At 53.9% G+C, this 134,689-nt stretch overlaps 6 protein-coding genes and 1 long non-coding RNA gene across 12 annotated transcripts; 3 read left to right on the top strand and 4 right to left on the bottom strand.

Annotated features, from left to right (window-relative positions):
• The first annotated feature begins 1,216 nt into the window (after positions 1-1,216).
• On the top strand, positions 1,217-16,505 carry LOC116862833 (ubiquitin carboxyl-terminal hydrolase 7). Its single transcript, XM_032850265.1, has 21 exons — positions 1,217-1,314; positions 3,616-3,725; positions 5,244-5,400; positions 6,416-6,560; positions 6,780-6,910; positions 7,464-7,598; positions 7,869-7,970; positions 8,107-8,212; positions 8,977-9,069; positions 9,158-9,225; positions 9,578-9,678; positions 10,598-10,751; positions 11,386-11,453; positions 11,930-12,038; positions 12,129-12,206; positions 12,953-13,053; positions 14,062-14,161; positions 15,029-15,148; positions 15,313-15,384; positions 15,523-15,613; positions 15,887-16,505. The coding sequence occupies exons 2-21, from the start codon at positions 3,673-3,675 to the stop codon at positions 15,991-15,993; spliced, it is 2,091 nt and encodes a 696-aa protein (XP_032706156.1). The 5' UTR covers positions 1,217-1,314; positions 3,616-3,672; the 3' UTR covers positions 15,994-16,505.
• Positions 16,506-22,212: 5,707 nt separating this feature from the next.
• Positions 22,213-23,788, bottom strand: LOC116862829 (LITAF domain-containing protein-like). Its single transcript, XM_032850259.1, has 3 exons — positions 23,755-23,788; positions 22,551-22,692; positions 22,213-22,352 (listed from the first exon to the last, which is right to left on the bottom strand). The coding sequence occupies exons 1-3, from the start codon at positions 23,786-23,788 to the stop codon at positions 22,244-22,246; spliced, it is 285 nt and encodes a 94-aa protein (XP_032706150.1). The 3' UTR covers positions 22,213-22,243.
• A 5,566-nt stretch (positions 23,789-29,354) lies between these two features.
• LOC116862836 lies at positions 29,355-37,367 on the bottom strand. Of its 2 annotated transcripts, none has more exons than XR_004381724.1 (5): positions 37,182-37,367; positions 36,851-36,961; positions 34,630-34,753; positions 32,130-32,233; positions 29,355-29,424 (listed from the first exon to the last, which is right to left on the bottom strand). It is a non-coding gene; the product is annotated as an uncharacterized LOC116862836 (long non-coding RNA). The 2 variants fall into 2 exon arrangements; XR_004381725.1 differs by having other exon boundaries at positions 36,851-37,014.
• Positions 37,368-37,597: 230 nt separating this feature from the next.
• LOC116862834 (calcium-regulated heat stable protein 1) lies at positions 37,598-48,214 on the top strand. Of its 3 annotated transcripts, none has more exons than XM_032850267.1 (4): positions 37,598-37,651; positions 45,134-45,298; positions 46,013-46,135; positions 47,793-48,214. In XM_032850267.1, the coding sequence occupies exons 2-4, from the start codon at positions 45,141-45,143 to the stop codon at positions 47,953-47,955; spliced, it is 444 nt and encodes a 147-aa protein (XP_032706158.1). In that variant the 5' UTR covers positions 37,598-37,651; positions 45,134-45,140; the 3' UTR covers positions 47,956-48,214. The 3 variants fall into 3 exon arrangements, with proteins under 3 accessions (XP_032706158.1, XP_032706159.1, XP_032706157.1); XM_032850268.1 differs by lacking the exon at positions 37,598-37,651 and adding an exon at positions 43,551-43,626; XM_032850266.1 differs by lacking the exon at positions 37,598-37,651 and adding an exon at positions 43,638-43,699.
• A 3,365-nt stretch (positions 48,215-51,579) lies between these two features.
• On the bottom strand, positions 51,580-72,363 carry LOC116862832 (phosphomannomutase 2). Of its 3 annotated transcripts, none has more exons than XM_032850262.1 (8): positions 72,255-72,363; positions 67,050-67,161; positions 65,051-65,127; positions 64,272-64,363; positions 62,324-62,423; positions 62,123-62,198; positions 60,875-60,990; positions 51,580-52,904 (listed from the first exon to the last, which is right to left on the bottom strand). In XM_032850262.1, the coding sequence occupies exons 1-8, from the start codon at positions 72,333-72,335 to the stop codon at positions 52,803-52,805; spliced, it is 756 nt and encodes a 251-aa protein (XP_032706153.1). In that variant the 5' UTR covers positions 72,336-72,363; the 3' UTR covers positions 51,580-52,802. The 3 variants fall into 3 exon arrangements, with proteins under 3 accessions (XP_032706153.1, XP_032706154.1, XP_032706155.1); XM_032850263.1 differs by having other exon boundaries at positions 51,582-52,018; XM_032850264.1 differs by lacking the exon at positions 51,580-52,904 and adding an exon at positions 59,829-59,864.
• On the top strand, positions 72,306-78,000 carry LOC116862831 (transmembrane protein 186-like). Its single transcript, XM_032850261.1, has 2 exons — positions 72,306-72,606; positions 76,422-78,000. The coding sequence occupies exons 1-2, from the start codon at positions 72,319-72,321 to the stop codon at positions 77,055-77,057; spliced, it is 924 nt and encodes a 307-aa protein (XP_032706152.1). The 5' UTR covers positions 72,306-72,318; the 3' UTR covers positions 77,058-78,000.
• Positions 78,001-89,184: 11,184 nt separating this feature from the next.
• Positions 89,185-123,124, bottom strand: LOC116862830 (4-aminobutyrate aminotransferase, mitochondrial). Its single transcript, XM_032850260.1, has 15 exons — positions 123,010-123,124; positions 113,549-113,646; positions 111,841-111,870; positions 110,414-110,531; positions 106,943-106,992; positions 101,113-101,193; positions 100,211-100,303; positions 99,646-99,708; positions 97,461-97,524; positions 96,805-96,953; positions 95,581-95,718; positions 94,632-94,799; positions 93,136-93,282; positions 90,585-90,696; positions 89,185-89,416 (listed from the first exon to the last, which is right to left on the bottom strand). Exons 1-15 carry the CDS (start codon positions 123,077-123,079, stop codon positions 89,295-89,297), a joined length of 1,503 nt encoding a protein of 500 aa, XP_032706151.1. The 5' UTR covers positions 123,080-123,124; the 3' UTR covers positions 89,185-89,294.
• Positions 123,125-134,689: the final 11,565 nt, after the last annotated feature.

Raw genomic sequence — 134,689 nt, forward strand, 5'->3', positions numbered from 1 at the left:
CTCAGGCCGGCGTGAGCTCTGGGGCCTGCGAGCCCTTCCCCCCCCCCAACCCCCCACCACTATCTTTTGGGCAGTTCTTACCTCGGCCCCAGATGGTATCTGCCCTCTGTCGGGGGTGGGGGCTGGGCCCTGTGTGGGTTTCTCTTCCGCACATGAGCTGGGACGGGGGACAGGCTCTTTCCAGATCCCCGTCCTGGACTGCCCGTTGTCCAGGGTGTGAGTTCGTGCAGCACAGGAGAGCGAGGCCCGTGCGTGTCAGTCCGGCTGGAGTATCGCAAAAGGGCTTCTGCATGCGCTGGGGTGCTCGCCTGGTGGCGTCGCTGAGTTGCTCCCCCGCTTGGGGCTCTCCTCTGTTGCTAAATGGCATTTCAGAATTCTGAGTGAAATCAGCCTGTTGTTCTCTGCTTTTTGTGTTAAGGACACCTGCCCTGACATCCAACTGTTCTCTTATCTGTTACTATTTTATCTTTTCTCTTTATCCGTAGTCCACCCAGAATGGTTTTCTGCCCGTGGTAGGATGTCAGGCCTGCCCCTCCGCATGCGGGTCTCTGGTGAACCTGTCACATGCTCCCCATGCTCTGCACCTCCTCAGCAGTTGGACGTTCTGTCCGTGTGGATTTGCGTTTAGATGCTGTCTTTTGTCCACTGGTTGTCCCTGGCGAATTCTCCATCTTCCCCACACCCCCTAGCTTTGTTGTGGTTTAATTGACAGAATTGTAAGCTGTTCGGAGGGAGCCTTGTGATTCTTCTGGACACCCTGTGAGAGGAGCGCTCCATCCCGGTGAACACACCTGTCCCTGCACAGGGTCCTCTGTGTGCGAGGCAGGGCATTTGAGTTCTGCTGTCCTAGCAACGGGAGGTTCTCGGCTCAGTCCCTGTGATTGATGCTCGGTCCTTGCCCTGATTCATCTTACTCATGTCCCAGCCTGTCCCTCCCGTCCCCATGGTCCCGCTCTCGTCCTGCCCCACTTCAGCTGTAGCTTTATGATAAGTGTTTGGGTCAGAACCATGTCTGTGTTCTTAGAGGTTCGGGACTTCTGCGGAGCGGTGGTGGGGATGGTCGCGGCAGGTGTGGCGGGTCTCGGGAGGGGTGGGGAGCCGCCGCCCAGGGCTGTCATTCCGTCGGCTCTCCTCCCCTGCCTGCGGCAGGGTTCTGGGACGGCTGCGTTACCATCAAGGCTCCAGTGAAATCGTCGGCTGACTTTTCTTTCTTCTCTTTCTGTCTTTCAAGTATTTGAATCATTTGTGGATTACGTGGCTGTGGAACAACTAGACGGTGACAATAAATACGACGCGGGGGAGCACGGCTTGCAGGTAACGTGGGAACCGTGGGCCGCCTTCCCCGTCACTGTGTTTTCGCGTCCTTTGCTTCAGTTGTGGATGAAACAGGCATTTGTACCTTTTCATCCACTGCTTGTGGTTAGAGCTCGGGTTAGAGCTTGGGGTTTTACTCCTTCGTGCAGACGCTGTATTCTGGGGCCTCCGATCGTGCTGCTGGTGGGGCTGAGCTGCGGGCGGGAGGCTGACATGTAGCTTCTGGGGTAGAGCCGTCCCCCAGCACCCGGGAGACCCCGTGCCGCCGTTGGGTGGCGTCTGTGACTCTGCTCCTCTCCTCACTGGTTTCCGCCGGGAGCTTTTCCTCCTCTCCTGGTTACAGCGGACGTTCTGACTCTCTTGCACGTCTGGTTCGTGGTGGTTCGCGCTTAGGCGTGTGTGTGTGTGTGGTGGAGTTCGTTTTCTCAGGGATCGGGACCTGGAGAACGAGGAGTGCATTTTCTTTGGCTTGTTCTGTGAATACGCTGTGTCCCTGCGTGGTTCCCACAAAGCCCCACAGGCGCTGTCAGCTGCTGGCGGAGCAGCGGACTTTGTGCACAAGGGACTGGTCCGTCCGTGCTCCGGTGGAGAGACGTGGACTGTGGCCTGTCCCGGCTGCCGTCCGGCGGTGTGAGCGGGTCAGCTGCGTCCTCACGGATGCAGCCGACGCGTGGGCTCAGCAGTTGGCGATTCCCCACACTGTCCCGTGTGTCCCGAGCTGGCCGACTTGGAACAGTGTCCCCGCTTTGCGGGGCGTCGCGGGTCAGCGTGCTGCGTTGTGTGCGGCTCAGAAAGTCACTTGGCAAACGCGTGGCCGAGATGTGTTCCGGATACACTTGAGCAGCTCGCGAGCGTTGTCCTGCCACACCGGGTAGTTTGGGGTCCGGGTAAGCGGTACCTGAGAATCCTGACCTTGGTGGACTGTGGCAGAGAAACGGTTCTTCTGTTGTTGTTCTCAGCTGCATGGAAACCATGCCGTGCCTTCGTGTGGCAGGTTCCTCGGGTTTTCGTTTTTCTTTGCAGAGGTACTTTGTCCTCTTGAGCAGCTTCAGGAGACCTCAGGGCGCCTTGCCTGTGGCTTGTCACAGGCCCAGCTCCGGCTGGACGTACCCGGGCCTGGAAGGAAGGTGTGACTGGGAAGCTGGGCTGGGATGAGAGCCCGGGGCTCTGGTAGTGGTAGGGTTGGGCAGAGGCTTATTCTCGTGAGGAAACGCGTGTCGGCTGAGGTGGGGCCCGCGGTGTGGGAGCTGTGGAGTCGGGCCCCCGAGGCCTTGTTGAGAAGCGGGCCGCGTTGCTGCTGTGAGGGTCTGTCTGCCGCTGAGTGAGGACCGTCTCCAGAAGTGGGTTGGACTGTAAGCGCCGAGCCTGTGCGCTGCGTCATGTGCTCGGAAGTGACCGTGCCCAGAGTCGAGGGGCAGGAAGCCGCTGACCAGCGTCGTCCGCCCGGGACCGTGAGCGGCCGCACCCGCTCCAGCCGGGGGTCCGTGAGCGCGCCTGCTCTCGCGTCGCCGCAGCCCCAGCTTCTGCTTTCCCAGCGCACGATTTTGTGTGTGTTCCTGCTTCCCGCGGGATTTAACGACCGTGTAACACGGCAGCTAGTGATGAAGCCCTAATTCGCTTAGCTGCTACCCCGTGTTGGGCGTCAGAATATAATCCGGAGTAAATCGCTCACACGCAAGCTACTTCAGCAAACCGGAGAGAGATGTAAGCGCAACAGTGGACTTTCGTTTCTGGTCGAAGCATCGTTGACGTGCAGCATCGGTTGCTCCGGGAGGGCCGCGCCGGGGTGCGGCGTTCACGTGCCCTGACCCTGGCGCGCCCGGGTCTGGGACCTGTGCTGTAACCAGAAGTTCGGATCTCTTGACCCCCCTCACCTCTAGTGGCCCTTCCCACTTCCTATCCCCTGTCCTCTGACAACCACCAGTTCTATGTTTGAGCTTGGTTCTTGTCTGTGTGTGTGTGTGTGTGTGTAAGATTTTATTTATCTGAGGGAGAGAGGGGTGTGGAGAACATGCGAGCTGGGGGAGAGGGAGAAAGTATCAAGCAGATTCCCAAGTGCGGAGCCCAACACGGGTGCTCGATCTCACGACCCTGGGATCATGACCCGAGTGAAACCAAGAGTCGACGCTTAACCAGCTGAGCCACCCACGATCCTGTTTCTTAAACGGCATTTTAAACACACCGTAGCTGGACACCTGAAGCCCTTCCTCTCCCACCGAATCTCGCTGACCGCTGTTGCTGTCCTTGCTTCAAGGACTAAGTAGGGCTGAACTAAACTTGCATTTCTTTTTCAATGTTCAGGAAGCAGAGAAAGGTGTGAAATTCCTAACTTTGCCACCAGTGTTACATCTACAGCTGATGAGATTTATGTATGACCCTCAGACGGACCAAAATATCAAGATCAATGATAGGTAATCTATAGTGGGGTGTGAAAGTTAAGATTGAGTCATCGCCTGACTTCGGGGGTCAGTCTCAGTGTTTTGTTTGGTCTTTCTATATTTTCAGTCCATCTCTGATGTATTTGGGTCTGTCTCCTGCCTCAGTGTCCCAAGAACAATGGTTTTAAAGGGAATATTTCCCTTAAGGGATTTCAGGGGCTGCTGCTCCCGTTACTCGCTCTTAGGGATCCCCAGCTCCCTCCGTACTGTGGCAGATGAGGTCCCTGAGGGAAGGGGACTTTCCTCTCCGCCTGTTCTGCATTCACCAGAACGTCACTTTTACCTCAGGAGTGGAATTTGATGTTGTATTCGTTTAAATAGGATTCTCCCAACATTTTGTAACTGCTCAGTTGGTATTCTAGAATGTGCTGGAATTTTCAGGAAGATGAAGTAGATGTATGTGTGTGCCTTATTGCAGGTGTTTTCCCCATTCTTACAATGCCAGTTAAAAAGAATGATAGTAAATACTTTATCTGGTTTACAATACAGAAGTTTTGTCCTGGTTCATTTGGGCACAGGGTAGAGGATGGTTAGTCACTCATCAAACTGGAGAGAGAACAGGCCCAGTCAGGTTACTTGCTACCAGCCTGCTCTTTGCTCTTTCATTTTTGCCCATCACTGTGGAGTCTCTAAGAAGCCGTCTCCACCAGACATCACAGACTGGCAGCCTGCAGACTACAGCCAGCCTGCTGGTGTATTTCTTTGGGCCCTCACCTTGTTTTTGTTTGTTTTTATTGGCATTTGTTGCCAGCATGAAAAAAAAATCATGAGATTTTGCATAAAAACCCAGATTTTTGGCGTCCTTTAGGAATTCTGAACATTTGGCAGAGCAGCCACGATTGGGTGGTACTGGGCTGGGGTGGCTGCCCCTTCAGGCTCCGTGTGCTCGATCTCCTCCGAGTCCTTGCCAACCCGCCTCTCAGGGCACTTCTCCTCATTAACTTTGACCATGTTGTTAAAATGTTTACGGACCCCAGTCATTTAAAGACCGGTCAAGTTCAGTATGTGAACTAGAAATCACGGGGCACAGGGGATCCTTTCTTCCATGTCTTACCTGTTCAGATCTGATGTCCCATGTTTCTCAGACTCAAGTATATGCTCTCTGGTCTACGAGCTGGGCAGTCAGAATTACTCGTTAGTAACATTGGAATTATCCGCATCCTAGAGAAGTCATGGTGTATGCTTATCGCAAGACTGGCTGTTGTGTAATATCTTCAATGTAAGATTCTGTCCGGTATCTCAGTGCGCTTAGAGGCATTTTCCTGCTGCCTGGCTTCAAGTTTGTTCTGACGTCTGAGTAATTAACGTGTTCTGATGAATGGGAGCTGCCTCAGAAGTAGTTCATGGGACCTCCCGGGTCCCAATGATGCTTCCCTTTCTAGATAAAGATTAGCCAGTAAATCAGACCGTCTAGCAATAAATTAAAGCCTAAAGGTAAACTATTTCACGTGTGAATGAAACCTGGATTTCTTTAAAAATGTTTTTTGATAGGTTTGAATTCCCAGAACAGTTACCACTCGATGAATTTTTGCAAAAAACAGATCCTAAGGACCCTGCAAATTATATCCTTCATGCAGTCCTGGTTCACAGTGGAGATAATCATGGTGGACATTATGTGGTTTATCTGAACCCCAAAGGGGACGGCAAAGTAAGTGCTGGGCAGGGGTGGAGTCGGATGTGATGGTGTGTAGGTCATTCACCCTGACCCTGAGCTGTGCCTCTGTCCATGCCTGTCGGGTGGCCTGGACAGCGAAGGAGTCCACTCTGGGCTCTGGGGTATCTGCGTGCCCTCGTGCATTAATCGCTGCTACTTCAGAGGTGAATAGAAAATCAGTGATTATACATGGCGTGCCTCTCATTATTAGTGTCGAGCTTGGCCCTTTATCCCTTCGTATGTCCAGTGAGGCATGTATTTGGCACTTAAGGATGCCAGCAGAGTCCTCCCCACGGCCCGGGCCTGGGCGGGGGCCCCTGTCGATTGCAATCCCTCTGGGTGCCTGGTGATCCCCACTTGGTGACGCACCGTCTTCCCCTGGTTTGCCTGGATCTGCTCTCGTAGTCTTCCCCAGGGGACCAGGGCGTCCTCGGGGTCTGTGTCCAGGACCCTAGGGCCAGTGAGGAACCGAGCAGAGGCCAAGCCCGCCTCGCTTGACCTGAGAGTTGGTGGAGGGACCCACACGGCACCAGACCACGGTGAGCCTTTCACTGTGAGATTTAGTAGTGTTGAAAGTGACTCGGTCCACAATGAGATGGGAAGATCAGTATAACGTACAACTCTGCTGACTTTTATTTAAGTCAGGCCCTCACTTGCTGAGATAATATGTCATGATAGGATCAAATGTCCCCTTTTAGTTTCATAACTGGACCATAAAATTCAGCTTTACTAGCAGAGGGAGGTGTGCCCTGTCTGATTATCTCAGATCTGTGAAGAGTTGTATGGTCGATTGATTCCCAGTTGAAGTGGGCTGTTGGCATGTAAGACAGAACAGCCAACAGATGCGCTTTCCCGGTCCCCCCGAGTGCGGGCCGGGGTCGGCCAGGGTGCCAGGCAGCTCGGTGGAGGCCCCCTGGTTTGGCACATCCTTGGGTGCCTTGTTTTAGGAAAACCCCGCCTCTTTGCCTGTGTGCTTTATCTCTGCATGTCTCCTTGCTCTCCCTGCCAGTGGTGCAAATTCGACGACGACGTGGTGTCCAGGTGTACGAAGGAGGAGGCCATCGAGCATAACTACGGGGGCCACGACGACGACCTGTCCGTGCGGCACTGCACCAACGCCTACATGCTGGTGTACATCAGGGAGTCCAAGCTCAGTGAGTAGCGCCCCTCGCTTGGCTCGGCGGGCCCGAGTCCCTGCTCCCGGGGTGCTGTCCTCCGCCGGGCTCGCGTGTCCTCCTGGCCAGCTGGGTGGGGCGTGTGGGTTTTCATGTGGATTCTCGGTCCCGAGGACTTGGATTTGAAGATGACTGTGTTGACGAGGACATGGCATTGGGGCCTTCTGAGGAGGTGAGCAACCGTACTTTGTCGTGCAGGTGAGGTTTTACAAGCGGTCACCGACCACGACATCCCTCAGCAGCTGGTAGAGCGACTCCAGGAGGAGAAAAGGATCGAGGCGCAGAAGCGGAAGGAGCGGCAGGAAGCCCACCTCTACATGCAAGTGCAGGTCGGCCCCCGGACTGGGCTGCGCACTGTCCGTGCTAGGGTGTCTTGTGTGGGGGCGGCGGGGGCAGGGTGTCGGGGGGAGGGCCCCCTGGGGGGGGGGCATGGGAGGGCCGGCCAACGGTGGGAGGTGGTGCTCCAGGCCACAGAGAAATGTAACCGGTGACAGGGAAGGAAGGAGACCTGGACAAGAGGGTGAACTTCGAGAAGGTTTGGGTTCACGGTTCAGTCGCTGCCCTCCGCAGGTTGGTTGCCTGGGAAGAGAAACGCGCTGAGCCTCCTGGCTGGGCCTGGGCAGTCAAAACCCGCAGTGCCAGGCATGGGCTTCCAGCTCGCCCCTCAGGGAGGGGGTGTGAGTGTGTGGGGGCACAGGTGTTCATACTTTCTGACTCAGCACCCCATTTCGTCCTTCGTCATCTTGATTCTTGTCTGCTTGGGTCTCCTGAAGAAGGGTGCTAGAAACCACAAGATTAGCTCATGTTACTATTGAAACTTTGCTTTGCTCGGGGTGGTCTCACGGTTGGAAATTCTGTTGCATGTTTTCTGTGTATTTTCAGATAGTTGCAGAGGACCAGTTTTGTGGCCACCAAGGAAATGATATGTACGATGAAGAAAAAGTGAAATACACTGTGTTCAAAGTATTGAAAAACTCCTCCCTGACTGAATTTGTCCAGAACCTTTCTCAGACCATGGTGAGTGCCGGCCATTCTGGGGGTGGTTGTTTTGACCTCCAGGTTCTGCCTCCTTTCCTTACTCCCTGGACCAGCAGGGACCAGGCATTCAAGCCCTGGCATACTGGGGACCCTGATGGGGACGGCGGGGTGGTGGGTGGTCTCTGTTGTCCACGTCAGCAGGGAGAGCTCTGTTGTTTTATTTCTTCTAATCCTGGAATCCTGGCGTGCATAAGGAATTAAAGTACGAGCCGATTTTGTTTTAATTAATTTAGCTTTAATTTTTTTCAGGGATTTCCACAAGATCAAATTCGATTATGGCCCATGCAGGCGAGGAGCAATGGAACCAAACGGCCCGCCATGTTGGATAACGAGGCAGACGGCAACAAGACGGTGAGGGCCATGTGCGGGAGGCGCCGGGTGCTGCCGTGACTTATCTGCCTCTGGCCCACTGACTCGTGGGTGGCCGTGGTCTTCACTCTCATTGGCCCCTGAAGTAGTCTAACACCAGCATCTCTTTTGGAAATAGATGATTGAACTGAGCGATAATGAAAATCCATGGACAATATTCCTGGAGACCGTTGATCCGGAGCTTGCTGCCAGCGGGGCCACGTTACCCAAGTTTGACAAAGATCGTAAGTGTCCCTGGAGCAGCAGCACTGGATCCCAGCGTCTAGACACACGTGGGGTTCGGTGTTCTTCTTTTGCCGTGGAGTCCAGTTCCAGATACGTCCCGGACCCCTTTCCGTGCTCAGGCTTCTTGGCGAAGCTGAGTGGGCCCGACTGGCTGCTGGTGGCAAGCAGCCTGTGGCCGTGCTGAGTCCTTGTGTCCTGTTGTGGCCTTGGCCCCGTGGTTTCCTGCGTGCCTCATGGGCTGCCGCAGAGCAGGGCTGCAGGCGCACCCTGCCGAGGGCTGGGTAGTCAGCCTTTCACACTCGTGGGCCATTGTGGCCTCTGCCCTCCGTCGGGGGCCGCAGAGAAGGCATTGGTGAACAGGTTGGCTGTCTTCTGGCACGGCTTTTTTTGACATAACACGTGGGTCAGAGCCTGCTGATGCTTGCTCTGAAACGGTCCCTTGTTCCTGCTGCAAGGACACACAATATCAGCGTTTTCTCATGGCAGCACTCAGCTAGCTGGTTAGTACCTGGCCTTGAAAATAAGATGCCTGATAAGGTTAAGGCCCTCAGTCCCATCCTCACTGCCTTGGATTAGTGTTTCCCGGGGGCCCGATGTGTGGAATGACACTGGACTCAAGGGTCATTCAGTCTTTGATGAACCTCGGCGGACACGATGGCTTTTGGGTGCCAAAGGCTGTCATTTTGGTCATCTCTTGTTCATGTTTTTGGAACATTGTCCCACGTGGTAAGATCCTAACAAAACCTGTTTATTAATCTCGTAGATGATGTCATGCTGTTTTTGAAAATGTATGACCCCAAAACACGGAGCTTGAACTACTGTGGGCACATCTACACACCAATATCCTGTAAAATACGTAAGTCCTCCTGCCCTCACCCTCGAGGTTGGTTTTGCTCAAGTCTTGGCTCATCACAGCTTTGGATTCTTGTTTTCCTCGAATGCAGGTGACTTGCTCCCGGTTATGTGTGACAGAGCGGGATTTATCCAAGATACTAGCCTTATCCTCTATGAGGTTTGGACGGCTTGTTGCTCCGTAAACACTGTATCGCTTGTGGTTTGGGGAGGGCTCTTCTCGTTTGTTCTGCTGCCCTGGCTTCATCGCTTTGTGAGGTCGGCAGCTAAGTTGGTGGGGCCGGCTGGTGTGGAGGTGAGGGTCACAGTTGTAGACGTCTAGATATTTTTTTTTCCTCACTCGGGCTCAGGGGCATTACGTCTCTGTGGATGGTAACGTTCCCGTTAGCATTTTCACTTACTAGAAATGTAGGGCAGAGAGAACGATACTCTCCGGGAGAGCACCTGCGGCGTCGGGCCGTGTGGAACACGGACAGATGCTCACCGGGAACCTTTCTTCTCTTTCACTGTAGGAAGTTAAACCGAATTTAACAGAGAGAATTCAGGACTACGACGTGTCTCTTGATAAAGCCCTTGATGAACTAATGGACGGTGACATTATAGTCTTCCAGAAGTAAGTACTTTTTGAAGGACTGAATCACTTTGTACTCATAGTTTTCCCATAAGCCCCAGAAGTAGGAAACAAAACTGTGTCAAGACCCTGAGTTAGTCAGATTCTGTTCGAAGTAGCTGAGAATGTGGATGGAAGTTGGCCCCTCTCTCGGTTTGGGGATCGTGGACAGCGAACCTTTTCCTCATAGAACGAACGGTTTCCTAAGAATCAGTGACGAGCACTGCAGCTCCGAGCGGGGCAGCAGCCCGGCCAGCAGCAGGGTGGTTTTCCTGCCCCTCAGCGCGAGCGTCCCCGGCACGCACCTGCATAGGGGACTCGTTGAAGTCCCTGTGCCTGTCACACCAGCAGGTCTGTGGTCTTAGATGCTTTGTCTGCAGGCGGCCTCGCCGGGGCTCCTGGAGAAGCCATCTGGCCGTGGCAGTGTTGAACACGGGTCACGGGGATCCCACGAGCACCGGGCTTGGCGGACGTAGGTTTGGAGGGCCAGGTAGTAAATATTTTAGGCTTCGCGACTACTGGGCCCTGCTGCCTTACCAGGAAAGTGGTTGCCTGCCAGCTCGGGGTCAGAGTAGCCTCTGCTGTGAGGCACGTCCTGCCGAGTCCCTCCCTGTGTATAAAACAGGAGGACACGGTTCTGTGTTCGTATCGAGATCAAGAGCAGCAGGTGCGTTTGCATGGGCACGTGGGAGGCTCAAAGCACACCCTCTAGTGTGGTGGCCGTCCCTTACTGTCCTGGCTGACAGAGCAGCTGGGACAGACTCCAGACTCCTAGCAGCCACAGGGTTAGTCAGAACTTCTGTCCATACCTGTCTGTGTCACTGTGGTTCGAGAGGTGGTGCCTTTTTATTTCTTTTTAAAAAACCATTGTGCCTGGCCTGGATTTTGATTCAGTCTGCATTCTGTTCCTTTCTTCCCCCAGGGATGATCCTGAAAATGATAACAGTGAACTACCCACTGCAAAAGAATATTTCCGAGACCTCTACCACCGTGTCGATGTCATTTTCTGTGATAAAACAATCCCTAATGATCCTGGATTCGTGGTTACATTATCAAACCGAATGAATTATTTTCAGGTATTTGATAAAGGCTCTTTCCCCTTCAGATTCCACATCAGACCGAGTCCTTTTTAAAAAGGGAGGGTTGCTGAGGGAGCCGACGGGCTCGGTTCCGGAGGAAGGGCGACGGCCCCGGGGTCTGAGTGGCTCTGGACGGGATTGGTGCTAGCGCTGACCCTCGACTCCCATCCCATCCACCCCGGCATGATACGGTTTCGGAGATGGCAGTTTCTAGAACAGCTTTGTCTCTGTTCCAGCTTGCCATCGGCAAGTAAACCTGTAGACCTCACCATTAGACGTGAGAGACCGTTGGGGCGCCCGGGTGGCTCAGTCGGTTTGGTGTCTGTTTCTTGATCTCAGCTCAGGCCTTAATCTCAGGCATGTGGTTTCGGGCTAAAGGGATTTTTTTTTCCTTTAAAAAATACTTTTTTCATAGCTAATTTCACCGATGGGCTGCTGGGGATACACCAGGGAGTGGTTTATTCTCAGCAGGTGGTGGATTTTTAGGCCATGAAAATTCAGGCTGTTTATATCACAATTTTTTATTAAGAACATTCGGTAAATAGTTAATGGTAAAGCTTATAAGCAAATTTTAGTTCACTCCCCAACACGAGCCTTCTTCTCTGACTTTGGGTACCTTCCTTCCTCCCAGGTTGCAAAGACAGTGGCCCAGAGGCTCAACACGGACCCCATGTTGCTCCAGTTTTTCAAGTCTCAAGGGTAAGGCGGGCCCCATCACCTCATATCAGGGTCTGTACTGCCTGCTCTCCAGAGTTGATCCGGACATTGTGGAACCAATCCCATGAGTGGGGGGCCGCGGCACCTGACATGCCCCTACTTAGTTTCCGATAGAGAGTGGTCACCTCACACATCCTGACTGCACTGCTTCCTGACGTCCGAGGAACGGGCGGCCTCACCCAGAGCCTGACTGACTTTTTAGATACATGACCCCCCGCGTCTCCTGCGCATCCAGCCAGGTCCTCCCCAGCCAGGCTCGCGCACACTGTGTCCCCATTGCCGAGAGCGCAGGTGGGGCCCCTGGGGGCCCAGGGGCTCTGGAAACAGGAGTGTGGTGGGAAGCCTTGTGCCAGGCCCACATTTTGGCTCTGGGCGTAAGGGCAGTGGTTTGTTTTATGCTCACGGATATTTTAGGTAAACAAACAAGTCATTTGTTTTTATGCTTTTTTCTTGTGCAGTTATAGGGACGGCCCGGGTAACCCTCTTAGACATAATTATGAAGGGACTTTAAGAGATCTCCTACAGTTCTTCAAGCCTAGACAACCTAAGAAGCTTTACTATCAGCAGGTATGAGTCCGAATTCACATAACCGTGGGTCGTCAGGACAAGGCTTGGGTTTTGTGGAGACGGATCTAACAGTCTCTCTTTTCTCAACAGCTTAAGATGAAAATCACAGACTTTGAAAACAGACGAAGTTTTAAGTGTATTTGGTTAAACAGCCAGTTTAGGGAAGAGGTATGTGCTTTTTAATGATATGAATTTTTATTTATTTTTATTTTCATTGGTGTGTGTTTAATGTTTGTCTATCTAGCCCTTGAAAACTAAAACAACGAAAGAAGGGTATTAGTGGCCCTCTGTCCCCCTCCTGCCACCACCACTGCTTTTCGAACTGTTTCTTCCTCTGCCCAGCCCCCTGGGCAACAGCAGGGGGCCTGAGAGCCGGGGCGGCGGGGGGTGCGGGTGGAGGATGTGGACACCCGCTGTTAACTGAGAGCGCGCCGTACCCCCATGAGTTGGTGGCTCTAGGAGGTCCGTCCCTGCTTGGACCCAAGCGTTTCACCTTTGTAGCTGGGCCAGTTTTGAATGGCAGTGCACGCCATGAGCCATAAACATGCTCATCTGGGTGGATCCGTAGGCTGACATCCTCCAGTCCAACTCCGGTCGTTGTCAAGGCTTACACTCTCTCCCGGTGTCACTTTGCTCAGAGCGCAGACTAGGAGGTGGCCTTCTGTGTGGGGGTTTGCTGAGAAGCTGTCCTGTGAATGGCAACCTTTTGGCATCAAAGCGGCATTTCTTAAACTCCCCTGGGGTGGGGCCGGGGGTCAGAGTGTGCGTATCGGGGCGTTCAGGGTGGGGGTGTCCTGATTGGGGGGGGCTTGGGACAACTGAACATCTCGTGCAGTGTTTTCCCCTCTTCCAGCAGCGTGGGTGTGTGTGAGCAGAGACCCCCTTATGTTTCCTTTCCTCTTGCCCTTTGCTAGGAAATAACACTCTATCCCGATAAGCACGGGTGCGTCCGGGACCTGCTGGAAGAATGTAAAAAGGCTGTTGAGCTCGGGGAGAAGGCGTCAGGGAAACTTAGGCAAGTATTTCCTGAAGTCGGAGGCGTCCCGGGGGAGGTGCTGGCCCCGGACCCCGCGGCCGTATTACTGGACCCGCACACAGGGGCTGACCGGCGCTCGGCCTGGCTTCTGTGACAGTGTATAAATACGTCATAGTCGAGCGATATTTCCTTCCTTCCTTCCCTGTCTCCTGATCGTTACTAAGACGTAGTAAAGATGAGATTCGGGTAGAAAAGTCAACGCCTGGGGTGTTGGGGTGGCCCAGTCAGTAAAGCGTCTGCCTTCAGCTCGGGTCCTGGGAGCGAGCCCCGTGTCGGGCGTCCTGCTCCTCCCTCTCCCTCTGCCTGCCACCTTGCCTTCTTGTGCTTTCTATCTCTCTGTCAGATAAATAAATAAAATCTTTAAAAAAAAAAAAAAAAAGTCAACACAGTGGAGAGAGGATTGAAGTGCGTATCAGCCGAAACTGGGCAGAGCTGCTCTCGGTTGCGTTTGAGAAAACCAAGCGCTTCTGACCCGTGAACCTGATTCTCCGCCTGGAGACAGAAGCCCGGACTCGGCGGGCAGCGTGCGTGTCAGAGTCGGGCCCGCTCGCCCTGGTGCCCTGCCGTGTGTTCCCAGGACAAAACAGGCCTTGGGGCTGTTGGGTTCCCGGAACGTTTGCTCCGTGATATTCATAAAAGAATGAGATCTTTATTCTCTAATGAGTGCAGGAGCAAAATACCACAAGTCCTGCCCGATGGGAACCATCGTGGGCACAGGGCACACAGCTCCTGGACGCTCGGTTTCCGCTCCATCCCTCCACCCGCATGGGGCCGCGTTGCCTCGACGCGGGGGCCGCCGACCGGGGTTGTCCGCGGTTGTGCGTGTGCTCCCCGATGATGCCCACTTTGCACCTTTCAGCTCTCTGAAGAGGAAGAAAATACGCAGCTGTCGATAGCTACTTGATAAAGAATTTCTTCTTAGGAAGCTACTCATCCGTCTCTCCCCCACACAAATTGATGTAGTTCACTCCCCCCTGTTCTGTGCAGGCTGCTGGAGATTGTAAGCTACAAGATTATCGGGGTGCACCAGGAAGACGAGCTGTTAGAATGCTTATCCCCAGCGACGAGTAGAACGTTTCGAATCGAGGTAACCGGCCCTCCCTGTGGGCGCCCTGGCCAGAGCGATGGCCACCCGCCCCCCTCCGACGGCACGGACTTGCGGGCGCGGCCCCGGGGCCATGCGTGGTACCAGTAGAGGCCGTTCCTTGCAGCTGCTTTGCTCTTACACATTTTGAGAAGTTACTGTTTCATTGTGACAGAATTTACATAATGTAGAATTCTCCTCTCTAAGCGCTTCAGGCGTGTGCAGCTGAGCGGCCCTCCCCGCCATATGTGTCCGCGCACGTCGGTCCCCTTCCCAGCAGCTCCCCGCCTGCTCTCCCCTGCCCCAGGCACCATGTCTTTGACTGCCAGCGGTCCCTATATATGTAGGGTCGTAGACGGCTTGTGCTCGGGAGTGAATTCTGAATACGGGCCACAGGCACATCTGGCCAGAAGCTGGGGCTCCATGTTGACGGAGGAGTGGCTGGGATTTCCAGTGACGTCATTCGGTCTCCCCAAACTCCGTTTCTTTAAGAAAATGCAGATGCCGGGTGTCTGGGTGGCTCAGTGGGTTAAAGCCTCTGCCTTCGGCTCAGGTCATGATCTCAGGGTCCTGGGATTGAGCCCCGGATTGGGCTCTCTGCTCGGCAGGGAGCCTGCTTCCCCCTCTACCGCCTCTGGCTGCCTCCCTGCCTACTTGTGATCTCTCTCTGTCAAATACATAAAATCTTAAAAAAAAAAACAAAAACGCAGATGCCTTCTACCTCCGAGGTCTCATCCTAACAAGACCCGGATGTGGTGTTGGGACAAGATAAGCCTCAGCTGCGTTGTCGGAGCAGCGAGTCAGAAGCGAACGCGGCCTTGGTGTGCATGGACCGTGTCGCTCAGCTGCGTGTCTCCTCTGGGTCTGCAGGAAATCCCTCTGGACCAGGTGGACATAGACACGGAGAACGAGATGCTGGTCACTGTGGCGCACTTCCACAAGGAGGTGTTTGGGACGTTTGGCGTTCCGTTTCTGCTGAGGATACACCAGGTGAGGGCCGGGCTGCGAGGTCGAGGACCCACCGCCCCCGGTGCTGGGGGCTTCGCGCTGCCGAGCTGGGGCCCCTGCCCGCTGGGTGGATGCGGAGCTCCGCCGGCGTCCACGCGGGCCGCACGCAGGTGAGTGTGCGCACACGTGTCCTTCACCGTCCGCAGGGCGAGCACTTCAGAGAAGTCATGAAGCGGATTCAGAGTCTGCTGGACATCCAGGAAAAGGAGTTCGAGAAGGTGCGCGCCTTGGGCACTTGGGAGGGGTGTACGGGCCGCGCCCCGAAATCTCGGCTCAGGAAGCAGCTGAGACTTGGGCCAGAGGGGAGCGTTTGCTTGCGCCTGGAGTTCACGGAGGAGGGCCCTTCTGTCTTTCAGTTTAAATTTGCCATTGTGATGATGGGCCGACACCAGTACATCAACGAGGATGAGTATGAAGTGAACTTGAAAGACTTTGAGCCCCAGCCTGGTAAGCGCCCTTCCACGGGCCGAGCAGCGGGCGGCCCACCCCGGGTCCCGGTGGCGTCTGTGCATGTGAAGCAGGGAGGAGCGGCGCGTGGCCACGGTCACGTCGGTGGCTCACTGGCAGGGCGCACCGGGAAGCCACTGGCGCGGTCTGTGAGGGTGGGTGGGGCTTGGCTCGGAGCCCCAGCTTCCCCGGGAGCCGCCCCGAGGGCCGCTGGCCCTGCCGCTCCTGGGCTTGCTGTCCGTCCGGTCTCAGCCGTGTCTCTCTCTCCACCAGGTAACATGTCTCACCCTCGGCCTTGGCTAGGGCTCGACCACTTCAACAAAGCCCCAAAGAGGAGTCGCTACACTTACCTGGAAAAGGCCATTAAAATCCATAACTGACTTCCTTACCCAGTGTGTGCAAGGCGAGGGGCCGTGCGTGGGTGTGTGCCCCTTTTTAACAGCCTAGAACTTTGGTCCACGTGCACTCTGTCCGAAGTCTTCAGCAAGAGGGTTTGCTGCTGATGTTAATTTTATTTTGTTGAGGCTGTTCAGTTTGGCTTCTCTGTATCTATTGACTGCCCTTTTTGAGCAAAATGAAGGTGTTTTTATAAAGCTTGGATGCCAATGAGAGTTATTTTACGGTAACCACAGTGCAAGGCGACCGCCAGCATAATGGGGGTGGGGGAAGGGGCGAGGGCCGCGAGGCTCTGGCGAGAGGCCTCTGGTGTGTTCCCAGCGGGCGGAGGTCGCCCGGCTGCCTTCCTGGGGTCGCGGTCTCCGGCCCTGCCGCTGGGCTCGCGTGGAGGCTCGTCTGCCGTATTTCCCTCCGTTCTACTTGCCATGACCTTCTGTGCATCTGTAAAGGCAAAACAGAGAAACTCACAACCTAATAAATAGTGCTCTTTCCTTCACTGCGTGTACTGTCCCCCTTCCTCGGTCCTCCTCCCGCTGCCTGGGTCTCAGTAAACGTGTCTCAGCCGCCAGCCACCACCATTCCGCAGCCGCGCACGCTGTGGAGGCGCCGGATACGGATGCGGGCCTGGCGGGCGGTCCTGGGTCTTTCTGTTCACTTGGAAACACCGGGCAGATCTAGGTGTGCTCTGCTGCCCCTCGGCAGGCCTAGCGAGCTCACCGTCCCTGCAAGCAGTGAAGCGGGTGTCAGTAGAAGTTCTCGAAGCGGAGCAGACAGCATGAGACAAGGAGGGCCTTTTAGCAAAGAGGGCATGCTCACTAGTGGTCAGTAAGCTGTCGACTTTGTAAAAAAGTTAAAAAAAAAGAGAGAAATGAAATTGTATATTTAATGAATGAACATGTACAATTCGCCACTGGGAGGAGGTGACTTTGTTGGGTGCATTTAAGTGACTTTCACTGATGTTGATACTCATTGTGTGTAGTTTTATTTCAGTCCCAGGCTTGTTTCCTTTTATTTTGGAGCTAATGCCGGCTGCGTGTCTAGTTTTGAGTGCAGTAAAATAGAATCAGCAGATCACACTTATTTTTCATCCTTTTCCAGGATTTTTGTTTGTTTCTGTAGCAGCAATGTACACCAACTCTTCCTGTATATTGCCTTTTTGCTGGAAAATGTTGTATGTTGAATAAAATTTTCTATAAAACCTACAATCCGCTGAGTGGCGTGGAGGTTGAGGGAGGTCTCTGTTCCCCCTGCTGGTCGTGTTGCTCACGGATGGTCCTGGCTTCCTGGGGGTTTTGGATTTTGCCTTCCATTTAAGGCGAAAATGGACCGTTGAAGCTCAAGTAAGAGGAGGTTTTCCGGGAGGAACCCGGGCACACAGGAGGCGGCTGGAAATATTACTGGAACGGTGGGAAGTGATGTCCAGACCCGTCCGCGCAGGTTCCTGGGCTCTGCGCTGGTCTCGGATTCAAAATGACTTTTTGTTTCCAGGTTTCCTCGGCCTCATGTGTGCCTTCGCTCCCCAGGAGCTGTCTCCGGAGGCGCGTGGGTGGCACGTTGCAGGGGCGTCCTGTGCGTGCCCCGAGCCCTCCTGCCGTAGGAGGAGGTGTGGCCAGGCCAGCAAGGCCTTTGTGTATGACTTTGGGCATCATTATGTGGTCGATCCTCTGTTTTCGCTTTGGCCGTGGCTCGGTTCTGGTCGGGGAGCTGGCGAGTGTTGTCCCCAAAGCTGTTGAGTGACTGTTCTTACGAAGGGTTGGCCGTGTGGACGTGTTCTGCGTTTGCTTGTCCGTTCCCTCCCAGCTGGGGGCTTGAGTGTCCGAGTTGATAAAATGTTCTTTGGGGCACGGGGTGGAACTGCCTTTAGCTCATTCTAAACCCCGAGGACGTTCCCGTCTGTTGACGGCCATCTGACTCCCCAGACAGATGCGTCCCTTGGGAACGTGATGGCACGTGAGTGTGACCTGCACGTGGGCGCTGTGGGCAGAGAGAAGTGGCCTCGCTTTACCAGTGAGGAGAGGTCAGTCTTGCCTTTGTCTTCCCTCAGGGTTCCCTGCAGGGAGGAAGCACCGTCCCACGGGGGCTGCAGGGGCGTCTTTGGACCGCGTTGCTGGCTCGGAGCGCCAAGGCCGCAGTCTCAGGGACCCCCGCTTCCAGTGGGGTGGGGGCGGGTGTAGCCGCAGTGGTGGCCGGCGGGGTCTGCGTGCGGACCGATGGCAGGTGCGGCTCTGGTGCTGAATCGGGCCGCAGGGTGAGGCACCCCGACCGTGTTCTGTGTTGGACACCGGACAGCGGACTGTCAGGACCGTGTCTCCCCAGGCGGGCCTCGGCCAAGGCTTTCCTGCCGCGTGTCCCTGTTGGCTTTGAGGCGCGGCAGAGATGCGTGCGTGGTGTTGGGGACGGACACCCGTGCGGGGCAGACGCTGGCGCTGGGGGCCCGAGTTTGGGAGCGGCCACCCCGTCCTATGAAGCCCGGGTTCCAGCAGAACTTGATAAAACTGGGCGAGGGTGCTCAGAGCCCCCCGACCCCACCGTGGAGGGGCCGGGAGCCGGGGCGGTGTTTGGTGGCTAGAACGGTCGGTCGGTGGTTGGCCTGTGTGGGAGCGGCTGTCCAAGATCGCCCTTGACGCCAGGCCTTGCCCCTGACGGACACCACGGACGGCTGTGTCTGACGTCGTGTGAGAGCCTTGTGCCCCCGCGGAGTCCAGGCAGGGGGCCGCAGTCTCTCCCTGCATCTGGCTGTGTCTGCGTGGCCCGGGGCCCCAGCCGCAGCCAGTGTGCCTGCCGAGCCCCGGACGTGCCGCCCGAGGGGCTGAAGGTGGGTTTTTAATTTAACTTAAATTGCTGCAAGTCGTTAATGAGCTCCACTGTGTTAGAAAAGCCGTTCACTTTTTTTTTCTTTAAGATTTTATTTATTTGACAGAGCACAAGCGGGGGAGCAGAAGGAGAAGCAGGGATCCCCAATGGGCTCCATCCCAGGAGCCTGGGATCATAACCTGAGCCGAAAGCAGATGCTTAACTGAGCCACCCAGGCGCCCCTGGAAAAGGCTGTTCTAACCCAATTTTCCCTATGTTACGGGTTGTTCCAGCAGTTAGTTCACTTGGAGCCTCTACTTAAAACCTAAAACAGGGGCGCCTGGGTGGCTCAGTGGGTTAAAGCCTCTGCCTTCAGCTCAGGTCATGATCCCAGTGTCCTGAGATCAGGCCCCGCATTGGGCTCCCTGCTCAGTGGGGAGCCTGCTTCCTCCTCTCTCTGCCTGCCTCTCTGCCTACTTGTGATCTCTGTCTGTCAAATAAATAAAACCTTAAAAACAAAAACAAAAACAAAAAAAAACCAGAACCTAAGAACTAGTAGGTTTGCCTGACCTTTTCATGAGCGCAGAGCCTTCTGGGGCTCTCATCGGATGGGAGCAGAGTTAAGACGGCGCCTCCCGAGCTCCTTTGCCTTGCCAGCGGGGGACGGGAGCCTGTGCGGACTTGCTTTCCCACCTTTCCCTTTGCGGCCCTTGGCGGAAGGCTTTGAAGCCAGGCCCACAGGGGGTTCTCAGAGGGGTCAGAGCAGAACTGTAGGGCGGGTCCCTGCCGGTCTGCCCACCGATGGAGGGAGCCAGGAGTGGGCATGCGTGTTCATACCACCATCTGCCCGGAGCTGGTAAGGCTCGAGGGTGTGATGAAATGGGGCGCCTGGGTGGCTCAGTCGGTGCAGCTTCTTATGCCTTTGGTTCAGGTCATGATCGCAGGGTCCTGGGATCGAGTCCCGGGTTGGGCTCCCTGCTCAGCAGCGTCTGCTTCTCCCTCTGCCTCCTGCTCCCCGTGCTTGTGCGATCGCTCGCGCGTTCTCTCTCATAAATCAGTCTCTGAGGAAAGTGTGCTACGATGCTGGGAGGGAAAGTACACTTGGAGCCCCCATGGCACTTAACCTGTCCCTTCCTCACCGGTGAAGAGCCCCTTCAGGCTCCTTTTCGCAAAGTCAGCCTCGCAGTGGGCGGGCGGCAAAGATGGGTGCCGGGCTGTGTGTCGCTGCTGCCCGGGGTGCTTGCTTTCAACCCCGGCCTGGGCCCTCAGCCCCTCACCTCTGCCCACGGAGCCGGCTCGGCCTGAGTGCCCACAGCTACCTGCGGTGGCCCAGCTTCCGCGAGCGCTCCTGGAAGCGGGGGGCCCCCATCCTGACGGAGGCTCGCTAGCTCCTTAGCCTGCCTGTCCCCGGCCAGCACACACCCTCCAGCCTGCCCCTGCCATATGGGGGTGGGGCCCTGTCCCATCTCTGGGTGTTGGCCACACTCGGGGGAGAGAGTGCCCAAGAGAACGGTCAGCTGTCCTTGCAGCAGTCATCACTGTGAAGCAGGCCATGCTGCCTCCATGCAGCCCAGTGACCAGGTTGTGCTGCCTGGCCGGGCGCTCGGCCTGCCAAGTGCAGGGCTGACCACCTCAGCCGCCCGCTTCCCGGGTGCTCCCAGCCGGCCGTCTGGAGCGGAAGGAGCAGGGCCGTTCCCATTTAGCAGTGAGGAGGGCTTGCAGGATCCCAAGGCCGGGTGGGTCTCTCAGCCCCGGGCCCTTGTGGCCACACTGCCCCGGTGGCCCTCAGGGAAAGTTGCGCCCTGGGTGGAGGTCGCAATCCCCCCAGCTCGATCCTGTAGGGCGATTTCGGGACAGGACCACTGAGGGCCCTTGGGGTGGGATCGCTCGTCAAGGCGGTGCGCAGGCCCTGGGATCATGGGACAGTAGGGAGTGCTGGGGCTGAGTCCCACAGCAGTTTTGCCGCACTGCTGCTGGGGCGGGGCGGGGGGGGGGGTCTGTGCAGCTGGACCTACGCTGGGATTTAAAAGAAGTCAACGTCTGGATTTTCTTTGCGAATCTCCTGATTTTTAAGTCTATGAATGACATTTTCTTACACTGCGTAGTCGAGTCAGAAAGGCCCAGGGAACAATTGATGGGCTCACAGCTGGGTGCCGGCCAGAGCTGCGCGGGACCTCAGGGGCCCACGCCTCGGAAGAAGGGTTCGCTGACGGCTGAGCCAGGCCAGTGATGGAGGACCCCGAACCCCAGCGCCTGAGGCATCGTGAGCGGCGCCGCACGCACGGTGAACCTGTCCTAGGATGGATCACTCCCGGCTGTAGACCCACCTGGGAGTCCCAGTCCAAGCCAGCAAGCGGCTCATTGAGCCCGGGACCCGAACACCGCCCTCGGGGTGAGGTCTGCAGGTGCATCCGGCCTTGGCCGCGATCGCAGAGCCGAGCACGGCCTCTGACTCCCCACAGGGCCCCGGCATCTCCACACAGGTGTGGAGCTCCTGCAGACCCCAGGCAGGCCCAGTCCGGTGAAGACGGCTCCTGCGTGCTGCTGGCTGCTGCTCACCGTCCTTGCGTCCCGCCGTCCCCTTCAGATGCGGAGCCCAGGTGGGTGGTCCCCGTGTTGTTTTCCTGGATTCTCCCGGTGCCCCCACCCTGTCCTGATGAGAGACGGGTCCCTAGGTACTGTGTGCCCAATGTGTCACATGCTCTAGGGCTCTGCAGCTCCCGGTTACTGGAGTGGAGGCCCCCCTGCCTGGGTCTCCGCAGCTAAAGGCTGGGGGAGGGAGCATCACAGCAAATAGCTTTTTTGTTTTTGTTTTTTTAAATTTAACTCCTACTAAGAGGGACACTCAGTTCATTTTCCCTCCTGCCCTCTAATTCACTCACTTCCCTCCCCCTTCTATAGGAAATCTATTTTCCTTGAAAAGGTGGGTGAGTAACATCTTATTTTGCAAACTAAAATTCCCTCGAGGGGGCGCCTGGCTGGCTCAGGCCGAGGAGCGGGCTCTCGGCCTTGTGAGCTCGAGCTCCACATCAGCTATAGAGATCAACTAAACTAAAATCATGAAAAGCAAAAGCCCTCCCTTTGTCGTGCCCCTCTAGGCTCTCCCCAGCCCCCCCCCAGCCCCTGCAGCCCCCGTGTCACCAGAGGGAATCCCGCACCTGTCCTAAGCATACACACACACCCCCACCCCCAGCTGGAGGTGCAGAGACGTTCTCAGAGATGCCGAAGCTTGACCTGACGGGAAGGGGCTGGGAAAGGAGTCACGTGCACGGCAGTTTCTAAGGGGTCAGATCGGTACTGGGGAGCCTGGGGGGGGTGACCTCACTCCCCGTGGCTACCTGAGCACCAGCTGAGCTCTCTGTGCGAGCCCCCCGGGGCAGGACGGACCCCAGCAGCACACACACACGAAGGGCACGCAGTGGACGTTTATTTTGTGCGTGTTCACAGGCGATGGTAGCGGAAGAGCTCCTGTCGGCACACGGGACACGTGTGCTTCACGTCCATCAAGCTGTCCACGCAGAAGGGGAGGAAGCAGCAGCCCAGGAAGCACCTGCGACAGCAGCGGGGGTAGGCATGGGTCCCCCTCAGGGAGGGCGCAGCCCTGCGGTTCTCCCCAGGGGTCCCCGCTGGCCTTGCTCCTGCCCCGTCACCCCCAGGGTTGCTGGGGACCCTGCCCGTCCATGCCCCGTGGCTGCCCCCCAAACCCTACACGCCCGATGCCCTGCGGAGGAGAGGGGGGAGCACTCACCCAAAGATGAAGAGGCCGGTACACAGCATCCAGGTGAGGACCCCTGGGACCGGGGTGGTCACTGTGATGATGTAGTTCCCGCAGTACTGACATATGGACCGTATGGGAGTGGCAGTCCCCATCCTAGGCAAGCTGGTGAACACTGCTGGGTGGGGGGGGAGGGCAGCTCAGACCCTGGCTACCGCCTCACCCTCTCTAGTGTCCACTGCTGGCCGGGCCCTCCTGCGGGTTTTCCGTGCTCCCCTGAGCGCCCAAGGCCCCCTGTATGGGCTCTGGCTTTGTCTCACAGCCCCATGTCCCACCACCCACTGGCACCAGCCTTTGGGACCCAGGGGCCTGCCTCCATCGGGGCACCCAGGGAATCTGGGAGCATTTCTGGCTTAAATCCAGCCCCTACAAGTCAGCAAACCCCCCCCAGACAGCACGCTGCACTGTCCCCTTTCCAGGGTGTCCGTGACAGCTAGAGTGGCTCTGGACTCCCTGTCCTAGGTAGAAAGCTCCCAACCCCTTGGTGAAGTGCGGCGGGAAGACAAAACCAAGAACCTGTTGGCATTCTCGTGTCCTCTTGCATTTGCACAGTGGGGCAAAAAAATGTGTCTGGCTATTTAAACACCACGACCATTTCTACAACCTTGGGTGTGTGGAGAAAGGGCTCTGGTGGTGGCTGAGTTTGTTAAGGGAATAGTCCCAGTGAGCTTTAGTGTTCTGGCCGTGGACTCAGGGTCTGGGCTGGACAGCCGTCTGCAGCTTGTGGCCTCTGGGGCCGGAGGGGAGGGGGAGCGGGGCCTTGGAGCTCCAGAATCTCGGCAGACGGGGCTGCAGCCTCCCTGGCGGGGCAGGGAGCTACGAGAACCGTGTGGCTGGTACGCGCGTCCCTAGTGGTCTCTGGCTCTGAGGGGGTCTTCTCCATCCTGTCCATGGGGAACGCACAGCCCAGCCCCGCAGCGCTCTACCCTTGGAGACCTCTGAAGTTCACACTCGTGAACATGGGGGGGGGTGGGGGCTGCCTGCTCCGGTTGGTGGGGGGCTCTCACCAAGATTTCACTCCGAGCCCTTCCTGAGTGCCCACCGTGGACCAGCCCCCGCCACCCCGCCGATTTCCCATCGGAGAGGAGGTGCTGGTGGGGCAGAGTCTCGGCACGTGGTCAGGGTGGTCTGAGTCTGAGCCCAGGAACGTGAGGGGGGACGGGGTAAAGGCACTCACCTGGCTGGATCCCCTGGGCGCCCTGCACGTACATTGGGGGAAGAACGTGAGTTCCTGGAGGCGGAGGTGGAGGCGGAGGAGGGGGCGGCCGTGGCGGCGGCGGCGGCAGCGGCTCTTTGGGAGAGAGGAAGGAAACCCACCCTCAGATCCCAGGGCTTGCTGCATGCCAGGCGCCAAGCGGACAATGTGGCCGACCCGAGGACGCCACCCACTTTACAGGAGGGCAAGCTGAGGCCTGGAGGAATGAACACCCGTGGCCGTATGGCACAGATGGAGCAGCCGCGGTTTGAACCCAGACGTTCCTGGCTCCACGCGTGTCCTCAGGTCCTAGGATGTAAGAGCTTCCTGGAGGCACGGCCAAGAAGCCGAGGATACGGGGAGCACCGGGCCCATAATCTCTTAAAAAAAAAAAAAAGGCTCAGTTGGTTGGTCAGGTCATGATCCCAGGGTCCATCGAACCCCAAGTCGGGCTCCCTGCTGCTCTGTCAAATAAATAAAATAGAATCTTTTAAAAAAAAAATCTTGAGCATTTGTTCTGTGCCCAACTCCGCTGACCCTCTCACGTACCTCACTCCATTGACTTGCCGTGTGGTATCACTGCAGTTTTGCAGGTGGGGAGACCAGGCTCAGAGAGGTTAAGTAACTTGCCTGAGGTCCCCCCGCGGGTGCGAAAGTTGAGCACGCCCATCTCCAGAGCACATGCCTCTGGACGGGACAGCTCCAAGGAGGGCAGTGTTTCACCTCCTGCATCTAGGACCCTACACCTGCCCACACTGCTCCCAGCCTCGTTCCCTCCTGCCCCACAAGGGGCCTTGCATCTCATGTGGCTGCCAACCTGGTCCCCAGCTCCCAGCCTGTGGCCGGTCCCTGAGGCAGGGGCAAGGCTGTCTGGACACGGAATTCTGAGATCCCGAAACCCAGAGTGTGGTCGGGGAGGGGGAAGACGGGAACCCCATCATCATGACCGTGTGGTCGACGGGTGGGGGGGGGTCCACGTGTGTCTATGGGGAAGCACACGGAGACCTGCCTCTCCCAGGTGAGGAGCCTCGCAGCTTGAAGGGGGCAGCCGGGATCCCCCCACAGTGGCCACAGCTGGAGCACAGGAAGTCCCTCCTCACTTCCGCCACACAGACTAGACTCCCGGGGACAGGTACCCCCAGCAGCCCCACCTGCTGGGTTTTGTACCCATTTTATAGATGAGGAAAGCAAAGGCCAGGGAGGAAGTAACCAAGTACCTGGCCTCACAGGGAGTGAGCAGCTGCCAGCCCTGCACCAACTAATCCTGTCTCCCATTTTCCAGATAGAAAATGGATCCAAAGAGATTGAGCAACTTGGCCAAGATCTCATCAGCAGGGCCAGGACCCCTGAACCAGCCACCCCTGCCAATCTGGGCTGTCTGGCAAAGGGGGTGGGCGGGGGACAGCAGGGGCAGGTTGTACCTGATATGTGGGAACTATTTTTCTTCTTCCTTGACTTTTTAACACTTTTAAGAGAGGACATGGGATGATGGAGACCCCACTTTGTCCCACGTTGGGTCACACGGTCCCCAGGTTGCTGAGGGACAGCAGGAGGCCAGGATTTAGCCCCCAGCTGAGCGAGAGGACCCAGAGCTTCCTCTCCTGCTTCCTGTGGGCCCCAAAGCCAGCCCGTCACCCGGAGCCGGGGTGGGGGGGGGACTCTCACCTTGGGGAGCGTTCCATCTTGGTGCTCCAGGCGCCCTGTGTTCTAGCAAAGGTATCCGGGCAGCATCGGGTTCCGGGTTCTGAGCGGCCGAGCGCTTGTCTCGAGTCCCCATGATGCCTGGTTGTCCTCGGACCAAGAGTGTGGGCCCCCCTGGCACCCCCTGCCAGGCCTGGCTTGGGCGGAACAGCCATTGTGATGTGCGCCCTCACAGTGGCCGAGGGCTGGGCTCTGGCTCCTCTCTGCGGGAGGGCAGGGCGGCTCCCAGGGCAGGGGTGAGCGGCCTTCCGAGGCGGCTCTTCTCCCCTGGCCCACGGCCCTTCCTGGAGGCCCAGCGAGTCCAGCCCCGAGTTCCCAGAGTGCAGGGGGCAGGGTCAGGGGCCACCAATCCAGAGACTTAAACATAGGAATCCAACAAGCGCTAGTGATTCTGCTTTGAGGAGGTCATCCCACTGGGTGCCAACAGCCAGCAGTGTGGACGTTTGCGTCCTGTTACCGAGAAACATAGGGAGGCCTACGGACACAACTACGTGCACACGTGCGCACACACAGATGTGGTGTCTCCACGCAAGCCCCACCACCTCCCTCGCCTGTGGAGCTGTGTGAGTTTGGGCCAGATGCTAACTCTTCCCCAACCCCCCATCCCCTGGCTTCCTCAGCTGTAAAAGGGGGTGCTAGATGCCGCCGTACAGGACGGTGAGGAGATCAGATGAAACACGCCGGGCACTGAGAATGAAGCCAGGCTGGTGTTATTACTGCAAAATGATCATTGGCCGGAAGAGCCCAGAAGACACACTCCCAAATGCAGGAGGCAGCCTGTGTGTCCAGAGCTGGTTCGGAGCTTTAACTAGGGGGTCACGGCCAGTGAGAACAAGACCAGGATTTGTGCCAACAAAGGCACGAAGGGAGGGCTGTGTGCTCGGGCACTAAACTCTGTCACAAAATGACGGGGACCAAATGTTATGGTGCTTTCCGGGGGAGATGGGTCTTCCCATAGGACCCAGTAACACTCTTCCTAGAAGTCCATCCCAAAGACCAGCAAAAGTATCAAGTGACATTGGCACAGGGCTAGTGGGGACAGCAGAAAAGACTCAAAATAACCCAAATGTCCATGCACAGCTACTCTGAAACTACCCAAAATAAAGGAAGGAGGGGAGGAAGGGAGGGAAGGAGGGAAGGAAAGAGGAGAGAAGGAGAGAGAAAAGAGAATACATTTCATAAATGACTATGGGGTAGTCTCTCCAGGACACATTGCTAAAAAACCAAGACGTTATATATCACTCTAACTACATAAGAATAATTACATATATACTGTGCGTGTGCACGTAAAGAAATGGGGAGGGATATACATATTTCCAGGATGATCCTCACCGCCTGTTACACAGGAACTCAATATCTACTGATTAAGTAAATACAAACAAACAAAATGCCCAAGACAAAACAAAAGAATGAGTTCTAAAAACTAAAGGCTGATGCTGAGGGAGCCGGGGGGTTGGGGAAGCAGGTTCTCTCCACGCCTTGCTTTGCAGGTTTGACTTTGGAACCCCATCATTCCTTTTACTAATTTACAAGGAAGCACGGACAAAAGAAAAAAGCAACAACGAACAACGGACGGCAACGGAAAACAAACAAACGCGGCTGTATATCAAGATTTTTTCCACGGGACACAAAGCACAAGCCATAAAAAGAAAAAAGAAAAACTTGAAAGACAACTTCATCAAAGCACCTGCTCTTCAAAAGACCCCGTGGGGGAAGGAAAAAAGCGTAGCCGCAGGCAGGAAGTAGCAGCAGGACAGGTATCCAGTATATAAAAGAACTCCAACTGAGCAATTTTAAAAATTCAATGTAAAAGTGGATAGAAGACCCAAACGGGCACCCAGGTGGCTCAGTCAACTGGTTAAGCGTCTGCCTTCAGCTCAGGTTGTGATCCCAGAGTCCTGGGATCAAGCCCAGCCTCGGGCTCCCTGGTTGGCGGGGAATCTGCTTTTCCCCCTGACCCTCTTCCTGCTCCTGCTCTCTGACTCTCTAATAAAGAAAATGTAAAAAAAAAAAGAAAATTTTAAAAAGACTGAAGCAGACACTTCACAAAAGAGCATACAGGCGTGGCATAGTAGACACGAGGAGGCATCTGGTATCACTAGCCACCCGGGAAATGTGAAAACTGTAGGGACCCCCGGTAAAATTTTAAAAAACGGACAATCCTAATTGTCGACAATGGGTAACCTCATATGCTGCTGGCGCGAGTGTGAAATGACGCGTCACTTTGGAAGGCTGCAGTTTCTTACAAAGGTAAACACAGCCCGCCTGTGACCAGCAATTCCGCTCCCAAGATTTCTGCCCAGGAGAGAAAAAGACACATGTCCAGAGAAAGACGCACACAAGAAGATTCACAGTAACTGTCTGTCTTCCTCATCGCCAGAATTCAGAAGCCCAGATATGTGGGAGCAGATGAGTGGATACGATACCAGGGAATGCTGCTCAACAGAAGAAGGAATTACAGGGGTGCCTGGGTGGCTCAGTGGGTTAAGCCTCTGCCTTCGGCTTGGATCATGATCCCGGGGTCCTGGGATCAAGTCCCGCATCGGCCTCTCTGCTCGGCGAGGAGCCTGCCTCCCCCACTCTCTCTGCCTGCCTCTCTGCCTACTTGTGATCTCTGTCTGTCAAATATATAAATAAAATCTTTAAAAGAAAAAAAAAAGAAAGGAATTACAATCTACTTGGCAAGATGCGTATGCATCAAAAATGACTCTGAGGGGCGCCTGGGTGGCTCAGTGGGTTAAGCCGCTGCCTTCGGCTCAGGTCATGATCTCAGGGTCCTGGGATCGAGCCCCGCATCGGGCTCTCTGCTCAGCGGGGAGCCTGCTTCCTCCTCTCTGCCTGCCTCTCTGCCTGCTTGTGATCTCTCTCTGTCAAATAAATAAATAAAATCTTTAAAAAAAAAAAAAAAAAAAAATGACTCTGAGCGGGAGCCTGGATGGCTCAGTGGGTTAGGCCACTGCTTTCAGCTCAGCTCGCGATCCCAAGTCGTAGGATTGAGTCCCGGGATAGAGTCCCGCATGAGGATCCCAGCTCTGTGGGGAGTCTGCTTCTCCTTCTGACCTTCTCCCCTCTCATGTTCTCTCTCTCTTTCTCAAATGAGTAAATAAAATCTTTAAAAAAAAAAAAAGATTTTTAGCAAAACAAAACAAAGAAACCAAAACAAAAATAAAACCTGACCTCACATAGTACATTAGCTGGTGATTCTATTTGTTTGGGGTTCTAACGCAGACCAAGCTAAGCTCCAGGGAGGGAACTCAAAACAGAGGTTGCTTCTGGGCTGGTGAGTGGAAGGTTGACTGCAAAGGGCACAAGAGAACTTGATAAAATGATGCAAAGATGACTGTCGTGACTATATAACTGTACTCATTTATCCAAACTGCTGGAGCTTGCACCCCTGGATTATTAAAAAGGTAAAAAGGCACCCCAAATTCTCATCATTTGCCACCAGTGGGAGCACACACAGTCTGGAAGTCTCTTGCAAACCTAACCCTAAACCTATCCTATGACCCGGATATATCATGCCTAGGCATTTCCTCAGGAGAAGGGAGACATGTCCCTAAGAAGAGAGTCCTAGCAGTTTTATTTAAGATAACCTCAACCCAGGCGCCGGGGTGGCTCGGTCAGTACTGTGTCCAACTCAGCTCAAGTCATGATCCCACGGTTATGAGATCAAGCCCCGTGTCGGGCCTTAAGATTCTCTCTCTCCTTCTCCGTTTGCCTCTTCCACCTCCCCACCTCTAAAAAAAAACTGGAAACCACTCTGGTGCTCATAAACGAGAGAACGGATAAACTGTGCGATACTCACAGGCTGGACGACTACTCACCAAGGAGAAGGCATCCTTCACGGAACCATCCTTCACGGAACCACATGAACGAACGCACGCAAACGCGTCGTGTGAAAGCAGCCTTCCGCAGGCGTGCGTACTGTATGGTCCCATTTCGATGGACGTCCTGGTAGACACGCGTCACAGAAGCAATCAGAACAGTGCCTGCCAACAAGGGTGTGGACTCAGAAAGGGCTTGTGGGAACTCTGGGCTGGTAGAGACATCCCACGTCTTGGCAGGGGTTGGCACCACACAGGTGCACGCACTCGTCAAAGCTCATGGAGTGGTACGCTGAGATCTGTATCCTTCCTGACAAACGTTTTCAAAAGCTGCAGACGGACACTGAATTCTAGTTAATGACCTGTGGGAGCTGACGTGTTGAGGAGCAAAGTGTACGGCCATCTGCAGCTCACTTTTAAAGTCATGGGAAGGTAAGAGGGGTTGATGGATTCTTGGATACCTCCATGAAAACACGAACCCTGCAAAACGGTGACAGCTGCAGAATGGAGGTGGTGGGTCCAGAGGTGTTCACCATCATTTCCACTTTTCTGCATACTTGCACTTTTTTTTTAACAGTAAAATTGGGAGAGGGCAAAAAGTAAAGGGGAAAAACTCTCTAAAAGAGGAAAACAAAAACAAATACAACTTGTATGTCAATTTGATGGCAAAACTACAGAGCAGACGGACTTAAACGAGGCAGCACAGCGCTGTAGAATTTATGGGCAAAATTACACTTGATCCACAGGATCACTCTCCGAGATCTCTGCCCACCCCACAAAGGGGCAGTAGTGATCTGCTCCTCTACGGCCAAGGCTGACGGAATCTGGTGGAAGCTTGACCCAGGTTAGGTCAACCCAATCTCCCTGTGCAGGACTCTTGAACTGGGGCGAAAGTAGACCACTGGGTTTCTGCTGTTCGCATGAACTATGGGCATTCAAACCTAGTGGCTGTGGGGAGCTTTCATTCCTAGAAAGAACGGTGCACGTCTCCCTTTTGTGACGGGAATGCAGCTACACGACAACTGGCATTGGGAGGGAGAATGAGGACCGTCGCTACAATCTACCATATGGAGAAATAAAGTAGTAAGTGCTCAGTGAGCATCTGCTTTGCATGTGTATCACACGTGCAGGCAGCAATGCAAGTGTTCCCGGGAGGCCACAGCGCCACCTGCTGGCCACAGTTATTCCAGAGGCTGGGTCCTACAGCGCCACCCGCTGGCCACGGCTATTTCCGCGGCTAGGTCCCACAGCGCCACCTGCTGGCCACGGTTATTCTAGAGGTTGGCTCCCACAGCGCCATCTGCTGGCCATGGTTATTTCAGAGGTTGGGTTGCTCCAGCAGAGAACCGGGAGGGAGACTGGGTGCTGTGCTCTCTGCTGCACATCTTCCCCTTCAACAAGATCAGCTTCTTCCGAAGTATCAGCTGCTCGCAGGGTGCCAGCTGTGACGAGTGGTAAGCGCAAAGGTGCCATCTTCAAAGGGGCTGGGGGAGTCCGGGTACACAGGCGGGGGTGCATGGACTAAAGGTGCCCCACACACCATGAGCACAAGAGATCTGTGTGCTACTACAGCCCTTTCTCAGCTGATGGGCAAAAAGCATCTTGAGGAAGCACTTCCGTAACTCTCACAAAGATGTCATCACGAGCATCACCTCTCTGGTGGGGACCTGACTCCTGCCCACGTCCTCAGCTGTCCCTCTGATCGCTCTCTCTTGCTCTCTTACCAGTAACTGTGACGCCCACATCCCCGAGTCTTGCAACCTCTGGTCCGGCATTTCTGCCCACGGGCCCAGTCCCCTTCGCTCCCATGATGACAGCTCATCGTCGTCTCTTCTGATCTGTGGCAGGGTCGGGGGCATGTCCTCTGGAGCCTGTGCACACCCCTGTACGTACTGGTGTGTTGCTGCATCCCCCAGCACCAGCATGCAGAAGGTGCTCGATTAATGTAGTTTGACTGTACGAATGACCGAATGAAGGAAGCAACAAACGAGCTGTTGCCGCTCTCATCCAGCCCACCTTATTTGGCTTAAAATCCGTTGGATATCCTACCCCAGGAAACAGGGTCTTTGTATAGGGTTGAGGCCATGCAAGATGGGGGACAGGGCTGGGGACAGTCTCCTTCCTGAGGGATTTTGGGGACGGCGGAACCCCTCACACAGGGCTGAGATCCAGGCTGTGCCTCTGCACTGGGACCCTCTGAGAGTGAGTGAATGAGGGAGCTGATGGGCTGGGCTCTCAGCATCCTCCCCGTGACGACTGCCACCAGGGGGCAGCATCAGGCTGCACAAGTCAGCCTGGCCTCCTCCCTCTGGGCTCTGTGGGGACGGTTGTCCCCATCCTGTCCCTTCCCCCTGTTCCCGTCACCCTCCCTTCAGGGCTTGTCCAGTGCCGTCCAAGGCTGCCCTGGGGCTGAGGACTCCTGTCTTATCCTGAATCCCTCAGGCCAGGTTTGGAAGGAGAGAGGGCGTGAGGCCAGCTGAAGGCCACAGCCAGGCTGCGGTAGAGCTGGTTTAGACCCCAGTCCCTGGCACCCAGACACAGTGCCTCGTCACAAGGGAGCCAGGATGCCTGGCTGGGCTCCCTGGGGCCTCTCTGTAGGCATCAACTCTCTATCAGACTCAGGGCTCCTGGAGGACTGGTTTTTGCTGGTTCATTTTCTACCTCGGCACCCCCAAAATAAGGCCTAGCACAGAGGAAGCATGTAAAATGTGGGCTCTGTCACTCGCGGTTGTGTGTGGCTCCGGGGACGGCATCATCACCTCTCCGCACAATGGGTCTGATAATAATCCTCGCTGCCAACAGTGTTAGGAAGATTTCACGAGACAGTTTTACCTTGTTGTCTGATCCCTTCTGCATGCTTCTGTCCTGTCCTATTCCATCCTGCCCCTGGGCATTTGCACTTGCTGTTCCTGCTCCAAACGCTCTTCCGGTGAGCTCTGTAGGCAACAGGTTCATGGATTTGGTTACTTGATCGGTACCTGCTGCTCCCACAACGTCAGCTCTGTGAGAGCAGGGACCTCCTTGATTTTGTTCACATCTGTCTCTTCAGTACCTATCACAGTGCCCTGGACACAGCAGATGCTGTCAAGCTTTGCTGCATGGATAATGGATGAAAGATATCTACGTGAAGAATCTAGCTCTGTGCCTGGCATGTAGAAAGCTTGCAACGCGTTAGCAGTTAGTAACATTAATAAGCAAGACGATAACAAGCAGAGTCACGGAAGCCAGGGCAGGAGGCAGGCCATCCCAGGAATGGCAATGAGCCTAGAGTGCTGGCAGCTGAGGGTCCTGGGAAGCCCCGTGGTCCTCTCCTGCTGTGTGACCCTGGGCACCTCACTCACCCTCTCTGGGCTGTGCTACCTTCTTGAGCAATAAGGCTCTGCAGCTGGGGGCCTGCTTAAAAAAAAAAAAAGGCAGTGCAACTCCCCCGCCCTGCTTCCTGCCCTTCCTCTGCTCCCAGAAGGGCCCAGCATGGGCGAGGAAGTGATGGGAGGAGAAAGGAATCCAGAGGAATGAGCTGTAACTATCATTCTTGGGCAGGTGTGGGGTGGGGCTTTCCCCGGAGCCCTCCCTTCCGTCTGCTCTGTCTGCGGGGGTGCCGGGAGCCCTGGGCGGGAACTTGCTGGCTCAAACTAGGGCATCCCCTAACCTCTCAGAGCTGAATTTCCAGCTCTGCCAACCACCCAGTCGGCTTTCTCTTCCACCCAGCTTGGGGCGCGCTGGGGGCTGGAGGAACGTGAGGTGGCGTGCGCTGCTGCAGTCATCTTGCACCAAGCCCGCTGCCTACGGGGCCCAGGGAAGGAAAGCAGGGTTTCTCCTGCCCTGGGTGCCCGTGGGGGCCCTCTCATTGAACAACAGGCACCTTGATGTGAGGGTGACGGGCTTATTGCTTTCCTGGGTGGCTGTCGTCCATCCCCTGCCCTAAGAACTCTGGGACAGAGCTCCCAGGCCTGCCTGGAGGACGAGAGGGGGATCTTCTAGACAGAGAAGGCTCTTGGGGTCTGGGGAATGGCCCCAGGAGCTGTAGGGTGGGGGTGTGTGGTTACGCGTGTTTCCATCTGCGTGTGAGTGTGGGGAGATGCTGGTATTGCTTGAGACACGGGTCTGGTGGGGGGCAGGGCTCATCTGCATGGTGTTTGTGTGCAGAGGTTTGCACGTGGAGGTATATGTGTGTGTGTGTGTGTGTGTGTGTGTGTATGTTCCTGCATCTGGGGTGGGCTGTGTTAACGTAGGTGGGCTCCTGTTTTTCCTCCTTCAGCCAGCAGGCACGGTCAGCTGACTTGGACCTCGTCCTGAGCAGTTTCCAGCCTCGAGGGCTGCCTGGAGGGGGTCAGCCCAGGTGCAGTAGGGCTGAGGCAGGACCCCTCCACTGGCCCCCCCCCATGCAACTCTTTCTCAACTGTACACTCTCCTGCTGCCATTTTATGGAAAGGAAAATCGAGTCATCTGTCAGGCCCCTCATCCTGACAGACTTCACTGCATCCAGTGACCCTGGTGTGGACCCTATTTCTTCAGTGGGTACTTACTGGGTACCTACTATGTGTCAGGCAAACAAAACTAGGGGAGGCAGATAAGGCACCTGCCCTGGGGAGCTCACACTTTAGGGGGTACATTTGGTTCCAGGTGGGGCAGAGAGTCCCCTCTTTTGAGGTGTAATGCCCAGAAAGAGGCAGCCTTGGAAGATATTGGGGAAGAGTTTCCAACTGAGGGAAGAGTGCGTGCAAAGGCCCTGAGGTCCCGGTGGGGTTGCAGTGCTGTGAGCAGAGAGACGTGAGGTTGGGCAGGGAATGCTGAGACCTGATAAGATGGCTTGGGGCTGCTGCACAGAGGGGCAGGGGCTGGAGGCAGACCAGGAACAGGGAAGTAGTGGCCCAAAAGAGACAAGGAGCACTAGGCAGGGAGAAGCAAGTGTTCCCAGAGCCCAAGCTCCCATCCCTGCTCCAGCCCAGGGAGACCCCTCTCTTGAGACATCGGGTGGGGTGACATATCCTGGGTAGGGGGAGGGAATTTCATCTTAAATAGCCTGCGGAATGAGAACCTTGGGGTGTCACATGGTGACATTCAGATCTCAGCCTGTCCCAGTTAGTGCTGTTTGGCCTTGGGTAAGCTGCACTGCTGATCTGAGCCTCAGTTCCCCATTCGTAGAATGGGATGACAATTCTTCTGGGTTGCAATAAGGCTTTAAGAAGTTCAAGTGACACACATTACAGCGTGCAGTGTGGCTGACACATTGTAGGGAGCAGAACCGGGCGGCTACTGTCATTACTAGGGCGACACTTAGATTCAAGCAAGAAGTGTTTAAAAAAGCAAATAAAAAACAAATAATGCTTACAGTGTATCCAGCTGTGTCCTAAGCATCCATGGGTGCTCTCCCTTCTGCAACAGGACTTTCATCGAGAGGTGCAGTTGTCCCCATTTTACAGATGAGAAATGGAGGTGCCGAGAGAGGGGACCTGCTGAAAAGACACCCAGTCCTTGAGGACAACAGACCTGCAGTATCAACCCTAGGCACGGCGCCCCCCGCCCCCCCCCATCTTCTTCCACCTCACCGATCTACCCCTCCAGCTTGCTCGGGCTCCTTACTGTAATTTTCTTATGTCAAGTCCATCTAAAATGCTGCAGCAGACGAGTCTGGCTTTCATTTAAAGAGAAATAGGGAGTCATGGAAGGGTTTTGAGAAGGGGAGGGACATGGTGACAAAAATTCTCTCCCTGGCCAGACCTTACTTCGGTCCCCCTGAGCCCTCAGCTCTACTAGGCCTGAACTTGAGCTTCTGACCCTGTCCTTGTAGAGTCCAGTTTTGGCAAGAATCCTGTCAAGCTGGTTTAGCCAGAATTCCCTACCCTCAGGATCTACCCAAATTCCTCATCCCCTGCCACCTCCCAGGGGATGCCTGATTGCCCTGGCCTGTCTTCTGCGAGAATCCTGCTAGGTCAGCTCAGCCAGAATCCCCCCTTCCCTCCCATACTTCCTTCTAGCAATTTCCCGCTCACTGACCGTGCTCTTTGGCCCGTAAATCTCCACTCTTCCTTGCCATATTTGGAGCTGAGCTCCCTCTCCCTCCCACAGAGCAAAGCCCCATAGCAGTGGTCCCTGCACCTTCAAGACAGTCCTGAATAAAGTCTCACTGTCTTAACTAGTGTCATAAGAATTTTTTCTTTAGCAATGGTTGGATTTATGCTTTTGAAAGCTCACTCTGGCTGCTACACAGAAAACAAGGATGGACACTGATACTGGTAGGGGAGGGCACAAGTCATGGGAAGAGGCTGTTCTTCCTGGTGAGATGGAAGAGCCCCAGTCATGGCGGAAAGGGACCAGGGGTGGGGGGGTAAGGGGCAGGTAGGTAGGGGACTCTCCACTTCATCCCTGCTCTTAGACCTTCCCTTCCCTGGCTGTCAGCACCTTTAAGGCCCACTCTGGCTCTGGCCACTGTACCTCAGTACCTCACACTCCCTCTCCTCCAGTCCTAGCCCCACCACTCTCCTGCCTCAGGACCTTTGCATTTCCACTAACCTCTCTCAGGAGTGCCCTTTCCTTATCTACTTAATTACTGATCTTCCAGAAGATCTCAGGTCAACTAGCACTTTCCAGAGAAGCCTTTCCTGGCTTTCCCATCCTGGGTAACTCTCCCTGCTGTGGGCACAGCAGGATCTTATACCACTGTGATTACTGATTTAAGATCTGCCTCCCCTCTATAACGTCTGGGGCGGGGACAGAACCCACATGAGTTTTGTTTAGTCCCAGGCTTGGAATAGAGTCCAGGTGCAGTAAATATTTCTCAAGTGGCTGAAGAGATCATTGGTCCTTATTGGGCAGAAAAGTTAGGCCAGTATTCATCTGTGGCTGGCTCAAGTCGGGCCATTAGGCTAGTGCCATGGGATGGAGCCACAATGGTGGGCTGATGTCTCAGGTCGCGGGAGGCTCAAGCCATGACAATTGGGAGAGAGAACTCTTCCTGGGACCTGTCTTGTCTGACAGTGCCTAGGGCAGGGCCCTCACTGAACCACGGAGGCTTATCCAGGGCACCACCTGGCACCCCCCTTATCCACCGGCCTGCTGTCTCAACAGGAGGTGACTCCTCCTGGGCGGGTACTGGGTGGGCACTTTTTAAACTCCTGGACACTCAGCACCCCACAGAGCCTGGCATGGGGCGGCACACCCCGTGAATGACCGCAGCCCAGAAATGGACCAAACTTGGGTGTGAAATGGTCAGCGACTGTGGTTAGTTGAGCAGGAACAGGAAGGCTGTTCCTGCTGCTGTAACAAAACACCGCAGACCGGGTGGCCCAAGCAACAAACATGGACATCTCACAGGTCTGGAGCCTGGGAAGTCCGAGATCAGGGTGCCAGCAATTTGCCTGCCAGTGGAAGACCGTCCTCCTGGCTTGTGGACAGCTGTCTTCTTGCTGTGTCCTCAGTGGTCTCTTTGTAGGCAATCAGAGGAGGAAAGGACCGCACGACAGGGAGAGACTGAGAGGCAGGCAGAGTCGGGGGCTCCGGCAGGGCCCAGAGTCCCAGGATAGCTCCGGGATTCCTCCCCCCCTTCCACCAACCTGAGCCTCGGTCCAGCACTGGGCTTACTTTTAGGGGCTCCTCTAGCTGCGACTTGCTGTGACCAGGTGGGGGCAGGGAGGTATCGCTTCTCTGCGCCTCAGTGTCCTCTCCTGTAACACGAGAGTCTTGTCATTCACCTGCACAGACGCGGGACTCAAGTACTCTACAAGAGGGTGCAAATTAAGAAAAAAAAAAAAAGAGAGAGAGAACAAACCAACAACTTTCCCTCTTTTCGTTTTCTTTCTTTGCTTTTTTTTTTTTTTTTTTTTTTGGCTTTCTTTTCCTCCCCCTCTTTAATTCCCTTCAGTTCTCGGCTTGTCTCCCTTCTACCTCTCTTTTCGTTCCTTCTCGCCGTTCCCGGAGCTCTTTCTCTCCGTCAAGATGGAGGCGCCCGGGGCCTTCCGGATTCGGGAGCGAAGGTCCGCTTCGGGCCGGACCCGCAGCGGGTGGTTAAGGGCGGGACCCGCACAGGCCCTCCACTCTTCAGGGGACTTCTCCGACCTGCGGTGCTGCGCGGGCGGGCATCCCCACGGCTGCCCGGCGAGGCGAGGGGGCCGCGCACCCCAGCCCGCCCCGCGTCCCGCGCCCTCCCCCGTCCCGCGCTCAGACCCAAAACTCCCGCCGGCGTAGCCGCGTGCGCGCGCTTCCAGGCCGTCGGGCGGTCCGGCCCGCCGCCCCATTGGCTGGGGGCTCGTGGGGGCGGGGCCTCCTGCAGCCACGCCCCGCGGACCACGCCCCCTCCCGGCCCCTCAGCTCTCGCAGTCAGAGCCGAGCTGCTGGCGAAGCGGAGCGGGTCGCAGGTAGGGCGGCTTCTCCGGGTCCCCCAGAGGGGTGTGGCGGGGTGTCCTCTCCGGGGCGGCGGGAGCGCGGGCCGGACCTCGGCCACCTTGTGGCCTTGTGGCCGCCGCCCGCATCCAGCCCCCTCTTGAATGGGGCTCCGCCGGCGTGGGGGTCCGGGCTGGGTCTCTAGGCCCGGAGGAGATGCCCGGGCCGCCGCGGCCTGTCTGGGGAGAGCAGGTTACTCATCCCCGGGAAGGGGGCGGGTGTGGCCGCAGCTGGAGGGCTTTGGGGCGGACGTCCGGCAGCGCTTGCGGCGTGCAGGGACAGCCTCCCCTCGGTTTGCCCGTGGGCTGGACCGCGAGTGGGGGCCTCGCGGGGCGGAGCGGGGAGGTGCGCGGACCCCAGCCGGGGCGGCGGGCGCGGGCGGTGGGACCCGGGTTGCGGGGGATGTTGGGGCGGAGGGAGTCGTCCTGGCGCCGCAAGATTGGCCGCATCTGGGGGAGGAGGAGCCGCGGGGCGCTGTCCGAGTGTTTGCGCCCGGATGGGGGGCCTCAGGGCGGAGCAGAAAAACTTCACCCGCGCCCACAGGCTCCCTCCCCGCGCGCCCCGCCGGCGGCCCGTTTGCAGGCCTGAAATGCAGCGTTGTTTTTTGATTTTTTTTAAAAGAAAGTCCCCGGCCCCCGCATCTTCTCTGGGGTTGGAGTGGATGTGTGTATGGGGTGGGGTGGGTGGGTGGGGGACGGGGAAATCAGCGGGTTCCAGGCAGGGCCTGCGTTCCCCTTGGCGGAGGTGTCTCACGGCAAAAGAGGAGGCCTCCCGCCTCAGTTTCTCCATTTGTACATGAGTGGTATAACTTCTTTGATAACGGGGTGTGAGAGAATAAAAGGAGGAGGCTAACCCAGTCCCGGGAGAAGCATTAGCTACTGTCGTATATTTTCTTGCTTTTTTTATATTTGTCTGTCTCCGCCTCCAGTCTGGCCCCGCCAATCCTCTCGTCTCTCTGAAACCAGAGGGAACTTGTAAAAACAATCGGTTCAAATCAACCCCCTGCCTTAAAATCGTCCGCTGATGTCCCTGTTGTCTAAGTCCCAAACTTGTCCACAGGGCTTTCTGTTACCTTCCATGGCGGCCCTCTCCAGCATCCACCACCCCCTTCCTTCCCCTGGGCCTTTACTCCTGCAGGTCCCTCTGCCAGGAGTGACCCCCTCCCCACCCCCCAGAAGTGATCCCTGTAAGACTCAAGGCAGCCTCCCCTCTTCCGCCAGGCCCTCTCCACCTACTTCTGCGCTCCGGCTGGGGGCGGGGGGGGGGGAGCTTGGTGGCCGCGGGTTCTCAGTGCTTGGCTGCCCATCCTCCCGCCCCCACATCCCCAAGTGGCGCCGGAGCCCCTCCAGCGCAAGAACAGGGTCCTGTAGCGTCGCGGAGCTGAGCCAGACCCAGCGGGGCCCTGGGGCGCTTGGTCGCCATTAAGGGTGGGTTCCCCTGGGAGGGGAACGTCTGTCTTTGTCCCGCGGAGTGGCTGAGCAGGGCTTTGGTTTCTGTCTCATCAGCAGCGACAGAAGTGGGAGGGATTATTCTAGATGGCCCCATGCCTGACAGTTCCCCCGTTAGCGGCTCAGGTATTGTTGGCTGAGGCCATTGCAGCGGGCACCGTCTGCACCGCGTCCGGGGGCCTGGGATGCTGCATCAGTGTCCCGTTTGACAAATGAGGAAACGGGCGTCGAGTGGGGAGGTCACTTGCCAGGGGTCACAGGGGCAGCGGAGAGCACAGTCGGGCCTGAAACTACGGTCAACACCCCCACCCCGCGAAGTCCGGGGGTGCGGGGAGCGCTGGAGGCAAGGATGCAATACGGGAATGCGTGACCCGGGGGTGACGGGGTGCAGAGTCGGCTTCTGGTTACGAGCTGAGGGGGGCGCAGGGCCCTTGGAAGTGGGAGGCGCGGCGCTGGGGGACCTTCTCCGCCGGGCGGGGCTGGTCTCCGCGACGCCGTCGGGGTACTCCGGGGCGGGGGTCAGGCGGCCACGCTGGAGGGGCCGCGTCGGGTTCCCCAGCCGCGGGTCCAAGGGTTTCCGGCCTCTTCTCAGCACTCTGGGGCCCCAGGGAGGTGGGGGGAGGGCGGCAGGGCACTTTCCCGCCAGGGGTCTGTCCGCGTCTGTCCGCGGGCGGCACCCCCCCGCCTTGTTTGTGTTTCTGCGGCGGGCCCTGCTGGCTCCGGGCGGCGGCTGGCCGGCGGTAGCCCGCCGCCCCCGGCTCCACTCGGCGCTCCTCCCCTGGCCTCCTCCGCCCCTCCCCTGCCTCCCCCGCCCCTCCCCTGCCTCCCCTCCATCCACTCCCTCCCAGCCCGCCGCAGCTCTCTCCCGAACAATAGAGTGGGAGGTGGCAGAGGTCCGTCTCGGGCCCCCTCCCGGGGCCTCTCGCTTCCTGGGACTCCTCTGTCCCGCCTCCGCGTAGCGGACCTGCCCCTCCACAGTCAGCCCTCCGTTCTGCCAGGTGGGGGCCCAGCTGGCCTGGAGGTGGGGAGGGAGTCACCGAGTCTCAGCCTCAGTTTACAAAGGAGGAACCTGGGGTGCCCTAGAGTAACTTTGTGAGTCATCCAGAACCTCACCCCTGGCCACCCCCCCGTTTCCCTGCCACCCTCTCACTGGGAGTTGACACCTGCCAACCCACCGGCTGTGAAGGGCAGGTCGTGAAGCCCACGCTGATGCTGCTCTGTTCCCTGCACCAGCAGCACCTGCCGCACTGGGAGCGCCTTAGGACCACCCCATTCCTGCCCTTCAGAATCAGAGTCTGCATTTTACCACACTCGTGGGGACCCTAAAGTGTGAGAAGCTCTCTGTGCCTTAGTTTCCCTACCTGTAAAATGGGGATTAAGGCATCTCCCCAGCTGTGCTGCCGTGGGCATGAATCTAGTTCAATTACATGAGCGCCCAGCCGTGAGCCCAACAGCGAAGTCGGTGGGTCGTGGGCAGTGGCCATCAGATGAATCAAAGCACAGCCTCACTCTTGTCCCCTTTCCTCAGCCATGGCTGGTTCTCCAGTGCCCTGCCCCCGTCCTCTGTGTGGGTTGGTTCAGAGCCACCCTCATGTGCCAGCAGCGGCCTGGCCCTGCAGCTGGGAAGCGTCCACACATGATGCCAGCCCTGGCTTCCCCCAGCCAGAAACCCATGTGAGGCTCAAGACACTCCCAGTTTTCAGTCTACGCTTGGAGTGGCCTGGCTTTGCCAAGAACCACACGGAGACAGAAGCACCCAATGTGATTAAACCCAGTTCTTGCTCCCCTAGACTCCCCCCAGTCCCCCGTCTTCCTGCCGTCTGGGAGAGGTGTGAAAGCTACCAAGAATGGAGTCTTGGGAAGTAAACTGCAAACTCCTTTCACTAAAGTGTAAACGACTGAGAAACACTGTCCATGCTCCCCTCCCTGGAGAAAGCACCTGGCTCTTGGGCTTCAGAGGGATTCATCCTTGCTATGGTTGCTGGGTTCTCAGGGTGGGGAGGCGGGAGGTGGGGGCTCATAGGGGTCTGCAGGGTTGTCTGGAGTCCCCAGATAGGTGGGTGGGCTGAGGGGAGGTGTTGGGAAGGCCAGAGCCGGGTGCCTGGGTGGACTCTCAGGACCTAATATGAGGACACGCAGGGCCTGTGGAAAATTCCCAGGCTATTTTGGGTTGAGGCCCCCTTCTCCACCCTTTCCGGGGAGAAAGGCCCTGCTGACATACCCCTCCCCGAGGGCAGCCAGAGTGGGAGTGACTTCCTGGCTCCCTCACTTCTAGGACCTTGGGTCCCCCTCCCCTGGCTCTGGGCACTGTTTAGAACCTGGGGTGGGGGCTGACTGAGGGAAGGGGAGCGTGCCCCCTCCCCCCTTCACCCCCTCAGACCACCCATGCTCCCCTCCCCCACTTGCTTTTTCTCCAGAACATTTCCCCAGTTTAGTTCTTAGCTGGGGGGCCCAAGGCAAGCTACTTGACACTTTGTGCCTCAGTTTTCCCATCAGCAAAGTGGGGATGAACGAGTAGAGCTGGGCGAGGTGCCTAACTCCAGGACACTGCTCTTGTCCCTATGGTTGTGGGTCTTCAGTCCCCGAGCGTAAGCTCCTGAGAGCAGGAATTTGCTGCCCTGGTGTCCAATTTTCCTGCGCATAGTGAGTGGTCTGGCAACTGCTGGAAGGGATATAGCCTTCGTCAGGGTCCTCAGGGGCCCGTGCAAGCCCCCAGTGTGCTTGGGGGACAGACACAGCCCCACCTGGTCCCCTGATGTGCACACACAGGCAGTGACAAGCCCGTGCATGTGAGGACACACATATACGTGTGCACAGACACGTACATAAGCACAGGAGCTGTGACGCGCCCTGGCCAGGGGCATTTAGGCCACTGTGCTGCCCGTCAGAGGCCCCTCCCATGTCTGGGCTTCAGGCATCTTCTTGCAAACTGCTCCCGGCTGGCCATGGGGAGCTGTGGGGAGTTAAGGGGTGCTGGGCTGGTGGTGGAAGGGGCTGGTCCTGGAGGGTGGGCCCCGCCTCCGCGGGAGCCCTGGACCCTGGTGGGAGGTGTGTCTGGCCCTCTGTACACCCTCTCCCCATCTGTGTGTGGAATGGGGTGGGGGGTGGGCAACAGCTGCAGGGTTGGCTCCTGGGTCACTGGCTACCCCCTCCCCCAGCTGTTTTCCTGACAGCTGGACTCTGACCCCAGCCTTCCCCAGACAGCGGCCATTCACTCCTCTTTCTCTCTGCCAGCCCTGGGGGTGGGCTGGCCTCTCGCCAGGCCTGCCCCAGCTGCCCCAGCTGCTCTCCAGCACAGATGGCAGTGGTGAAGGACCCGGGGTCTCCCTGCACCCCCCGCCCCAGCCAGTGGTGCCCTCCGGCCCCGGTTTCTAACACTGCTGGGTGTGAGCATGGCTGTCACCACCCCTTGCTGGACTGTGCTAACGAGAGAGCATATCAAGTTCACGGTGGGCGCCAGGCCAATGCTCCTGGTTCTTATGCTGGTTAGGAAGGGAACGCTGCTCTCCACCAGCCCCCGTGCTGGGCCCTAGAGAGGTGGAGGGACCCTGTGCTGCCCTCAGGTTGCTCACCCCCACAGCCACGGGCTCCCATTGGCATCTCTGAGGTGTATTTGGGGAATCAGGGATGTTCCAGTGGAGAGAAAGGGAGCCCCTAATTTGGGCTTGTTTCATTAATTCAGGGGGAGGTGGGCATGGTAAGGTGATGCCCTCTAATTTGTAAGCTGGCCCTCGTCTCCTGGCTCTCATCTCCCCATCCCTGGTGCCTACCACACTGCCTCCTTGCTGGCCTTCAGCCACACCTGGGCCCTTGCCAACCTCAGGGCCTTTGCATAGGCTGTTTCCCCTACCTGGAAGAGCCTCCCGGTTTTTCAGATGGTTGACTCTTATTGTTAGGGCCCTGCATATACCCTCATTAGAAAAGCGTCTCCACCCACTTACTTTTTCTGTGTATTTCTTAGCAGCCCTTTGGGAATCTGTGATGATCTTATTTATATTCTTAGCTACCTGTTTATTCTCTGCCTGCACATTCAGGCCCTGTGTCTCTAGTGCCATGACCAGAGGGCCTGACACCAGTCACCTGTGTGTGGAATCACCTTATGATGACAGTTACAGCAGTGATTGCTGGCAGTTACTGCTCACTGGTGCTGGGTCGATGCTGAGTGCTTAGCGTGTAGTCTGTGATTTCACCTTCATGGCAAAATGAGGGCAGATGTGCCTGACTGCAGAGGAAGGCAAGGAGACTGTAGATGGTGGGGGTGGGGGGTCCCCTGCTTCCCGCTGCTGTCCCCCCTGCTGTCCCGGGAAGCCTGGGCAGGACGCTCCTTTCTCTGGGCCAGCCCCTTTCCCAGAACCCCAAGCACTGGAACATTCCGGGACTCTATGACCTGTGCTGCTGGGTCACGCTGGAGCCCTGCCCCAGCCCAGCAGCCGGGACCTTTATGAGGTGGGGGCTCCCCGGTCCTCCCTGGCCACGGCTGCAGCTGAGAGAAGGGTCAGGAGGTACTATGTCACTTCCTCCAGAAGGCCAGCCAGCCCTCTCTCTTCCTAGCAAGACAGAACTAAGGCCAGACAGGGGAGTGTGGGGGGCTGTGGGTAGAATGTGGGGGAAGGGGACAGGGGAGAGGTTTGGCCCTTTTCGGGGAGGAATCAGGCCTGGGTCTCGGGTGGCTTGGGATGCGGGCAGAGGGTACACTCTTGGGTGATGTAGGCCGAAAGCCCAGGGCCCGGGGCCACAGAGTCACCATCAGTGAGGGAAGCAGGGTGGCAGTTGGGGGTTCAGGGTGATCAGATCTTCGAGTTTTTCCCAGAGTGGTTGGAAGCCCCCGTTTGCGAGAGCTGTGTTTAGGGCAGCCCCTGTTTTCAGTGTGAAAACCCTGCGTGAGCCCACAAACCCTCGGGACTGCTACCGCCCCAGCTCGCCCTGCGCGCCTGGGCCCGGTGTGAGTTCAGCGCTCCGCCGCTGCTGCCCTGGCTGTGGGGCCTGGCTCCCTTCACCTTCCCTGCCGTCACCAGCCCCAAACAGGTGCCCAGGGATGCCCACTCAGCTGCCCCGTGTTACAGATGGGGAGATTGGTCCCAGAGAGCGGGAAGGGATTGCTCAAAGCCCGCCGGCTCCTGAGCTTTGCTCTTTCCTATTGGGCTTAATCCAAGGCCAAGTCAGAGCAGGTACCTTAGTGGTCACGTGTTCAGGGCAGTGGCCACGTCTTGCTCTTGGCACAAGTGCCAGAGCCGGGCAGCAGCTAGGGAGTCCGCCGCCCCCAGAGCCCGCAGCCGGGTCTGAGCCCGCCTCTGATGCATGCTGAGGGTGACCATTGGTGTTCCTCGTGGCCAGTGGCCCAGGCAGGGCGCCTGCTCAGCGCTTGGACACGTAAGGGCCTCTGCAGTGGCCTGCCACGTTGGGTCCCTCGGGCTCGCTGTCCCGGATGCAGGCTAGTGACAGCCCCCGGGGGATCCAAAGCTGGGGTCTGTGCCTCTCCGGTTTGTGTCCAGAGTTTCTTGGAGGGGCACTGTGTGCTGTTCTCTCCCTTGCCTCTCCGCCTTCCCCAGGGTGCCTGGCACTTAGTGGGTCAAGTCTGCTGGGGAGCTGGAGTGTGATCTAGGTAGCTGGCATTAAAGCCCGCCTGCCCTCCCTCCCTCCTGCTCCTTCCCTCCCTCCTTCCCTTTCATGAGTATTGACTCAGTGCCCCGAGTGTGCCAAGATCTGTGCTGCGTGGAGGGGACTTAGAGGGGACTGATGGCATCCCTGTCATGGGGCAAGCGGGCATTTCCTGGCAGAACGATGCCAGAGGGAGGCCTATGACTGCAGCAGGAGCTGAGGCACCTGACCCAGCTGGGGCAACCCGGGCATGTTTCCAGAGAAGGTGACCTCTATGCTGAGTGAGCCTTGTACCCCAGCCAAGAGCAATGGGTCTCGACTGGCAGATTGTCAGACACAGGGCTGGGGGTGCATCTGGAGGGCCCCTCCTTGCAAGGCATTAGCCCCTGAGAACCCTCTGTCTCTCCTTAGGTTAGCCATGTCATCTGAGCCTCCGCCACCACCACAGCCCCCAACCCACCAGACTTCGGTGGGGCTGCTGGACACCCAGCGGGCCCGTGATCGGTCACCGTCCCCTCTTCGGGGCAACGTGGTCCCCAGCCCACTGCCCACCCGCCGGACAAGGACCTTCTCAGCGTGAGTCTTGGGCTAGTCTGGTGAAGCCTCCTAAGATAGGTCTCCTGCCCAGAGCCAGAATCATTGTGTCTGGTCATCTCTGCCTCATTGTCCTTGCCTGTCAAATGGGGAGATAAATGGGTTAGGGTAAGGACTGATGGTGCAAGACTAGGAAGGTACCCTGTAAACTCTGGGGGGCACGCCCCAGGCCCCTTGAGCCTGCCCCAAGCTGGGGGTCGTAACAAATGGGAAATCAATGGGGTCTTAAATGATTGGGTGTTAACCGCAAACAAGCCTCTTCCTTTGTGAGACCTCGACTTCCTCAGCTGCAAAATGGGGACAGTAGCAGGTTGGCTACAGAGCTGCAAAGGACCTGCACGGTGCCTGGTAGATCCAGATCTCAGGCTCAAGGAGTAGAGGCTGCTGTGATTAATAATTAGTGCTCGGAGGGATGCTCAGGGAGCTTTTAGTCTAACCCCCTTTCCAGATGGAGAAACTGAGGCCCGAGAAAATTTGCCAGGGTCATCAGAGAGCGTCTCTTACTGGAGTCTGTGTGAATGGCTCCCACAGTTGTGCAGTGCACACTGCACAGCTGGACATTATGCCCCTGGCTACTGCCTGGGGCATAGCTTTTGAGGGGGAGGTTCTGGGATGAGCTGGGTGTGTCCTGGGAGAGTGGGATGCTGTTTTGGGGGGCTGGTGGGGGCCTCCTCACACTTTCCTCATCTCTGTCAGGACGGTGCGGGCTTCTCAAGGTCCTGTATACAAAGGAGTCTGCAAATGTTTCTGTCGATCCAAGGGCCACGGCTTCATCACCCCGGCCGATGGCGGCCCCGACATCTTCTTGCACATTTCTGAGTGAGTCAGGGCTGGTTTGTGTGGTTTGGGGCTGGGGCAGGGGCTGCCTAGGCCCCAAGGAGGCAGGGGGAGGGTGTGACTTTGGTGGGCGCTGTGTGTGAGGGTGTGAGACTCTGCCTGTGACCTGTGTGTGACTGTGCCTGGGGGTGGGGTGGTGAGACTGTACTTGGCAGTGGTGTGTGTGGGCGGCTGCAGGCGACAGTCTGTGTGTGTGTGTGTGTGTGCGCGCACAAGAGATAGCGCATGTGTACACACGTAAGTATGTTGAGAACCCCTGGGAGGTTGTGTATCTGGTGGATGGGGACGGGGGCATCCCTGGGAGCTGCAGGAGTTGCACTGGACCTAGGGCCTGGCTTCCTGCTTACCTCGGGGAAACCACTTGGTGAGGCTAGGAGCTGGACCCTCTCCCTGCCACTTGCTCACTGACGTCCTTCCTTCCTGTGTGGAAACCCTCGGGAGGCCCAGGGCGCGGCCCACACATTCGAGATCTCAGTGCTGGAAGGCAGCCAGCAGCCTGCGCTTTTCTCCCGCCTTCAGATATGGGGGCCCTCCTCACGCACGCCTTACCCCTGCCCCATTCTTTGGCCTCCGCCTCCCCCATCTTTCAGTTCAGGCTGTGGCGGGCTGCGTCCCATCCCACACGGCAGACCAGGCCATAGAGGAAAACCCCATTGCTGCAGGCAGGCAGGGCACTGTCCCAAGCGTCTGTTGGCACGGGCGAGTGATCCCTTCTGGATGCTTCTCCCCGACGTTCTTGCACGCGGGGCCTTCACTGCCCCTCTACCGTGCACACGCGAGAAAGCTGCAGAGTCCGTGCGTCTGACGTGTGTCTGCACACGTAGACTGGCGTGGACGTGTATTTTCATCTCGCCCCCGGCCAGAAGGGATCGGTAAGGGTTTACAAGGATAGTCGCAGGGCACCATGAAAAATAAGTTAGTAAGGAGCAAACAAGTTATTAAAGAGATTTGCTGGGGAGCAAATCAGAGAGGTGGAGACACGGGATGTCTGCTTCCACGGCCGGAAGCGGGCTGCAGATGTGTAGTCCTGGGCTTCCGGGTGGCCGGATCCGAGGGAGGCACCATTTGCTGGGGGGGCTTCTTCCATCAAGACGAACCAGTTCCAAGAGCCGAGGGGGCTGTTCCTCTTGGAGGGGTCCTCCAGGGGGCATCAAGATGGGCACCTCACTGGGACGGGCGAGATGGTGGCTTGTGCCCCCCTCAAACTTGAGAGACTCTTTCTGGGGTGGTCACAGGGAGAGGACGCTTTCTGGAACTAGCTTTAAGCACAGAAGGGACTTTCCCGAAGCTTGCTGAGCGCTTGGGGAGTTGGAGGGCACAGGTGCGCGCAGCTGGGTTTGGGGGCTCCTAGGACCGTGCTGGGTGTGCTGCAGCAGCTCAGGAGTCGTCGCACCGGCGCGCGACGGTGACTTGTCTTCCTCTCTTCGGCTCGGACCAGCTTTCCCTGCCCTTCTGTCCCCAGGCCCATGGTGCCTCCATTTAACTGAGAGTGTGGGGCCCTGGACGGGCTGAGCCTGGTCTCGGCCTCTGCGTCAGGGGAGACGACGGGGGCCACTGAGATGGGCTGGCCCTCTGAGCAGCGGGGGCTGCGGTCCTTTCTGAGGGCAGGGCACTGAGTGCTGTCTCCTCACCCCTGCAGTGTGGAAGGGGAGTACGTCCCTGTGGAAGGCGACGAGGTCACCTATAAGATGTGCTCCATTCCCCCCAAGAACGAGAAGCTGCAGGCCGTGGAGGTGGTCATCACCCATCTGGCTCCAGGCACCAAGCACGAGACCTGGTCCGGCCACGTCGTCAGCTCCTAGGAGAGGCCGGAAGCACCTCTTTCTCCTGGGCTTGCGGGAGACTCTGGGGGGAGGAGGAGGCAGGACCAAACTGGAGATGCTGGTCTGCTGCTTAAGGTGGGGCTTCAAAGGGAGGAGCCCGTCGGTCCCTTTCAAGTATCTCCTGGAGGAGGGGGCGTGGGGGGCAGGCATGGGGGTGCTCTCGGCCACCAGCACAGCCTCTGACCATTGCAACCGTCTCTCACCATCTGAAAAGCATTAAAAGCATGGAAAAAGGGGTGCGTGCTGGTGGCTGAGTGGAGGGTCCAACCCCAGCCCGCGGGTGGGTCAGGCTTCCCCAGCCCACAGAGTCCTTTGTGCCCCTGGACTGGGGACTCAGTTCCCGGGTCCAGTCCGCACCAGGGCTGACCGGGGCCCTGCATGTTTCCTCGGATGCGCTCTTACCCATGTCGCCACCTTCCTCATGTCCATGGCCCCAGGCCCAGGCCCTTCTCTTGCTCCTTGTGGTTGGTTCTGGGCGGGGGAGAATCTGGCTCAACGGTGTGAGCAGGGGAGGGCTCTGGTGCCTTGCAAGTGGGAAGTGTCACTACTGGGCATCTGGGGAAAAGTGTTTCTCTGGGAGCCCTGAGCCTTCCCCCCCTTGGCTCTGCCGAGCTCCACTGCATCCTCTCCGAGGAGCCTGGTCTCCTTCCGCCCTCAAGGTGAATGATCATCATTTCGAAGGCATTTCACATCCCTGGTCCTTTAGCTGGTGGGTGGGCATGGGAGCAGGGAGGGTCTTTGTCTAAAATCAGACCTTTGTCCAGATCCATCCAGAAGAGAGTCAGTAGCTTGCTTCTGGGCTGGCCTGGTCAAGTCCAAAGTTAGAGGAGAAATGCACCTTTGGTGTGGGGTTTTCTTGCAAACTGGTGTTAAGACATGCTTGGGATTTTCTTCTTTCCTTTTTTAATACCGAAGGCTCTCAGTCAGAGCCAGCCCTGTGCGCACTCTGCTGCCGACATTTCGAACCTTTGTAGATATTTGCCGTCAACATATCCTTGGGAGTTTCTTTGCGGTGGTTTGGTTTGGCTTGGCTCTCGTGATTTAAAAATAGAAATAGCTGGGTAATAATGTTTTGAAATATGGGGCTTATGTGTAGTCAGGAAACCATGTGTCAGTGCAGGGAAGTGAACCCTTGAAAGCCCAGGGGGCAGACGGGGAGTGTGCACACAAGGGAGGCTGGCCGGGGGTGCGGACCCAGGGGCATGCCGGGAGCAAGCCGGGAGCAGGAAGGCCCTTGTTGGGTGTCTGTCTGTGGTCCTGTTTGTCTTTCCGTCTGGGAAGCGCTTCCTTTGAAAGGGGTTGGAAGGTAGAAATATTTTGCTGACGACTGGTGAGTTTTTAAAATACACAGATGAGTGTGTTGACTGTGTGCGTGTGTGTGTGCGCGCGTGTGTGCTGGCAGACAGTGCAGTGAAACAGCACAGTGAAGGGAGCAGTTGGTCTGCTTTTTCCTGGCCCGTGGGGCCCCCCCCACCGAAGGGCCCCTGCGCCCCCTGCCTCCTGCTGGGTCCGCGGAGGCCTTTGCTGGCTGCGGGCCGTGCTTCCGGAGCTTGGGAGGACGTCTGATGCTGGTGACAGAGCTGGGAACAGCATCCGGGATTCCATCCACATCTTTCCTCCCACCAGCCGCTTCTCTCTCAATAAAGTGTGTTTTGTGCAAGGCTCTGCGTTGTTTGTGGAGGTGGAGGCCGGCTGCCTCTCCTGTGAGCCGGCAGGTAAGGGGCCTGTCCCCGGAGTGGGGCGGACACAGTCATGCTGTTTCATTCATTGTGCTTCACAGGCTGGTTTTTGGGGGTGGTAAGAGAATGGGACCGTCCCTTTCCCCTTAATCATCCTTCTCCAGTGTCGGGCAGGTTAGCAGTGGAATCCGGCTTCGTGACAACAAAATGCCACTTGGCTCCGCGGAAGCACTTGAACTTTTACTGTGTTGAGTCTGCGTGTTGAGAGCAGGGGCAGGCTGGCCCGAGGGGAGGTTGGTGGTGGGAGGTGTGAAGGCCAAGGGCCTGGGTGTCCAGGCGCACGGTGGGGAGGTGCAGGGTGTAGGGGGACGGGGCTGCAGGCGGGGCTGCTCTGGGTGGGACTTACGTGTCAGCCTGGGAAGGCCTTGCCCAGCCAGTGTCTCCTGAGGGAGGGGAGGTTGTTTTTGACAGTGCAGCGTATTTTTACTGCCGTACTGGTTTTCAGACGGGATCGGGTGCGTTCAGAGCAGTACTGGTTTTCAAAGTGTGTTTGAACAGTTACAACCAGGCCAAGGGACCTGTTGAGGGAGAAGCCAAAGCAGGCGTTTATTGCAAACAAGGAGCTCTGTCGGAGGGCCACACGGGGCCAGTGTCATCTGAGGGAAAACCTGCAGGCGGAGCAGGAATCCAGCTCTGAGAGAAGGGTGGGTGGCCGTGGGACGGATCCCAAGTGGCCTGATGAGGCCAAGGTCAAGGAGCGGTGGGGGAAGAGGAAACAGCCCTTGGAGAGGAAGTGATTCAAGGCTACCTCCACCCTGACAAATCTGCCAAGTCTTCCTGATGGGGCGCTCCCCACCCACTGGCTGGAGACCTTGCCAAGTGTCCCGCAGATCCTGAGCTACCCCCCCCCCCCCCCCGCCTCCCTGCCAGGATGGAGTGCAGGCACCTCGGTGAACTACAGGAGGGCCTTCCTGGGGGTTTCTCCCTCAGGAGTGCCCAGCTGTGCCCTCCCTGGGGCCGCTCACTCCAGGGCCAACCTCGGCTGCCCTCCTGCTCAGCATTTAGCTACTGTGTTGAAGATTCTTGTGCTAAGCTGCCAGCTCTGGAAAGCTGAGGCGGTGACTTACCCACACCTGCACAGCAGGGCTGGTAGTACCTGCCTTACAGGCTTCCCGGGGGTTCGTGGAGGTAGTAACAGCCTGGCTGGAGGTAGCTGGTGTGTGCTATAGGGGCCATACCCCGCCCGACAGAGGAGCAGACAGGCCGAGATGAAGCCGTCCTGAGTCATGCCGCCGGTCAGCAGCAGAGCCAGCGCATGGGAGGCAGGCAGAGGAGATGGCTGGTGGCACAGAGGCAGGCCCCAGGGACGGGGAAAGGGGCCCAGGGGTCTGCCCCAGAGTGTCCGCAGGCAGCCACAGTGGGACCCTCTGGAGGGGTGGGCCCAGCCTGACACCTTGGGGCACCTGCTCAGGGCAGCCCAGGCAGGGGTGTCTCCATTTATAAAGGTTAGGGTGAGTTTCAGTAAGACTCCGTTGTCTTGCGCTGCTGTTAAAAACGTAAGGAAGCTTGCAGATCCTTACCCCGTGGGCAGGAAGGCGAGCCCAGAAGCACCAAACTCTGGCGTTGCGGAAACCCCGGAAACACCAGTGTCAGAAGCAGTGGCCTTCAGATCTGCAAGGGCTGGGTTTTCCTTCCAGAATCTGAGACGACAGCACAGCTGATCGTCCACTTTACCGTTCATGTAACCATCAAAGAAGGAAAAAGCCCTCCGAATGAGAAACAGGAAACAAATCAACTTTAATTTGCCGCTTTGCATTGTCAAAGGTCGTTACAGTATCGTTTACAAAATCCAGCAAGGAAAGGTACGCCTGCGTGTCTGAGTCCTGGGAACCACTGAGCAAGGTCGGCCCTGCGCGTGGGCATGCAGACGGCTCCCAACTGGACCCCCAGCCAGGATAAGCCTGGTGGGGCCTGGGAGGCTTGTGGAGATGAAAGCACCTGGTGGGGTGGGGGTGGGGCAGCGGGGGTGCAGACCCCTGTTCAGATCGGCCAGGCCTGAGCAGAGGCCGTGCTGTGGATTGGAGCGGACTGTGGGTCTGCGGGTCCTGACAAGTCCAGATTCTGAAAAGTGACCTGTGAACCGTTTGCTTGGAAAGCGCTCTTCATGGGCTGCCTTCCAGCAGCATGAGGACCTCGCTGAACTCAAAGCACGGAGTGAGGGTCACAGGCCCAACCGTCGGACGGCTCCCACCCCTTAGGTCCAGGTCTGGGTGAGGCCGGGACAGGCAGGCTGGTCCACATGAAGATCTGCGTGCAGCCGTGCAGCTCCTCTTCTGTTAACGATCCAGCCTCTCATGTGATCCCTGAGAAAGCAGAGGGGAGGGAGGCTCTAGCATCTGGGGGCAGGGCTGCTGCGGCCCACTTGCTCCCATCCCGAGGGGCGGAGCCCCAGCAGTCTGTCCTAGGTGTAGTGAATTCAGAGCTCGCCCCCAGAACTGCAGGCCAGCTGAGAGGCAACCTTGTTGGGGTCAGTGGTCACGTGGTGGCCACCTGTCTGTGGGCCATGCTACGGTTTGCATCCCATGTGCTGCTGAACTCAGTCCTGCCTGATGGCCACAGGGCCTTTGCTTTCAGAGTCCTCCCCGGCTGACAGCGGGCAAGAGCTTCCCCTCAGGAGGTGTTACCAGACTTCTGTTTGGGGAGGGATGGCTGTAAACATCTTGTCCTTTCTCATCACCAGATGCCCCCGTGCGTACTGACACAGGGGGTCCAAACATTGCCAGTTACATTGTTCACAAGACCCATGAGGAGGGAGGATCTGGATACATTCATTCTGTATCATTCTAGAATGATGGGGAAGATTCCCCCAAAACCGTGTGTACCGTGATTGCACATGTGGAGGGTCTGAGACTCGGGGGTGGGGAATAAAATTGGGTTGGAGGCATTCCTTCCGGCCATTCTTGACAAGTCTGGCTGCTCCTGGTACTGGGGGTGGAGGCCACGTCGTCAAGGCCCCAGGACGTGTGGGGAACCTGGCACCGGCTGGGGTTCGCGGGCATGTGAGGGAGGGAGGGATCCCGAGTGTGGCCACGGTGACCCTTCCAGCCTGTCAGCGGGATGCCCTGCCCTCCCTCAGGGAAGGGGCTGTTAGGGGAACAGCTCTTCACAGATCCTGCGGGTGTCCTCGGGGGTCGTCACCGTGTGGCCCACGGTCCTCGGGTCGGTGAAGATCTCGTGGTCATTCCCGCCCTGTGAAGACACGGGGGAGATGTGGGCGCCTCGCTTCTCCTGGGCGCGGGAGGCATGAAACTGAGGAACTCGCCCTTTTACCAGCAGGCAGGCCGGGTTGGTTACCTGGGCCTCCGGGAGAAGAGCAACCCGAGCCCAGGCATTACCGAGAAGGGCTTTCTCACTTTCCCTTGAACTGCAGTTTAGCTGGGAACGTGTAATTATGCCTCTGAAAGCAATCACGATGCTCTTGTGAAGATCTGAGGCTCCTTTTTCTATAAAGCAAGCGCGGCAGGTGACAGCAGTCCCTGCCACTGTGTTTGAACCGTGCCCCAGGCTGTTGTCACAGGCAGCGCAGCAGGGCTGACAGCCCACCGTGGCGTCTGGCTGGGACACGGACACGCGGGCCTCCGAGCCAACAGCAGCCACTGGTGACTACCAAGTACTTGGTGGCACGTGGCCAGGGCAACAGAGGAACGGAGTTTATTTGATTCTAATTTGTTTACATTTAAATAGTTCCTGTGTTTGGCTTGCGAGTGACCCAGGCGGCCCGGGTGTAGACCCTGCCTGGACCGTGGCCGACGGGTGAGCCAGCTGCTGGAAGGGGGGTAACGCCGCCCCCTGGCCGCGGGTCGGCCCCTGCCCCTCAGCTCGTGCGGCTCCAGGCGTATGCACACATCCCTTCCCCTGGGCCACTTCCAAGAGTGGAGCGCAAGACCGCTTCTGCCAGACCTTGTATCCGGGGGGCCCTGGCCCGCCACGGGGGCCCCGTGGGGGTGGGTCCTCCAGGGTGTACGGCAGCCCCATCCCGCGCCCGGTCTGGGGTGAATAGAGCAGGCTTGCCGCCGTTCCCACACCCCGAGCTCCAGGAAAGCCCCTGCTTTGCTTCTCATGCAATTTCCGAGATTCTCCTCCTAAGCCTGGACGGTCTAACTCAAAACATCAATTAGTTTATAATGCGATGAAAATAACTGCAGAGTAAAAATGGATTTTTCTCCTAAAGATTCTATAAGAAACATCTGACATGGCTTTAAAGGACTCACGGACACGGTAATTCCTACCGCTCTCACTTTTGTGAGAGTTACCTCGCCCCAAAGTTTAGGAGGGGCTGCTGCTGGGGCCCAAAATGCACCAGGGGGAGGAGTCAGGTTGGGGGCCACGAACTTGGAGCCAAGTCCGGGAAAGTCCCTTCCCAGCGCTGACTGGGGGAGCTGCTGGGGTCCTGCCCTTGCCTCACAGATTTCTGTGCCGTCAAGTGGCTCTGGGTCAGCTCTAGGCGTCACGCCCACCAGGGGCCACCTAAGCAAGTAAATGTGAAACCAGTTCATGTAATGCTTAGAATTAAAGTCGGATTCCTCCTACGAATAGCACGGGAGGGAAAAAACCGCCACAGAGAACTTAACGTCGTAGAAACAGATTTGTGAACTATCCAGAAAAACCAACCATCTCTCGGGGACACATTCAGTCCCTGTCACTCCTTCACTCGGGAGGGAGGAATCTGGATTGACACATGAGCCCAACCAGCCCAGGGAGCACCTACTACCCGCCAGGCAAAGCGAACCTTCAGAGCGGAGGCAGGGAGAGGACAGGAGACGGAGGGGAGAAACTCCATAGGGCAGAGAACGGAGGGGAAGAGAACCTAGAGTGACAAGGGAGGCACCAGTGAGCAGAGGAAGGGAGGGGACAAGCCACATCCCGAAGTCAGCTCAGCGGCCCACCGGGCCAGGTAGGTAAGGACTTGGGATTTTATGTCAAGCCACCCGCAAAGCTGCAACCAGGGGACACGATCAGCTTCACCTTCTGCAGGACGGACAGGTGGGGGATGAGGACAAGGAGCAGAAGCACAGCAACAAGGAGGCTGCGCAGCCAGCCAGGGTTGGGGGCGGGTTGCAGACGCCCGGCCCCAGGGAACGACTCCAAAGCAGCTGCCCCGCCTGTCCCTCCTCGGAGACCTGGTCCACACGGGGCGGCTCTCCGGGCTCGGTCTCGGCACCACCAGCACCACGCACCGCAGACTTTAACCTCCCCTCCTGCCAGGGCACCTGGGCTCTTCTGGAGCTCCCTGGGGCTCCCAGAGCCGGCACACTGGAGTCAGAGGGAGGTCGGGAGAAGCAGAAGCACAAGGCGAGCTACTGTGAGCGCCCTCCTCTAGAATCAGGCTTCAGAGAACTGCAAATTCCAAACACCAGATTTGCACAGGTCACTAGGGTCCGGGTGGGGAAGACGCTTTTCTGAGAGATGACAAAGGGAACCAAGCGGGAAGACCGCATCGGGGGCCGGGGACGGATGCCAGATGGAGGAGAGGCCTCCAGCTCAGTGCAAACGGCCCATTAATATTTAAATATTTGAGGTGAAGGGCTGAGGGTGCCACAGAAAAGCAGACGGCAGGGCTGAGTGGGGTCCGGTCTCCCCGCTACCCGGCTGTGTTTCTGCACACGCTGTTGCTGAGCCGATGGGGGGGGTGTCCGGCGAACCCCAAGGATCCTGACGGAGAGCTGAGGAAGGGAACACAAATCACGTGTCCCTGGCCTGTGGGCCCTGCTGGGCAGCAAGCAGGGCCGGGCCGCTGGACTCCGAGGGGGTCTCTGCTAGGAACACCCATCTGGGGCTCAGGTCCAGTCCGGCAAGTCCACTTCCGCCGCATGTGGCTGTTCATCGCCGGGCAGTGTAACAGGACCGAACAAATTTCTAGGTATCGGGGTACAAAGGCCAAAGGGACACGGGCTCTGTTTCAAAGCCCCCCGGGGGGGTGGTGCTCCCTGGGCTATGGTGACAGTCACCACGGGAGCTGTACCAACACTTCTAGGGCCAGTACCCCTGGCCTGCAGGCCGCCGCGTGAAAAGCCAAACGGACCTGAGTACGTGCTGTGCGGTTGGCATGCGGCTGCTTTCTGCTTTCTCAACGTGATCGTTAGCTGGTGAGGAAAATATTTGATAAAAATGTATGCCCTTAGATAACTATACTGATTTTTCCTAGAAAGAAGTCAACTGTTACACTTAAAAAACCAAACAAACAAAAAAACCCAGTCTGGCCCCAGGGTCGTGATGTTTTGAAAACAATCAGGTGACCCCGAGTACTTCCAGGACAGGACCCAGTGGCTTACAGTCTGGGGACTAACCGTGCGGTGGAAAGCAAGCCGGCTTGCTGTCCTGCTGACGCTCCCGGGGTGACCCTCCGGGTCTGCTCATGAGTCTGGCGTACCCCCTCGTCCCCCAAACGGGGCTGAGCACCGGGTGATGGGACCGGGCATGGACGTGCCTCCAGGAGACGCTGATGCGTAGCCATCAGTGACTGTACCAAGGGACTCCCTGCGGGCTGGCCACACTCTAGGGGTCTGGAGTCAGTGTCCCCGTGAAGAGAAGAGCTACAGCAATGGCTGCTGCTTCTTCAGGGTTTACCCAGCCAGTCCCCTTCCCCCCACCCTGATCGCAGGAGTGACACGACCACAGATTCTGGTGTCCAGAAGGAAGGCGGGTCAGCAGGGACCCCAACAAACACCCGCACTCACGGTGTCCCCGCCGGTCCAGTGTCCCGCTTCCCGTCCTCCCACAGCGGAACTGGCAGCAGCCCCTCAGCGGGGTGGGGAACCGCTAACCCAGTCCAACTTCCTCAGTCAGATCTCAGGGAGCAGCAATTTTCCTGAGGCCCCTCTGGGAGCAAGGAACACCCCGCTCTCCATGCTAACCTAAACCTGCCACTAGCCCCCAAGACTTGGGTCTCAGATTTCACACTGACACGCACGAATAGTAGGACAGGTCGGCACAGAGGACACATTCGGTGCTCTCATCAGCCCTCAGGCATCCTGAGAGTGAGCGCAGGAGATGCCAGGCATGGCCAGGCCGCCCAGGGCAGGGCCAATGGCCAACTCCGTCCACAGCCTGCGCAGGAACTCAAAGTTCGCCGGTTACCATGCACCGCCCACCCTACAGGCCCCAGTCTCTCAGAGGAATCTCATACTGGATGAGCTTTTCTTAACTTCACTAAAAGCTGCAGACTTCATAGCCGGCTGGTTCCCTACTGGGAGAAGCAAGTCCTGCTGCCTTTCCTGAGCCGGCCCTGGGCTAGCCACCCTCCCTCTAGGACCTCCCTTTCCTCCCACCGCTTCAGAAGAACTGCATCCCCATGGGGCTGACGGGTACCACGGCTCACGACACAGAGATGTGTGTGGTCACCCCGCGGGCAGCGGCGGCCAGACTGTAGGTCTTCTGGGTTTCAAAGCTGCCTCTTCCCACCAGGCCGATAGGGACTTCCTTGAAGCTTATTTTAAAGACAGATTTTCCTTTTTAACGTTTGTGGAAAACCAACTGCATGATTTGATAGCATTTTGGAGGCGATGTGGGGGAGTGACGAGAGGCTTCCGGATGCCGCCCGGTCACGGACCTGCACCACAGCCGGCCCTGCGTGGAGCCCGTTGCCGCCCATCCCGCACGTCCCGCCAGGCTGCCCAAGGACCTGAGGACACAATGTCCAAGGGTCCAGCTCAGGGTTGGACACTGAAGTGCTTTAGAAACCAAACATTTGTTTTCTTCCTTTTCTCAGTTTGATACTTTAAAGCTTTATTTTTCAACAGAGAGTACATTTGTGGAGTTCAAAATTTAAAGAAAGGACGGAGTGCCAAGTGTCTCTCCCATCCTTGTCCCTAGCTCTCAGGAGGTCTGTCATCTGCCTTCTTGGGTGTCCCTTCACATTCCCTTTATGCACTTATGAGCACGTGAAGAGAGATTACGCCCCCCTTTAGACAAAAGTGGCGCGTGTTACTTGTATTGCTCTGCACCTTACGTGGCTCGCCTGATAGAACAGCCCAGAGATCGGTCTGCATCAGCGGTTTGTACAGCCACGGAGCATTCTGCCGTGGGCACAAACTGCCTTGTGCGTGGTCAGTCACCTCCTGCAACGGTGCCCCCCAGTCCTGCCACTCCGCGTGTGCCCGTCCCGAGCACAGAAGCGGCCAGAGAGCTCAATCACCCAAAAGCATCTGCTGAGTCAAAGTCAATCAGCTGTCGATGTTCATGACTGTTAGAATGTTTTCATGTTCCAACGGCCTGAAAGCCAGGAAGCGTTAAGCCGGCAGGAGCTGTCTAGCCTGGGAAGATGGAAAGGCTGGGGGTGGGGCGGAGTCGGGTGCGGCAGTCTCCCCGCCACCTCCCTCCCTGCCCAGAAGCCATGCAAAGCAGTGTGGGGTGCCTCTCTGTGCCCTGGCCATCCCTTTCCCTGCACCAAGCCAAGGCACTCCAGGTTGGGCCTGGAGCCTTGAGGCTATACTCAGAGCTGGGTTTTAACAGACCCTGGTTGTTGTGGCTGATGGGCAGGATGGGGAGGCGGGTAGGGACTGACAGTCAGTCCAGGACTGCCAAGCGTTTAGAAAAGCAACGGCCAATGTCTAGTTTCTTCACTCTGCTCTCTGAGGGTGTTCCAAGCAGGGAATGGGGGAGGGGCTCCATGTAACATCAGATCCCGCCAGACGGAGGCGGCTGCTAGGGCTAGAGAGGCTGCCAGGCAGGCCTCTAAGCCTGTGGCGCTTGGCAGGGAAATAGCTTTTTTTTTTTTTAATTAAGTGGGCTCCACGTCCACTATGCAGCCCAACATGGGGCTCGAACTCATGACCCTGAGATCAAGACCCAAGCTGATATCAAGAGTCAGATACTTAACCGAATAAGCCACCCAGGCGCCCCTGGGAAATGGCTTTTTACTGGCAGTTCTCAGCCCAAGTGCTGTTTCCCTGGAAACCAGCGAAAACATCCGCCTTGACGCGAAGGAAGAAAACAGCTTTCAGAGTCTATCGCAGAATATGACAAGTTTAAAGCTAGTGTCTGGATGGCTCTATGCCTGCTCAAGGTTTAGATGGTTGGACCGTTACTTCCCATTTCCAGGAAACCACCGACCGACAGCAGCGTCAGAGAGGGCAGAGATCGGCCACCACGGTGTCAAAAACCACAGTCCCAGGGCCTCTGCTGGGAAAACGGGTCATCCAGCCCCTGAAAACCTCGTTTTCAAAGAGATTCACTAACATGGGTAAATAAAATGGATACGAGAACAAAGCAGAAAATCCAATAGTGAACACGCAGGGTCCACTTTGGGGGTCACGGACGCCCACAGAGAAAAGACTGGGAGGCGCATCAGCTGTGACCACATGTGACTTACACTTTCTCCCTTGAACTTTCTCCCATGCTCTACAGTGAATGTTAATTATGAATCAGAAAAAAAACCTTCCATAAGAAGTACCTGCCTTTAAAAAGTAGGTGAAACCAAAAACCAAACAAACAGAATCGATGTGCTCGAGTTTCCAGATGGAGAATTCCCAAAAGCAGGCATTCTCTGCTAATCTCAAGAACCACATTCCATTCTGCAAAGTCCCCAGTGAGGCTTCTGGGGGCTCTTTGCACACAGCTAGAGTGTCATCACAGAGAAAAACCTGGCTTCGCCTGTCTCAGCAGCTCTCTTCCGGGCCTGGCGGAGCGGGCAGGGGGCCGGAAGGGCTGCGGAGGCGCCCGGCCATCCCGAAGATCCCGCGTGTGACTGCGTGAGCTCGCTTTCTCCAAAGACATCAAAGTCCGACGCAAAAGCATTTCTGCAGCCAAAGAATTTCACCAAATGGACGCGGTTGCAAACCACTTCTCTCTGTGGCTAAAGGATAAGCCTCCAGAAAAGCAGCACCATGCGGTCCGGGAACTAGAAGAGAATGTTCCCCACGGCGACGGAGGGATGGCCTGCTGGACCGGAAAGCCTGCGCGCTTAGAGACAAGGTAGTTTGTTCTGGAGCCACCAGTTCTGTCACGGGCTGTGACCCTGGGCAAGTCACTTACCCTTTCCGTTTTTTTTTTTTTTTTTTTTTTTAAGATTTATTAATTTGAGAGAGAGAAAGAGAGAGAGAAAGAATGCCAACATGGGGGAGTACAGAGGGAGGGAGACAAGTAGACTGCCTACTAAATGGGGAGTCCGCCTCAAGGCTGGATCCCAGGACCCCGAGATCACACCCTGAGCTGAAATCGAGTCGGATATTTAACGACTGAGCCACCCAGGCGCCCCGAGTCCTGGTTTTATCCTTTAGAAGGATGGACACGAGCCTATATTGATCAGAAGTCTCTTTAATGCTAGAAGACCTTATGTGGGGACCTTGCCGAAAGGCTGGTAGGTCCACCCCAGAAAAACCTTAGCAGAATGGCAAGTACTCTGCAGTGGATCACAGACCAGACAGCAAGCAAACTCTGAATGTCCTGAGCATACCTGCTGGGTGCCGGATGGCCACGAAGCCCGAACCAGGACCTCTGATGCCAAGATAATTCCCACCACCGGGCGGCATGTGAAGGGAAGTGGGCGGAGGGGCCCAGAGGGCGATAGGAATTTAAAGGAAGGGGCCTGGGCAGTGAGTGGCTGGTGCCAAGCCTCCCCTCAGGGCCCCACCTGTCCCAAGAAGAGCCCCGTCCTGCTGCCACAGTGGCTCTGGGGAAATCCCACCTCCGCAGTCGTCCTCCTGGTGCTGGCCTTTGACACGGCTCTGCTCTCAGCCCCGATTTAGACTCTGTCCAGCACCTGTCCATCAGGGACAGCTCCTCAACCCCGATGCGCACCGCTAACACAGCCCCCGATGCGGTCTCTTGAGTTTGAGACTCGATTCCCCGTCTTCCTACCATTTAGGATGCCTTGTGCCCAACTCATAATGAATGTCCCTGGGGGAAAACCACAGTGGAAAAATGACCTAAAAATGGCCAAGGGCCTGGAAGTGGACAAAGGACCGGACAGTGGCACTGGGGCAGATGTTCTGGAAGGCCGCAAAGTGAGCCTCGAAAGGGCTCCGTGACCGACCCCACTGAGGTGTCTGAGCGCAAAGGGACGGGGGCTGACTCGCCCCTCTCAGGGGAAAGCAGCCCCTGCTCCGTGTGAGCTGGACCAGTGCGTACTGCATGGCGGAGCAGAAAAGGCCCACGTGTCCACGTCCCCTTTTCCAGCCCGAACCAAACAGTCCAATTCCAAAATACGCTCCCGTACTTACGGGCATGGTTTTGTCCCCGAAGAAATAGATGGTCTTATAGCCGTCATTTTCCACATGTCTCAGGCAGTACCGCTTGTCCCAGCCATCAGGAAAGACGTCGATGCTGATCTGGCCTCCTGCCAAGAGGGGGGAAGACACAGAAGCTAAAGGCGGGAAAGAGGTGAAGGGCATGTGGCTGAACCCAAAGCGTGGTCTACTCATCAGCAACTGGAGGGCTGAGGTCGGTTTTAATACCCTGATTTGCTATTTACGCTATTTTAGGGACCGGTTCTAGAAATTAATGGGACGTTGCTTTTTTCCAACATTATTTCACCCAAAATTGAAAAGCAAAGATCGCCAGCTCAGAACGAGGAATGCGTTTGTTTTCAAGTGCCACGCCAAAGGCACGGGTCTAAAGGAAGCAGGCTGGTGGGAAATCCGGTAACAGCTTCAACCAGCTGGGCCGCCCCGAGCTTTAATACGCTCTGGCTCTTGGGCGTGAGGCCCAGAGCGGGCTGCGTGCGGTATATCTCGCAGGAGAAAGGAAAAGCAGGTGCAAAGTGATTTGCGGGAAGCTTTCAGGCGCAATAAGCCCTTGGAAAGCTTTGTCGGGGAGACATTCACATCGCGGTTCAAGAACACTTGAACATCTACCTGCTCTAGCAGACGTAATCTCTTTGCAATTCGAGTTTTCCTACAACTGTACGCTCAGGGGAGGTGGTAAAACAAGAAGCTCCATGTAATGACCCATCAGCGCTGACGGAAGTGCGTTTGCTTCAAGCATCTCACAAGTGTATTCTACGGAAAACCAAGGCCGGCCAACACACCAGTGCTGCGGGAAGAACTCTGTTGGACACAGAAACGCTCACATGCTGGTCTGCCACCGCAGACACAACCTCTGCGGGCTCAGACAAGACCCCTTTTCCTCCAGGGCCTCAGTTTCTTGATTTGTAACACCAACCCAACTGGCTGCTACAGATCCCTGCTGCTCATGCATGATGAGATTTCAAATCTGTTCGGCTGAGCGCTACTCTGGGCCAGGAAGAGAGGTGCCGGGGCAGGGCGGTGGTGGTGGGGGGGGGGTGCGGAACCCACCCGGCGGCCAGGGAGAGTCTCCATGAGGGCTGACCACACAGGAGTGCTCGCCCCTGCTCCCCTCTTGCCCACCTTCACACCAGGCACAGCCCCATTCCAAGAGCTCACTGGACCCCACAACCCCCCCTTAGCAGGTGGTTACCGAAGCCGGAAGCCGGCCCGAGTGCACCGTACCTATGGAGAACGTGACGCCTTTGCCTGCAAACTCTTTCTGCAGGTCTGATACGAACTTCTGTCTGATGTTTTCTTTCTGAGAAAAACAAGGAGATACCGATTGTCTAGTGCATGTCAGTCCAGAAGGCACCCTTCAGCCGGCCACCAGGCTGCACATCTTATCTCCACTCCAGAGACCCAGGCTGTGTCGGAGGGACTCACTTTATCAAGTTCGTGAAACTCAATGCGTTCTTCTTGACTGCAGCTTCTCCCAATTGGGGACACGTTCAACATCCCGTTTCGGAACTCAATGAAAGTACCCCTGGAGAGGAAAGGGGACGAGCCCCGGAGAGATGTTATTTGTGTGGACGACTTTACAGATGGGTAAGCAGGCTCAAATTTCCAGAAGGCAGGGGCTGGTATGATCAACACTTCACCGGGCTGGGCTCAGACACGGGGTAGCCTCGGGCCACAGGCGGCTAATCTGAACTGAGATTAGATTTCAAAGATAGAGCATGAAAAAGGAATGTCACCCTCATTTGAAATGCTCTATGTTGACTATGTGTTAAAATGACTATATTTTGGCTACACTGAATTAAATAAAATATGATTAAAATTAATTTTGGGTTTTTTTTTTTTAAATGCAGCTACAGAAAACTTAAAATTGCCCATGTGGCCCACATTATTTCTGTTGGACAGTGAATTTTATCGTCAATAAAGAGCTATGAGGGGGGCCTGGGTGGCTCAGTTGGTTGGGCATCTGCCTTTGGCTTAAGTCATGATCCCAGGGTCCTGGGATGGAGCTCTACGTTGGGTTCCCTGTTCACTGGGGAGTCTGCTTCTCCTCCCTTTGCCTGCCTGCCTACTTACGCTCTCTGTCAAATTAAAATAATAATAATAATAAAAAAAAAGAGCTATGAAAATGATTACCATCTCTCAAGTTCCCTGAGGAATCTGAAAATTCATGCACCTGACATTTTTGCTAGTGACCTCTTGAACCCACCGGTCTGACCACAAAAAGCTATGGGAAAAGGCTCTGAGGGCTGCTTGGTGAGCCTCCGTCATTCCGACGAAACACAGCTGCTGTGGCTAGCTGCTACTAAATGGTTGCTCTGATCACAGAACGTGAGAACAGCTTAACACTTTTTTTAGTTACTCTGAATAAAGATTAAAAAAAAAAAACCTAAAAAACCATTTTCCCCCACTGTGTTTCCAGTTTGAATCTCAAAACTGTTTCTTAAAAGCTCAAATAACTGTGAACTATACTTCCTTACAATGCAATTTAAGGGTTCTGTGACTATGTGCTCAGAAGTATCTTCTAGTACTAAATGCTGATGCCTGTGAGGTTCTAGAACCTCTTCCCTGGGTCCTTTCTGTCTTCCGCACACAGCCCTGATCTTGAGCCATCAGCCACCTGTAAATACCAGGGACATAGGCCCAGTGTTGAGCTGAGGGCCTGCTTCAAGGCCAACGCAGCCTCCTGCTGCCTGAATTCACGGTGGGGATCTCATGCTAACTTGAAATTACAGATCTTCAGAGAACACCAAAGCCAGAGGTGATGGTATTTTACTACATGAAGTCAAACTTCCAAATGACAGCAATTAATGCAAATATTATGATATACCGTGGGCTGAGCGAGCAGGGCTGTGTGTGGGCTCTGGCCTGGGTTTCCGGGGTGGCTCCCAGGTGGCTCCCGGATCGGGGGCTGATGCTGCTTTTCACACTGCTCTTACAGGCCTCCCCGTGGACCCACAGTCTTGGCAAGCATCTTAGTTTCTGCTTCCTATCATGTGGAAATGCTGTCGTTTATGGATTCACTCTTCCACTAGAAGGTTTCCAATAATGTCTTAACTAACTAAGCACAGGGCCTGGGACTAAAGTCAGCACCAACCCAGTCAGTGCAACTCCTCCCCATGCCAGCACAGCCTCTGCTGAAAGCAAATCCACGTTTTCTTTCTTTTTTTTTTTTTTTTTAATATTTATTTGTTTATTTATTTCACAGAGATCACAAGTAGGCAGAGAGGCAGGCAGGGGGCAGGGGCGGGGAGCAGGCTCTCCGCTGAGCAGAGAGTCCGATGTGGGGCTGGATCCCAGGACCCTGAGATCACGACCTGAGCCGAAGGCAGAGGCTTAACCCACTGAGCCACCCAGGTGCCCCCCCCAAACCCACCTTTTCTTCGGGAGTTTAATTCTTGCGATGTAGCTCAGACAGTAGTTGATTAGATCTTGGATTAGGGCCTCGCCCAGGTGACCTTGAATACTCTAGATAAAGAAAACACTGGGGTTACTTGAATCGGGGGAGGTATTTTTGAAATAACTTTATAGCAAACCCGGGGCTTTAGCCACTACTGGCGAGGGTGACTAAGCTGACGTGGCCAGTGTGACACGCCCCGCTACATTTTTCCTTCTCTCCCTGCGTGAAAACATAAGGCAAACCACGAAGGGCATTAGTTAAAGCATTTCCTGCTTCATGACTCAAGATTTTTGTACAAATTATCTTTCGAATGCTTCAGGGAAGGCCCAAAGAGTTAGTTTATCACTGCTGCTTTTATTCAGTTAAAATATCTACAGACACTGACAAAGTATCTTTGTTCCACTCAGGCTTTCTCATATGTCTGAGTGGAATGATCTTGTTACTAGCAACAGCTACACAGTACCTCTTAAAAATGCTTGTAGCGAGGCAGCCTGCCCTCGTTTCTGCTAGCATGACAGAAATATCAGATTAAGTATCCTTAAAAAAACAATGCTGAAATTTAGTTAACCATTTGGAATATGTGATAGTCACAGGGCTCGACACTCAAGACTAGAAAAGAATACAGGGTAGAGGTTCACTCCTTCCCCGGCTCCTCAACTCCCAGACACACCTCCCCAGAAGCATCCAGTGTCAAACAGCTTTTTGGAAAGCATTTTAATAATAGTATATAGTCGTCTGGATACTCTAGAACCTACCTGTTTACACAAGAGTTTCCCATCTTTGTATGCAACCAGGCCGTTTTCGGGAAACACATAATCGTATTTTTCAACCACTGGAACCAAAACAAGAGAAAAGTCAGCGTGAAAGGAACTGAAGCTGGTTTCTCTTTCCTGATTAACATGTCTCACCGATAAAACAGGGAAACTCCAGTAAGGACCGTAAAAGGGTATCTCGCCTTAACACGTTCCGAAGGTGGGGAAAAAACGCCTTAAAAAAAAAAAGACTCTAATTACAAATGTACAAGATGGTGGCCAGGCTGGTGTTCGGAGACCTGGTGGCGGGTCCTCTCAGATCTCTGCCTTCAGCCCCCTCTACCTGGAGAGGAAGATGTGAGCCAAGGACGGCCCCCAAGCCTCCCTGTGGACCCGCATCACCAGGGCAGTGATGAAAATGTGCAGATTCCCAGGCTCTGCTCTCAGGCCTTCTGAATCAGAACATGCAGGACCAGGCTAAAGATCAGAATTTGAAAAAAAAAAAATTTTTTTTTTTTAAAAGGTCTTTAGGTGATTCTTATATTACAGCAGCCAGATTTGGAGACCACTCATATAATTCTAAATGGGTCCCCAAACTTTAGTTGCTTGTTAAAATGCAGACTCCCAGGTGCCCTGTGTTGGGTGGAGCCCTCACATGTGTATTTTCACAGGTTTCCCAGGTGATTCTGATACAGCTAGGTCTTCAACTTTCTTCTAGCTTGTGAAGGTTCCGAGGTTGTTGTCTGGACTCACACTCTTTGAAATCTACAGACAGTGCCCTACCCTGACATAAAGCCTCTCTGAGCCTGTGGTTAAAAATATGGCCAGAGGCACAGAGGGCCATCAGGGCCGGGTAACAGGATTTCCGGGGCTTAATGTGCCCCATTATGTTGTTTCAGTGTCTCTAAGTAGAGCATCTACGAGAAAAATGGAAGAGTAAGCAGAACAGGGAGCTTTAGAGAGAACGCAGAGATTATGCTTGGCCAATACGCTAATCCAATAAAGACAGCCTACACCGATTAGGACTGTAGGATACTACAGTCCCAAACACTGGTTCTCCACTGGGGGTGACGTAGCCCCCCACAGGGTATCTGGCAATGTCGGGAGACATTTTTGGCTGCCCCACTGGGCACGGAGGTGCTCCTGGCATCCCGTGGGTGGAGGCCACAGGGGTGCTGCTCAACATCCTACAGTGTGCACAGGACAGCCCCCCACAATGGAGGATGATCGGGCCCAAAATGTCAACAGTGTCCCAAAGAACGATCATCTCCACCATCTCTCCACCACCTAGTTCTTAGAGGTCAGGCGCCCTAGAGGCCCTGGGGCTCCAAGATGAGTAATGCAGAGTCAGAGTCTTCCAGAAAAAACAGACGGACAACTAGATAGTTTGCAACGTGCAGAGAGTGTCCTGCTGGCAAGGCTGTGCATCACAATCTCCTGGGGCGGGGGTTGGGGGAGAAGCTGCTAAAATATGATTCCCAGGCCCCAGAGACCTCAGGATCTCCAGTGAAGGGGCCAACAAGAACCCTGGCTTCCTGGGGCCTGCGTTGGAAGTTCTGGTTCACCAGGTAGGGTTAAGAGCCTGGGTGTCCCGTGATTAGGGAACTCTGGGAAACACTGTGTTAGAGCAACGGAGAGGAGGCCCCCAGACCTGGAAGGCATCTGAACACCTGGGTGAGAAGGACAGTCAGGAGATGGGGACTGAACTGAGCTCAGAGAGTGGACGGGGACAAGGCAAAGCATTCCAGGCAGTGACACACACACTCAAACTTCTGGGTGACCCCACCCATGTATCTGGGAACCGAGTGGTCCACCACCAATTCCAGAAATTTACTTATAACATTAAGAACAGAGGAAAGAGAAAGCAGAGAGAATGTTTGTCCAAACAAGGTAGCAGGAAGCCTGCCACACGGGGGGGAGGGCTCGAGGCTGCCTAAAACACTTCAAGGCCACAGGTCCCAATGTCCTCATAGGAAGCTGCCATTAACCAAACGGAACTTACCATCCTTTCCCAGCTGCTCCTGCACTTTCTCAAAGTCTGACCCGCCTACCACACCAATTTTGATCTTCTGCCTCAAGTTTTGTAGAAAGCCATCCATTTCTTTGGTAATTTTCTACATTTCAAAAAGGAAAATAAAAAGTCGTGAGCTGTAGGGTAACCAGGAGACTGAAACTCAAAGAGTGATACAACCCTGACTTCCATATATGCCAGTTCAGGCTCTAGGTCTGTAGTGAGTCCAAATGTTTTAGTTGTGATTTGGGGAAATCAACTTTTTACCAGAAAAAAATGTGTTAAATTTCACTTATTCTTACCTAGCTTAAAACACACAAGCGATATATTAACAGCTGCTGTGTGCTGTTGTAGCTCTTCTGCTCTGCATTTACATACTTGCCTACATGTGCACAAATAGAGAGGTCTTATTTTCTGACACACAAGTAGACTCATTCTAGGTCTTGTGCAGTGACTTGTGTTTTTAGCAGTGAGTTGGGATGACTGTTCCATGCCGATACACAAAGATCTAGAACATTCCTTTTGAATGCTACACTGTACTCCACTTACGGGTTTAAGTTGCTATTTTAGAACAAAACATGATAAGATTACAGAGGACATTCAGAATTGATTTGTTATAATAATACAAAACCAAAAATAATAAGTACAACAGCAAGAGCACACGATTTTTTTAGTCTCTCCTAAAAGAAAAGCTCTTATGTATCAACAGTGGTCTCAATGGTGTAACTTTTTGCTAATTGAAGTCCGAATTGCAGACTAATTAAATAGAAGTTATGAACATGAAAAAAAATTCCTGCATTAAGACAAATCACAATTCATTTTTTAAAAGTTATTTTGTTACTTTTAGTAATCTGAATTGTATATTCACATGGGGTATCTATTTTTTTATTTTTTATTTTTATTTTTATTTTTTTAATTTTTATTTTTTTTTTTTAAGATTTTATTTATTTATCTGACAGAGAGAGATCACAAGCAGGCAGAGAGGCAGACAGAGAGAGAGGAGGAAGCAGGCTCCCTGCTGAGCAGAGAGCCCGATGTGGGGCTCGATCCCAGGATCCTGAGATCATGACCCGAGCCGAAGGCAGCGGCTTAACCCACTGAGCCACCCAGGAGCCCCTATTTTTATTTTTGAGAGAGAGAATCTTAAGCAGGTTCCATGCCCAGTGTGGAGTCTGATGCGGGACTTGATCTCAAAACCCTGAGATCATGGCCTGACTGAAATCAAGAGTAGGACACTTAACCAACTAAGCGGCCCAGGGACCCCTAACTTATTATTATTTTTTAAGTAAACTCTACTCCCAATGTGGGATTTGAACTCATGACCCCGGGATCAAGAGTGGCATGTTCCACTGACTGAGCCAGCCTGGAGGCCCTCACACTGGGTATCTTTAGAAATGAAGTTAGCAGAAATTAAAAACAAAAACAAAAAACCAACTTCAATACATAAACATCTAGAGTTCAATTTTCTCCTTTTCTTTTCTTTCTTTTTAAAAAATATTTTATTTATTTGACAGAAAGAGTGATCACAAGCAGGCAGAGAGAGGGGGGAAGCAGGCTCCCTGCTGAGCAGAGAGCCCGATGCGGGGCTCGATCCCAGGACCCTGAGATCATGACCTGAGCTGAAGGCAGAGGGTTTAACCCACTGAGACACCCAGGCACCCAAATCTTCTCTTTCGTCTTAAAAAAATAAAACAACAACAACATTTTAGAGAAATATACACACAGGATTAATAAAATTGTACAGAAGGGCTTTTAACAGAACACACACTTTTTTACACCTTCCGTGGAATCTTGACTTAGCAGACAAAATTTAGAAGTGCCATGGCAGCCTCTACGAATCAATGACTGTGAAAATGGGTCCTGCAGCCCTCCAAGTGGCTGGCTTCCACGTGATGTCAGCATGGCAGGAAGTGGGGAAGACTCCTGATGTCAGCATGGCAGGAAGTGGGGAAGATTCCCTGGATTACAAAATATTAAAAATGCAATACTTCTGTCTTCAAGCAGAACCCAAAGCTGCAATTTCTTTTCTCTTAACCCCAGTGCACACTGATGAGCTCCATGGTACTGTGGCCATCAGGCTTGTCTGCAGTGTGTGTGTGTATGTGTGTGTGTGTGTATGTTAGAAGGCCCCTTCTCACTTCTGAGGGGCAGCAAATATTTTTTTGACAGGAAGTAAGATCCAGCTCCTTGTGAGCATAACAGAGCATCTAAACTACCCACGGTAGGAGAGGTTGCTGGAGCAAAATAATCACAGACCAAAGTTGTTGTGATGTTCCCAAATAACTCTGTGTTGCTAATCACAAGGAATTCTTTATAAGTCATTCTGGGTAAAAATAAAACAGAGAAAGATCCAAAAGCTTGAAATTGAGATCAAAGCAGGATAAAAATTCACCTTCTGAAAAAACCAACTACAAAAGACTTCTTTTGGGACAATAGAGGAAAACTGATGGGGCAAATAAGAGTCAGCAGAATAGGGTGCATGGGCCAGCATTAACTCACGTCGGGTTCCGCGAGGTAGGACTGCAACGCAGCCACATCCATTCACTTGCGTACTGTCTGTGGCCGCAATCACACAGCCGAGTAGTTGTGACAGACACCACATGGCTGGTGGTGTCTCAACTCTTTACCATCTGTCCTTTTACAGAAAAATGTCTGCTGACTGCTGAGCTGGGGCATTAAATAACAGGAGGGAACTGGTGACATGTTTCGTTGGTGATGATGATGATGGCACTATGGTCACCACAGATGTCTTCAAGAGATCCAGGCACAAATATTTAGGGGTGAATTACCATGATGACTGTGGCTTTGGAAGTGGCACATCAAAGAATAAAAGTGTAGAGAAGTTAATGTCAGTCATGGCTGATTTTAAGTGGCCGGGATACAGCTATTCTGTATACTAGTTTCGCAGTAATTCTGTACGTTTTAATTTCTTTTGAATTTCGATTTTATTTTTTTAAGGTTTGAAAGTAACGTGTACCTAACGTGCAGCTAGAATTTATAGCTCTGAGATCTCGAGTCATATGCTCTAGCGACAGAGCCAGCCAGGTGCCCCTATATGTTTGAATTTTTTATGACATAGAGCCGGAAAACAATTTAGTCAGGTTTAGGACCGCCTTCTTTTGCTCTAAGTCTCAACTGTTTTTAGATGGAATAACCTTTCTTAGGAAAGTTACTCAGCACAAGAAAATTCTACTAAAATAGTGATATGTGCAGAGCTCTGGACTCTGTTCTAATTAGATTTTATCTGCTTATATCATATCGTGTGTCAGCAGCTGCAAGATAACCCATTTTTCTGCTTCTGGACTATAATATGCTTATCACTGTTTGGGAATGCATGCTTTGAGGGAGGGAAGGTATTATATTATTCTATAATGAATAGATCTCTTGCTAAAATATTTTTATTTTTTACCTGGAACACCTGGCACCCAGAAACAATTTTCTTTTGTTAGACTATTTTTTTTTCAGTGTTAAAATTATCAGTTTGCTGCAAAGAATATCGTGTTTCAAATGTGTGAGTTTCTTTGCTATTTCATACTTCATGGTCATCTATCCAGATTCCTTCTGGAAGGCAGAAGTACCTTCCGGAATGGCACAACCAGCAGCCAGAACAGCTTCCATCTTGGAGCGGTGGCAGAAAATGGCAAACTTAGCAAATGACAATGCCCTGCAGCCCAGACACTTGTACCAGATTTGCTGTGAGAAACAGAGGTCACGGTTTCACTGAGTCTCGGTTTCCTTATGTTTAAAAGGGCAAAAGAGAGGCCCTTGGGTGGCTCAGTGGGTTAAGCCTCTGCCTTCAGCTCAGGTCATGATCTCAGCGTCCTGGGATCGAGCCCTGCATCGGGCTCTCTGCTCAGCGGGGAGCCTGCTTCTCTCTCTCTGCCTGCTTGTGATCTCTGTCTGTCAAATAAATAAATACAACCTTTAAAAAAAAAAAAAAGGGTAAATGAAATTATCCTACATGGTAGGCAAGAGGGGAAAAGGTTGAGAAGGTCCAGTGATATCATGCAAAAAGGTATGGGATGTGAACCCTAGACCATCACAGCCCATGGGCCAAACTGAGCAGCTGGTTGTTTTTGTAACAAATAAATAAAATAAGGCTTTATTAGAACACAGCCATGCTGTGTCTACATAAGGTCTATGGCGGCTTTTGCATTACAGCTGAGTAGTTACTACAGACCATGTGGTTGGCAGAGACAAAAATTTTTGCTATCTGGGCCTTTACAAACAATGAGTTGCTGACTTTGGCTCCAGACAGCCAGGAGCTTCTCTAACAGTCCGGAAGTGTGTTTTGGTCACCGAATCTGGGTCACAAAGGGCCTCTGAAGAACTCGCCATTGAGTTTCATCACTAGATGCACCGAATCTGTGGCTCAGAAAGGCAAAATGATGTCATGTCACACGCACGTACTGTGGCCGTCTGGAGCACACCACTGCCACCCTCCGGCCAAAATTAAGAAGGCAGGGATAGAAAGTGAAGTTAGGAAGGTTAGTTGGGTCCCGGCTCAAGTTTGAATGGCTGTGGTTCAAGGACCAGTCCCTGCAAGGGGGAGGTCAGCGTCAGCTTTATCACAAATCCTGATCTTAACCGAAACCTACAATCAAGCCTGCAGCAGCAACATCTATAAGTGGGAAGCAAGCTTCCAAGAGTTCAAGGGGGGGCTGGCAGCAGGCAGTCTGAAAAAATCTAGGTCTCCTTGCTCACTCCCGCTGGAGAAGGGGGTGGAGAAAAGGGGGTGGTTGGCAGTGGCTAATATGTACTGACTACCGGGGAACACGGCCCACCGTACCCAAAAGATTTTTACGAATTTATTCGATTTCATTCGACCTTCACAAACACCATATGGTACTGGGAAGGTCCCCACTGAAAGCCGTCCGTGGAGGCTGAGACTGGGGTTAAGTGACTTGCTCAAGGTCAGACAGCTGTCAAGAGAGTACAGCGGAGACTCTATTAGGTCTGTTTGACCTGGACACCTATGTTTTTCCTATTAGGGCACAAGATACAGTTCGCAGGTGACAGGACTGAGGCGCGCTCACAGCTGGCAAGAGGGCTGAGCTGGGCTTCAAATCCAGCGCAGGCGGTGAAAATCCCGAACTGCGTTTTCCAATAAGTTTTTCGCTTTTCGGTCCCGTCCCATCTCTCCGAGCACCCTGAGAGTCTGCGCCCGCCGCTGCCACCCCGCCGGACGCCGCCTACCTGTCGCGGGGCCGTCAGTGTCCCGTCCACGTCGAAGAGGCACAGCGCTGGGCCGGACGCCGCCATGTCGCCGGTTTCCATCCACTCGGGATGGGACTCGTTGGCAACCAGGAACTCGGCCCAGAACTTCCGGGTTCGCCCCCCCGCTCCCACCAGCCCCCGTACCGCAGGGCACGCTGGGGGAGGAGCATTCCCTCCCACGGTACCTGGGATTTGCGTCGGATATTCTTTCGGAACCACAAATCCCAGGATGCAATGCGCCTGGACGGCGTCCTATGACGGTCGAGCGCGCGCCGTCAGAGGTTCCGGGGGCAGAGGGGATTCACTTCCGGTGGCAGGAAGCGAAGCCATGGTAAGAGGGTGGTTGGCGGGAACCGCGGGAGGTGGTTCGCTTTCGGGGCGGTGGTGAGGCTTGGGCAGGCAGGCAGATTCCTGGGGTTCTGATTCGGAGAATCCGCGGTGGCGGTGGGGGGGCGGTGAACCTCCGGCGTAGGTTAAGGCTTGCTGTGCCGCACTTTGCTGCGCTCGGATCCTGTGGGCGACAGGAGCGCTCTCTGAAATTCACTGAGCTCTGTCCCCGTGCGTCAGATCCTCGGGTGCTCCAAGTGCGTTCGAGGTCTTTGAAGCCATTGTCTCATTTGGCTTGTCGTGAATCCCGTTTATGAAAGGCAAAGAAACCGAGGCCCAGAGAAGTGGAGGAACTTGCCCGAGGGGCCACAGCTAGTGTGTGTTGGAGCCGGGGTCGGAGCCCAGATCAGGCCCCCAAGCCAGGAGCATCTTTCACTGCTCTCCTCGAGGTGTACAGCGGCGCACCTGGTAAAACCCTTGGGCTGCGGGTTGGCGCCTCCCTCCCCGCCCAAACTGGGCTCAGAAAACAGCGCTTCCCCTTCAGGACCGAAGATGATGCTTTAACCTGACAGAGAATCGGGAGGTTATTAGAAGTATGGCAGGGATTTGTTACCCTTTAGGACATTGGTTCCTGCTGGGGAAAGTGTTCCCACGGCCTTATGCGTTCGGCGCCCAGCCCAGAGTTGGCCGTCCCTGGGTATTTGTTGAGTGAATGAAGGCTCTGCCACCTTTCTTGTACCTCTTTGGACTGTCTGAAGGAAAGAGGACCAGTTTGAGAGTCAGACTGTGCCCCACTCACTGGCTGTGTGTCTTTGGGCAAATTTCTGACCTTCTCTGTGTTTAGTTTCCTCAGTGGTAAAGTACAGGGGACCCTTGAACAATTAGGGTTTGAACTGTGTCCGTCCACTTTTGTGTTGACTGTTGAAAATAAATACAATGGAAAAATTTTCGGAGGTTTGCCGTAATTCAAAAAACCTGGCAAATGAACCGCGTAGCCTGGAAAGACGGAAAAAATAAAAACGGTATGTCACGAATGCCTAAAATACAGGTAGATACTAGTTTATTTTATTTACTACCGTAATATACGCAAGTTTGTTTTAGAAAGTTTATCAGAATGCGTACAGAGCCTTGGAGAACTGTACAATGGCCTCATTCATAGTTGAGAGAACCAGAAACATGAAGATGCAGTGTTAACTCCCAACTGCGTAAAATTAACCGCAGTACACGCTGTACTACTGTAATCATTCCGTGGCCACCCCCTGCTGCTGTTTCGGTGGGCTCAGGTTTAGTATGTGCTTCGCGTGGCGTGTGCTGCCCATCATCTCCGTGTTAGCACGTCGTCGCTAGTAAATTGCGAATGGCAGTAAAAAGTGATCCCCTGGTTCTCACGTATTTTTCATCGTGTTTGGTGCCCTATCGTAAACCTTGAATAACACCAGGGGACCCACACGAAATGCCGCTAGTGGTTCTGGAAGTGCTCCCAAGAAGCAGAGGAAAGTCATGACGTTACAAGAAAAAGTTGAATTGCTCGATACGTACTGTAGATTAAAGTCGGCAGCTGCGGCTGCCCTCCATTTCAAGATGAAGGAGTCCAGCGTGAGGACCATTGTAAAAAAAGAAAAGGAAATCCGCGAAGCCGTTGCAGCAGCTGCGCCAGCAGGGGTGAAGACCTTGCACTTTTTGCGAGATACTTTTTTATCTCGTATTGAAAACATAGCCTTTATGCGGGTGCAGGATTGCTGTGAGAAAGGCATCCCTATGGATTCTAAAAGACCCAAGAAAAAGCAAAGTTGTTATATGACAACCTGAAGCAAAAGGAAGATGAAGGAACTAAAGCTGGAGAATTTAATGCCAGCAAAGGATGGTTTGATAATTTTAGAAAGAGGTTTGGCTTAAAAAATGTCAAGATGGCAGGAGAAGGAGCTTCTGCCGACCATCGATAAGTTCGCATGTCAAGAGCTCCTAGACTGCGCGCCAGAGGAGTTAGCCGAAGGCGCCTCCGTGGGGATGAGAGCTTCTGGACCAGTGCCACGTGAGGAAGATGTAGAAGAAGCAGGGCCAGAAAACAAGTTGACGTTAGACAACCTGGCAGAAGGTTTTCGATTATTCAAGACGGCCTTTGACTTCTTTTACAACATGGACCCTTCGTGATTCGGGCACTGAGACTCAAGCAGGTGATGGAAGAGGGCTTGGTGCCATACAGAAATATCTTTAGAGAAATGAAAGAGCAAAAAAGTCAGACAGAAATTATGATGTGTTTCCCTAAAGTTAGGCCGAGTGTGCCTGCCTCGCCCGCCTGCCCTTCCGCCACCTCCACCTGTCCCACCCCTGGCACCCCGGAGACCGCAAGACCAGCCCCTGGGCCGCCTCGTCCTCAGCCTACTCAGCAGGAAGGTGACCAGGATGAAGGCCTTCCCGCTGACCCGCTTCCGTGTAATAAATAGTGAAGAGTCATTGTGGTGTACGGTTAAACTTCCCTGTTGTGTGTGTGTGAGCGAGTGTCTTCACGTGGAATCAGTAACTGTGCCAAGAACTGTAGGGGACGCTTTGTGCCATCATCCTCTGGCGGGGCATTGACCCTGTCAAACATGTGCAAGAGGCCTCTGGAAGTGGGTAGCCTGTCCTTAGAGGCTGTCAGGTGAGTACTATGTAATATCAAAGTAACTGTGTGTTCTTACTGTTTGCTAACGCTGCTTTATGCCATCAGAGATTTAATTGCCTTGCAGTATGCCCCTTACCTCCCTCTCCGCCGCACCCCCCGCCCCGTAATTGGAGAAAATGCATATCAGTCTATCATCAGTCCTAAGTGGTTTTCTTAAAAAAGGAACAGTGTTTCCCATACTGTATTCTGAACCTGACAGTAATACTGTGTGCCATAAGAATTTCATAAGGGTTCATTCATTAGCGTACAGAGCAGGCTCCTGGGAAACAGTAGTATGGATTACTCCAGGCTGCCACTTTGTTTCCAGTCCATGAATTGTTGTTCTTATAAATAAATAGGGATCTCCCTTTTAGCCTTCCTTTTTTGTGTTTGGTGTCAGTAACATAGAAACTATCTACCGTGTTTTGTGTCCACTAAGACGTGACAGCGTTGATGTGGCTACTGACAGTTCATCTTGGAAACAAGGTAAACTTAATGGTACCGATAATACAATACTTTAAATGTGTTTTCTCTTGTGGTTTTCTCCCCCCCCGCCCCCACCGTGGTTTTCTTATTCACATTCTTTTCTCTAGCTGGCTTTATTCTAAAAACGCAGTATGTAATACGTGTAACAACAAACATGGGTTAATCGACTTATCAGTAAGGCTCCTGGTCAACACTAGGCTATCAGTCGTTGAGTTTTTGGGGAGTCAGAAGTTACAGGTGGATTTTTGACTGCATGGGGGGTTGGTGTCCTGAACCCTTGCAGTGTTCAGGGTCAGGGTCACGGCATGGTCTTACACCACCTGTGTGAAGCTCACGTGAACTTAAGGCATCCTTCCCTGTGTCTCTGCAGTAATCACAACCTCACAGGACTGGCGGGAGCCTCTGGGTAAGGGGCTCTGCGCATGTTTGTTTTTTTAAAGATTTTATTTATTTATTTGGCAGAGAGAGATCACAAGTAGGCAGAGAGGCAGGCAGAGAGAGGGGGAGGAAGCAGGCTTACCGCTGAGCAGAGAGCCTAATGTGGGGCTCGATCCCAGGACCCTGAGATCATGACCTGAGCCGAAGGCAGAGGCTTAACCCACTGAGCCACCCAGGCGCCCCTCTGCGCTTGTTTATTTTGTGATCAGCGTGGTTGAGTTCTCGAGAGCAACGCTGTCCTGTCTCCCTTCCAGGCCGCCATCCTCCGAGCCGTGCCACGGTTGGCAGGCCCAGCTGCCTGGAGAAGGCCTGTGTGCGGGCTGTGGTGCCGCACCGGGCAGGATCCTGGGAGGTGGATGGGGAGCAGGACCCCCACCCCGAAGGAGAAGCCTGCAGGCACGGACGCGGAGCAGTTCCGGATGGTCTACCGGTTCGATGCTATCCGAGTCTTCAAGTACCTGTCCCGGCTGAAGGTGACGCAGACGGCGCTGACGCTGCTGGCCCTGCCGCCTGGCTTCTACGGGTATTCGCACGGCCTCGTGACTCTCAACAACTTGTGCCTGGCGGGTGGGGTAGCCGGCTTCGCCCTGGCCATGCTTTTCTGGATGAGCCACTTCTTCCGGAGGCTGGTGGGCATCCTGTATGTGAACGAGGCGGGCACTGTGCTGCGCGTAGCCCACCTGACCTTCTGGGGCCGGCGGCAGGACACGGACTGGCCCGTGGCCGATGTGATCCCCCTGACAGAGAGCGAGGACCGGCCCCAGGAGCTGTTCATGCGCATCCAGCAGTACGGCGGGAAGCAGACCTTCTACCTCAGCCTGCGCTACGGACGCGTCCTGGACAGAGAGCGTTTCACACAGGTGTTTGGGATGCTGGACACCCTCAAGTGAGCTGGGAGCTGGGCCTCCGGGTGGCCCTGGGCCGCCCGGATCTCCAGCAGGAAGGCCGAGGGTGTGGGTGAGGCCGCAGAGCGGGATCAGGCCGCTGGAGACCTTGCCAGGGCCTCCCAGCTCTTGTCTTTTGGGATGAGGAAATTACGAGGCAGGAGCTAGTGACTGGGTTTAGGAGAGAGGTCCTTAGTACAAATTCTTACTGTATTTGCGTGCGACATTCAGCCAGATGATGGCCAGAAGTTTCTGTTAACCGCCAGTTCTTGGATGAAGCTATGTCGGGTTCACTCAAGCGGTGCCGTGCTGAGAAATCGGAAGGCGGGGAGGTGCGCGGGGGGGAGCCCAGGATTTGGAGTGAGAACGCTCGGGCGCTGTCCCTTCTCAACTCCCGGTCCTGCAGCAGGTTATCGAGTCTTGCTGAACCTTGGTTGTCGCATCCGTGGAAGGGAAAATCCTGCTTGTCACATGGGATGGGTGTGAGAATAAACAGTAAATGTCAAGGTCAGTGCAGAGGTCAGGGTGTGCTGCAAGGCTTCAGGGCAGTTGGGAGGGAGGTCCCAAGCCCTGTGTCTGGCCCCCTCAGGGGCTTACCCCGAGAAAGGACTGGGAAGAAGCCTAGATAGAGGAGGGTCATTTGACCCCGCCGGGATGGTGACCGCACAGTGACCGGGACAGGTGTCGGCCCAGTGAGCACAGCACTTCTGCCAAGATTGTGTTCGCCACCCAGACGCCTGAGGGCCCTCCCGTGGGAATGCTCTGCGATGTGATAAAGTGAGATGAACTGTATTCTGGTACCTTATTTTATAAACCAAAGCTGACTATATGCACTGCCTTTCCCTGCAGTCAGTGCTGCATGTCTGTTACACAGTCGGTAACAGTACAGAGGAGGGAAGGTGTGATCTCTCTTATTCTGCCTCTCAGAAGTCAGTAAATTACATGTTTCGTTGTGTGGACTTCTAGCCGTTTTTATTGTAAAATGTACAGAATGTAAATTTATCCTTTTACCAATTTCTAGTGAACAGTTTAGCGATACTAAGCGCGTCTACAGCGTTGTGCAACCACCGCCTCTGTCCATTTCCAGAACTTATTTTGTCATCCCAGGGAGAAACTCCATTCCCATTAAACATGACTCCCCATTCCCCCTCTCCCTGGCCCTTGTAACCACTCGTCTGCTTTCTGTCTGTGTGGATCGGCTTATCCTGGACTTTTGGTGTAGACGGAATCAGACGCCCCGTGGTATGTGATGTCTGGCTTCTTTCGCTCGCCATCCTGTTTCCGAGGCACATCCGGACTATAACACGTATGAGCTTCATTCCTTTTTGTGGCTGAGTAACGTGTGTGTAGACCATATTTCGTTTCTCCATCCGTTGACGGACATTTGCATTGTTTCCAGCGCTTGGCTCTTGTGACTAATGCTGCTGTCGTCATGGGTGGACAGAAGTCTGAGGCCATGCTTCCGGGCCTTTCGGGTGTGTGCTGAGAACTGGGATTACTGGATTGGTGGTAACTCGTGTTTACCCTTGTGAGGAACCACCAGGCTTTCCCACAGTTACTGTGTGGTCTTATATCCCCCCGCACTGCGTGAGGGTTCCAGTTTCTCCGTGTCCTTCTTTTGGATAATCGGCGTCCTAGCAGGTGTGAAGTGGTGTCTTCCTGTGCTTTCGGGCTTTTCTAAAAAAACACGGGTGTTATCTTGTACCTGGAATTGTTTGGGTTTTTTGCTTCCCAAAAAACATGACTATCTTAGTGGTAAACCATTGGAAATATTCTGTCACAAGAAAATAAAAGCCTTGTAACATGTGAGATGTCTGATGTTAACTAACCATATTGTAGTAGTCGTTTTGCAGTGTATACATATGTAAATCATTATGTTGTACCCTAAGTTGATACAGTGTTACATGTCAGTTATAGCTCAGTAAAATTGGGGAAAACAATAGGTAGCTCACCTTGCCTAAAACACAAGGTGCAGATAATTTGATTTTTTCATTTAAATACTCTGTGTGAAAACAAATTCAGAAATTGCAAAACACCTCACTGAGTGCTTGTAGCTGGTCCTTTAGCCTTTAGTACTTAAGTCATTTCCGTTTTTACAAAAGAATGTGGCGTATGAGGGGCGCCTGGGTGGCTCAGGCTGTTAAGCACCTGACTTGATTTCGGCTCAGGTCATAATCTCAGGGTCATGAGATCGGGCCCCATGTCCCTCTCTTTCTCCCATCACCACCCCCCTGCTCTCCCTCCCTCCCTAAGAAATTATGTGGCATATCAAATGCATGGAGAGTGAGCCTTCTCTGTAGACTGAAGGTGGCGTTTTGAGAAAAGTCACTAACACGAAAGAAGTTTGGTTTTCTTAGTTAATTTATTCCATTTCACAGACGCAGGTAAAGCCTGTACCCAAGACTGTTCCTTTAAGCTTCCGGATCAGCCCTTCATTCTGTCCAGATCTCTTGTGCCAGGCTCTGCTCAGCACTGACCACAAAGCGGGGGATTGGGGTCCATCTCGGGGGGAGTCTGGGAGAGGAAGGACAGCCGGTAAACCAGTGCACATATGCACTTGGGTGACTGGGAGCAGTTGGGGGAGCGGGTCGCCATGAAGAGGAGGCAGGGCCCAGAGCAAGAGCGGCGTGCACGTGCTGGGGCCGTCCCTGATTTGATCCTAAGCACTAGGGAAAGCCTGGAGCATCAGAGTGAGAATGGTGGAAGGAAGTGTGGGAGCTTTTACATTTATATATTTTTAAAGACTTTATTTATGTGATAGAAGGCACAAGCCTGGGAGGGAGAGAAGCAGGCTCCCCACTGAGCAAGGAACCTGTTGGGGGCTCTATCACAGGACCCGGGGATCATGATCTGAGCTGAAGTCAGACACTTGACCCACTGAGCCACCCAGGCACCCCAAAGTGTGGGATCTTTTAGAAACAAAAAGAAACCGCACTTTGTAATTTGTGTTTAGTTGTAGTTAAAGATGCAAACATAATGGTTGTAGGCTTGTGGATTTGATTCCTGAGGTTGAAGACCCTGGTCTGGGGAGTGTGGTTATGTCCTTCAGGTGTTTGGGGACACTGGGCACCCACCGTGTGGGCAAAGCTGTGGTCTTCCCAGACATAAGGGCTCTGCATGCAGGAGCCCGAGCCCTGACCCAGAGCCTGGGTATGCATCTGGGTGTCCCGGGGGCCACCACCCAGTTCACGAGCACTGGCTCTTTCTTCAGGGGAAAGGCCATGTTGTTCCACTGACTTCTTGTTTTAGGCAGACTCAAAAATCTGACCAGAAGTGGACCACTTCTCCCCCTGTCCACCCCTGCCATTCTGATCCACACCATCCTCACGTCTCCTCGGGGCTGTTGCAACCTGCTGCTGCCATGATCCTTCCCCTGCTAGAGTCCATTCTCACAGCAGCCAAAGCGATCCTCGGTTTTTGTTTTAGTTTTTAATGTTTATTTACTTAGAGATAGACCATGGGTGGGAGGAGGGGCAGGGGGAGAGGGAGAGCGACTCCTCAAGCAGACTCCCCACCGAGCATGGTACCCGATGTAGGCTCCATCCCAGGACCCTGAGATCACCAAAGTAATCCTTTATTTTATCTTTATTTTTGAAGATTTTTTTCTCTATTCATTGAGAGCCAGGGGAGCGGGAGAGGGAGAAGCAGACCCCCCACTGGGCAGGGAGCCACTTAACCGACTGAGCCACTCAGGCACCCCTATGAAATGTCTTAAGAGGTATTAATGATTTGACTTTGATCTCATTAAAGACAAGAATTAACTCAACCGCTGATGTTGGTCTAGTTGTAAGCTATTACCTGAGTGAACCTCACCCCTGGACATTCTGGTTGTGTTCGGGATGGGTCCCCAGAATCTTTTTGACAAGCTTGACGCTGATTCTGAAATGCAGCCAGGCTGGGAATTTCAGGAATAGACTATCAAAACAGAAAACGCTAGAGTAACTCATCCCTTCGGACTTCGTGTTCCTGGGGTTCTCAGCTCCGGCTCCATGTGCAGAATCACCTGGAGAGCTTTGCAAAAATGTGGTTGCCCAGGGGCACCTGGGCAGCTCAGTGAAGAGTCTGCCTTTGGCTCAGGTCATGATCCCAAGGGTCCTAGATGGATCCCTGCATCGCGCTCCTTGCTCAGCTGGGAGCCTGCTTCTCCCCCTGCTTGCACTTGCTCTCTGTCAGATAAATGAAATCTTAAAAAAATATACCATTGCCCACACCTGTGACCAGGCATTGCTGTTCAGGGTTTCTCAGGTGATTCTCACGTGTAGCCTCGGTTGACAGTCACTGCCCTGAAGCATCGCACACTGGAGGAGAGAGCCCCGTCCTCAGCAGCTGTGGCAGGAAAGAGCCTCCATTTCCGTGGGTTGTCGGCTCACAGAGCACCAGCAGAGGGCACACAGCACATGCGTTGTTCCATCCTCTTCTTGCCGAGCCAGAACCACAGATCTGCACTTGACCACCCAAGGGCCCCTGCGGCACACACCAGGAGGCCAGTACCTGGGAGATGTCCAAACTCACCTGTGCGCAACCCCTGCGGATTCTGGTAGATGCTGGTATTTGAGAGAGAGAGAGAGAGCACTGAGAGAGGCAGAGGGAGAAGCAGACTCTCCGCTGAGCAGAGGGTCTGACATGGGGCTCGATCCCAGGACCCTGAGATCATGACCGGAGCTGATGACAGAGGCTAAACCCACCGAACCACCCAGGCGCCTTCGGGGTATCTGTATTTTTATGCTTCCTAGGTAATTCCAAGGCACCCCAACTTTTGAGACTCACTGGGATTTACCCTTCCTGAAGGCCATGCAGATAATAAAGCATCTGCTCTCAGGAGATACAAGTGGTCCTTAGATACATGGGCGATTTCCCCCACTTTGGCGACAGTGCCCACGTGATCATCTGATAGAAATACCCAAGCAGACTTAGGAGGCTGTTCCTCGAATGTTCCTAATAGTAAAACGCATGAACAGCGGTGACAAAACTGGAAGTAAACTGAGTGTTTGTTAGTAGGTAACGTGGTGAATAAATGTTGGTAGAACCATACTGTGGACCATTATATGGCCCTTCGAAGGAATGATGTTGGGGGGCGCCTGCGTGGCTCAGTCCACCGAGCCACCCAACTCCTGGTTTCATCCCAGGTCACGATCTCCCGGTCGTTGGACTGAGCCCTGAGTCGGGCTCTATGCTCCGCAGGAGTCTGTTTGAGTTACTCTCTCCCTCTGCCCCTCCCCACCATGCTCTCCCTTTAAATTAAATAAATACATCTTTAAAAAAAGAATGAGGTTGAACTATGTCTGCTGATGTGGAAAGGTAACCATAGGATAATGGTAAGTGGAAAAAGCAAGCCACAGAACAGTATAGTTTCGTGTGGTCTTGTTTTTGCGTTTGTATAAACTGTGTAGGTTCTAATTTGTTCACAGTGGTTACGGTCGGGGGTGGGGCGTGTGGACAGGACGGAGGGCAGACGTCCATGTTCAACTTTATAACCTTCTAATACCGTTTTTAAGTTTTTATGACAGAGCATGTTGTCTGGCTTCACAGATGAAGAAAAATGCTGTAAAAAACTCTCAGGGGCACCTGGGTGGCTCAGTGGGTTGAGCCTCTGCCTTCGACTCAGGTCATGATCTCAGGGTCCTGGGATCCAGCCCCGCATCAGGCTCTCTGCTCAGCAGGGAAGCCTGCTTCCTCCTCTCTCTCTGCCTGCCTCTCTGCCTACTTGTGATTTCTGTCTGTCAAATAAATAAATAAAATATTTTAAAAAATTTAAAAAAAAAACAACCAAACCAAAAAAACCCCCAAAACTCTCTTTCAAGCCAACTCTGTAGGTGAAGGGAAGTTTCTCCACTTTGAATTCCATTCTGGACTCAGAAGCTAAGCTGATGTCAGGAAGTCGTGGAGATCGTTGGTGACATGGTCACATTTGTCCCTTTTAGAGTGGTTTTCCTGCCTGTCTGCTGAGACCCATCTGAACTCTGGGCGCCTCTGTGCCCTGGGCTGGGTATAATTTAGCTGCAGGGGATGGGGTGGTCTGTACCACACCCATTTCCATACATTACTTGCTAGGGACTGAAGGTGTATCCCCCCGCCCCTGCCGTGAAATTCACCCGTGTAGTGGTGTTTGGAGGTGTGGGGCTTTGGGAGATGATTAGGATCCCCATGATGGGATTAGGACCCTTACAAATAAAGAGTCTTCATATGTGTGTGTATGCCCCCAGGAAGGCCATGTGAGGACACTGGGGGAAGAGGTCCTGACTAAGAACCTGACCATGGACTTCCAGCCTCCAGAACTGTGAGAAATACATGTCTGCCATTTAAGCCTTCTGGTCTATGATTACTGGGGAGGTCCTCAAGGGGGTCTGTCTGCCAGTTGACCCTCGAACCGGCCCCAGGCAGTCGAAGGTTCTTCAGCCCCTCCCCTGTCCTTGGAATGTAGATTCCACCTGACTTCTCTGTTTCCAGAAGTTGCCCAAGGACACAGCCTTAACACAGGGATGTGGTGTTGAGCCCATCTGCGCGGTGGACGCCAGTGAAGGCCTCCATATAAACTCTTAAGTTTCTGGCAGGTGGGTTTGGAGAGCCCCTCATCTTGCAGCTGCCCGGGACAAGGCTTGTAAGTTAAGTTCCCTTATTACCCCTGCCACCTGCCCATCACGGGTGGCTTGCCTCTTTCTCGGGTCTCGCCCTGTCCCCCACCCCGCCATGTATGGGGGCCAGTTCCAGGATGCACCTGGGGAGCTCACAGGGGGTTGTAAGCCAGCAGGGGTATTCCTTCGTAGCCACCTGCGCACACAGACGTGGTCCCCTAGAGCACAGTGAGGTCAGAGCTAGTCAGGGACATTCACGGTGCGTGCAGCTGGGAGCGAGTGTCCCACCTGCGCTGCTTACCAAAGATAAGACTTCTACCATTCAAAGACCACGTTTAGTGCCCTCCCCAGCACCGATGTGGTGGGCTCTGCTGCTCGCAGGGGTGGGGGGCAGTCTGGGGTAGACTGCCCAGATGGCCAGGGGTGGGAGCTTTCCTTCCACTGCTGCTTTGTGACTTCAGCCCTTGTGAGTCCCCACATGGAAAGCAATAAGGTCCCTTTGAACCCCAGGCAGAGTCCAGCTTTTATGGCCTTGTTTTGATCCTGTGGCATTCAACTATGAAATCCTGCCCAATTAATCAGGCAGGGCCCATACCATCTGGCCGTGTTTGTACCAGCTCTGGTGACAAAACATCCATTTCACTGATGAACAGTTGAGATATATTCCAGGACTCGGCTCGGCTTGTATCCGCTCCAGGAAGGAGACTTAATATCTACGGGTGGGAACTTAACATGGACAGAAACAGACCGTTCAGAAATAGAACCCTAAGTGAGACGCTGTATGTCCTGCCACGTTGTAGCTGTGACCGGTTAGAGAAGTTCTCTCTGTGCCTTGGGTTCTTCCTGTGGGAAGCAGCGGTGACCATTGCACCCACCTGGGCTGGCGGGTGGGGGACTGACTGGCTACCCGGAACACACTTAAACTGTGCTTGGTCCAGGGCAGCATTTGATAGATGTTAGCGAGCTTTACTGTTAGCGCCCTCCTTCTGCCCAGGAGGTTCAGAGAGGTGAAGGGACTTGCTCAAGGTCACCCAGCTAGAAAGCAGCAGAGTTAGGTCCTTCCCCTGCAGCGTTCTGCCTCCCCAGCAGCAAAGGAGAACAGAAAGTAGAAAGCAGTGTCTGTTTCTAACAAAGAGTGTTTGACCGTGAGGTTTCGGGATCTTGCACCACCCACTTTAGAAGTTACGTCAAGAGCACATGTGAATGCCGACCAGCTCAGGTTGACTTTACAAGGCAGATGGGCAGGCTGGCAGCTAGGCTGGCCATGGGAAAGGTCCTGGAATGGAAGACAGTCCCTGCCCGCCCCCGATCCTAACCCGACTGCATGTGTGTAGACACACGTCTGTTTATACACTAAGAGACCATCTTTCATACACCTGTGTGTTTCAAATCCTGGCTTCCAAGCAGTTCCCCCAACCTCTTTGAGATCGTTTCCTCACCTTAAAAATAGGCATACGAATACATAGCTCATAGGTTTGTCGGGAAAATGCACATAGTAGATGCTCAACAAATGATTAACTGTCATGACTAGATGTGATTATTTTAAAAACACATTGAATGGTAAATCTTGCCGTCCAAGAAAATTCTTTTATAGACATGTTGGGTATCCAAGGTAGAGGAAACCTGGAAAACCACAGATCCACACCTTGGTTTTACAGGTGAGAAAAGTCAGAGCCACACAGGGTAACTGACACAGCTGAGAGAATTAGTGGGGGGGGGGCCATGATCCCCGTTCCAGGTCAGGCCGCCAAGTCATCTTGACTGTCCTAGATTCCTGACTGGTCTCTCGGCCTCCCCGTCCTTCACAGGAACGCTCAGCATGGTGGGTGACCTCCCCACCCCGCACCACAGCGTGGAAATGCAGTGCCTCTGAGCAGGGCGGGGAAGGTCCTCTATAGCTGAGCCCGCCTATTTCTTTGGTCCAGTCTCTGGCTCCTGTGGTCTCTCTGTGACCACATCACAGGACACCTGTCCTTACCCTGTCTTTGTGCTTCTGGTTAGCTTTGCTCTCGGTCTAGACTGCCTTCCGTCCCTTCTCAGAGTCACTGGAGCAGTCCTGCTCTACCTTGAAGATGGAACTCAGGGACCTAACTTCCAGCCCAATGTGGGGCCTGCACTTCCTACCTCTACAGCATCTGGGGTCTGCCCGTATTCTGGTCCCTACGCTGGCTTGCTGTGACCTCTACCCCACCAGGAGATGAGCTGAGTGTGAGGATGATGCCCTGTCCACCCCTCTGCCCCCACCACATGCTAAGCCCTCGAGCTCTGGTGACGTTAGTGGCCTCACGGTGCTTCCTGAGCCCAAGGCAGACTTACGCAGGCAGAGTAATCCCCCAAGACCTCCCTCAGTGGTATATAATAGGTGTTTAATAGGTACTTATCAGATGATGACTTAACTAAACCATTCCCAACCCCAAAAAGGCCACGTTCGTGCTCATGTTTCCATTATAAATTTTTTAATTAAGAATACTGATTAACGCAGGAAACAGATTTAATTCACGGAATTGTGTATATGGTCATCAGTTACATTGTGACATGTTGATTTCTTTATCATTGATTGGCACTGTCAACAGAATACTGTAAACAAGATCACTTCGAATGTTTAAGTCGGTGGTGCTCCCACCTGGGGTTCTCTACCATGAGCTGATCTATGTATGTGTATATATATACGTATATGTAGAGAGATAGGTATAGATACACAGGTATATTAATGTGCACAACTTTGCATGGTTACTGAGTGTCAGTAAAAATTATAAAAAAACACCCATTTATTATAATAAAAGTGAGGATGTGCTAAGACTTGCTATTACAGGACCTTGTTTTCTGTAAAAGTAACAAGACTTGCTAGAGATAGTTAACTAAGGTCTATGGCACTGATGGGAGATGGATTCATTCCCAGACCGTTGGCGACAGAAGCACTCTGCGGGCCCCGCCCTAGCCAGCCACCTGTTGGCTGGGCTCCCCGTTTTTACCCACCTCAGCCCTTACAATCTCGAGCCCTGCCGAGAGTCTTTTCCTTGAACTTCCTCCAGCTGTACACCCACCCCCAAAAGAGGACGCCTCAGGAACTCGTGTGATGCCCTGAGCCAACAAGATCGTGTTGAAAAATGGCTTAAAACGTTTCACGCGAGGGAACTTCCCTTGGTAAGGAGTGAATAAGTCTGGAGGTGCCTTTCCAGGTAGAACGATTTCATTTCTCCATGATTGCCCCGTGAGAGAGAACAAAATGCCTATAGCCACTCTCTCTACCGAAAGAGTCGAGTTTCTGGTTGCGCCTTGGCTTGAAAACCTTTTGGACTCCGGGGACCTTACTGCCATTGGCACCCAATGCTGAGGTTCTCCAGAGAAAGCCTACTTATGCCAATAAATGAATTAGGGTTTGGTTTGCATCTGGCTTGTGAAATAAGGCCTTAACTCTTGGGATATTGCCTGTGGAATCTGGGAAGGTATGAGACCATGAACTGGTGTGTCTTTGAACGTGCTGTCCCCTTTTCTGCAACACTCCTCCTTGCCTTGTCTGCTTGGAGAACTCTGGCTCATTCTACCAACCCGTGCTCCATGTTACTTTCTCCCCGAAACCTCCTGAGCCTGCCTGCCACTCCCTCTGACTTCCTGACGTTCCCATACATCTGTCACAGCACTTGCCACTCGGCTTGGATTTCCGGTTGAAGAATTTTGTCCCCAGTGAGATGGGAGTCCCTTGACAGCAGGGACCATGTTGTATTCCTAGTGCTTAGCACTGGGCCTGGGACAGGGGAGGGACTTGGCGAGAGTTCCATGAAGGAATGACAGAATAAACAGATGGACATACGAACGAGTGGTACCCTGCACAGAGACGGGCAGACACCTCCGTTCAACCGGCATAGCCAACAGCGCTACACCAACACAAGTCCTCCTGGAAAGCCATGGTTAGCACAGACCCCAAGATGAGGCGTGCGCCAGAAGCCACGGATCTGACCGCGTCTGTTTAATACGCACTGCGTTTTATTCTCGACAAACACAGGTGGAGGACCACTGGGAAGAGTGGAAGCAGAAAAGAAAAAGAAACCACCACCACCCGTTTGAGGTCTTGGATGATTAGTTATTAGAAGATCAAAGAGGGACGCCTGGGTGGCTCAGTGGGTTAAGCCGCTGCCTTCGGCTCAGGTCATGATCTCAGGGTCCTGGGATCGAGCCCCGCATCGGGCTCTCTGCTCAGTGGGGAGCCTGCTTCCTCCTCTCTCTCTCTCTCTCTCTCCCTGCCTGCCTCTGTCTACGGTGATCTCTCTCTGTCAAATAAATAAAATAAAATCTTTAAAAAAAAAAAAAAAAGAAGATCAAAGAGCCGAACTGAAAATCTTGCTGTGTCCAGTTCCCAAGACAGCCGAGCAGGCAGCGGGAGGCGGAGCGCTTCCCTCGCGGCCTCTGAGTCCGCTCACTGAACACCAGTCTGCTGCTGCGGGACAACCAGAGGCTCTTTGTAGGAGCATCGGAAGTCTGATCGGTTCCAAGACTGTCTTGCCTCCAGAAGAGGCCCCTTGGCCTCCGCTAACGTCCAACTCAGCATTTAACTCTCATCTGCCTGGTAAGCTACGTCCTCCTCTCTGTCGGGAAAGCCTAACCTGGAGTGGCCAGTACAAGGAAACCACCTGGAACCCACAGGCTATCTTCTCTGCATGGTGCTCTGCATGGAGTTTCACGGTGCTACCCTCAGGAAGAAATCTAGCTTAGCAACCAGTTCTCCGTGCTGGAGGGCTTCGCACAGCTCTGCCGTCTAGAGAAAGAGCCCCTGGGGCAAGGGGTCCATGGGTCAGACCCCAGATGCCCAGAGAGACGGGGAGGTGGCTCTGCTGCCCAAAGCCCTGGGCTTCCGCTCCCGGGCCACTGGCTTGTGCTTCTGACCTTTTGGCTCCTGTGTGTCCCCGTGGATGCTCAGGAGACACACTGGGATCCCAGGACTGGGATCACGTTTAACAGAGGGGACAGAGTCGGGGGAATGGAAGGTGGTGAGTAAGAAGTGCCGGTGATGCCACCCAGAGAGTCTCCAAGGCCAAGCCCCGTCAAGGACGGAATTCACAGTTTAGAGGATGCCCAGATACACTGAGTGGAGCGACCCCTTCCTGTACTGCAAGCTCCAGCCTAATGTTCCTACTGTCCTGCCTTTGTGTCATCTGTCCTGTCCTTTGCTGAACTGTGCATGGGACCTGCTCAGAGCCCCAGGCTGGGCGGGAGGGGGAGAGCATGCCTGTCTGCATCAGGCGAAGGGGGCCTGCATCCTTGATCACGCAATATGGCACTCGAGAGGGACCGGAACCCAGAAGTCCCCGCCACCAGTCCCGGGAGCAGCTGTCATTCCTTTGCCTGGCTTCCAGAGAAACTGTTGGGGTCAAGGTGGGCACATATATGGCCAGGACCCTCATGGCCCTGCCGAAGACGATGTCCAGGGCTCACGCAGACTTTCTGGGCTCAGACCCACGTGTGTCATTGGCTCTGCAGGGAGGAAAATCAAAACCAGCCCCTCCCGCCCGCCCCCTCCCCCCGAAGCCACCACAAACATCCCCTCCCCACAAAGAACCCTTCCGTTTACGCATTCGCCTCTGATACTTTAAGTGAAAACATGAATTAGGCAAACTAATCAATTTGACAACAGTTGAGATCGGGGCTTTCTCAGAGCGTAGTGGAAATGGCTTCTTTACTTGAAGTCTGCTAAGATGTCGCTGAAAATATTGAGGAACAGGTGCGCGTGGTGATCCCTGAAGACCAGAGTGGGGCGGAATCGGATGGATTTGTCCCCGCAGCCTCCCAACACCACGCCTGAAAGCAGAGGCAGGAGGGGAGTCAGCGGCCTGGGTACAGAGCCGCGCCGTGGCCGCTGGGAGGGGGCTGAGTGAACCTTCCTTCCGTCCAGCTTCCGTCTGTCCTTCCTCCTAGCCTGCCGGCAGTTCTCTCTCTCCCTCCCACCTTCCCTTCTACCTCGAATGCCTGCTCTGCTGCCCCCGAACCAGGCCAGCTGAGGCCTGCCTTCCAGAAACTCGTGGTAGGGTCAGGAAGGAAAGAAGCAAACAGGGAAATGACGGAGTGCAGGGAGGCCGGCAGCGGGTGCGAGGGGCAGAGCTGTCACCACGGAGGGCTGGACCTGCTGATTTTAAAGGGCGTCTTCAGCACTGACTAGCTGGGTGTCCTGGTCAAGGTCTCGTCGTGCCCCCGAAACTCAGCTTTCTCTTCTTAAAGAGGAGGCGAGTTACCCCTGCCCCTCAGGAATTCTGGGAGGGAGCAGTGAAGGGGCCGTGTCTACGCTTGACCCATCTTAGGGCCTCCGATCGCACACTCTGACCCCACTGCGCCTCAGCCATGGCTTCCCATAGCTCAGGAAGAAGCTGAGACTCTACAACGGGCTCTGCAGGCCCACGTGACGTGTGCCCCGTGGCCCCTCCTCACACCCGTTCCAGGGGCTTCTCTGTCTCTGTGGGCTCCATCCTGCACACGTCCCTCCCTGTGCCTAAATGCCCTTCCCCACCTTCCCCTGGCCAGCCCTGGCTCCCTGGCTAGACTTGAGGTAAAATGCCTCTTCCTCGAGGAAGCCTCCCCTGATTTCCTGGTCTGACACTCCCCCCCACCACTCTTCCATCCTTAGCCCCTTTTCCTCCTTCCTAGGATGCAGAACTGCAACCGATGGTTTACGAAAAGCCGTCTCACGTGTTCCCTGCATGCTAGACCGTGAGCTCCTTGGAGGAAGGGCCCCGATGGTCTAGCTCCTTCATCATCTCAGTTGTCTCCTTTGTTGTGTAACTCACCTTCTCAGTGAATGTCTATCGAGTGAATAAATAAGGAAATCCCACTGGCCACTGGCCCTTCTTTTCAGAAAGAGCACTCAGACTGTTTTCAGCCCCTTGAGCCCTCTGCCACCTTGTGCCCCACGGTGCACCGTCCCCAGGTGACCCGGATCCCTGATGTAGTCCAGCTTCCAGTCCTGCTCACTTACCTTTGTTTCTGGCCATTAAAATGAGTTTATTCCGTATGGTTTCATCGGGAGTGTCAAAGGAGCAAAAGGTGCCTCGTCCTCTCACTCTGCTGATGAACTGGGGGTACCGGGCCTGCAATGGGTAGGGGGGAGGCCACGTCAAAGCCCATCACCCAGGCAGCAGCCGGGCCGTCACTGCGGCGTCCCACGTGCCCCCCAGGTCTGGCCTTCCGGCCTCTGCAGCTCCAGCAGGACGGCTGCGGTGTTATGGGCTCTGGCTCTGTACACATCCAGTCCCGAGTCCAAAACCCGATCTGCCTCTCTCTCCTGAAGCACCCTGTAAGTGGCCCATGCCTCCGTTTCCTCTTCTATAAACAAGGATGTAAATGCTCTCGTCCCCCACAGGCCGTGGTGGGAATTTAGTGACCCAAGATGGGCACTCAGCAGGTGCTCAGAGGACGTCAGCCGTCCTTATCAGAACTTCCAGAAAAGCTGTGATTCTGGTAGGAGAGGAAGCTCATCTCATTCCAGGCTCTGAGACTGGGTGCTGGGTCGAACGGTGCTCCCCTCCCCAAAGTCACGTCCACCTGGAACCTGTGAACGGGACCTCACTTTGAAGTAGAGTCTTTGCTGATGCAGTTAAGAGGAGATCACGCTGGATTAGGGGGGCCCTAACTCCAGGAATCGGCCTTGTTACAGGAGGGAGATCCGGACAGAGACGTGGGCAACAACAGAGGCGGGAAGAACAGAGGCAGAGGCCGGAGTGTGCACCCACCAGCCAGAGGACGCCCAGGATCGCCGGGCGCCACCAGAAGCCGGGAGAGGTGTGGGGTGGATGCCCCCTCTGCGCCTTCGTAAAGAATCACTACATGTGCTGCTGTCTTACAGGTTTCAGACTTCTGGTCTCCAGAACAGTAAGAGAACCAGTTCTTGTTTTAAACCACCCAGCTTGTGGCCATTTGTTCCAGCAGCCCGAGGAAGCTCCGGAGTCACTGGGCACGGAAGACCTCGGTTCTTCCCCACTGCATCATGCGGAAGGACAATCAACAGGGCGTGCGACCGCAAATCACCTCAGGGCGGGGGCGCCTGGTGGCTCTGTCAGTTAAGCATCCGACTCTTGGTTTGAGCTCGGGTCATGATCCCAGGGTCGTGGGATCGATTCTCCCTAACCCTCTGCCCCACCACCCCACATGTGTGCGTTCGTGCTCTCTTTCTCCCTGTCGAACAAATAAGTAAATCAATAAATGTTAAAAAAACATAATCGCAGGGCAGCGGGGCAGAGCCGAGGGGCGAGTGTCACCTCATTGGTGCAAAGAGGAGATAAAGCCACATTCTGGTGTTAATAAGGGCCCACATGGGCGCCAGGCACTTACATGCATGGTCCACCAGCAGAGGAGGACCCAGTGGGTCTCCACAGGTGGGGAAACTGAGGCTCGGAAGTCCCTGCAGCACTTCCTCTGCTTGTTCAGGCACCTGCTGCCTGGCTGGAGGGTCTCAGCTGCTCTGACAGCCACACTTTACCTCTTGAGCGTCTGGGCCTCCTGGGCGCCCCTAGAACATGGACTTTGAAGTCCTCCAGCATCAGGTTCCAGCCCCACGGGTGTCATATGGAAGCTGTCTCACTTTGGACAAGCCAACAGCCCCTCCATGCCTCAGTTCCCTCACCTGTAAAACTCGGGTAGTAATGGTGGCTACACTCACCGCTGCTGGACTTCACCCCGCGGGTGTCTAAGAGCCCCTGTTCCAGGCCGGGCACGCAGCAGGCGCTCAATAATGCAGGCTGTTACCACAACTGACCGACCCCCACTCTCCACCCTCCTTACCATCTCCCCTTGGTGGTTCTGCTCATGTCACAGGCAACTGGACCCTCCAGCTCCCAGCGGAAGGGCTCTTTGTGACCGTCAACCAGGGAGGGTCAGCTGACCTCCAGCTCCTGAGCGGGCTGTGCTCCCACCGGCCCTGCCCCATCTGGGAGAGTCCCGTGCACGTGCGTGTGTGCGCGCGTGCTAAGTGGGGGGAGGGTGTCGGGCAGGGAGCATGACAGAAAAAGGCAAGCAATGATAACCAAGAGCTGTGTCGTCCCACGCGGCAGCCACGTGTGGCCTGAGATGTGGCAAGTGCAAGTGGAGACACGCTGTCCGTGGAAGGTCTGGGCCGGGTTTCCAAGTCTTAGAGAATACAACATCCCACAGTGACTGTTTTCTGTACTGACGGCAGGCTGAAATCATCGTGCGGACGTGATGGGTTAAGTAAGACACATTATTGCTAACTTTGCCTCCTTCCTTTTTACTGTCCGTCTGTTTACTAGAACGTTTAAAATCACTTCTGTGGCTTGTCCCGTTAGTGCTACTGTGGAGTGGTACGTGTGAGAGGACAGTAGCAACAAGGGACGAGGTGACGTGTCCGGGGGAGTGTGAGTGGGGTGTGTTTGCGAGGCTTCCCAGAGGACGGATGCCTGAACCTAAGAGAGCCAGGGACGGGGAGTGGGGGAGGGACGGACCCTACAGAAACAGAGAGCTCGGATGGTGCCCTGGAGGGCGGGGAGCCATGGACGGGGGAGCGCGAGGGGTACCTGGAGGTCCAGCAGCCCCGTGAGCAGGGCCTTCCCAGCATGTGCTGCGTTGTTCAGCAGGTCCTCCCGCTTGATGATGTTGATGACCTCGGCCAGCAGCAGGTTCTTGGACGGGTCCCCCAGCCAGGTGTTGAAGATCCGGTATGGCTGGAATGAGGCCCAGGGTGTTGGAAGGGTTCATACACAAGCACACCCTGGAGGGGCCCCACTTCCTTCAGACACGTGTCCATCTTGGGAGGAGAGAAACTAGACCAAACTCCCAACCTAGCCCCTGCCTCCAATGCCCCTACCTGCGAGGCTATCAGGCAGCCTCAGACCAGCTGGACATGCTCGAGGCCTCCAGAGCTAACCCTTTGCTCTGGAAAACCAGCTGGAGAGGGCCCATGGCCCCGACCAGCCCCCACCCCACGCACTGACCAACGAGCATCTACCAAGGCTTGATAGGGTAACGCACATCATCTCACTGAAACAGCTGCTACTGTTAGGGAGACCAAGTCGGTCCATGCCCTAGACAATCCCTCAGTCCTGGGGCAACCATGACAGTTGGCCCTTAACCACTATAATCCTCATTTTCCAGAAGAGGAGTCAAGGTTCTGAAAGGTTAAGTGATTTATCCTGGAAAATACAGGTGGGGAGTCAGGAGTGGATTGGTGGCAGTCTGACTTACAATGATCACCGATTTACTCCTCCATGAATTATTCAGGTGTTAGTGCAGCTAACTAAAACACACTTCCTAGCCTCCCTTGGAGACAGGAGCGGACATGTCACCAGATCTTAGTCAAAGTGTTAGAAACAGAAATGTTGTGGGATTTCTGGGAAGGCTGCTTTATTAAGACAAGAAGGGGGCCACTTTGTCCTTTCCTCCTTTTTCCTTCCTACTGCCTAGAACTGATACGTGATGGCTGGAGCTCCAGCAGTGATTTTGGATCATAAGGCAATCTTGAGAGTGGAAAGCACATGCAGGAATAGTGGAAGAAAAGATCCCGGGCCCCTGATGACTATGTGTGTGTATGTGTGTATGTATGAGGACCCCTATGTATATCTGGCAGTACAATGTACTGGTTTAGAGCATGGGCTCCTCATTTGAATCCTGGCTTTGTCACTTAACAGGCTGTGTGACCTTGGACAGTTTAATTAACCTCTCCATGCTTGATTTTTCGTTGGCAAAATAGGAGAGAAAAATAACACCTACTTGGTTAGATTGTTTTAAGGATTAAAAGGACATGAGAAGTACTTAGAATGGGGCCAGGCACAGAGCACATGCTCAGTTCAAAGCAGCAGCTATTAACAATATTATCATACGGGCACACGGAGATCAGGAGACTGACAGTGGGCTGTGAGGAAGTTGCCCCGCACAGAGCTGAGTGATCATAACCACTGGTTAATTACACTAGTAAGAAGTGGGTGTCAGGGGCCCTATGTGACCTGGTAGGTGTCCACTCAGCTCCTGGTTTGGAGAAAGGAGTGATGGGGAGCCAGGGTTGGTGGCTACTCACAGCATTGGGCCTGAACTCCTCCTTGTGGAAGAAGCCCCCAGTCATCATCTTCTTGCTGAAGGTCATCACGTCTGCAGGGTCGGCCAAGCCCCAGTGCTCGTGGGCCCAGAACTTGCCTGTGCAGCCCCCTCCCGTCTGGACCTCGTCCACCAAGAATGCACAGCCGTGCTGGCGGAGATGGGAGAGAAGGAGCAAATCAACACCCACCACCTCGACCAGCATCCATCCAGCCAGAGACGCACCGCTTTCTGGTTTGTGAACCAGGCCCCTGCTCCTGGGCCAAGCAGGTGCATCGGAGCTGGACCTGAACCTGTCCTCAGTTACTGCTGAGCTAGAACAGGACCGTAACATCGAGTACGCCCTGAACCCACTCCCAGTGACACTGGATTCAGCTTCAGGCCCCAAGTGAGTCAGCGGACTTCCTCCGCGGGCTGGCAGTCCCAGCAGAGAGGCCCAGTCATGCCTCCCAGGCTCTAGCTGTCCTGTTTGCCGGTTCCACTCGCCAGCCCGACCGCCAGTTACTGCGTATGTGTTTAGAGCAGCTCCTGTCTTACTGGCTGGATATGCCAGCTGCACGTGCACGCGGTATTAAAGTAAACACAGGATATTAGTCTCGAGTCTGCTCGCTTTGCGTCTGTGGAGTGTGGATCACACTGGGCTGAGAGATGAGGTGGGGTCTGTAGAGAGAACAGGAAGCTGAGGCCTTCCCAGGCATCCCTGGATTGGGCAAGTCCCTGACTAACGTGGCACGGTGGAGGCTGGTTCTGCAGTGAGATTTTAGGGACAAACTCCCAACCTAGCCCCTGCCTCCAATGCCCCTACCTGCGAGGCTATCAGGCAGCCTCAGACCATCTAGACATGCTCGAGGCCTCCAGAGCTAACCCTTTGCTCTGGAAAACCAGCTGGAGAGGGCCCATGGCCCCGACCAGCCCCCACCCCATGCACTGACCTTCCTGGAGATGTCTCTCAGCTTCCGGAAGAAGTCGTCAGACGCGTGGTTGTCTCCGCCCTCTGACTGGATGGGCTCCACGATGATCCCGGCCACCGTCTTCTTCTTTTTCCGGTATTTCACAATCAGATCCTCTACCTGCATTCCCAACAATGGGTGCCTAGTAGGGCAACCTCCTAGGATGGGCAGGTGGTCTCCCCTTCCCCCGGAAGTGATGCCCGACACGTGTTCACGTGTACTTCCGGCGAAGATGGCGGCAGCCATTCAGAGCCGCTCATGTGGGCGGGGATGCGCCCTACTTGGGCCTGGTGCTAGCACCTGCGGGGGAGAAACTGAGGACTCGGGCCACAGAGGGACTGAATGAGACCACCCAGCACAGGCCCGGCGAATGGGAAGGAGTTGCTGCCCCCGCCGCAAGTACGATGCTACGGCCACTGTATCGTTAGCATGATACTGGTAGGAGAGTCCTTTCTGTGAAGAATCTCAGATACGAATTTGTTTAAAAAATGGTGATTTCTAGAAAAACTCCCATTACATATGTAGCTAAATATTTCTGGTGCATGGGGCTGTACTAGACTCCATTCCCATCTCTCTTCTTTACCACAAAGTACCTAGCACCTAGCACCTTGCTTTGCACGCAGTCCATGTTAATTATTAACTGATCGAAAAGGATGACAGTCTAAGGGGCACAGCTGCCTCAAACCAGCCTCATTTGAGCTCAGATTCCAAGCAGGAAGACTTTCCAGTGTCTTTTCCCCAGCAAAGACTCCTTCCATAGCCTAACACGGCACGTAAGATGCAGAACAGATGGAAGGAGGGCTGCTGGTGACGGCAGAGGCGCGGCATCAGGGCTGTCCCTCCCCTACCCCTCACTGCAACCCCAGAGCAGCCCTAGGACTTGGAGCGGGCGGAAAAGTGGTAGACAACAGGGTCCTAGGCGTCCACTTTTTCCGTGGGCTGCCCTGTATCCTCATGAAGCCTCTCTTGTTCCCGAGTCAGCGAAGCTTACCCCCAAAGAAACTTAAATGGTACCAGAAATCAGTACCGGAAACAGGGTGATGGATGCCAGGAGGCAAAATCAAGGTGTCCCGTTCCTTTTCCCGGTGCGGAACATGTGGGTCACAAGGCCTCTCTGTCCCCACACCCCTCCCAGGGACCGCCACGCAGGTCCCAGACAAACTCTGAGTGCCCCTCCCCGAGGGGAAGGAGACGGGGCGGTGTTACCTCTTCGAGACAGCGGGCTTCTTCCTGCTGGTTCTCTTTCACAAAATCTTCCAAAGGGTATTTCAGCCGTGGGAACGGTGCAATGGGCCAGTCGAAGGAAGGGATGTCGATCTTGTGAATAGCTTTGGAGTGCGTGGTCGCTAAGCATCCTAGGCCAGCAAAACACAAGGCGGTTGGGCTTGGGGAAGGAGGAGGAACAGTCTTCGAAAAAGCAGATCACGGGCAATTCAGGCCATGTCTTCCAACCCCCAGGGAGGCCTGCTGCCTGGAGTTCCTGTGGTACCCTGATGCTGAAGCAGAACCTGTGTGTGTGTGTGTGTGTGTGCGCGCGCGCGCGCGCGCGCGTGTGGGCGTGTACGCATGCACGCTTTCTTTCCTGATTCACAGCAGATTCAGCACAGGCTTTGAAGGCACAGAATCAGGGTTTGAATCCCAGCTGTGCCACTGTCGGACCCTGGCATGTTCCTTCCTTGCTGGGCCCTGATCTCCACATCGGCAAAGTGGGACTAACAGCCCCTGCTCTGCAGAGAACAGCGTGGAGTTGGTGAGATGCTACGTGAAAACGGCCAAGGTGGGATCTAAGGCGACTGTCACTGTGGCTGCTGCTGTTAATCGTAGTCTAACTGCCACCAGGGGCTCACACAGGCCCTCCTTACCCATGGTCCTCCCGTGGAACGCGCCCATGAACGAGAGGATGCTGTACTCGGGGCAGCCGGGGGCCTAGGACCAGAAAACAGTGGTGGTCAGTCACAGTCTTAGGGCGGGGGATCGTACTGTTGGCCCCGCGAGCCCAGAAGAACACACATGTCTATCAGAAGAACCCGAGTCCGCTCTCAGGACCAAGTGAAGACTGAGTCCCAAGGTCTACACCTGGCCCACAGACATTCAAGTGAAAATGTTTTCAATCAAGAGATTTCGCGTAACTATCTAAACTTCTGGCTTCTTACAAGTTCTGCATCATCTGCGCCCATTTTCCTCCCGTGGCCACAGCAGGTGGCTAAGGCCTAAAGGCTGGGCGGACACGTTGCCCCAGGGCCCACCACCTGCTTTAGGCTGCTGGGGCTTATGAGTTTTGAGCTCATACTGTGACCAGACTGCTCTGGCTTCCACTGCTCTGGTGGGCCAGACATCTCCCAGGATACAAGGCTGGGCAGGGCATCTCACTGCAAGTCTCTGGGCCTTTGGAAGGGGTCTGCAGACTGGGGCCAGAGTGGCAGCCTCTTCCTATGAGGAGGCTGCCCCGTGTTCAGGAGGGACGCAGGAACTCCCATGCAGATGGCACAGTGGCCTCATTTCCAACCAGGCCAGATGCATTTCCAGCTGCTTTAGGCAGACTACTGGAAACCCAGAGTTGCTGAGAGGCTCATATCACATTTTCTCGGGCTGGCTGATCTTCTCGGGGTCCCTGACAGCCCCGGGGAAGAGCACTAACCCTCCTTCCCTGTCCCCCAAACTCTGGAATACCCTTCCTGTCACTCTCCTTAATTGTCCCCTGATGCCGCCACGAAACATCAGCAATAGGACCTACAACTGTGACGGAACAGGATGTCCATGGGGGTCAGGTGAGAAGGGGGGGAGGCATGACCCACTGTTTATTATAAAGACGGCCAGAAGGAAAAAGGAAGTGCTTAAGTTTATGGAGGTTTGTGTGAACACAGAGAAAGAGGTGGATTAGGGGAGGAAAATTTAAGGAAGCATGAAAAGAAATTAAAAACAATCTTACCACCCAGAGGCAACCCACTGTAAACATATTAGCGGGATTTCTTCCAGTAATCTCCTGTGTATTTACTTACATGGTTGACAGCACAGGGTCTGTGCAATTTACCTTCCACTGTTCTCACTAAATTACAGCATGTGTGTCTCCAGGCCGAGAGAAACCCTTCGTGACTGTTTCTGCAGAATCTTGTGGACGTATGCAGGGGATCATTGAATTCAGCGGCTCCTGTTTTTTTGTTTTTTGTTTTTTGTAAGAGCAGCAGACACTTCTGTCTAAGTCACTGAATGGGGGAGGACAGGCCTGCTCTGGTTGAAGCTGGCTGGGAGCTTGCGATCTACCCCCCTGGTTTTCCCTGTGCCCCTATGCTCACCCCTCACCTCTGACATTGGCCTCCTTGGCACCTCTGTGGACCACTAGGGTTCCATTCCCCCTTCCCCATCTATATAGCTGGTTCTCAATCTCTCCTGGTTATCAAGACTACAACCTCCAATGGGGTGAACTCCCTTGTATGTGCATCTGTGCTGACATTTTGGATGATTCTGGTGAATATATTAAAGGCTCCTCAGACAGTCGAATTCTGTCCTGGGAAACTGATGTGTGCCGGTCAGGAAGGGCGCCATTCAGTCTTGACACCAGAGGAATGGACCAGGGAGTGGGAATGCTTGGGAACCCCTCGGTAGGGATGTGATGTCTGTGTCCCTCCCAGATATCCATGTGGAAACCCTTACCCCCCCTCCCCGAAATGTGATGGTGTTTGGAGGAAGGACCTCTGGGAGGTGATCAGGGTCGGATGAGATCATAGGGTTGGGCCCTGGTGATGGGGTCGGTGCCCTTAGAGGAAGAGATCCCAGAGTGCCTGCTCTCTCCTGGACATGTGAGGACATGGTGAGAAGGCACCGTCCACAGGCCATGCAGAGGGCCTAGCCCAGGGAATGGAACTGACCTTGACCTTGGACTCCAGCCTCCTGAACTGGGGGCACATACTCTGTTGTGTAAGCTACCTAGTCTGCGTGTGGGACTCTGTTACAGGCGCCGAGCTGCGTGGGATGCCTCCTCCCCGAGAGGGCCAGGGTGTGTGAGCCGCAGGAGCCGGAGGGCGGGGCAGGAGGGCGCGCTGTGCTCACCTGGTTAATCATGCACGTCTCCAGCTCCTCTTTGGAGAAACCCGTCTGACCCCTCTCCTTGTTCTGACAACACACAACAGACAAATCTCAGATACTCTCCGGGGAAGGAGGGCCTTCCCCGTTGTAGCAGACCCACGTTCGGTCGGGTCCCTAGCAAGGGCTTTCTCCCGGCTGATCACATAGGCTGACTGGCCCCTCTGCACTAGCGCGGAGACTGCATTGAGCTTGCAGCAGCACGAGGGCGGAGCACACAGGAGCGTCACTGTGCTGCCAGCAACGCCGGAGAGCTGCTGAGATCGGGTATGGGATGCGAAGGAAAACCGGCGTGGTGACATGGGGTAAGTTGGTCTCCCCACCCCCCACCCCCCGTGGGATGCTTGGGAAGCCCTGTCCAGGCAGTGGCCCTCTCCTGATTTTAACCGTGGGCATTGGCGGTCAGTACTCCGGCCAGGTGGGAGGCACAGATGGACAAGGGGTGAGTGTGTGGCTGGAGACTGGGGAGCCTGTGTGTGCACGCGTGGGTGTGCATGCACACGCGTGCAAATGCTCATGCCCCAAACCTCACCCGGTACCACATGAAGATTGTCTTAAAGGCATTTTCGTTGGAGCAGGAGCCGCAGGACATGGTGATAAGCTGGGACATCCCTTTGGGAGCCACCTGCAGGGAGAGAAACAGTTGTGGCCTTGGCTCCATAGATTCCCACTGGCCCTAGCTGGTGCTGAGCCTCCGCAGGGGCCCACGCTGGGCACTGGGGGCCGTGGGGTGCTGGGAGGGATCCAGGAACGTCCCAAGCTTAGCAGGACTGGGAGAAAGGGAACAGGAAAGCTTGGAAGCTGGAGGGCAGGGAGGAAAAAGCCACAAAGAAAAGCCCAGATCAGCCTACCCAGTGCACCCGCCATCCCCTTAGATGCCCACATTTTATAAGTGGGAAGCTGAGCTTCAGAATGACTTTAATTGGGGCGCCTGGGTAGCTCAGTAGGTTAAGCCTCTGCCTTCGGCTCAGGTCATGATCTCAGGGTCCTGGGATCGAGCCCTGCATCAGGCTCTCTGCTCAGTGGGGAGCCTCTCTCTCCCTGCTTGTGGTCTCTCTCTCTCTGTGTCAAATAAATAAATAAAATCTTTAGAAAAAAAAGAATGTCTTTAATTGTTGTAACTATTAAAACTGAAATGTCAGGGAGAGGTGAACAACAGGCAAAACTCTGAACAAATATTAATTTCCCCTGCTTCCTTTTTCAGGCACACAAGGGATCCCTTCTTTTCTTTAAAAGGAAAATTGAAAATGCTCCTCATGAGAAAAACCAGCATAAGAGCAAGACTGAAGTAGACACACCCCATCCTCAAAGGGGGTGGCTCTCGATCCTTTCCTCCCGCTGCTGGTACCCCCTGAAAGAGATGGAACCGCCCCCCAGCGGGGCTGGAAGCCAGAGGCAGGTCCCAGCAGGGGTGGGCAGTTCCCGAGAACTCACCGAGAGCAAGGACTCCCGCAGCTTCTCCACGAAGTTCTCCGGAGGAAGGATTCCAAGGGCAGGTCTGTTAATGAATGTGGTCTGCAAAAAGGCAGGAGACAGCCAGTGACTTCTCAGCCCTGACCCTGCTCTCTACCGACCAGAGACCAACTGAGAGCTTCTCACAGAGGGTGTGTTTGGATCGGTGTTCGCTAGGTGCTGGGAACGGCCCACTTCGGGAGAAATCCACTAGGATCACTCTAGGTGTAAAAAGATACCGTCATATTTCCTGGTTGTAATACTGCACTGTAGTTCTAGAAGATGCTACCATTGGGGGAAGCCGGGAGGAGGTACACTGCATACTATTTTTTGCTAACTTCCTGTGAATTATAATTAAATCATAATTTTATAATTAACCATCATTATGATTTTTAAAACCCACCCATCATCATGGCTAAAAAACAGAGCGGACACTAGCGAGTGCTGGGCAAGGGCGCAGAGCCACTAGGACCCTCGTTCACAGCTGGTGGGAACGTACCCGGGTGCAGCGTGGCCCTTTCCTACAATGCTGAAAACACACGCGCGCCGTCAACCGGCAGCCCCTCCTAGGTATTTACCTAAGTGAAACGGAAGTGCACGTCCACACGAAGACGTGAGCGTACGTGCATGTGTTCGGTGGCTTTTATGTTTATTTGCCAAAACCTGGAAAGGACCAACACGTCCCTCGGCTGTGGTAGGGAAAGTCGAGTGATACCTGCACGCCATGGGAATCCGCTCAGCCCTAGAAGGAACCATCTACCGACACGCGCCCTAACATGGAGGGACACGGAAGAGTCTCAAAGTGACCGTGCTGAGCGAGGGACCCCAGAATCAGGGAGGTACGCACCACATGGTCCCCTCCATAGGACATTCTGGAAAAGGCAAAACCAGGGGGATACACGGCAGCACACGGTTACCAGGGGCTGGGGCGGGACGGACTGCACATGGGCTGGGGAAGTATCTGGGCGCCAAAGTGTCCTGTGTCTGGACTTTTAAATTCTCTTAAAACAGCCTCTGGTCTAAGGGACAGCCGCACACTCAGGGGGCTGCCTTCTTGAAGAGAACCAGCCCCTCTCTGCCTGATGGCTTCGAAACACAGGTGTGCCCACTAGCTGCCATGCAACGGGGTTGGAGACACATGCCAGGGCAAGGGTCCCAAATCTCCCCACAAGCTGGTCTGCAGAGACTTGCTTTAAAGTGAGGATAAAGGAGAGCATTTCATTCTGGAAAGACGCCGACCATGGGAGAAGTTTCGATCACGCGGGATGAGGCTGTGTGCTCGGATGGAGGAAGCCTAGAGCCCGCTCCCCCTGGAAGTCCAGAGTGCCCTGGGCAGGGGTGGGGAAGGGTCCAGGGAGGGCCTGCACAATGGGGAAACAGCAAGGTTGCCTGGAGGTGGATTTGGGTTTTGAAAAGGGATTGGGGTGCAATGTGGCGTCCTAGATGGGATCCTGGGAGCAAAATAGGGACATTATTGGGGAAAGCAGGGGACTCTGAACGAGGTCCGCACTACGTAACGTGCCCATGTTAACTTCTGCGTTTGATGTGGCGCTACAGGGAGGGAGGGAGGTGTTGGCACTGGGAGAACGCGGTGAAAGGCAGGGGAGCGCTGTCTCCACCTCTTCTGTACATCTGAAGCTAGTGTGCGGTCGCATCGCCTAGTTAAAAGCGGGGGGAATGACGGGGCTTGGGGACTCTCAGGTTCCTCTCTCAGACATCATCAGTGCCATAATCTCAGTGCGAATCCACATGGCACCATCGCTGGAGAGGGAGGCCTCCTGGTGGCCTCGGGATTCAGCCTGGACTGCCAGAAATAGGGACAGATTCCGTTATTATTTTTTTTTCCTGTTATTTTTCCTGCTTTGTGAGAATGTGGGTGAGTCTAGGGCAAGTAGCGGGGGATGTTAACCCTCCTCACTGTAGGGTTGGGAAAACTGAGGACCAGAGGGGTCAAGCAACCTGCTGCAAATCACACAGACAGGAAGGGGCAGAAGCACAACTCAGATCAGGCTTCCATCCTTTGCCAGAAACTGCAGGCAGACTCCACCCCAAAATGTTAATACAGGATACAAGTTTGCATGGCGCAACCCAGAGACCTGGGCTGGCCTGTAATGCTCTTTGAGGGGCATTTTCTTTTAGCTCTGAGCTGTTCATGGGGCTCCTAAGAAATCAAGCACATGGTGAGATCAGGGTTGAGGCGAGCTGCCATAGCTGGTAGTGGGGGGGAGCGGCTCACGGAGGGGACAGCCGCTTGACTGCCTATCTGGGACCAGGGAGGATGTGGGGGTGGTGTTCTTGTTCCACAAAGCGTGACATTAAGAACAGAAGATTATCTGGGACACCGGGTAGCAGAATCAAATGAAGATAGGTTTCTAGAACCTTGCTGTCAGACTCAGCGGTCGTAAGTGCGGTGTGAACAGAATGGGCTTTGGTTTAAGCGGCTGTGCAACCTGAGGCACAAGCTAAACCTCTCTGGTCTTCAGAGTCCTTATCCACCTTGGTGCCTGCAAGGGGCCAGTGAGACTGCTGAGCGTGCAATGCGGCAGCAGCTCAGTCGAGAAGATCCGTCAGGCAGACAGGCCCGGGGGTCACGGCGGAGGGATGTGTCTGCGCTCAGCAGCTCAGCACTCCCAGGTGTCGCTCCCATTACTCAGTGCAATGACTGTGCACTGACCATGGCCATGGTGACGTAGAAGTTGGAACTGGAACCCAGAAAGTGGATCCAGGGGCCATGGCTTTGTTTTCTGCTGCCACATGAAGTAATGCTATTGGAATTTGAGAGTGATGTGGTTAGGGTACAAAGGGGTGGATTGGCCCCTTCGTAGGACTTCAACGACATGGTAGGAACCTGCCCTTGATGGGCAAAGGAGCATAGTCACCAGCTGAGTGCATTTGCAGCCAAGAACTTGAAGACCCAGCATGTCAGCCAGTGGCCCCCCACCCTGGTGCCCCAGGTGTCCTCCCTGCTTCCCCACCCAGGCTGAGCCAATGGCAGTTGCCACTTCTCTAAGACTGTGCCGGGGGCTCCTTTCACTTGGCCGAACCCAGACTTCTGCAGGGCAATGTCAGCACAGACTGAGGTCCAGACGGACGCAGACCAGGACCTCACCAGCACCCAGAACAGCGCCCAGCATGCAGGAGGGATTCAATCAGTAACTGATGATTGAACAAAAGTCAAGAAATAAGGCTAAAGAAGCAGGAGTCAGACCACCAAGGGCTTGCATCTGAAGTAAGGGAACTGGGGTGCAGCCCAGAGGCAGGGGGTGTGGGAAAGAGTTCAGTGCAGGGCACAGCTTGGAGGAGGTGAGCGTGGGCCTGCTGGGGTGGGGGGCTGGTGGAGAGGGGCTGCTGGGGACATGCAAGGCCGGGGTTGGTCCTGACAGGGTGAGGGGTGAGACGCAAAAAGTGGGTGGAAAGAAGGGAGGATGAAGCCAAGTCTCCTGGGTTCCCGGCAGAGATAGGTGGGGGCAGGGCATCCCCTGAAATCACGTGTTTTCAGGGATGATTCTGCCTCCGGAGGCAGCTGACACCGCAAATGTGTGTGACATGTTTGTTGACACATTTTTTTCAGCACCAACTGCCGAGGCATCTGGGATCCGCACAACGTTTCGAAACAAAGCCAGGCTCTGACTGTAAACATCCGCGTGGAGCCTCCCAAATGGGCTTGCCAGGCACCTTCAGGGGCCGCCCATTTCTGCTCCAGGGGCCCTGGAGTTTGGCGACAAGCAGGGGTGGACGGGTCCCGGAGCCCCTGCCCGTGGGGCAGAGCCTCTCTAAGGGGGGGGACATGCACTTCCTTCCTGTTACCTTCAACTCTGGGTTAAAAGAGACAAGACCTCAAGCCCCGGGAGTCGGTTCCCAACGCGCCTGCCCGCCCCTCCTCCTTGGCCTGGCTTAGATCTCTCTTTGGAAGTCACACTCCCGGTGTCACTGAGCAGGGACACTGGGTGTGGGTGAGGACGTGGAGCAACCGGAACTCACACGCCGCTGTTGGGAGGGACGGGCCGGCAGCAGGGCCACGCCCGCGGTGGCCGGCCGCGAGGCAAACGTGCTCCAATGTTCCTGGCTTCTTCAGGGGGATCGATCCGACGGCCGAGCCGCCGCAGGACGGCCTGTTCATTGCAGCGCACGCACACGGGGGACGGCGATAAAACCCTGGACACGGCCGACCTGTGGCTACACACAAGGACGAACCCGCAGCCGGACTTGGAGGGAAACAAGTCAGGCACGATGAAGACACACACTGCAAGACCCCACGTACGTCCGTACAGAGTGGGAAAGCACACCTGTGCCGTTAGGCGGGAGGGGAGTTAGCGCCGGGCCGGGGGGATGCTGCGGGGGCAGGCGCAAGTCACGCGTTCTCAGCGGCGCGTGGGAAGCCTCCTCCCCCGGGCACGAGGAAAGCACAGACGTCTGCACGGTACAGGGAAGCCTACGGCAGGGGTATCGTAGGTGCTACCTTGGCCTCCAAGACGATGCCACACCCTCCTCCCATCCCGCAGCGGGAAGGCATCATGAGGCAAAAGGGACGAGATTAAGGTTCTGGATCTGCTTAGATAGGGAGATCATTCTGGATTTTCCAGGCGGGCTAAATGCAACCACATGAGCCCTTTGTTAAGAGCAGAAACAGAAGGCAAGCAGAGAGAGAACTGGCCCGGCCATGGCTGGGTTGAGGACAGAAGGACTGCACGAAAGCCCCAAGAATGAGGTACCAACAACCCGAAGGAGCAAAAGCAGATCCTGCCCCCCAGGCCGAAGCTAAGAGCTGATGTCTGCTTTGTGAGACCCTAGCTGAGCCCGCCAGATTCCAGGCCACAAAATCTGTGCCACGATACACAGGTGTTGTTGTCAGCCTTGAAGCTGGTGGTAACTGGCCACAGCAGCAATAGGCAACGTGGCGGCATTCTCATTGGACCACGGCGGGAACAATTAAGGAGATAATCTGGGGCGCCTCTACCCGCCGGGGCCCACGTGGCAGTGTCTGTGGGCACGTTTGGGTCTCACAACTGAAGACCGGGACGCTCCTGGCATGGAGCGGGGAGGCCGGCAGTGTCTCTGAACGTCCTACGGTGCCCAGGCCAGCCTCCCGGCAGAGAAGTGCCTCTCCAGCCAGCACCGGTGCTGAGACTGACATCCGGCCTGCGCAGTCCCCAAGTCTGCATGCTGTCAGGTCCCTGCGGCTGGGCTCTGGCCACCTGTCCTCTTTCACTCCTCGTCCTCATAGCTGCTCTCCCTCCCACCCCCTTCTCCCTGCGGGGGCCCTGGTGGCACCTGCTTCTCCTTCAGTCACTGCCCTGGAAGGCTTCCCTGACCCTCGGCCCCCTCAGTCCCCGAAAAGCCCAGGCCCTGTGCATTTTTTCCCCAGCATCTCCTCCAGCTGTGCAACCTTGGACAAATACTTAACCTCTCTGTGCCTCAGTGTCCTCATCCGTAGGATGGGGATGACAGCGGGCCCGGCCTCATAGACTTGCCAACACTGCAGCTGTGAAGTGCTGAACGCAGTGTTTGGCACACATTTCACACTCGAGAAATGTCGACCACTATTGCCAGCATCATTGTTTCGTGCCGACAGTACTGCTTGCCTCATTCTGTGGCACTTAATATGGATGCAATCCAACGCTTATGTGGGAGCGGGGCTCTGTGGTTTCGCTCACCAAGGCATTTCAGGTGCCTAGCGTACAGTATATACTCAATAAATATTTGTGGAATGAATGAATGAATGAAGGATGAATGAATGAATGGGCTGTTTCCAAAGGAAGGCTGCCCAGTGACACTCAGGATCACCACGAACACTGCGTCACCGGGGACTCACCGCGTTTTCAGGTTGTTGGATCAGCTTCAGGAGAGCAGGGTGGCTGTAGCCTGGGGAGAGAGGGCACAGTTGGAGGCCTGCACGGTGCCCAGGGTCCCCCCCCCACAGCCACCCCCACTTCCTTTCCAACCTGCCACTCCCTTCACAAAGGGCTTTGTTGTCCCTGGCAGACAAGATCCATTCCTGGGGCCCTCCCAGATCTCTGGGCTCAGGATCACTTGGGTTGCTGCCAGAGATCTTTCCAAATTCCCTAGCTGATCCTGAGGCTCGGGTCTGAGCCCTACTGGGCTAGTCACACAGATGGGACAATGAATGCAAGGTGAAGGCCCAATTCAGCACCAGGGCTGGGAGTGGTCCCCCAGGCCAGTGTGACAAACTGCAGATGCAGTGCTCACCTCCCTCCCCGGGGCCACTGGGGTCCAGTCATAACACACGTTTGCTCAGGGACTGAGCAAGCGAATGGTGTGGCCTGCACCTCGTGACCCACGCCCCCCACTCCTTCATGCGGGCCGCGCCCCAGAGTTTCACTGCATCGACTGTCCAAGCTGAGCCTGAGGTTGCAGGATAGGGCCTAGGATACCCTTGGACTCAGCAACTGGTCTTCTATGAATTCACCCTACACACGCGTACAATGAGCAATGCACGGACATTTAACTGTGTCTCCCGGCTTGAAAGCAAACCGACACCCATCAGGGGCCATAACGAACAGAAAGCCCCCCGTGCACAGCAGATGCTCAGGCAGGGGGGTCTTTTATCACAGAGGAGGGAGGACGCCACACAGAACCCGGAGCCAGAGTGTCCCGGGTTCGAGGCCTGTACTTCTGATTTCTGTTCATCGTCCCCGATCCTGGCAATGACTCCCCGGGGAAGGCCAAGTCTGTGGGGACCACAGAGGTCAGAAGCCCAGATAGGAAGCCCCTCCGCGGCAGTGGCCAAGTACTGCCCTCAGTAGAGAGTAGCTGAACGAATGAATGACGTGGAGATCCAGCGACATAGGCGGGAGCCCAGCACTGCTACAGGAGAGAGAGACCAGCCGGTGGATCTTGGCGCAGGAAACAGACCTGGAAGGAAATTCCTGGTCTCCGACTATCGGAATTTTTACCACGCATAACTTGTCTATTTTTGTTAAGACAATTCATTTTCAGTTTAAATGCACTTTTTTTTTTTTTTTAGATTTTATTTTTTTAAAGTAATCTCTACACCCAACGTGGGGCTTGAACCTACAACCCTGAGATCGAGGGTCCCATGCTCCACAGGCTGAGCCAGCCAGGAGCCCTTAAATGCACTCACTTGGAAGGGAGACTTGTACCACTGTGGTGAGAGGTCCACCTAAGGCTCAGGGCCTGGGGCCCGCTTGGCTCTGCGGGAGGCTAGCAAGTTCAGAGGGCTGGTGAGACCCTGGTGCCACCCTGGGGAGACGTCCTCCTCTGCAGCATCGAAGAGTGAACGGACTAGAAGAACCTTGTGGTTTCACCGCCTGCTTGGAGGAGGGTGGGCTGGTGTGTGTGTGTTGGGGGTGGTTATCTGGGGGTCCAAGGGGACAGAGCTGTGAGTAGCCTCCCCGCCCTCTCACCCTACTCGCAGGCATGTTGGGCCCAAGGCTGCAGGGTGCTCGTTACTCAAGGAAGGAGCACTCTGTGGGTTTTTTCCAACTGCATTTTAGCCAGAGGTCTTTCGGCTCAGGTTCTTTATCATGCTGCCTGGGTGTTTATTACTTTGCTGCCTCAGTAGATAAGCCAGTTCAGGAAAATCTTATTAAACCACAGATGTGGCTTGTCTCATCGACTTCAGAGGGAGAGACGAGAGCAAAGCTGGTCCCTCTGATCAGAGAAATCCACGCCCGGGCTTTTAACGCTGTGGGACTCTGCCCTGCAGGCCAGGGCAGGACCGGGCAGCCGTCTGTGAGGCTGCCGTCACACCAGTAAGCTTAGGAGGCAGAGGGCCTTTGCTTCAAATCCTTGGACTCCCTGGACATGCGGGACAAACTCTGTGACGTCTTGAAACCCGGCCCCCATGGGTAAGCTGGAGGTGACATTGTAAGACCAGCAGTTACAGGACTGTGGTGGAGGTCTAATGGGATAGTGAATAAGGTGTGTAATATGCCAGGCCTGTGGCAAATTCTCAGCAGTTACCAGTTAGAAAAAGTCATCTCAAAGACTACAGATAAGGGAGAAAAGGCGCCCAGAGAAGAACTGTCCGAACTCCCTGTGCTTTCTCAACTTCTGCTGGCCTGATCCCCCACACCCCCACATATTTGTTAGCTGGCAGGGGATGAGAACTGAGGGGCCTGGGGGCGGGAGGACAGGGAGTTAGCTGGGAAGAGAAGGGCCTGTGGCCTCTGGCGGTTACATGGTAGAGGTAGAATTTGACCCTAAGAACTCCAGACCTGGCCCTTTCACTCCCACCCGGAATGTGGATGGCGTTGTGTAAATCAAAGAATCCAAAATGTCTTCAGAAGCCAGTGTGTCTGAATGATGGGCTTCCCAAAAGGAATGAGTCACCTTACTGTCTAATTGCATCTTAATGGGAAATAAATAGGGACTGGCATCGTGCACAAAGGGACGGGCTTCACTAGACGAGATGCTCAGCCCACAGGCCACTGAGTGCAGCAGTGACCTGCATGTCTGAGTCAGCCCTATCCATCCCACTGTCCTCAGTGACCTCCTCCAGCAGTGAGCCACACTCTGTATGTCCCAGAGGTAAGCGTGGTGAGGCACACACTACTGGTGACCCCACTGCTCACCTTGACTGGGCAGGCCACCCCTCTCCCAGCTGCCTGGGGGGGGGGGGCGGTAACAGCTCCAGTCATCTCTTTCTCTAGAAAACTGCCCTGGTCCTTTGCCCAACAGGTGAGCCATGTCCTTCCTGATGGCAACTGAGAGGCAATGACTGACTGGCACTGGTGTCCAAAAAGGCCAGCCTCTTTGATGCTGTCTGAGACCAACTCTGGGGTGCAAGCCATACCTCAGAGCCCCCTGTGGGATCAGGCTATGGCTAGTCTCTGGCTAAGACCTCATCCTTCTTAGCCTTTCCCTGTCTCCTCTGTCTCCCGAGAGTGTGTCCGTGAAAAGCAACTTGCACAGAACCCCTGCCTCAGGCTCTTCTACGAGACCGAACCTAAGGCAGCTGACATTAAAGGCTAGGGTCCCACAGACCTGAGCCCACGTTCTGGCCATGCTTCCTCTGCAAGCCACGTCACCTCTCTGAGTTTTGCTTATCTATCTACAAAATGGGGGTGTTCATACCTACTCACTCTGTGGGGTTTCAAGTAAGAGTCAATGAGAGAAGAAAAGATACGTAAAGTTCCTATAACAGAACCCCTACTAATTACTTGCTGCTTTTCTCTGCCCTTAAGGGAAGTGTCTGGCAGTACACAGGGATGTGGGTACTGGAAGGAGCATTAAAGTCTGGATCACCATGACTAACGAGAGAGAAGGTCCCACATATGAGGGCAGATTTCCCAGCTCTTACCTATGGGGACAGAGGAAATCTGGGAGTACAGGTCCAGCATCCGGTTGCCATCCACATCGACCAGGTAATTGCCTCGGCTCTCCTCATAATTGCAGAAAAAGTGCACAGCCTCTGCATTCTTGGGGAAAGCAGAGACTGATTCAGGGTCACTACAATCTCCTAGATTCTCCATCTTTCGGGGAAAGAAGGAGAAGTAAACCATGTCCTGCCCATTCTATGGTCACACAGAGGGTATCTGTGGGTGCTTACATGTATGGCTTGCTCTATAGCAGTTTCCTAAGCTGAAATTTGTATTTTATGAATTTTTATGTATGTATTTTATATATCACAACAACAAAAGGTTCAGAAATAAATCTGAAGAAGATTCTGATGTTAAGACGACGGTAAGCCTTAGAGCAACCATGAGGAAAACTAAAAAATGTGTAGTAATTATGAAAGAAATGAAAGTGGCCCACTAAAAGATACCCACTTAAAGCAAAAAAAAAAAAAAAATATATATATATATATGTGTGTGTGTGTGTGTGTGTATAGGAGACATATAGAGAACAAGGAGTAAAATGGAAGATATAAGAATATCAATAATAAGATTAACTGTGCATTAAACAACCCAAACAAAAAATTAGAAACTATCAGACTGGATAAAAAGATGCTGTCTCCATGAGACATACTTTCAGTTCAAGAATACAAATAGGTTGTAGGAAAAACGATGGAAAAAATACATGATTCTTAACAGCAATCCTAAGAACACTGAAATGCTTTATATTAATTGGGCAAAGTCAACTGTAAAACAAACAAAAATGTTTCTAGAGGTGAAGTCCACTAAAAAGATACAATTATAAACATGTAAGCACCTGATATAAGAGCCCCAAAGTACATAAAGCAAAAATGGGCATAACTGAAGAAAAATATAAGAGAAGAGCTGCAGCTCTAATAGTGGCTTTCAATAGTGGATAGAACCACCGGGTAGAAGATTAACAAGGAAGTAAGACTTGAACAATGCTCCAAAGCAACAGATCCCACAAACACTTACAAAACGCTCCACCCCACAGTGGTAGAGCACAAATTCTCCTTAAGTGCATGCGGAACGTTTCCCAGGATAGACCATACAAAAGCCTCAGTAAAATTTAAAAGGACTGAAATCACGCAAAGTATGTTTCCCATCCCCAAAAGAATGAAACTGGAAATCAGTAACAGAAAGAAATTTAGGGAGTTCCCCAAAATGTGGAAACTAAATAACACATAAATAACAAATAAGTCAAAAAAAGAAATCATAAGGGAAATTTGGGGAGGGGGGAAGGTTTAGAACTAAGACATTTGCTTTTTTTTTTTTTTTTTTTTTAAAGAGCTGGCCCCGCCTAATGTTTGCGTCCCTCAGTGAAGTCGTAACGGAGGAGGAGTGGAGGGAATGTTAGCTCATGCTCACTTACCTGAATTATATTCAGCTGTTTCATTAACTCCTGCAGGCAAGAAGAGCAAAAGCGTTACGGCAAGGACACACTCTTGCCGAACGAAGAAGCTTCAAGTCTTTCATGTCTTCCCAAGTCCTGGGGCTTCCCCCCACCCTTATGCCAATAACTTCATAGTTAATTAGTTAGCAATATTATAATTATTTAAAAATTGCTTCATACCAATGGTTGGCAGAAACTATTCCTGCCAGTTATATTACCAGTGCAACAGAGATTTAGAAACTTAGAAGGATAACAATAAAGTCAAATAAAATATTCAACAAAAATGTTTAAGCTAAAGGTGTTTATGTAATAGTGCTCGTAAAAGCATAGGTTCCTTTTATTTTAAAGTAGGGTCCACAGCCAGTGACCTTGAGATCAAGTCCTGAGCTGAGCTCAAGAGTCGAACGCTTAAGGGACTGAGCCACACAGGCACCCTGGTTCCCTTTCCACTAGGGAAAAAGAGGCTTTAACACCCTGTTCGAAAAAATAAAATCAACTGAAAACATAAACTTGCACATCAAAGAACCATGTGTCATTATAATGTGAGCACTCCAAAAACCACCTGTCCAAGTCTATATAGAAACTGGGAATTATAAATTGTGAATTGGGAACTAGTTGGTTTACTACTACACAGATTAAATCTCTAAAAATAATCCAACGTAGAATCAACTTCAGCAACTAGTGTCATGAAATTATATATTTCCACATAACAATAGAAACTAATATTAATTACAAGGATATAAAAAAATCATCCCAGGTACTTTGCCACTGTGAAATGAAAATCCACCCCTCCCCCCTGAAATGTGTAATATGCAGGTTTGTGTGGCATCTTTGAGGAGAGGCGTGACCCTCCCTCATCAGACTCATCTTGTGCCTCTTCCGTCTCACACAGTAACATCCAGCCCAGGGATTCGGGGCCACCCAGAGTGTCTCGTATGCCATGTTCAGTCACCCTACATGCCTCTCCACATTCCATTCTCCTTGTCTACAACAGAATAACACACTCCTTTGGTGAACTCTTCCTTTTTATCCTTCAAGGTCAAGATCAAGGGCCTTTGCTGTCCCTGCTCTGTGCCATCTAGCATTGCCATGTTCTTTCACCTTGGCTGGGTGTTCTGCCCCAGACCTTCACTCTGGACTCAGAGCAAGCCATCTGACTTCCTCTGGCCAAGAGAATGAGGTAGGAGTGATGGTAGACCAACGTGGGGCCTAGATCTTAAAGAGACCCATTATGTGCTCTCCTCTGCCATTGCCATGAGGACAAGCCCAGCCCAGCTTGCCGGAGGATGAGAGAGACACATGGAGCAGAGCCAAGTCACTGCAGTGACTAAGACAAGCTCAGCCTAGATCAGCCAGTGGCCAGTCATCCCCCAGGCATGTAGATGGGCTCAACAGAGCTGCCTAGCTAACTCCCAGTTAACCCCTGATGCATAAGCCATCTGTATGCTACTGGGACCCTGTGATCGTTACACAGCATTACTGTGACAACAGACAACGGATACCTCTCCTCTGAGAAGGCCTCTTTCACTTGTTATGGCAGGATGGGCTAGTTTAATGACCCGGATCTCTAGCGGTAAACTCTCTGAAAGCAGCTAAGGACGCCGGTCTCCAAGCGTCACTGTGTTCTTGCCTCATGGACGCCTTTCATTCCGTTCTTAAGAACACCACTCAAGTGTGCTCAGCTCACCCGAGAGCGAGGCCCAGGGACTTCAGTCTTCATCAGGGGCCCATCATAATCAAATTCGACGTCAACTTTGGCCGCGGCCTGACTGATGTGTCTGGAGCCTGCGGTAAACAAAGATGATGAGAATCCCTGGTAACAAGAGGTATAATGAGAATTCTGCCCTAACAGGTGCCCAATGTCCCCAACAGACATAGGGCCAGGACCTCCACCCCATCCTAGCCAGGCCACCCCTGAATATGGAGTCTGGCCAGACCTGGGCGCCACAAAAACACTGCAGATTCCAACAGGTGGGAAAGCCCAGTGCTAGTGAGGTTGTAGGCAAACAGGCGTGCTCCTGTTCTGCTGGTGTGAGTATCAGCTAATGATGCCTTCCTATTCCTTTCTACTAAGCAATCTCATTTCAGGATTCATCCTAAGAAAATAATGGGACAATAGACAAAAATGCAGGTTACAAATATTTGTAATAATACTATCTTTCTACAAGAAAGCAACCTAACTTTCCAACAACGGAGAGCAGCTAAACACAGTATGACACAGTCCACCGTTTCATGGAAATTTTTATTTTTTGTTTTTTGTTTTTTGAGAGAGAGGGCACAAGTGGGGAGGGGCAGAGAGAGAGGGAGAGAATCTTACACAGGCTCCACGCCCAGCACGGAGCCGGATATGGGGCTCAATCTTATGACCCTGAGATTATGACCTGAGTTGAAATCAAGAGTTGGGCACTTAACCAACTGAGCCACCCAGGCACCCCTGAAAATTTTGAATTTTTATGGACATGGAAAAATGGGCATGGTATTACTATGTGAAAGGTCAGATTATAAAAATTATCCAAATTTTGCCAAAATTTAATTTATAGCCAAACTTATATCCAAATGTCTATATAGACCAGAGTTGCTCAGCCCTCAGCACTATTTGGGCCAGATAATTCTGTTGTGGGGCCGTCCAGAGCACTGGAGGGTGGTTAGCGGAGTCCCTGGTCCCACCTACCAGATGCCAGGAGCACCACCCCTGGAGTTGTGGCCCTGCTCGAGACACTCAGAAATCAGAGGAGGGAACAATCAAACGCCTAAATTCAGGTGGTCCCCAGGGCGCCTGGGTGGCTCAGTTGGTTAAGCATCTGCCTTCAGCTCAAGTCATGATCCTGGGGTCCTGGGATCAAATCCTATGTCAGGCTCCCTGCTCAGCGGGGAGTCTGCTTCTCCCCCTGCCCCTTCTTCCCATTCTCTCTCTCTCTCAAATAAATACAATCTTAAAAAAAAAACAAAACAACAACTGTTTTAATTTTCAGGTGGTCCCCACTTAACACATGTTTTTTGCTTAAAAATCAAATAAACAAACTTTGGAGCGCAAGTCATTTGATTGAGATCCATTTCACATTTTTGCATAATAATCAATGTATAGAGGGGAGTTCCCAGGCTAGACCCACAAGGCTCAGCATGTGGCTGAGATAAAGGCAGCCTCAACCCCAGATCTTGGTCCCTGACTGAAAGAAAGTTGTGGTGAACGCAAGGTAAGTGTGGCCCAGAAATCCCTTTAATGTCCCTGCTCATCTTTGATCTTCCTGGCACAAACGTGGTGTCTGGGAAATGATAGTTCCTTTTACTTGAGTTGTATCAGACTAGGGAATTACTGGGCACTTTGTGTAAATCATATACATGATTTCACTTCTCCTTGTGCAAGCTTGAGGGGTACGGTATTGTTTTTATTTTATAGGAGAGAAAACCAAAACTCAGAGAAGCAAAGAACGTGCTAGGCTCTGTCCTTCCCTCCCTCTCTCTGTCTCACACACATGCACCTGCACACACACACACACACACAGCCATACTAGAAAACACTTAAATTCATTCTTAATTTTCCATAATTGCTCTGGATATCAAAGAGGTTTTTGAATTAATTATGTAACAAAATGTAACCCTTTGAACACGAAGTCCAGTTAAAATTCATGGTTATTCTTATTTCAAGGCATGAACCAGCCGGCTTTTATTGTCTTCTGTTTGATCTGAAAATGAAAAGGGAATTCCCTACAGAGTTTGTTCCATTAGCTTGAGTTAAAGGTCATGGAACATATTGATGACTTCTTTTTTACATTAAACTGTTTATTTCCTCCTTGGCCGAACAGGGTTACTGGTCCAGACCGATGCCAGCTAGACCTGCATAAAACAAGGACACATGTTTGGATAAAAAAAAAAAACAAAAAAAACCAAAAACAATTATTAACCGCTGAGGATCCTGCTCTGTTTCCAGTAAAGAGGGGAAGTGAAAAATTCAAAATTGCAAGCTGTCCTCCAATGAGGACACACAGGCCCGCTCTTCCTTTTTCCAGAAAGTGTCTTGACACTGTACCACAGAAGCCAGATCCCCTGGGATCTGGAAAGTGGAAATGTTGGCACTGGAAGCAGCCCCAGTGGGAGTGCAGCTTAAAGGGTCTCGAGGGGAATGACAGGAGTGAGTGCGGACGTGTGGAGCTATGCGTATGAGGATGCCAAGGGCTGTGAGCCGACCCGCAGAGGGGAGTGGAGAGAGGGCGAGAACCCATCCCTCAGGGATCAGGGGCACGAGACGGGGAGGCTGAGGCCCAGGTGGCGGGCAGACAAGTCTGTATCAAGATCTGCATCTGTTCCTACCATGTGCCAAGTCTTTGTGGGTATGGACAGAAGAGGGCCAGGGCCTCTGGGCTACCACAGCCTGGTAAGTTTGCTGGCAACAGCTATCGAACACAGGAAGATGGGGCAGCTAGCACGATTCAGCCCCCACCATGTGCTAAGCAGGCCCGAGGTCCTACCCACGGGAACTCCCATCTACGGTTTTGATTTATCCACAACCCTCGAGAGATGGTTCTCAGGTTGCAGAGGAGGAGCAGAGAGGTTAAGCAACTTTCCCAAGGCCACACAGCTAGTCCGTTGCAGAGTCAGGATTTGAAGCCAGGTCTAATACTCTTGCTTTTCCTACTAGATCTCATTTTTGACTTTTTGTAGAGGAAAATAACCAAATACCAATATAACAAATATTCTCTTACGTACTTCTTTTTAAAGTAGGCTCCACGCCTAACATGGGGCTTGAACTCATGACCCTGAGATGAAGAGTCACACACTCTACAGACTGAGCCAGCCAGGCACCCCAAATATTCTCTTAATGATGATATATAATGGTGATATATAGACCACAGGAGAAAACAATCAGATTTCCTTCCCTGGGATCTCTTACAAGTCACACGAGCAGAGATGTCCCTTCATTGGGAATTTATGGGGACCATACCCAGCAGCACCCTGAGTATTTTCCATGGATTGTTTCACTTAAGCCTCACAACCCCCTGGGAAGTAGATGTTATGACTATTCCCGTGTTACAGAAGAAGACACAGAAGCTCAGAAAGGTCAACTCGGTTGCCCAAGGTCACACAGCTGGTAAGCGGCTAAGCTGAAAATTTGTCCCACAGACCTCTCCTTTCCCAGACACTATCTTTCATCTCATCTAGTGCCGGGCCCTGAAATGAAACATTTGCAGCAAAACAACTCACTTCTTTCAAAGACAAATTCCTAGAGGCACAAAGAAGCACACAACGTTTGAATTAACATCGACCCATCCAGCATTTTCATTCATTAATGAAGCATCAAAGCTAGGAGGCAGGCATGTGCCCCAAGATCTGAGACCCTGCATGGTAGCGGGGAGGGGTCCAGCCCAGCCCTCTAGGTCTGGGGACGATGCCTGCTACCCTCGGGGCCTTGCCAATCCAGAGTCAATGTTTAACTCCAAACTATAAAAACAGCCATCAAATGTTTTTACTGTTCTCTTGATCTTTATAGTGAGAGTAATAAACGAATGCCAGTTTCCTAAACAGCAAGGGCTCTGGATGTGAGCCTGGCCAAGGTCAAGGTCAAGTTCAGTTGGAGTTGTTTGCTCTGCCTTACTTTTAAAAAATCTTATCTTCCCTCTCCCCAACTGTCCACCCTACTTATTATTATTTTTAACCAATTAAGATCTATATCCTTAACAAATATCAGGAGAATACTCGTAGTATAAATTACTATATGCTATCCCAGAGAAGTATCATTCCCTAAAATCTGTTTAAATCTGACCAACCTCCAGTAAGAACTTCAAGTGTAACCTACATCCCATAGAGGCCCCCAGATTTGCACTTGGGGTGCACCTGGCTGGACACCACTTCCTCACTGGCTCTCTGGGGAAGGGAAGACTGTGGCCTCTGTGTGGGGCTGATGTGAAATTAGTTCAACTAGTGACCTTCCAAGACGGGAGGCAAAAATCTTTAGGAATCAGTTTTGCTGTTATCCTTAGCCCGTCGTCCTGTGTGTCCTGTTCGAATCCTTTCTGAGCCATGAAAAGAGCATCACACTTCTTCCAGTGAGACCTCGGGGTTTGAAAGTTTGGGTCTGTGTGGTCAGAGAGCATCATTGTTTTGAATGATCTACAAATGCCACATACCAGGAAGCGAGTGTGCCACCGACAAGGGTAATCTGTGTCAGATTTAGCCTCGTGGCCTGAATGTTGGCATCGCATCGTCCGGTATAAACCACATTTTACGGGTGCTCATACACATAATCATGTCTTTGTGTCCTCCATAAACTTGCGATCAGTTGTGGGACTGTAACCCACAAACACAGACCAATTTCTCCAGGCCCGCGGCCACCATCATTTTCCCCTAGATATTCCCAGTCACTGTGTGATTGTGACTCGCACAGATCCACACGCGGTCACCAATATGAATGCTGTGGGTATGGGCTGAGTTGGGCAGGAACCACTGCACACAAGGTCTCACGCACCACCTTCGCGCAGAGAACGGTTTGCTGGGACCCTCCAGAGGCCTCCGAGCCGGAGCTGATTCTGTGCATCTCATGGTCCAGGCACAAGACCCAACAAGGAGCTGGTCTGGGGACATCTTCCTCAGCTGTGGCAAGACAGCTGCCAGCCCAAGGGCCACGGCATTCAAAGACCTCGAGTTGTTCATTGTTCTTGATGGCGAAGGTGACCACAGTGCCATTTGCTGGCCCTGAGTCAAAGACACGCCATCTGCTATGGCTCTTCTAGCTATGGCTGCTCCCCAAGCCCTCACGTCTTAATGCCATTGGTGTAGCCGCCAATGGTGTGGCCACTGGAACCAGTGTAAAGGGCAACATTCTTCCCAGAGGTTTCAGTATCGGGGGGCAGGAGGGACGGCCCTCACAGACCCCCCGCACCTCCGTCTCACACAGTGTTCTCTGCTGCACAGTTAAGTTCCCGAGTGTCTGAACGGCATTCTTCACGGCGGCCAGGGGACCCTCAGAGGACCTTCTGTGACTCATGCTCATCTCCGGGCCCTGAGGAAATCTGTAAGGAGTTCTTTGATCCCTTCCCCGAAGAGCTCACGGTTGGAGCGTGCCACAATCACAGGGACACCGTCCTGACAACCAGTGCCAATCGCATTTGCAGAGCTGACTTCATCACAACCACAACGACGCGTCTCTCGGGAGCTTGCTCCACGGAGCCTCAAGTACCCTTTCCAGAACGACCGTCTGGTTTCTCTTGCCCAGAGTCAGAAGTCGGTGGCCACCGAGGACCTAGGACTTCTCATCTCCGACACTCTTGCTCTGGGCCAGTTCTGCTGCCGTCCCACCTGGAGGCTGAAACTCTCCCCCACTCTGGCTGACTTTCCTGTTTTTACTTCCCTTGCAGGGTGAGCAGAAAATACATCCTGTCCAGCATCCCTATTCTCAGGAACATGGGCGGCCCACAGAGCCTTCTTCCTCCTTTCTTTCCACTGGCTCCAGCTGATGTGGGAGTGGACTCTGCCCATGTGCTCCGCCTCCAACGGGGGTTTCTGATGCAAGCGACAATCTTGGAAAACCTGCCATTGCCTGGTGGTTCTTGACTTTTTTCATCCATGCTTAGGGGCGGGGGGCAGTGGATTGTGAAGAGGGGGGCATCTCTCCTCTGTTCCTGGTGTTGTTTTCTTGCTCTGTGGAAAACCTCGGTTCCCGGCCAGGCTCCCGGGAAGCTTCTGTCAGCCCTGAGGAGGAGGATGTGGGGTGATGGCCGGCTAAGCCGGACCACTGGCGCTATTCTCTGTCAGCCCACGGTCATTCCTCGGACGCACTGCAGGCCGCAGCCTCATGACACAGGACTCACATTCTCGAATTCTTGTCTTGTTCAGGGGACCTGGGCTCTTCTTTAACCTGAGCAGGGCGTCAGGAGCAGGAACACTGCTGCGGACTCGGAGACCAGGGGATGTGGCCGCTCAAATGGGGACTCCTGTGGATGAGGGGGACCCAGGGGCCGATCCATCCCCAGGGTCTCTCTGTGTCTAACGCCCTGGCCGTCATTTGGCTCCGCGCCAGAGGCACAGCTGCCGTCTGTGTTTGCATCTGCCGAACTGGACACTGCAGGGGCTGACGATGAACTTTCTCCGTCACTGTCCTGGGCGTTCTGGTTCTCTAAGGGGACAGGGGACTCTCCAGGCTGTTCAGGTCTTTTGCCAAATGCATCACAGGCATGGTACGGGCAGAGGGTTGTTGTGCACTATGTTGCCTCTGAGTAGCAAAGTTCTAGCCCTTTGTCATGTTCTCAGGAAGGCAGCATGCCCTTTATTTATTTGCTTATTTTTTTTTTTGATAGCACACTCCTGGAGGAAAATATCAACAACTTCACCACCCAGAGGTAACGGCTTTGCTGTCTAGTCTCCCAGTCTCTGCACACCATTTGCCAGGATAAGATTATCAATGATGTGGGGGGAGGGGCATGAAGCAATGACATTGGGAGCACTGTCACAGCCATGAGCCACCGTGTCAAGTGGCTTCACAGTGATCCGATGGGTGGAGACACCACACTGACACCTCAGCACAGCAGGCGTGGTGACGGACTGAAGCACCCTCCCTCAGTCCGGGGAAGCAGGTGCCGGTTGTGAGCTGCTCTGTGGAGATGTCCGTGTGGCCCCAAATCCAGCCGGAACCATGGGACTGAGCATGGAAGCGGATTCCCCCCACCCCAGCTCCCACAGTGAGCCTTTCCAAGAGACTGCAGCCCTGGCTCACTGCTCAGCTATACCCTCTTATAAGACGTCAAGCCGGAGCATCCAGCAAGGCTGCCTGCCTCCCCTACAGATTCCTAATCCATACAAACCGTGAGATACTAAATGTACGTTACTTGAACCTGCTAAGTTTGGGGCTATTTGTCACAGGGCAATAACTAATAGAGTGGTTAAGATTGCAAGTTTGGGGGCCAGCCCGGCTCGCAGCTCAAAGCCTGGTTCAGCCACTTGCTCATGCTGAGACTCTGGGAAAGTGAACAATTTCTCTGAGTCCCTCTTTCCTCTCGCAGGGGACTAAATGGATTAAAGGTTAGCTACCATTTTACAATGATTTCCTTATTGCTACTTGCCCATCAGCGGTGTAGGAGTACGCATATTCCTGTATTTTTGCCAACACCGTGGTTAAGTATTTAAAAACTCCTGTCTATCTATCTACCCATCTATCAATCATTTATCCCTCTTCTGTCGTACAAGATATGTCAAAGCGATACGCCAAAAGAAAAGAAAAAAAAATCTTACGGTGTGGTTCTCTCCATCGCACGCAAGTGTGCCAAAAAAATATTCAGCTCTGGCCAAGAACATGCAGAGCTGGTCACCCCGATTGAGTCATATCCGTTCCTGGTTTTTCATCACGTCTCCATATCCGTGCTTATAAAATGGGAGTTAGGTCACTCCCCACCCAGTGGAAGCGTAGAAGCGCTTTCACATGCACCATTCCTTCTGAGCAAGAAACAGGCAAAGCGGGAGGACACCAGTACCCCCACCCTTTCCCCACGCGAGATGGAGCCTCACAGTCCTGCCCACTGGAAATGGGGCCCAGTTGTAGGAGTCCTGACCCACTGCTCCTTCCTGGTCGTGAACTTGGGAAGGCTCTGCTGTCCTTGAAAACGACCTGCGAAAGCAGAGCCACGTGTGCCACCAGGCTGGGGCCCCATGGGGCCACGCTCTCTTGCCCCCAGCGCCGGGCACCACGCTCAGCACCCAGCAGGTGCTCCACAGTACTAGCTAGGGAGGACTCCCCTCCTGCTTGGAGCACGCCATACCTGCACCATCAGTCAGGTGTTGGTTCATTTTTAATATAATAATGGGTCAGCATTAATATGCTTCTCTTATAATTGCCTAAAACAAAACCAAACCTCAAAACCTAACTCCTCGAGGTTGTGGAGGTCAAGAACAAGGGGAGGCAGAAACTGTCACAGACCAGAGGAAAGTGCATGACGTCTAAGTGGGCTAGGGGAAGTCAGGCTGGGTCCTGGATCCAGAAAGAGGTGTCAGGGGAAAAGCTGGTAAAATCCGAAGAGAAGTCTGGAGTTTGGGTAATAGTAATGTACAAGGTCAGCCTCTTAGTTTTTGACAAGAGCATCCTGGCGATGCAAGATTTTAGCCGTGGGGGACACTGGGCACAGGGGACCTCTTTGGACGATCTTACTAATTTCTCGGTACTTGTAAAATCAGCCCAAATTAAATGGTTGGTTCGTTTTTTGTTTGTTTGTTTGTTTTGTTTTGTTTTGTTTTAAACAAAACCTGCTAATACTCTTGCGGGAGAGAGAACACGCCTGCTCTTTACCCCACCCAGGGTATAAACACCAGCATTCAACATGCTAACCGAGACCACGGCCAGCACTTTGTCTTCAGAAGGCAGATGAGACCAACAAGAAAGAGATACCACGATGACAACTATGGGGCTCCAAGAGAACTGGGATAGGCTGGGGGTGAGAGTGTAAGGTTTCCCTAAGGGGGTTACCGCTAGCCCCTCCCTTCCCCAGAGGCCTAGGGAGGCACATGGGGGAGGGATGATAACCCAGTGTTTGCAGCTAGACTGACTCTGCTTCTCTGAGGCTCGGCTCTTTCACCTGTAAAACGGCATTCATGCGTGCCTTCCTGGTGGGGCTACTGGGAGGGAGGTCTCACGGGATCCTGGTGAGGCTGGCCTAGCTGAGCTGCTTGCACTCAGTGAGGCGGAGAGAAACAGAAGCCCTATAGAGACATGGCCGCAGGGCGGGCGGTGCTGTGGGCCAGCTGGGTGCGCGTGGGTGCAGGTGAGGGAGAGCCCAGTGGGGGCAGCTGCCTCCTATCCAGCGCCCTTGAAGCCCACTTGGCCTTTAGGTCAATCACGAGGATGTTTGTAGCCCTCCTGTTCCTTGGTAGCAAGCTCAGCTACGTGTTTTCCCCAACAGCCCCTGTGAGGACAGGCTGGACCCTTCAGGCTGCTGGGGATGTCCCTCCAGGCAAGCAACGTGGCTCCAAGCCGGATCAGCTTCCTGCCCACCATACAGCTGTTCACGCAGGGACAGGAGCGCGTGGCAGATATAGGAAACCTGGCAGGGGCAGTGATGGGGACAGTTTTCACGTGTGTGAGGGGAAGACAGCCCCAGAAGCACTGGCTGGCCAGCCCCAAGAATCCCCAGTCATCAGGACCAGTTCTTGCCAAGACCCCCCATGGCTTACTGGGTGGGAGCAGGTGGTAGTTGTGCTGGAAGGTGCAGGCCAGCCGCCGGCTAAGCAACATGAAGGCCATGATCCTATCCTCCAGGAACAGAGGCCCCTTCACACGCTTCCACCCTGCAAGAAACCAGAAACGCACAATCAGGCCAGCCATTTCCCACGTTGTGGAGAAGGTTCTTCTGGCATCACATCCTTTGCTTTCATACGGAATGTACACTTTTAAAGACAAGGGCGCTGGGGTGCCTGGCTGGCTCAGTCAAGGAGCATGTGACCCTTGCTCTCTGGGTTGTGGGCTCGAGACCCATGTTAGTTGTGGAGAGTTCTTCAATAAGTGTTTTTTTTCCTTTCTTTTTAAAAAAAATTATTTATTTTTTATTTTTAATTTATTTGACAGAGATCACAAGCAGGCAGAGAGGCAGGCAGAGAGAGGCTTTCTCTGAGCAGGCTCCCTACTGAGCAGAGAGCCCGATGCGGGGCTCGATCCCAGGACCCTGAGATCATGACCTGAGCCAAAGGCAGAGGCTTTAACCCACTGAGCCACCCAGGCGCCCCAATAAAAGTGTTTTCATTTGACCTGGACCACACGCCAGGCAGGATCACTGTGCACATTTTCTAGATGAAAAATCAGAGCAAAGGGACAGAGCTGGCTTGAGATCCCTCTGTAGGTGAGCTGACAAGCTCAGTGTGTCACACACCTGGGACAAGCCAGCCCGATTAGGGAGACGGGAGGGCTCAGATGGAGGAGGGTTCAGAGCAGATGCAGTGGCTGCACAACACAGGAGGCTGGGACACCCCTGCCTGTCCCCGCCCAGGACACTGGTCCCCAGCACTGTCTGGGAATCCCAGGACCCCGTGCAGTTTCTGGCGCCCTGTTTTGGGAAGTGCATGCTTCCAGGGATGTGACCAACCTTCTTGAGTTTGCTGGAGATGGAGGGGGTTCCCTGGATGTGGAACTTTGCTCTGAAACCCAGGAGTGAGGGTTCTCAGCTCCTGAGCCACCTGTATGCGGATTCCCTCTGACCCCTCCCAAGTCCTGCCCCCCCTGGCTAGATCTGCCGGCTGCCCGTTGCTTTGTGGGCCTGGAGCAACACCCCCACCCTGTCTGTTTTCTTCTGTCACCTCCCCTCAGTCCCTCCCCAGGCCACCACTGAAGTGTGTTCCCACTGCATCTTTTGGTTTGTGGGTCTTCTTGCTAAATCCCCGCTTTGTTATCTGGAGTGTGTATTTTCCATTGTATTGTGTTGTAACTCAGAACAATGATGGAGCCATTCACGTCTCACAACTTGTGGACCCTGTTTCCCGCGTCCTTTCTGCAACGCTGCACGCTGTGCTAAGCTCTTTGCATAGGGCACTATTAATACTCATTATTGCTATAAATGCCCACAACAATGCTTTGTGCTCCCCTCTTTACAGGTGAAAACACAGAGGCACAGAGAGGTTAATGGTGGATCTGAAAACAGATCTGTCTGACCCCAGAGTCGCTGAGTCCTAACACTTCATAGATGTCCCTCTCTTCACTCTGCAACAAAGCATGCGTGGAGGAAGAACCAGCTAGAGGTGGTGGGTGGGCTTAGCAGCCTGGGTGAGGACACCGGCGGGTGTCTGGTGCCAAGCTCAGGACGATGAGTTGGCAGTGCTCCCACCCCAGTGCACCCAGAGCTAATGGGACGTGGGGCCGTATTATTATAAGCAGAGACTGAGCAAAGGAGGGTGATGCTGGCACTGCTTTAAGGACTCACTCATTCCATGAATTCTCATGGTGCACCTACTATGCGCCCCTCCCTCCCCCATGAGCACTGGACGCAGGGCACTGGGACCATCAGGTGCAGTGTTTGCCCTCCAGACATGACCATGACCTGAGCACCTAGAGGTGCTGCAGACACCTGCCTGTTTCACCCCAAAACCCCAGGAGATGAATGGCTACATCACTGTCCACTGTTCAGAGATGAGGCCACTGAGGTGCACCCTGGGAAGCGGTTGCAGGAGGGAGCTTTGGGGTGTCCATTCAGCACACCATGCCTTCCCGCTCTCAGAAACTCCCCTCTCTGTCTACAGGGGTGCAGACCCGGCAGCCCTGTCCATGCTGTGTCACCCCCCGACCACAGCTGACTGGATGGGGATAGGCCAGAGTCCCGGGAGCTGTGGGGTCCACCACCTGCTACCCTGGGAGAGGAGCCGGCATGCAGACAGGGTGTTTCAGGGCAAACAGTGTGTAACAGAGAAGTGGCTGCAAGAGAGGATGGAGGTCCCGGACATGGATGCTTCCTGGCCCCAGCCTGCAGCCCAGCTTGGCCATGAGCGCCCCCCTCCCTGCTGATGCTGTTGGGGCCAAGAGTCCCCGAGTCCCCGTATCCCTGGGGGTGAGCCGGTGCCATGGGGGAGGGCCAGGAGTGTCAGGTTCCGGAGTCCGGCTGATAGCACGGTTAGAGACTCAGACTGAGCTCCTCATCTTGGGAGTGTGCACTGGGAGTGCCTGCCTAGGGCTCTCCTCCTCAGCACTGCAGGTGCCACATGGTTAAGGACACAGTGTCTCCGGGTGGGTGCTCTGGGAGGCAGTGACTGCAGGGTGAGGGAGTGGGGTACGGGTTCAGAAAGGCGCTTTATCCCCCTCAGTGGGCCCAGCCATCCAGCTGGGAAGGTGTCTCCTGTGTTGGAGGTGAGGACACGGAGTTTCGGGTGGGTGATTTATCCGACCTTGGTTATAGGAACGCCTGGGACTGTTCTTGCTTTTCCTTAGGACAATATCGATTAACTCAGCGAATGACAAAACACCTACCCATCATCTTATTAGATGCCGGGGCTTGATGGATACAAATGATCCAGTTCAGAGAGGAAACTTTGTTGCTTTTTACCAGAGGAAATGTTATTGAGGAGAGCGTGGGTCTGGAACGTGTGACCATAAATTAACTGAGAAACCGTACTCCTTCCTCGATAACTCAGTGGGTTTTTTTTTTTTTTTTTTTTTTAAATCTATTCCAGCAGCATATCCAACGCAAAGCAAGCCTGTTCATTTAGCAGCACAGTGACTATATGCAGAACCAGCGGCTGCCGTCTCTCATTTAAAACCATTTGTGTCAAACCGGAGCACTTAAGACTCCACACAATTTAATTTCCATTAAGCACGTGTTTGAAAATGCGAGAGAATCTCTGAGAATGTGCACATTAACATTTGAATGCTCCGTGAAAGTGAGAGTCACACCTGCACGCTTTCAATTACAAAATGTCACAATGGGAAATATATGGCGGTGACATTTCGGTGGCCTGCAGTTGAAATTGACCTTATAACAAAACCCGATCTCTATCAGACGTGAATTCTTAGCACAATATGTCTCCAACAATCAGAAGAGTTGATGTCATGTGCTCACTTTATCTAGCCCACTTATTCAATCAACAAAAATTAATTAGGTGCCTGTTACAGGCAAGGCACTGCTTTTTGTGGGTATGGAGATGGGTAAAATGCTCCTCTCCTTCTGAAGCTCATAATTTAGTGGCAGACGAACGAGGGGAGAGAATGGGAGAGTTTAATGCACTAGGGCTGCTTTCCTCTTCATGTCAATAAATCCTCAAAATAACCTGGCAAGATATGTATATAAAAATTTTCCATTTCACTGTCAACAAGTAATTCTGCGTAAGATGGTATGAAATCTTGACTTTTGCTGGTACAAATACATAAGGTGCTGTGGGAAGGCAGAGAGAGGTTCATTCTGGTGGGGCTTACGATGTCAGTGACGTGTCACCTGAGCTGCACCTTCAAAGCGGAGCAGCTTTTCAGAAGCCACAGGAAAGGGGAGGTGCGGGCTTCAGCAGATGCTCAGGGGGGATGAGTTACAGAATGGGCAAGAGTCAGGTGCATAGCGAGGGTCACCAGGACATGAAATCACAGAGGGAAGGGAAGATGGGGCACAGGGTTGGCTGTGTGGGGGGAGGGAGCCCAGCTCTTCCGTCTGATTCCAAAGGGTCCTGCTCAGCCAGGTCCAGGGGCGGGGTGCACGGAACAAGCCGCACGTCGTGAGATGCTGGGGTCACTGTGAGCTGAGGAGGGGGGCTCCTGAGGCAAGTCAGAGGGCACCTACTAAGGTGAGGGTTGAAAGGGAGGAAGGAGCCAGGGACCAGCTTCTAAATCCCTAGCCTTTAAGACTTACGGGTTCTTTGAAAAGTTAAACACAGGATACCACAATGCCCAGCAATTCCACTCCTTTTCTTGTTGTTGTTGAAGAAGGCACCATGCCCAGTGCAGAGCGCAATGCGGGGCTTGAACTCACAACTGTGAGATCAAGACCTGAGCTGAGACCAAGAGTCAGATGCTCAACCGATTGAGCCCCCCAGGTGCCCCGGCAATTCCACTCCTAAGTGTACACCTCAGAGAATGCAAAATAGGAACTTTTCAGAGAGATAAATGTACACACACATTCATACCAGCACCATTCACAATACCAAGGATGGGAGCCACCCAAGTGCATGTCAATGGCCAAACAGGTAAACCACACAGGGTCTGTCCACACCACGGAGTCCTTCTCCAGAACAATAAGGAATGACGTGCTGACAGATGCTACAAAGTGGAGGAAGCACAAAAACATGACGCTCGGGGCAAGAATCCAGACACGGGCGGCCACGCCTGGCTTCCATTTGTACGGCACGTCTAGAACAGGTACAACCAAAGAATAGAAAGTAGGTGAGCGGTTGCCAGAACTGGGGAGAGGGGCCAGCTGGGGGGACTTTCTAGTGGGTACGGGGTTTCTGTTGGGGATGATAAGAAAGTTCTGGAGCTGGTGGCGACGTCTGCCTCTTTGTGAATGTGCCAAAGGCACCGAGTTGATCACTTACAGTGGTTAATGGGTAATCTTGTTTTATGAGAATTTGACCGCAATAAAAACATGAAAGTAAACAAGAGAATTACGGAGCCAGCCCTCCCCTTTTACAGAGAGGGGACAAGACAAGGGTGTGAGGTCACGCAGGCCTGCGTCTGAGTGCCTGCTTGCTACAGCCTGTCATGTACCCTGCTTGCTTCGGGCATCCCCTTAGCAGATACCGCTGTGACCTGCCGTATGCCAGGCACTGTGTGTAGGTGCTGGTGATGAACCCGTGACCAAGATCGAGATTAAACAGCGCTGTGATAGATTAGTGACGTCTGTCATGAGTGCTGTAACAGACACTACAGCTATGTGTGCTGAGCCTGGGCTTTAGCGCTAAAGCTCACGGTCTTACGTCACTGTGTGAAAGAGCGAAACTTACCAAAACGCTCTGAGCCTCAGTGTCCTTATTTACGGGGTGGGGAGAGTGAGGTCTCTCCCATTGGTCATGCTGGAAATTAGGCACAACTGATGTGAACAGCCTGGCAGATCACAGGCTCTTCAGACATTTGAGTTTCCTCTATCTCTGACTTGTCCCTCCCTTTTGTGTTCTCCGCAGATGATGCGGCGCTTGGTTCTAGAGCTCTGTGTTTGAGGTCCATGGAGGTGTCTGGGGTCACGGAGGAAAGGGGCCCAACAGAAGGCAGTCTCTCCCTGTGGACACGCTCTGGAGCCTCTCAGATGCAAGGCAGTCACACAGGAAGGCTCCCTTTCTCCCCTGATAGTGACAGCAGGGAGATGGGTGCCCAGGGGTCCTGCCTGTGGGCAAGTCCCTAAACCGTGCTGGCACGAGCTGCATCATCTCGCCGGGACCGGGGCACCGATACCCTCGGTGTGCTCTTGGCTTCCTCTCTTACTTTCCTTTCATCATTTTCTACTGCGTCCCCAACCTTTTTAAGGAAAATTCATCTCACATCACTTTTCCCGTCTGAGCCACTCCAATCACGCTTAGAAAAACGCAAAACCCGGGAGAGAGGGGATCAGGCTTTTCTTGTTCTCCGTGGTACCCAGAGCTCAGCACAGTTCCCGGGTCAGTGTTTGCAGGGAGGGAACTGAACACATCTGAGCTGTGAAACGGGGACAGCAACACCGGCCTTTGGAAAGGTCTACTGGAGGACGCCCGTGAAAATTAGTGCACGGGTCTGAAATTTGTGCTAAAACAACAATTTAACAATCATACTCTCCTCTGCCCAAGTCTGGAATCATTGTGTACACGACTGTCCACCACAGCCCTTGCTTGGCTTAGGAACCGAACACATCTGCCTCTCCTGGCCTCAGCTTCCCCACGTGTTGGATCACATAGTTTCCATGACCCCTTCCGACCCCAAGAACCAACTGGCCAGTATGCGGGAAACCCCACTGCATTGCTCCTGATCCCCTTCTCCCGCCCTACAGGCAGTGTGAACATCGGTGTCTCCGCTCGGTCCCCCACGCCTTGTGTATTCTGCGCATCAAGAGGCTTATCAGTCCGGGGTCAAAGGTAGCTTAGCATCACACAGGGATATCCTTCCTTGATGTGACCAGAACAGAAAGGGAAATTTAAATCAACCCGTAAAGAAAACAGAACAGGAAGTATCCAAGCACATGGCGGGGAAGGGTAATTTTTGTCTGAGGCATGCAGGGTACTTGCCAGGAACGCGGCTCCTTACTGTGCGTCTCAGTCAAAACAAGTCGCAAACCCTGGTCCAACCCGACCCTGAGCCCTCCAGGCCCACCCGCTGCTCCCCTGCCCCCACTCCTTTAATTAAAATGCTAATTACTTCTCTTTGCTCCCTCTAATCTTCCTGGTGCATTCCTAGGGCGGGATGGGATGGGGAGAGGCCAGTGCAGTGTTTAAATCAATGGGGGAAATGGCAAAACAAAACAAAACAAAAAAACCAGAAAACAAAAAAACAAAAAAACTGTTGGAAGAAGAAAAGTCATCAAAGTATTGGCTCCTGTTCGTTGCTCACTTACTACACGCCATGCACCTGCATATGTAATTGCAGCCATGTGCAGGATGGCAGCCTCCAAAGGTTGGGGGGCTGCTCCAGGGTCTCCCAGCTCAGAGTCAGCGGTTTTTAGCCTTGGCCACCTGTGACAATCTCCAGGAGCAGAAGACCTAGGAAGGGCTCCACCAGCACAACTAAACCAGTCTCAGGGGTGTGACATGAAGCCCCCAAGGGGAGGCTGGGAACTACTGTCTTCAGAGGTGAATGCTGGACCCTGCACTTGACCCAGGTCTGAAGGATTCCCGTCCCTCTGGAAATGGAGGGTTTCTGACTTTGAGAGTTAAACATCCCAAAAATACAGGAAGAAAGAAACCCGTGGGGCCATTTGGAAAAGTAATGTGTGGGGTGCTGAACGTGACACCAGACTCCTCTACTTGCTGTGTGACCTTGGGCATGCTAAGCCACCTCTCTGTGCCCCATTTTCCTCATCTGAGAAATAGGGATAATACCTTCTGAACCTAATTCATGGGCTAGAGAGTGTGAACTGAGACGTGAGACTTGGGTCCCTACTGTGTCCCCAGCCCCAGAGCAGTCCCTGACGGCAAACAATTATGGAATAAATCAGATGCACTCCACAAATGTCCTGAAGATGTGTCTGGCTCACCTTTCCACTATGCGGCCTCATAGGCCCCGTGAACACAAAATGTTCACAGAGTCACTGGCTAGAAATGGACCCCCAGGCCTCTCTGGGGCCCCCAAAGATGCTCTGTCTCTCATTCTCCTATCTGCTCCCAGGGCAGAGACAAAAGTACTGGCAGAGGTGCAGGACATTCCTTTCCCGGGCCGCAGCCCAGGCTGTCTGTTGGCTTTTCTGCAGACTGGATGGGACACAATGACACACACAGCCAAGTGCGCCTCTGTTGTCAGGGCCAAGGGTCGTCATGGCAACCAACAAAGCCGGAGCCCGGGGCCTGTGCAGATGGCTAACAGGGCCCCATTCACCGGGCTGTGATGGATGGCTTAGGGACAGAACGCTTTATCTCGGACCTGGCTTCCCTCCTCCAGTGCCAGCTCCTGCAGCTTCCCCTGTCTCCGCAGCACAGGCCCCAGCTCTCCCTCCCTGCATGCCTGACGTCCTATGCCCTGTCTCTTGCGGCATCATGAAATCATCGGTGACTTGTACAAGGGGAGGGCGATACTGTTTTGGAAACAGGCAACTGTGGACTCCTACAAAAGGCAGACATGCAGCTAAGAAAGTCACGTGAGTCAGAAATGGGGTCCAGAGGAGCCATATACCAGTTTGATGACTCTGGACCCGTAGCGCAACTCACCGGGGCCACACATTCCCCATCTGTGAAATGGGAAGAACGAAAGCGACCCATGAGGCATGAGCACTTTGGTGCTAGGAGGTAGGTGGCCCCCAGCCTGTGAACAGGGTAAAGGGGAGAGAGAACAGACAAGGGAAAGACAGCCTTTGTTCTGCGGGTAGCACGTATGTGGAAAGACGCGTCTGCGATGGTTGAGTTAGTTTTGTATTTCTGATCCTGCAAGGGGGAAGGATTAAAGGAATAGAATCTGGTTGGGAAGGATGCTTGTGCCAATAGAGAAGACGCTACCCTGGGTTAAAGCTGCAGAAGGAAAGGTCTGGCCTTTAAAATCTGCTTGGTTCCACAGGTGCGTAGGGAGCACCAGGGCTAAGCCCCCAAGATGCCATGTCGAATGAGGACATATCCCACCTTGTTCTCAGGGAACTTACGTTCCGGTGGGAGGGCCAACAGCAAATAGGTGATTGGAGGAGATACATTTCCCTTTCAGAGAAAACAAATCATTTTAAGGACTACAAATACCACAGCAGATAACAAAGGACCCAATTTCTTCCCTTCAGGCTCTGCAGGGCGGGTGACTTGGAAACACTGCTGCTCATTAGAATTACCAGATGTCCCTGATCGTGTTCCTATCGACCGTGAGCGATATCCTCACTTTTCAGTATTTCAAAGGATTGTTCATTTCTATGTGCGTGAAGGGATCTGCTACAACTCAATAAACCAGTCCCTACCATGTCAACCCTCAACACACGGTGTTGCCTGTTCCTGGAAGGCAAATGGTACTCTGCCCATTTTTCGGGAGGAGGAGAGGCCCAGAGAGGTTTTGTCACTTGTGCAAGGTCATGCAGCTGAAGACACTGGAGCTGGGTAAGAACCAGGGCCGTGTCAGCTTGAAGCCTGAGACCTGGCCCCATTACCAGGATGATGGCTTCAGTCCTTACCCAGAAATCTCATCAGACAACTCAGGCCAATATAGACAATTTTTATAGGAACAAAGAACTTCAAACCAAGAGTTGTCACTGTCTGCAGCCTTCCCAAAGACGCTCATCTTTTGGCCATAGTTTCAATGGAAGGGGCCTACAACGGCCCTAACTAACAATTCCAACCTCAGGCCACACCTGGACTTTCCCCTGGCCCCAACACTTGTCCCTGCTGTCCCTTCCAGGGAGCAGAGGCCTCCATTCTACAAGGAGCCCCTTGGATTGGAAGGTCCTTTCAGAAAAAGAACTGGTGTCTTTAGAGCTCCTTAGTATCTAGGACAGCTCCAGGTAATGGATAAATCTTGCTGAGTACTTTAAACATTAATCTGTGAAAAAGAGTTTATCCACCGTTTCTTGATTCCACATTTTTCTGGCTAATTCTTTAAACATTTTGGTGCAGGTGAGCTTGTGGAGGGTGGGTCCAAGGTTGTAGTCATGAGAAAGCACCTCGATTCACCACCTTCGTAAAGACTATTCTAAACACACACAGGCAGCCTCAGCCCTTGCTCTGGATGCGACCACAGCGGCCGTCGGTCCCACGACCATGGCCAAACAGGCAGGCCTTCCAAATGGGAGACTTCAAAAGTCCTCATGCCCAGTCCTACCTCCCTGTCCGGTAGCTTGTTCTTCTAAAAAACAAAACAAAACACATAATCTGTTCCCTTAGGGAGTGCTAGGAGTCATCCTCTGGGACAACCAAGGGCAGATGGCAGGAGCCCTGAGCCGAGCAGCTGACAGTGCTTTGTTTAGCTTATTTTGCAAAAGGAGTGGGATCTCAGGAGGACAAAAATGTGGCACCAAAGAGAGAGCTCGGATTTGAGCCTGGGGGAAGAAGGCTTATCGGCTTTCAAGGCCAGAAATGTGTCACTTTTGTCCAAAAACAAGCAAACAAAAACAACCACTTTCTCTCTGTTTTGTCTGCACGGAGCCAAACATCCGGGGCGGATAAAATTGTGATGGGAACGTATCCTGGGCTGGCACCCTCCATCGCAGGGAAAGCAACCCAGGTGTCCCAGCATACCCCATTCTCTGACTTCCATCAGGAGGCCTCTCCACCTCCCATTCCTTTAAGAGAACTGCCTCTGTTTTATGACTTTATTTTATTTATTTGAGCGAGTGAGCGAGAGAGAGAGAGACAGACAGACAGAGCACGTGAGCTGGTGGAGGGACTGAAGGAGAGGGAGAATCCCAAGCAGACTCCCCACTGAGCATTAAGTCTGACAAGGGGCTTGACCCCATGACCTTGAGATCATGACCTGAGAGGAAATCAAGAGTCAGATGCTCAACTGACTGAGCCACCCAGGTGCCCATTTTATGACTTTCTGATACCTTTAGGGGAAAACAAACTTGCTAAGTAAAAAAGCGAATTCCTAAAATGATACTCCTTGAGATGTACAGGAACCCTGGTCATCCTCCAGGGAAAAGAGAAGGATTGGGGGATTGGGTTGAAGCAGTACAGCTACATAACGCAGCTACCCAGTCCGTCTCCTATTTGAATATTCCCTGGATCCCGGTGGCCCCAGAATTAAGCCTAGTTGCTTGGCCGGGTACACGGTTGCCCCTCCCTGCCCTGTTGACCGTGACTCCCTCACACTCTGCTCCTTCCTGTCGCCAGATCATCCATCACCCACATGCTAACGTCTGTTGCAATGTCTTTCCTGCCCCTGCCTCCTGTTTGTATCCCCTTCATTCCTAAGTGCTCTCTCATAGTGCCCCTCTGGTCACCTCTACCAGGAAGCCTTCCTGATTCACCATTTCAGGGTGAGATGCCATTCATCCATATTTCTCCAGCAACATAACTTCATTTAAAAAAAAAAAAGATCTTATTTATTTATTTGACAGAGATCACAAGTAGGCAGAGAGGCAGGCAGGGGGAGGGGGAAAGCAGGCTCCCTGCTGAGAAGAGAGCCTGATGTGAGGCTCGATCCCAGAACCCTAGGATCACGACCTGAGCCGAAGGCAGAGGCTTTAGCCCACTGAGCCACCCAGGCGCCCCTAACTTCATCTTTGAATGAAAATGTTCACATACTCAGGGTGAACTTGGCTGTACCCATTGTCTTGTTCTAACAACTGCTGGTGTCTACCATGTGTATGTTACGCACATTCTTTTCCAGTTCACCTATAATGTGATCATCTCCGTCTCTCCCTTTACTCGGGGAAATTCACTCATTCATTCACTCTTGGGTTCATTGTCAGGCATTTTCTGAGCGCCCACAGCCTGGAGACACAATACTAAACCCTAAGGACCGGCTTCGGGTGGGAACAAGAATCAGGCAGCAGTCTCTGCCTTCTGTTCCAGTGGAAGGAACAGACAATAAATATCTTCACACTGTGATGAGGACCAACAGTGCCACTTGATACCAGGGGAGTGATTCAGCTCAGCAGCCCCATGTCGCCCAGGACAGGATCCACAAATGCATGGCACTCCACAGAGCTCAGTGCTCCGACTGTGGGGTCCAAGGGAGACAGCCTGTGTTCTTGGTCACTATGGCAAAGGGGGCGAGGGGGGGCAAGATGACTGGGGATCCATCCACCTGCTCAGGACTGAGACCCCCCCTACACACACAGCTGGCTCTCAGGATAGCTTTTCAAGCGTG

Source organism: Lontra canadensis, unplaced genomic scaffold (assembly GCF_010015895.1).
Source record: "Lontra canadensis isolate GAN:19392208 unplaced genomic scaffold, GSC_riverotter_1.0 scaffold349, whole genome shotgun sequence".
Classification (NCBI taxonomy): Eukaryota; Metazoa; Chordata; class Mammalia; order Carnivora; family Mustelidae; genus Lontra; species Lontra canadensis.

What these genes read in the sequence shown, in the direction of transcription:
- LOC116862833 (XM_032850265.1), top strand. Translation starts at nt 3,673, where the DNA reads ATGAGATTTATGTATGACCCTCAGACGGACCAAAATATCAAGATCAAT. An exon ending in ACCCCAAAGGGGACGGCAAA is followed by an intron (nt 5,401 to 6,415) that starts GTAAGTGCTGGG and finishes TCTCCCTGCCAG; the next exon opens with TGGTGCAAATTCGACGACGA. An exon ending in CTAGCCTTATCCTCTATGAG is followed by an intron (nt 9,226 to 9,577) that starts GTTTGGACGGCT and finishes CTTTCACTGTAG; the next exon opens with GAAGTTAAACCGAATTTAAC.
- LOC116862829 (XM_032850259.1), bottom strand. Translation starts at nt 23,788, where the DNA reads ATGTACGTGCAGGGCGCCCAGGGGATCCAGCCAG. An exon ending in CGCCCAGGGGATCCAGCCAG is followed by an intron (nt 22,693 to 23,754) that starts GTGAGTGCCTTT and finishes CCCACCCAGCAG; the next exon opens with TGTTCACCAGCTTGCCTAGG. An exon ending in ACCGGCCTCTTCATCTTTGG is followed by an intron (nt 22,353 to 22,550) that starts GTGAGTGCTCCC and finishes CTGCTGTCGCAG; the next exon opens with GTGCTTCCTGGGCTGCTGCT.
- LOC116862834 (XM_032850267.1), top strand. Translation starts at nt 45,141, where the DNA reads ATGTCATCTGAGCCTCCGCCACCACCACAGCCCCCAACCCACCAGACT. An exon ending in CGGACAAGGACCTTCTCAGC is followed by an intron (nt 45,299 to 46,012) that starts GTGAGTCTTGGG and finishes CATCTCTGTCAG; the next exon opens with GACGGTGCGGGCTTCTCAAG. An exon ending in ATCTTCTTGCACATTTCTGA is followed by an intron (nt 46,136 to 47,792) that starts GTGAGTCAGGGC and finishes TCACCCCTGCAG; the next exon opens with TGTGGAAGGGGAGTACGTCC.
- LOC116862831 (XM_032850261.1), top strand. Translation starts at nt 72,319, where the DNA reads ATGTCGCCGGTTTCCATCCACTCGGGATGGGACTCGTTGGCAACCAGG. An exon ending in TGGCAGGAAGCGAAGCCATG is followed by an intron (nt 72,607 to 76,421) that starts GTAAGAGGGTGG and finishes TCTCCCTTCCAG; the next exon opens with GCCGCCATCCTCCGAGCCGT.
- LOC116862832 (XM_032850262.1), bottom strand. Translation starts at nt 72,335, where the DNA reads ATGGAAACCGGCGACATGGCGGCGTCCGGCCCAGCGCTGTGCCTCTTC. An exon ending in AGTTTCACGAACTTGATAAA is followed by an intron (nt 62,199 to 62,323) that starts GTGAGTCCCTCC and finishes TGTTTTTCTCAG; the next exon opens with AAAGAAAACATCAGACAGAA. An exon ending in TCGGGGACAAAACCATGCCC is followed by an intron (nt 52,905 to 60,874) that starts GTAAGTACGGGA and finishes GTGTCTTCACAG; the next exon opens with GGCGGGAATGACCACGAGAT.
- LOC116862830 (XM_032850260.1), bottom strand. Translation starts at nt 123,079, where the DNA reads ATGGCCTTCATGTTGCTTAGCCGGCGGCTGGCCTGCACCTTCCAGCAC. An exon ending in TGCGGGAGTCCTTGCTCTCG is followed by an intron (nt 100,304 to 101,112) that starts GTGAGTTCTCGG and finishes CTCTCCCTGCAG; the next exon opens with GTGGCTCCCAAAGGGATGTC. An exon ending in CAATCTTCATGTGGTACCGG is followed by an intron (nt 99,709 to 100,210) that starts GTGAGGTTTGGG and finishes GTGTGTTGTCAG; the next exon opens with AACAAGGAGAGGGGTCAGAC.